Source organism: Ananas comosus, linkage group 12 (genome assembly GCF_001540865.1).
Source record: "Ananas comosus cultivar F153 linkage group 12, ASM154086v1, whole genome shotgun sequence".
NCBI lineage: Eukaryota > Viridiplantae > Streptophyta > Magnoliopsida > Poales > Bromeliaceae > Ananas > Ananas comosus.
Window position 1 is genome coordinate 8,778,984 of NC_033632.1, and position 106,516 is coordinate 8,885,499.

General features: G+C 45.1%; 1 protein-coding gene and 1 long non-coding RNA gene across 4 annotated transcripts; both read right to left on the minus strand.

The window, feature by feature from the left end:
* On the minus strand, positions 6,478-8,211 carry LOC109718231. Its single transcript, XR_002218399.1, has 2 exons — positions 7,918-8,211; positions 6,478-6,684 (listed from the first exon to the last, which is right to left on the minus strand). It is a non-coding gene; the product is annotated as an uncharacterized LOC109718231 (long non-coding RNA).
* Positions 9,179-69,816, minus strand: LOC109718230 (vacuolar protein sorting-associated protein 18 homolog). Of its 3 annotated transcripts, none has more exons than XM_020244345.1 (18): positions 69,568-69,816; positions 69,194-69,406; positions 68,715-68,854; positions 68,525-68,620; positions 67,715-67,782; positions 47,600-47,701; positions 47,245-47,389; positions 17,498-17,638; positions 17,288-17,407; positions 17,161-17,217; positions 15,690-15,749; positions 13,915-14,022; positions 12,954-13,114; positions 11,649-11,727; positions 11,337-11,399; positions 11,108-11,238; positions 10,485-10,590; positions 9,179-9,431 (listed from the first exon to the last, which is right to left on the minus strand). In XM_020244345.1, the coding sequence occupies exons 1-18, from the start codon at positions 69,731-69,733 to the stop codon at positions 9,225-9,227; spliced, it is 2,163 nt and encodes a 720-aa protein (XP_020099934.1). In that variant the 5' UTR covers positions 69,734-69,816; the 3' UTR covers positions 9,179-9,224. The 3 variants fall into 3 exon arrangements, with proteins under 3 accessions (XP_020099934.1, XP_020099936.1, XP_020099935.1); XM_020244347.1 differs by having other exon boundaries at positions 9,328-9,848; XM_020244346.1 differs by lacking the exon at positions 9,179-9,431 and having other exon boundaries at positions 9,901-10,590.

Here is a 106,516-nt window from a genome sequence, read left to right on the forward strand (position 1 = left end):
ACAGATAAATTAGCAGAAAATGCACAGTCTCAGAAAATTATAAAAATTGGAGGATATGTCAGAAATATTTTTATGAGGCTAGATATAAACCACTGTTGCGAAATTGGTGATGAACCAATGGTGTCAGAAATATTTTAGCAGAAAATGCAGAGTCTCAATGGTGATGAACCACTGTTGCGAAATTGGTTGATGAGCGCCAAACTTGGCCTGTGGGCCTAGTAGTACCTCAAACTGAGGTGGACGAGTTGTTGCTCGTGTGGCCGGCGTGCATAGGCTAAGCTGCCTGATGCTAGACCTCGTGCGAGACACTGTAGAGACGTAGAGCGCTCGAGTATAAATACTCGTGGAGTGCGGTTTCGGTTCAGCCGGTCGAGTGAATTGGCAGTAGCACTTCGGCAGGGCTAAGTGTGAAGCGAACCATGGATCACTCGTGAGGGCTGGTGGCTCGCACTAGGTGTCTAGGAGCCGGTAGAGTGGATAGCTCTGTAGAGTGTGTCGTGTAGGACGACGTTAGCGGGTAGTGCTTAGGGACGACCCGTGCCTGGACCCTTCATGGACTGTGGAGCCTGGGCCTATTTGGCAGGCGCAGTCAGCTGCGAGAGGCAGCGGCCCAATACCTATAGGTAGGGCGGAGAGTTTTGGTCAGGACGGTAGTCCGAGCTTAGACCGGGTGCGTGGAATTCCACGTGTTGGATCATGAGATCAGGGATACACAGGGTGTGTAGTGACCCAATGTAAGGAAGTGAATCCTCGAAATCCGAGGATTAGACTTCGGTTTGGAATCGACTAGTTGTCAAGTGTGTAAGCTTCGGAAAATCCGAAGGTGATTATAATGCATAAAGTGCATTAAAGAAGGGTCCGCGGGAGCACGAGTGCAAAGCTTGCACTGGAGCAGAATTGCTCTCGGGGACCGGTCCCTGGCAGGGAGGGACCAGTTCCATCAGGCTGGGCTGCGGGGGTCTCTGATGAGACCGGTCCCTGGCAGGCAGGGACCGGTTCCCGAACGTCAGCCCAGCGAGAATAGCCGAAATTTGGCTAAGTCCCGAGAATCCAACTTTCGGGAACCGGTTTCTCGGACAAGGACCGGTCTCCCGGGGACCGGTCTCTCAGGCAAGGACCGATTCCCGAACGCGAAAACCCCTCTGCCCGAGATGGTAGCCTTCGGGGATCGGTCTCCCCGAGCTGGGACCGGTCCCTCACTGCGAAAATACCCAAAGAGGGCTGGTTTGAAGGATGAAAAGTTGAGGGGGCTATCTGCAAAATGGCCTTTAATAGAGGTGGGGGACCCCTCTCTTTCCCTCATTGCTCTCTAACTCTCTCACTCTTTCCCTCTCTCTCTCTAGAAAGAAAAGAAAGAGAAGAAGAAGAAGAAGAAGAAGAAGAAGAAGAAGAAGGAAAAGAAGAGAAAAGAGAAGGAGAAGATCTTCTTAACTCTCTCCTTCAAGCTAGGGCAAGCTTGGAGCTTGGCTTAGAGGTAAGCTCCAAACCCACTCATGGTAGATTTCTTAGGATTAGGTTTTATTGCTTAGAATTGGTTCAAATGGAACCTAGAGGAGATGAATAGGTGGTTCGGGCTTGCAATCGAAGCTCGCACCACAGATTTCCCCCTCGTTGCCATTCTAGGGCACGGATTCGGGATTCTTGGAAATCGAGGGTCTTGATCTATTCTAATAGGTCGCAACCCTAATTGCTACGTCCCGGAACGCGTCGGCGAAGTCGGTTTTTCGATCCAACGAGCGAGTGCGGAGTTATCGCCGAATCGGGTACTCGAGGGCTCGCTTCGCCCCGAGGAGTTGAAGCGACGTGCAAAGACCGCAGCGTCGAGTTTTCTACCATCGCGGCATCGCCAAGAGGTGGGTGGTGTCCATCCCGAAGCAATCGGGCTCCCTTCTATGTCATAGTACATGTCGTTTCTTGCATCTTGTATTATTGCATTATATGATGATTGTGCATTGCCTTTCCTTATGCTTTCCTTGATGATATCGTAGCATGTAATAGATGTTTGATATAGTGGATCGATAAGGATTGGGTCGAGATTGTGAATCCTATAGTGCAGAGAAAATGATGGGCTCAATGGTTGGTCTAATGATGAACAAAGAACGGGTGGCATCTAGTCAATAGTAAACCATGAACGAGTTGCATTTAGTTGATAGTAAGCAAAAGAACAAATGACACATATGAGTCGTAGTGTATGTGAAACCTATGGACCATATGATGATTGTAACCCTAGAGAATAGGGTATTCTCGAGACGAGGATTGGATCATGCTCACGGTCTGTTTTTAAATCTTGTGATGGAAGCTCCACACAAGTAGTACGCTCCGGAGTTGGTCACGTGGGATTACCTATTTTGGGTCCCAAGGGATTGCCTATTTTGGGCCCCGGCAGACGGTCTCGGTTCGTAGTGCGAGTTGACCCTCCCTACCTTCGAGATGGCTAGTGAGCAGTAGGCTCCTTCAGGGAAGCCACGAGATTAAGAAACAAGTAAATGAGATTGATGAACGAGTAAATAGCTTTACCTTTGGGCATGATAATGGGTTAGTTGTTTATCTATTTCATTGTACATGCATTCATATATTTATGATTGGGCATAGTAGCGTAGCTTTACTCCTGTCATTTACCGCTTTCCTTATCTATCTATCTATCGATTATCTACTTTTGCCCGCTTGGACCTAGTGGGGAGATCGGCGGAGTCGGCGGCCGAACCCACTGGGAACTAAGGAAGTTAGTTCTCACCCCCATTTTACCACAGGTTCGAGTTCGGGCGTCCCCGGTGAGCGTGAGGATCGTGGTAAGGGCCCGACGCTCTAGTCGCATTAGCTACCTCCCTTTTGCATTAGCTGTCACCCTTTTTGTATTTGAGAGTAGATGATGTATAGGGTGAGGTTTGAGTGCTTGTATATACGTTTTTGGAAGAATGTAAAAGTGGTAATTATATGTATTAAGTCAAATGAATGTAATAGATAGCCTCTTCTCTCTTTACGTACTCGTATATATTTTTATACTTGTATCTTGCTCTCGTCTTGTGGCACTGGTGGTGCTTCTTGATCGTGTATTTATGAATTGAATCCTGGGTAAATTCTTATACATGATCTGTTGGTTAGCCTTGGACGGACAGGGGAGGTCCTGTCCGTTCGGCGTCTGTTCGACGCGCCCGGGGCCGGACCAAATTGGTAGCGGTCTCGGGGCGTGACACCCAACCCGATGACTTGACGTGGTTTGGGGTCTTGGTTGCTCCTGTTTGGAGTGTGTGCGAACTCCCAAGTGAGGATTTCGCCCGGAAATGAGGATTGGGGCTACGATGCGAGTGAGAGACACTGTGCGTAGTACGATAGGTTAGGCGATATGCCGACGTAGCATTACGACCGCTGGTCCACCCGTGAAAGCCGACGTAATCGGTTTAGCCAATAACTCTATGGAGGAGTCAGAGTAAGGAAGAGAGTCCTCGAAATACGAGATTTGGACTTCGCTCAAGATCGACTAATTGTCGAGTGAGAGTGCTTCGTAAAAGCCGAAGAAGTCAAATGCATCAAAAGTGCACTGCAATGGAGTCCGCGAGAGCAAATGGTGCAAGAATCTGCACTTGGCAGAATTGCTCTCGGGGACCGGTCCCTGGCGGGAGGGACCGGTTCCCGAACATGGTCTGTGCGGGTTTGCTCTCGGGGACCGGTCCCTGGCAAGGAGGGACCGGTTGCCCCGAGGCTGAGGGTTGCGAAGTGCAAGGCAACCGGTCCCTCGGTCGGAGGGACCAGTCCCCGAATGCGTGAGATTAAGGAGGTCCCTCTGGGACCGGTCCCAGGCAGGGAGAGACCGGTCCCCGAGTGTGAAATTTACCGAGGCAGGCTGGGTCATGTTGGAGGACTTGAGGATAATGCTCTTTTATGGATTGAGATTCGAGATGCGCCGGAGTGGGCCATCTCTCAATAGAGCAAAGATCAAAATATGATTGGAGCACTCGCGATTGGTATTACTTTCAAGCAATGTTGGTGATTGAATCAGGAGTACCCTGAGGTGGGAAAAGTAGATGCAAATGAATTCTTGCATGCCAAGTGGTGAATGGTGTCGGAGCGCGTAGTGTCGTAGAGTTTCGACTTGCGCTACCACCAAGAATGACGGACACCCGTAATGCACTTTCGGAGTTACACATACAAAATGTGAGTGAAATTGGTCTCACATCCTCCGTAGAAGGCCTTTGGACAGTTCCAATGAGCATAAGGTCACTCCGAAATAGAAAAGTGCATTGAAACCCGTTGTTACTCGATAAATAGAGTTGGAGCTGTGAGTTGGAGTTGAAGTTATTTGAGTTTCGAGGACGAAACTCTTTTTAAGGAGAAGAGGATGTAAGGTACCGGACTTCTAAAACTATGAAGTTACGGTGTACATTTAAATAGTTCCGGTGAGGCTGCGGTGGAATGTAACATACCGGATTTTAAATATAAAAGTGAAAATAAAAAAAAAGTGTGAGATACTATTTTTATTGGATTTAGATAAGTAAAACATAAGTCAGAAGTGACTTGTGCTGAAATCGGAGCGAAAAAAGAAGATTTAGAATTTTCTGTGGAAATGGGACAGATAAATTAGCAGAAAATGTACAGTCTCAGAAAATTATGAAAATTGGAGGATATGTCAGAAATATTTTTATGAGGCTAGATATAAAGTTTTATGCCATTCTGACACCCGTAGAGTGAGAAATAAAATCCGAAAGTTATCTGATTAAGATTACAGTTCGGCACAGTTTTCGGTGACCAAACGGGGTCGAAACTGAAAACTTAAGACATATTCTTACTCAGTACGTTAAACTGAGCATGCCTGTCAAATTTGAGCTCAAACGGACATTCAGAAGGGCTCCAACTGTTCCGAACTGCTAACTGATGTGAATAGTGTAAAGTTGAGGGACTAACTTGTAAAAAGGGATTAATCCCTTCTTCTCCTTCCTCCCTCAACCGTGCAGCACACACACATGCGCCACATACACACACTCACACACGCATGGAAGGGAGAGAGAGAAACTCTCCTTTCTCTCTCTAAATCTCTCCCAAAAAGAGATGATTTTGGTGGAGATCGAAGCTCTAAGGTGGATTTCCATCTTCTCCATCTTCTTCCTCTCCATTGGAGCAAGGTTTGAAGGTAAGCTTCAAAACCCTTTTATGGTATCTCTTTGTAGTTTGGGTTTTAAGCTTCAAGAATGGATTTAAAGCTATTCTAGCATGCTAAATAGATGATTATTGCTAGAATCTAGGATCAATTTAGTTAATTCTTGCCTAGTTATAAACCTAGGGCTCAAAATGCAATTTTTTGGAAATATAAGGGTTTGATCTCATTTGACCCTCTGTAAACCTAATTGATAGGTCACTGAACGTGTTGGAAGCTACCGTTCGGCGATTCGTCGAGCCGGTGCGAAGTTATTAAAGAAACGGACGTTAGGCTTCGTTTCCGCCTGGAGGGCCGAGGCGGCTTCTATAAATCGAGGAATCGGATTTCGAGCATCGTGACGAGGAACCGAAGATCTTTGATTTCCAGATCGCGGATAGGAGGTCATTTGGCAGTCGCGCGTGAGTTGGGTCGAGCCGTGCGGTGTGCGCCGCAGGAGGCCGATTACGAGTGACGACGAGCAATCGGAACGCTATAAAAGGTGGGTGGTGTCCATCCCGAAGCAATCGGGCTCCCTTCTATATCTTAGTACATTTCGATTCTGCATCTTGTATTATTGCATTATAGGATGATTGTGCATTGCCTTTCCTTATGCTTTCCTTGATGATATCGTAGCATGTATTGGATACTTGACATAGTGGATTGATAAGGATTGAGTCAAGACTTGTGAATCCTATAGTGCAGAGAAAGAGATGGGCTCAATGGTTGGTCTAATGATAAACAAAGAACGAGTGGCATCTAGTCGATAGTAAACCATGGACGAGTGGCAATCTAGTTGATAGTGTATAAGAAAACAAGTGATGCATGTTAAACTTGGTGTATACGACGCCTATGGACTACATGATGGTAGTAACCCTAGAGGATAGGGTACCCTACAGTAGAGAGAATTGGATCATGCTCACGGTCTGTTTTAACTTGTGATGGAAGCCCCACACAAGAAGTGCGCTCCTGAGTTGGTCACGTGGGATTGCCTATTTTGGGTCCCAAGGGATTGCCTATTTTAGGTCCCGGCAGACGGTCTCGGTTCGTAGTGCGAGTTGACCCTCCCTACCTTCGAGATGGCTAGTGAGCAGTAGGTGTCACGCCCCGCCCCGAATCCACTACCAATTTGGCACGGTTCGGGCACATCGGACGGACCGCCGAACGGACAATACCTCTCCTGTCCGCCCAAGGCCAAGGAACCAGATCATGTACAATTAAGCACCCAGGAATTTTCTTAAATAACATACATGATCAAATACGATGCACACAAGTGCAATACATCTAAGAGCAAGAACCACAAGTGACATACAAGTGTATAAAGAGAGATAGTCTAACTATCACAATCATTTTACATTATTTGAATATATTGTATTTTCATCTTCCAAAATGTAAGTACATGTTTTCTTCAAAATGCAAGTAGCTCTCTGATACCTATCCAAAATATCAACTAGTACACGAGGGTACTCTAATGCATAAGGAAAAGCTACTAACTAGGTTCACTCAGGGCGCTATGCCCTTGCCGCGGTCCTCACTCAGCTCGCCTCTATGTGTACCTGTACCCCAAAACCACACGGGGTGAGAACTATATAAATATAGTTCCCAGTGGGTTCGGCCGCCGACGCCGCCGATTTTCCCACTAGGTCTAAGCTGGCACAGATAAAGAGATAGATATGTAAAGAGATAAACTGCAACTACTCTATCATGCCATCAATGATGATAATGCATGCAACAACTACTATCATGCCAGAATCATGTCATGAGTATATAAAAGTACATAGCAATGCAATCTACAACATACACTATGTCTACTCGAAGTAATAATGCAAGTCTACTATGCATCTCATGTTTATTACCCAATCTACTAGGCCAACTTGCCTAAGATCTCAAATCTCAAAGGTCCTAGACAAAGAGCTACCCCGCTCCTTGCCCGACTCAATCTTGAAGGTCCTAGGCAAAGAGCTACCCCGCTCCTCGCCCGACTCAATCTCGCTCTATTAGGTACGAGCTGCTACGTAGTAATGGAATATACACATGCTACTATGCCTCTGTAATCATGGAATGCATGAATATAGCAATGATATTCTACTAATCATGATACTATGCTTCAACAAATATGGAAATGAGCTACTACATAGTGATGTATCTACAACATGCTACTATGTCTCAATAATCCGAATGAACGAGCTACTACATAGTGCGTCGTGCAACTATGCCTCGATAGTATCCAATCTCATGGCTAACCCGAAGGTTGCCACCCCGGGGACAACCCCGACTCACTTTCAATCTCATAGGTGAGGAGAAACTGCACTCGCACACCGAGACCGTCTGCGGGACAACCCTGTGAGATACTCCGGAGACTCGTGCCTCGGTGGAGCGACCACCGACAAGCGAAAACAGACTAGTGAGTATAATCCAATCCTCTCAAGAGGATACCCTATCTACAAGGGTCAATGTGCCTCAACTGCACTAATGCCAAATGCATAATGTCTACAACATGACAATAGGAAAAATCTACTATACTAATTCAATGTCGCTTGTTTTCATCATCACAAGTCCAAGTTCATCATCATTCTTGTCACTATAGGATTCTTGTCACATGACCCAATCCTCATGAACCTAAGTTCAAGTGTCAAGCCCATAATGCTACACTACCATAGGAAACATGCAAGGAAATGGAATGTAATCATCTACTAATCCTATAATGCACAATATCAATATATGAATATGATCAAAATAAAACCTAGACATAAAAGGAAGCCCGGATGTTTCGGTATGACAACCCCCACCTTTTGGTAGTGTCACAAGGCTAGGTTCTCAATTGCACGCTCCCTAGTCGCCGCTTTACTCTTCGGTCTACACAAGGCCGCCTGCGCTTGTTTCTGCCAGAACGTCGCACCCGCTCGACGAATCAACGAACCGACGATTCCCACGCGTTTAGGCACCTCAAACACAAGCTTTTCCTCAAGCCAAGTAATGAAGAGGATGAAGACTTCACCTCCAAGCAACCTTTTTCTTCTCCAAATGCACCTCCAATTCCTCTCTTTGGTGGAGAAATTGTTGGAGAGAGAGAGAGATATTTCTCTTTGGTTGCAAGTGTGAGGGAGAAAGAAAGAAAAGGCTCAAGTCCCCTATATATATATATAGGAAACTTGGCCTCCAAGTTTCATAGGAAACTTGGCCTCCAAGTGTCCTAGGAAACTTGGCCTCCAAGTTTCATAGGAAACTTGGCCTCCAAGTTATCTAGGTAACTTGGCCTCCAAGTTATCCAAGAACACTATTCACATTCGGTTTAGCAGCACGGTACAGATATATATATCGTCTGCCCTGTCTCTCACAGAAAATTCTAAATCTTCTGTTTTCGCTTCCATTCAACACGGGTCACTCTAGACTTATAATTTATGTCTATAAGTCCAATAAAAATAGTATCCCACACTATTTTTATTTATTTTCACTTTTACATTTAAAATCCGGTACCTTACAGTAGGCGAGCTTTCAGAGAAGCCACGAGATTAAGAAACAAGTAAATGAGATTGATGAATAAGTGCATAGCTTTACTTTTTGAACATGTTGACGGGTTAGTTGTTTACCATTTCATTGTACATGCATCCATATGTTTATGATTCGGGCATAGTAGTGTAGTTTTACTATCCTGTCTTTACCGCTTTGCTTATTACCTATCTATCTATCTGGTTATCTACTTGTGCCCACTTGGACCTAGTGGGGAGATCGGCGGAGTCGGCGGCCGAACCCACTGGGAACTAAGTTAGTTCTCACCCCCATTTTACTACAGGGCCGAGCGCGAGTTCATACGGCGAGGATCGCGGTAAGGGCCTAGCGCCTTAGTTGCATTAGTTTACTTTTCTATTTCTGTATTAGAGTCACCTTTATATGCATTGAGAGTAGATGATGTATAAGATGTGAGATATTCTGGAATGAATGTAAGCTAATATTTATATTTTGGAAGATGTAAGCTTTATATTATATTTAGAAGCTTAATGTATAATCAAATTGTATTATAAAGGCTGAATGAATGTAATAGATAGATGTTCCTCTCTTTATCATTACTTGTATATCTTATACTTGTATCTTACTCTTAGTTGTTTAGCACTGATTGTGCTCCCCTCGTAGTTGTTGAGTGATCATGTATGTATTCAAGTGATTTCCTGGGAACTTGTTGTACATGATCTCGCTGTTGGCCTTGGGCGGACAGGGGAGGTGCTATCCGTTCGGCGTCTTTTCGACGCGCCCGAACTGGACCAAATTGGTATCGGTTTCGGGGCGTGACATGTTGACTGGCTGACTGCCATGATACATAAGGATTAAGGAGGTTTAGAAAATTTAAGCTATATATGATGTATGAGATTTTTTGTTTAATATACTTGACAAGGCATTAAGTTAAACGAGCAAGATTATGTCTCTCATGCTTGTTTAGGTTAGATATTAGGTAATTATTGCATTATCATTGATTAAAGGTTAGATATTCTAGATATATTCTAAGTAAATTTTGAATGAACTTTGAAACATTTATATCCGTAAGAGTCCTGAAAGTCATCTGCTTCTGAAACTTTTACACATTGGTTTGGAGAAAGGACAAAATTAAAAGGCAGATATACTAGCCATAAGGTTAATAAGTTTCCTGTTTTATTCTGCCTGAAGTTCCTGCTTTATTCTATCTGAGCCTTATTCCTTCACCTGTAGAGATGTTCATCTCATTTCTCTGTTCAGTAAGGAAGCAGTAAGAAACAATTAGTTCATGATAGTCATTATTGATTCATTAGGATTTTTTTTTTTTGGACTCTTTAAGTACTTCAAAATTTCCAGACTTAAAAATAAAACTTCAAAGGGCTTTATATCCCTCTCACATTTTCAAAAAACTTAACTTTCCCAGTAAGAGTCCAAGTTTCTCAGTTAAAAGTTCGTCTCTTCCATACAGATCCACCCTGCCATCAGCTGTCAACTCTTAAGTAATGAAAATTTATTCTTGGATGAAAAGAACCATTTTATCGTCATCTTCCGCCTCTCTTCCACTCCTCCACATTGATCATCTTATGAAAGGACTGTACTTCTAAAAAATAATCAAACCTACCAACTATTGACTAAAATGTTTAATTACGCTCATTCTAATAGAAAACTTAAATTTGTTAGAGAAGTGCTACTAAAGATGCTTCAGCTTCACGGCTAGTGCACAAGTACATCGATAGCCAATGTCACCATGCTCTATATAAATTTCAAATTGTCACAAATTCAGACAAAGATAAAAGAGTTAGGGACAAAAAGGAAACAAAAAAAAAAAGCGGTCCTCCATTATAAGGAATAGAATCATGTCAAACAAGAAACTAATAATAAGGCAAACCTGCTTGGCATATAAGGAAAGCAACAAATTATGCACTCCAGAATCTTCATTATGCAATTTCTTCACACAGAACTCCAAGTACTTAATGACCTCATGTGTCTCATTCCTGTAACCACGAAGTCAGTTAAGTCATTCTATTTCAAAAAGGCTTGGTTACATCATACACTATCAAGTGCACAAACGACAAAAAAAATTAACATTTGCAGACCACAGTAAAATTCACTTTCAATAGTGCAAGATAGAAAAACCAAATTAATTTCATATTATATCATTAGTCCTAGTGGGAGTAGAACAGGTTAGGAACAGCTCAGCTTGTTTTCACATCCAAAATGTATGATATGCTGGGTTTAAGGAGATCTGCCAAAAATCCATCAAGGCCGTACAATAGGGTAAGAAACTACATGGCTATTATACATTGCCAAAGAAAGTAATTAATAAGAAACGAATTAGAACCTGCAAAAAGAATGTTAGTAATACTTTCCAAATGATCCCTGGGCAATAAGATGCAAATACATGTTCTACTATAGGCAATACAAGATTGCGCCAGTTGTCATTGGAAATATTCTAAAAGCAATAGGAAAGAAACAAATTGGAAACATGAATAACATTTGAACAATTGATACTTGGCATGTGGTTCACTTGCATAACGCATCATTGCTGGAATAAGTTTCCTGGGGTTCAAGTTGCCTGTATTCATCCATGATTCCACAGTCTCGTAAGCATCAAGACTAATCAAATCAGGGGCAAATTTATACTGCAAGAAATATGATAAACAACCAATAAAACAAATTGTTGATTTTGTATTTGCATGTTTGAGAAAATTAAAGACAAACTAAATCAACCGAACAAAACCTGAAGATCGATAGGTACATTCCGTCTCTGAAGGACTTCCAATGCTCTCTTTGCTTCTCCTTGCTTAATACAACAATAAAAACCTATTAAACATCTGCTCACTCTATAAGCATTCTAGTCATTTTAATCAGTAGCTTCTATCTTCAAGATTTCTAGCCCTAAGTAACCATTCTAATAAAGCCAGGTAGAATCACTGAGCATATATATATATATATATATATGTTATCAATTTTTAATGAATAAGCAACTGAAATAATTGCAACTAAATAGTATAACATTTTTCTAGAAGTACTACTCAAGACCATGCCATACCTGAATGTAGTGATGGACCACAATTTCATACTTTTCTTTCAAACCAGCAAAATAAACCAGCTCTTCGACTCTCCCGTAACTAAAAGAATTTGTTAAGGTAAGTGGGCTGTTTTATGCAACCTTGTCCTCACAATTATTATGCGAGAGAGAGAGAGAGAGAGAGAGAGAGAGAGAGAGAGAATCCTTCTTCTATCAAAACAAACAGCATAACATACAACAGAAAACTAATGTAACAGATTAAATCTCTGAGCAAGTATTCATACAGAAAGCCCTCTATGTGAAGAAACTATATCACCAGCCACGATGTATGAAATCCTCAAAATACTATATTGATGACTACACAAGGATATCACACTTGACATCTCAAGTCATAATAATCACTAGTCAATACCACTATTCATTTAGGAAGCCACATTAAGCAACATATAGTAGCAGCTGTGGTGTATGGAATCCTCAAGTTGCTACAATGATGACTAGACAAGGATCTCACACTTGACATCTCAAGTCATAACGGTCACTACCTGTAGATTTGTGCCGATTGGCAAAAAATAGCAAATCCTACTGCAATGGCAAAAATCTATGTCACATCTAGCAGGGCATAACTCTACTAATTTTCAAACGGTAGTAAAATGGTTAGTAAAGAACAAACAGCCATTAATGGGCACAAAGCCCATACTTGTGATATTAGGTGAAACTAATTAAAGAGATTGATAACGAGGCAGAACACACAAAAAAAAAAAATAATGCAAATAGGGCAAAAAGAAAGACGTGCAATCTCCTCGTGTTTATTATCAATTGTCTATTGACCATTGTATATTAGTACAATGATAAATTTTCTAAGTAAAATTATGAAAATTAAAAGGATAATATATAGTAAAATCTGCATTTCCTATGGATTTCATGATTTCATCTGCTGAAATCACAGTCACTGCATGTACAATACCGGTAGAATATCAGCAGTCTATGGTAGGTATTGACAGTGCCACCAGGCCACCAATTTAAATTGGTTTACGATACTTCTTAACATTCATCTTACAAAACTATTCCATGAAAAGAAACTTTTCTACAATCTAATGATAAAAAATCTAATAAAAAGGTACATGCCAACAGTAGAATTGGTGTACTGCAATACATTTCATGGCAAGTATCATGCTGGCATTAGAGGATGCAAAAGCTTGCTACTTCAATCTAATGACAGAGATTTAACCACATTGTTTGTAGCTGGTAAGTAAAAATAAACTAAAATCTGTGCTAGATCAGACTACCTATCTGCAAATCATGTATTGCATTTGAACACAATTGTACCTCTCGAGTAACCTCATTGTTGTTGCCTCATCCAATACATCCTTGTTGTCACTAAGAAAAGCTCTAAATTCTTTTACAATTGATTGGTACTCTGACATACCCTGATCTGACACTGTATTAGCAATCTTGCTCGTGTCATCTTCTAACAAAAGGCGATTAATCTACAAAAGAGTACCAGCAATTACAACCAAGTAGTGACATGCCATGATTAAGTTGTGGCATGTATTAAAAGCATCACAATACCAGTAATTAAATTCCTGCAGAAAATCAAAGCCATTTGATAACAATTCTTTGTTTAATAATCATTTGACATATTCCAGTATTTTGTAGATTAGGTGGTTAATCAAGAAAAAGCAAACAAAGAAAAGTTTTTACTCCTTGGGCATCTCTCAGTAAAAGAAGTAGAGTTTGACACCGCTTGTCTTTAGCAGTGCCTCAACTAGACAAGACTGTTAACTAACAGTTTTCCTGGTAAGATAGTATGCAACTAAGGCTCCGTTTGGGATTGCAAGAAGATTGCATTATGTGCAAAGAGAAAATCCAATAGGAAATATTTCGTTTCCTTTCATAAGTGCCCGGTGGCATTAGGTAGTCCTCAATACCAGATGAGCCCTAACCCAGGCCCAATAGATACTTATTGTCTAGAAATGGTATAATTGTATAATGCACTAAATACGCATGTAATTTATTAAGAAAATTGACCAGAAGGGCAACCTTGTCCAAGTACAGTTCTGTAGCCCATGTGGAGATCATTGTGATTTGAGATTTATCATCCTTCATGAGATTATCAAGCTTTCTTAATAAGAAAGTCCTAAGAGCATCCTGCATAATAGAGACAAATGTTTGACATAATTCNGCCCTAACCCAGGCCCAATAGATACTTATTGTCTAGAAATGGTATAATTGTATAATGCACTAAATACGCATGTAATTTATTAAGAAAATTGACCAGAAGGGCAACCTTGTCCAAGTACAGTTCTGTAGCCCATGTGGAGATCATTGTGATTTGAGATTTATCATCCTTCATGAGATTATCAAGCTTTCTTAATAAGAAAGTCCTAAGAGCATCCTGCATAATAGAGACAAATGTTTGACATAATTCAATCAAATTTTAAAACGAAAAAACTAATATACATAAAAGAAACTGAAAATACTATTATCTTAAAGCAAAATATAGATCCCAAAAGCATTTGACTGTACATTGGCCAACTTACGGCAAGCATCAGAGAAATTGAAAGAAAGGTATTAACTAGTAGGGGAAATGAACATCATTATGAGCGATTATCATCATCCAAAAGTTCTTCCAACAAGAAAGAGTTGGCTAGAGCACATTTCAACATTTATAAGACTCCATTTGAAGAAAAGAAGGAAAATGATCAGAATGGAAAATATAGGATGCAGTTATGCACTATAGGAAGATGTATCGGTTTAAAAACACTTTGGATTTAAGAATTATATTCCATATCACATAAAGTATGATCATAAGATTTGTTCGGCCATAGAGGATCAGTTGTCCCAAGCTAAATGACTACAAATTTATGTGACTCAAAGAACTTGACATTTAAAAGTGGCCATTATGATGCCATTGCAAGCCTGCATGGATGAAATGAAGTGAAATTGATAATGATAGAGGTAGAAACTGGTATATAGCCAACTTTTATATCTTTTAAGTCGTGTTTCATAGAAGATACAAAAGATTTGACCAAAAAAGCAACAACAGGCAACAGGGAGGGGAAAAAAAATATATACATCCAGATCTAGAAGTAAACACAATAAAGGAGTTCGAACAAGTATCGAAGAACCACCAAGTGAGTAAGCACCAGACATCAAAGGTCAGAATCTACAAGTCTAGTATCACAACAATGCAGGTACTACTGATCATGGATTTAAGTGTCGTGGCACATGGTTGTACCGGAAACTTGCCTACACGGCACTGCACGGTGCGTGCCGGGGCCGTGCCGATGCATGCCGGTCACAAAAAATACATGTGTGCCGACACATAATGGCATGAAATATTTATTTTCTTTAGCAACAAAATATTTTAATGGTTTATTATGTATCTTTTATCAAATCTTTTGAACTTTATTGAGAAAATTACTTACTAATTTGAAGAATAAAGGGTTTTGAGCTGTGCCATCGGCACAGGGACCGTATCGTGCCGATATCTTGTTGGCATGATACGGCACGGTAGATACGGCCCATGCCGATGGGCACTTATATCCTTGCTACTGACCAATCCAAGGTAGGTGGTACATACGTCTGTGAAATATTGTAAAGGCAAAGAGGGTTACACGTCCTCGTTATTGTAGGTTCACATTTGCAATGGACACAAGCAGTGACATGACCCCGCATCACATGAATGACAGAGGACAGGTACTTTAATCAACATAGTTCCATCATAACATGAGCCTATCTACCTTGTAAATGCCTAAGCCTAAGTACGCACTACAATTTCACAGAAGAAAAACAAACAAAATTGTTAACATTCAAAAGAATCAAAACACAAAATCTGCCTACATTAATAAGTATTATTTCAAACCAACTCAAGTTGCAACAACCACGCACAAACATCCCCTCTCCCCCGAAAACAAAAAAAAAAAAAATCTCCATGAACAGAGATAATACATTGTACCATAAAATATAATTCTGAACTCATATACATCCATACAATGCGATGCTGCAATCCTAGGTTAAAAAAAACTCCAGAAATAGAACAGAAATGTTTATTCCTGTTACCTGCTCACCTACGGTGATGAACTTTAAGCTGATCTCCTCAAATGACAAGACATAGTTTATCTGAAAAAATGAACACTATAGTGAGTACCTATTTCATATATGAATGATAAGAACATTTCACCTCTCCATATGATCTACTTTCAATGTCTAAATCTCATCTAACATATAATGGGTATTTATAATGAAAACTTGTTAAGTGGAATCATAGAGTGAACTGTTCACCTAGGAACAAAAGAAAGAAATAATAGAAAAGCAACGCTCAAGCCTGTTTTTCTTCTCTTTTCATTTTTTTTTATTTGAAGTTATTGAAGCCGTTAAATAGTAGCCTTAATGTACCAATTTATTTAGGACGGAAAGAAACTAAAGACAAAAAGGAAATAAGACTCCAAACTGAAAATTTTGTCACATTAAATAAGGGGCTGTTTAATTCATCTGAAAGTGTGGAAAAATTTCTTACCAAGAAAAAAGTTCTCCATGAGAGACTACTAATTCAATTTTCCACACGTTTGGTTCTAAAGAAAACTAGCTTTTTTTGGAAAGAACTAGTATTTTCGTTTTGCTAAACAGAATTCATAAAATGAAAACATTAGTTTGCCATGAAATTTGAAAAACAGCTTTCCAAAAGTATTAGTTTTCCTTATAATCAAACAGGCAGAAAAACTGAAGAAGTTTTCCATAGAAAACTCTTTTCTTGGAAAACATTTTTCCGCACTTCTTCAAGGAACCAAACAGACCCTAAAGGTTGCAAAATATACAACATGCTTTATTGAAGATGACAATAAATTTCTCTAACATGTAGAGTGGTAAAAGAGGGAAGGAACCAGGCAATCATGCCCAGAAAAAAATAGGCTTCACTGTCCACATGCATTACTCTACATGCAACACATTTATCTAGATAACGAGCACAGAATAGAAAGATGGAGATGTATGCAAATCACGTACACATATGTATGAAACACTATGCTACACTTTTTATTCTTTTCCAGTAACATAATCATTTATCACCCTTTTGTGATATTTAATGGAGCTTAAGCCCAAGAATCATATATTAATCTACATGCATTACTCTCCACATGCAGTCATGTCCAGAAAAAAATAGGCTTCACATCTCCACATGCATTACTCTACATGCAACGCATTTATCTAGATCACGAGCACAGAATGAAAAGTTGGGAATGTATGTAAATTACATACACATATGCATGTAACACTATGCGACATTTATTCTTTTCCAATAACATAATCATTTATCACCCGTTTCTGATATTTAATGGAGCTAAGGCCCAAGAATCATACTGGTACATACTACAGAAAAGTACATTAGCTCAGGTAAAGATCAATTACAGGACTAATTAAACTAGTAGTTTATTTAAAGCAAAAAAAAAGGCACCATCCCAACGTGCGATGTCAATAAGTTTAAAAGAGGCATCAATGGGAAGAGGAGATGAAATATAATTAGTTAAGGTCTCACCTTCGCATAGAATGATGCTGCTCTGTAGTAATCTTTTGATGAAAACGCAAGGTCAGCCTGCAATAAAAACTGATTTATGTACATTTTCTCAATAGGTAAACCATATAATAATGGTACTGCATGTTACCTGCACTAAATATACTTGGTCCCTCTGGGAAGGATTGCGACAATGGGATAGAGCAGATGCATATTCCTTCATATCCAGGTACACTTGCCACATGTCTCGGCCCTCATCATGGACAGACACCTATTGTAAAGATGACCTCATCAAACAACATCCGTAAGCAGATAAATGAAGATAAAATTACAAGAAAATAGCACAGAAATGGAACCAAACCTGGAAGATAGAATTTTCATCATAAGCATAAAATAATCCAGCAGTGGCATCGCTACACAATCCAATGATTCCTTTGGACGACTCTGAGTTATGGTCAAATGTAAGTTCCTCAACGGCCTCCTGGCTGATTCTGTTAACAACCTGCAAAGAAGGGTAAACAATTTGAAGGCATTTGTCTAGTGAGAATAGACCAATTCATTCCTTCAAAATATGCGATGCATAGAGATGAAAGAAGATTGCAAAGACAAGCAACTATTGGGGTAAAGAGTCATTCATCTAAAGTAGCACCTCTAAACCAATGGTAAACTAAAAACTCCTAGCTAGTGTGTGTAAGGTACCGAACTCCTAAAGTTATGAAGTTATGGTGTATGTTGGTTTGGAAAGCCATTAGAATGGTTCCGGTGAAATTCGGAAGCATTCGGGTGTTTCGGTACGCGTAGGGCATGAAAACGGAACCCGAAAGGCTATGTTGGACCATGGACTAAATCCGCCGTAAGCGTGGATGAAAAGATGATGTAAATACGCTCAAAAACATGTTTTGGGGGGTCTCGGTACGATTTGAGGTGAATCGAAGACCCACAGAGCGAAAACGGACCAAAACGGAGCGAAATCAGCGAAAGCTGAATTTCACAGTTTTTCTGGACCTTCGGGGTCCGGACCCCGTAGCTGCGAACAGCCCAGTTCGGGCTGTGCACAAGTTGGGAAGTTGAGGGGGTTTTCAGCAATTTGTGCTAATGGGGTTTAAAGAGAGAGTTGAGTTAGCTCTCTCTCTCACTCTCCCTCACACCTTGCAACCCTAAACCACCCTCTCTCTCTCTCTCTCTAAGCCTTCTCACCCTCTCTCTTCAAGGAGAAGAGCAAAAGAAGGAGAAGAAGGAGAAGAAGCTTGAAGGAAGGCTCTCCATCTTCTTCATCTTCTTCCTTGGCCATTGGGGCAAGCTTTAAGATAAGCTTTTAGGGCTTTAATGGTAGATCTCTAAAGCTTTATTTGTATGCCCTAGAAATGGATTTAGGAGAATCCTAGGATGTTAATAGGCTGCTAGTTGCTTGAATCTAAGGTTTGATTTAGTGTTCTTGCAATAGTAGCAACCTAGGACTTCAAGTTGGAGTTTTGCTATATGTTAGGGTTTGATCTAAATTAGACCCATGTAAACCCAATTGCTAGGTGTACGAACACGCTGGTGAAGTCTGTTCAGCGATCTGTCGAGCCTACGCGAAGATATTGCCGAAACAGACGTTTCGGCTTCGTTTCTGCCTGGAAGGCCGAGGCAGCGTCCAAAAATCATGAGAACGGATCCGGAGCATCACGGCGTCAAGCTGTAGACCTTTAATATCCGGGGGCGCGAATCGGCGCACGGTTGGTGTGCAATTGCAAGATCGGGCCGAGGAGGGCGACGTGTGCCGCTGGAGGCCGATTGCAAGTAACTACAAGCAATCAGAGAGCGATTCGAGGTGGGTTGTGCTCACCGAAGTTATTAGCTCGCTTCCATGTCGAAGCGAAGTGTAGTTCTCATTGATGCATGTAATGTAAATGCTAGATAAATGCATATAATGTGATGAATGCTAGATGAATGCATATAATGTGATGAATGCTAGATGAATGCATAAAATGTGTTGAATGCTAGATGAATGCATGAGTTAATGGCTTTATGAATGCATGATTCATATTGTACTAGATGATGTAGCCTACCATTAGAATCTACTAGATGAGATGCTAGATGGAAATGTATGCATGTTGATATATCTTGAGATACGAGTTTATATATATATGCATGTTGATGTATTGTGGACTATGTTAAATAACATATGCATGTTGAACTTGGGTCTATAACTCTTGGATGGTTAGAAAACTTGACGTTGGAAAACGAGTATAATGCCTGATGTGGACATGTAGGATGTCAATAGATCGAGTGGCATGTGAAATACAAGTGTAGTATTAACACTATGATATGAACATAGGGATAGAGGATTTCCCGTGTTGTTAAGAGTGGCATTTGATATTAGTGTAAAGAAACACTTTGATCAATGAACTTAGGAATAGGTGAATTTTCCCTAGAAGTGACATGTTGCATGAGAGCTTAGTACAGTTGAGACACTATGATGTTGAACATAGGGATAGTTGGATTCCCGTGTGGATGTTAACCCTAGTTGACAGGGTATCCTCAGTTGACGAGGATTAGATCAAGCCTGTTTTATGCTTGTGGTGGTCGCTCCACACAAGCCGTGCACTCCGGAGTTGGTCACACTAGGGGCAGTAGTTAGCTGTCCGCAGGCGGTCTCGGGTGAGTCGAGCGGTTGGGACTCCTCACCTATGGGATTTGAGATGTGAGTCGAGGGCGAACCTTCGGGTTAGCCAAGTGATTGGGTGATAAGCACATGAGCTGTAGTGATGTCCCAGTTAAGTGGATTTAAGGCTGAGATGCAAGTGAGTGGTCCTTCGCCTCGTGCCTGGCTTTGCGCGGTATTCCGCAGATGATTGACTCAAGACCGAGTCGGGTGGCTAGCTTTGTAAAGGTAGATGAAACTGTATGATCAAAATGGTAAATGACATGAATCTAAGATAGAGGAAAACATAGAAGTCATCTTAAGTTGCATGAATTTCATATTCCATATTATGACACATAACATGTATTTCAATACTTGAATATATATATCTATTGTATATCTGTTGGACTAATATGTTGCAGCGCCTCCTTGGACCTGGTGGGTCGAGCTCTTCCCTTGGATGGCCGTATGTAAGGAAATGAAACCGCGAAACATAAATCCGAACTTCGATCAAAATCGATCGAAGATGAGTTCGGAACGCTTCGGAAAGGCCGAATGCGTCAAAAACGCATTTAGTGCATTGAGGGAGGACTTTGGAGAGTTGGAATTGCAAATCTGCAATTTTCAAGTTTTTACCACTCTCGGGGTCCGGACCCTAGCTACAGGGTCCGGACCCCGTAGCTGCGAAAAGCCCAGTTCGGGCTGTCACATGTTTGGAGAGTTGAGGAGGTTATTTGCACTTGTGTCATTGTAGGAGTATATAGAAATGATTGGAAGCTCTCTCTTCTCTCCCTCACCCTTTTAACCCTAAATAGCTCTCTCTTTCTGTGACGCCCCAACTTCCCAAGAGGTCACCCATCCTAGGCTACTCCCGTCCTAGCACGCTTAACTCTCTTAACCTCTTGGGCCTTGCCACCACCCAAAATACTTAAGCCGGGTTAAGAGTTTAGCCCTATTATATCTTATATATAGGACTATCTGGGGTCTCACACTCTCCCCTTCTTTAAGCCCTGACGTCCTCGTCAGGCTCAGACTCACAAGTACCAGGCGATGTGAGACTCATCTCAACACTTCCGGCTGGTAATTGGCTCTGATACCATCTGTGACGCCCCAACTTCCTAGGGGGTCACCCATCCTAAGACTACTCCGTTCTAGCACAGCTTAACTCTCTTAACCTCTTGGCCTTGCCACACCAAAATGCTTAAGCCGGGTTAAGAGTTTAGCCTATTATATCTTATATATAGGACTATCTGGGGTCTCACACTTTCACTCTCTAAGCTCTCTCCTTCCTTCTTCCTCAAGGTGGATTAGAGGAAGGATTGGTGGGGAGAAGGCTAAGGAGTGGAACATCATCATCTTCTCTCTTCTTCTTCAGCTTGGAGGAAGCTTTTGAGGTAAGCTTTAACCTCTTTAATGGTGATTCACTAGGGTTTATCTTTTATTACTCTAGAATTGGCTTAGATGGAACTCTAGCATGCTTAATGGAGGATTAATGCATGAATCTAGAACTAGATCAATGGATTCTTCCATTTGGTTGCAACCTAGGGCTCCACATGGGGTTCTTGGGAAATAAATGGGTTTTGATCTAAATTGATTATATATAAACCTAATTGCTAGGTGTGTAACGCGTTGGCGACGACGGTTCTGCGATTCGTCGGGCCAGTGCGGAGATATCGACAATGAGGCATTTCGCTTCGTTTCCGCCGAGAGGTCGAGGCGCGCGGACTTAAGATCACGAAATCAGATCCCCAACCTCGTTTATGTCGCTTAGAGGGGGGTTCGGTCATCCCGAAGCAGTTGAACCGCTCCCTATGTCTAAGTTTCGTTATCGACTATGTTTAGCATATTGAGATCTTGCATTATGGGGGTTAGATGATGGTTTGTTGCATACTTGCATGCTCCTTGGTAGAGTAGCATATTCGGCTTAGCCACTTGAACCTAGGATGCATGAGGCTTACATAATGTGACTTGGAACCCTATAATGAGATGATAAAATGGTGAATGTGCCCTTGTGTGGGTGAAAGCCTCATGATGTATTAAACTAGTGTATTGGAAACACTTAAACAAGAACGAGTGGCATCTTATTAAATGTTAAACATATATGTGTGGCATAAGAACTTAGTGTAGTTGAAACACTTTGATGATGAGTATAAGAGTACTCGGATTTCCATGATGATGATAACCCTAGTTTGTAGGGTATCCTCAGTTGACGAGGATTTGGATCTGTGCATCGCGTAGCCTGTTATATGATTGTCTGTTGGCTCGCTCCACACCAGCTGTGCACCTCCGGAGGTTTAGTCACACGATAGGGCAGTTGCTAGCTGTCCGCAGGCGGTCTCGGTGAGTCGAGCGGCTTGGGACTCCTCACCTATGGGATTGAGACGTGAGTGAGGGCGAACCCTTGGGCTAGGCCAGTATTGGTGATCTAATGAATAGATTGTCGTTGACACATAGTAGTATGATAGCTAGTCTTTCACTATGTAATGCATGCATTCATTTATAGCGGATTGACGGATGGTAGATTACTTGCATACCTTTTTACTATGCATTTGTTGCTTACATACCTGCCTATCTATCTTTCTATCTGCCTATGCCTGCTTAGACTAGTGAGGAGATCGGCGGAGTCGGCGGCGAACCCACTGGAACTATGGACAATAGTTCTCACCCCACTTGTTGCGGAGCGAGTTCGAGCACCCCAGGTGAGGATCGTGGTAAGGGCATAGCGCCCCTAGTGGTTGTAGAGACTTCCTTTTGCATTAGAGCTACCTATGTACATAGTATAGACGATGTATAGGTAGTGATGGTATTTTGGGAGAATTGTAAACCTTTACGTTTAATATTGAATAATGAAAAGTAATCAAATGTATTAACTGTTGAACTGTGATGTAATATTGAAATCTCTCTTTTGTTCACTTGTCCATCCTCAGTGACACTTGCTCTTATTTGTTTCAGCCACTGGTTTGTGCTCTCGCTGTTATTGTTGATTGTGTATATATTTCAAGTTGTTTTTGCCTGGGCACTTGTTGTAACCAATCTTGTTTGCTTAGCCTTGGGGACAGGGAGGTGTGTCCGTCTGGCGTCTGTTCGACGTTGCCCGAACCAGACCAATGTGGAAGTGGTCTCGGGGCGTGACAGATAAGATGTACCAGAGCGGGTTAAGTGCAAGTAAGAGAGAGTCTAGGTCGACCTAGAAGACCTTAGGACGGTGAACCTTAGGATATAGGTGATGTGAGTGCAACGTGAACCTATAACGGCGGCGGAAGTTGATCGATTGGGTCGAAAGTTGATGTTATGTCTCTAGCCAGTTGCTAGAGATAGATTCAAGTGAGTACTAGTTCTTGGCTCGAAGTGGTGACTGTCGGCGGCCGACACACGCGCTAAGAGTCCTAGGATGATGTGCATCTTGCTGTGCTGCTCGTGATTTCTCGATGTTTGAAGTCGCGTTGTTCACGCCCCCGCAGACGCTACAATTTGGTTCGGCGTGACACTGGCGCGTTCGAACAGCGCCCGTACGGACAGACCTCCCTGTCGCCCCAAGGCTAACAACAAGCTTGTGTAAACAAGGCCCCAGGCAAAAGTAACTTGAATACATTACACAATCAGATAACTTACAACGAGAGCACAATCAGTGCCAACAACCAAGAGCAAGATACAAGTATAGACACATCAAGTATGATGTAAAGAGAGAGAGCATCTATTATTTACATTCATTCAGCCTTTATAATACGATTGGATTATTACATTGACTTCCATATAACATAATAAAGCTTAAAATTTTCACAAATATTAAACATTAGTTTAATTGATCCAGAATATCTGCACATCCTTAAATTACTACTCTCAAGCATAAAGCGTGACTCTAATGAGAAATAGGAAGTGACTAATCAATAGGCTAGCCCTAAGCTACGCGATCCTCGCCGTGTGAACTCAGCGCTCTGCCTGTAGCTAAAATGGTGGTGAGAACTAACTTCCTTAGTTCCAGTGGGTTTTCGAGTCGCCGACTCCGCGATCTCGTCCACTAGGCTCCAAGTCGCGGCCACAGTGATAATCGAGAGTAGTTAGATAAGGAAAAGCGGTTTTTAAATGACTTGGAGTTTAAAGCTAGCTGCTCACTATGCCCAATCATAAATAATATGAATCATGTTACAATGAAATAGGTAGCACTAACCTGTTATCATGTCAAAGGTGAAGCTATTTCACTCATCATTAACCTCATTTACTTGTTTTGAAGTCTCATGGCTTACCCGTAGGCGTCCCCTACGCTCGTAAGCCACTCTCGACACGTATGGGAGAATTCAGTTCACACTCGACCGGCACGGTTACTCTGGCGGGGCCAAATTAGGCAATACCTGCGCGCGTCGAAACATCCGGAGCGCACTACTTGTGTGGGGCTTCAATCACAGATCTAACAGACGTGAAGCATGATCCCCATCCACATCTACAGATACCCTATCCTCTAGCGGTACAATCATCTATAGTCCATAGTTTCATTATACCTATGACTACATTGTCACTCGCTTCTTTTGTTTACTATCACTAGATGCCACTCGTTCTCTTTACAAGTTTCTAAGTGACAATAGTCAATAGATGCCACTCGTTCTTTTTACAAGTTTCCAATGCCATAGCCAATCATTACTAAATTCCCATCCACACTTATATTACATTATTAGCGGTCACATCACATCTATAGACTCAAGCATGCTAGATATCAAGTCTAAGCAAACATGTTTCTACCAAAGCACATGACATAAGTATAGAACCAAACCCTCATTTATCACCCTATACTGAAGATGTCAATATGCAATTTTGGATCATATATAACTTAGACATAAAAGAAAAAGGAGAACCCGATTGTTCGGGATGGAGCACCACCACCTTTTATAGCGTTCGATTGCTCGGTCAGTCACTCGCAATCGGCCTCCTGCGGGCGCCACGCCGCCACGGCTCGACCCAACTGACGCAGCGCACTGCAAATGGGCCCCTCTATCCGATCCGTCTGATTCTGGAGTTTATTCGCAACGGCACACGATGCTACGATTCATTTCGATGATTTTTTGAAGCTTTCGCCGGACTGCGGCAATCTGTACTTAACGCTTCGATCTCAATATCTCGGTACACTCGTCGGTATCGCCGAACCGAGCGTACCGTTGCGTTCGATAGGCCTACAATTACGAGTTTATATACAACCAATTTAGATCAAACCATCTATTTGCAAAAAATGATTTTGAGCCCTAGATTTGTATATGATAAAATCCACATTAAACGGCTTTAGATGGCTAATGCATAATCCATCATTAGCATCTAGGGAAGCCCGTTACTAAACCATTTCTAAAGCATTTTAAAATTTTTCCCCCCCCACAACCTAGAGATCTACCATTGAAGCTGGCATCGTTTAGCATAGCTTACCTCTTAAGCTAGCCCAACGAGGGAGAAGACTGAGAGATGAGCTCACCTTGTTGCTTCCTTATCACATCTTCTTCTTCTTCTTCTCGCTCTTTTCTTCTCTTCTCCTCGTTCTTCTTCTTCCTTCTTCACGTTTTAGATAAGAGGCAGATGAGGTGGTGTTGAGTTGAGGGAAAATGAGAGAAAAGAGAGAAAGAATACCCTCTCTAAGTTACACTTTATTAGTGCAAAATTGCCATAAAAATCCTCAACAATGCATTTCTCGCAACAGCCAAATAATGGCATTTTCCGCGTGCTCGGGGACGCGCCTTGCGTGTGAGAGCCGGTCCTGAGAGACCGGTCCTTGCGAGTGACGGAAGGACGTCCCCGAAGGGTCCAGACTCAGCCTCAAGGACTTAGCCAAATTTTCAGCTTTTTCCCGTTTTTTCTCCGTTTCGCATTTTCGCTCGTTTGACCTCCGAATTCGTTTCAAACTCGAACCAAGACTCTTAACATGTTTTCAAGCCCATTTTTCATTATCTTTCTCCACGCTAATGCGTGATTTAGCTCATGGCCAACAAAGCCTTTCGGCTCCGTTTATGCGCCTTGACGCGACCGAAGCGCCGGAATGCTTCCGGGCCTCACCGAATTATCACCGGAACCTTTCAAATGGTTCCTCCAACCAAAATAGCCAAACCGTAACTTTACATGATTTTAGAAGTCGATACCTTACATCCTCCTCCTACTTAATAAGAGTTTCGTCTCGAACTACTCACCTCAAACCCAATTTCACACGCCTAATTCTCTTTATTGAGTGACAAGGGATACAGTGCATTTTTGATCTCGGAGTGGCCTTTCGCTCATGTGGAACTATCCGAAGGCCACTACGCGAGGCGTGAGACTAAATCTCTGCTCCATTTGCTGTGTGTAAGTCCAAAAGTGCATTAGTGGGTCTCCGTCATTCTGAGCGGGTAGCAGCAAGCGAACTCAATCGACTCTACGCGCATCCAACGTCAATTCACTAATTGGCCCACTAACGGCCAACCACTTCCTTCGATGACCGGGAACTACCCGCTATCTCATTTGTGTTGAGGCTATCAAGAATGCACAATAGTCATATGGTCCAACCACCACGACACAGCACACACGGAAGCCCTCTCGAATCACCTCAGTGTCAACAAAAGCGGCCCGCTCCGCCACTGTTGGCTATCCAAGAGTTCGTATTGTCTCATTTACGACTTCTTTCGTCACGTTTCACCATCCCGTACTAGGGCTCACACTCCAAATTCGATCACCAATACTCGCTTATAATGCAGTATTATCATCGGTGATTCGACCCACTTACGAGTTGCTCAATCGCATTTGGATCCTTTGCTCGTATTGAGAGATGCTACTTCCGGCACATCTCGAATCATTAATCCATAAACGAGCATTTAATCCTCAAGCCTCGTCCAACCCTGCCAACATGACCCAGCCTGCCTGAGGCAAACATTTCATGTTGGGACCGGTCTCTCCCTGCTGGGACCGGTCCCAGAAGACTACCCTCATCTCACGTGTCGGGAACCCGGTCCCTCTTATGGCCTAGGGACCGGTTGCCTCGCGCTTGCCACAGCCCTCAGCCTCGGGGCAACCGGTCCCTCCCTCCTGGGACCGGTCCCCGAGAGCAAGCTCGCGTAGACAACGTTCGGGAACCGGTCCCTCCCGCCAGGGACCGGTCCCCGAGAGCAAGTTTGCCAAGTGCAAATTCTTGCACTATTTGCTCTCGCGGACTCCATCGTAATGCAGTTTTGGTGCATTTGACTTCTTCGGCTTTCACGAAGCACCCCCACTCGACAATTAGTCGATTTTGAGTGAAGTCCAACTCTCGCATTTTGAGAATCTACTTCCCTTGCACCAACTCCTCCACGGAGTTATCGGCTAAACCGATTACGTCGGCTTCCACAGGTAGACCAGCGGTCACCAACACCACGTAGGCCTACTGTCTAAACCCGTCGCACTACGCATAGCGTCTCTCGCTCGCATCGTAGACCCAATCATCATTGGGCGAAATTCTCGTTGGAGAATTCGCACACACTCCAACTAGGAGCAACCAAGATCCCCAAACCACGTCAAGTCTTCGGGTTGGGTCACAACCGCACACTCGGTGCATCATCGATTCCACGATCCAACACGTAGCATTCCACACTCCAAGGTCTAAGCTCGGACTACCGTCCTGACCAAAATTCTCCGCCCTACCTATAGGTATTGGGCCGCTGCCTCTCGCAGCTGACTGCGCCTGCCAAATGGGCCCAGGCTCCACAGTCTACGAAGGGTCCAGGCACGGGTCGTCCCCAAGCACTACCCGCTAACGTCGTCCTACACGACACACTCTACAGAGCTACGCACTCTACCGGCTCCTAGGCACCTAGTGCGAGCCACTAGCCCTACGAGTGATCTATGGCCCGCTTCACACTTAGCCCTGCTAAAGTGCTACTGCCAATTCACTCAACCAGCTGAATCGAAACTGCACTTCATGCGTAACTACATTCAAGCGTTCTACGTCTCTACAGCGTCTCGCACGAAGTCTAGCATCAGGCAACTTAGCCTATGCACGCCGGCCACACGAGCAACAACTCGTCCACCTCAGTTCGAGGTACTACTAGGCCCACAGGCCAAGTTCGGCGCTAATCGACCAAATTTCGCAATAGTGGTTCATCACCATTGTCCGATCTATCAAGTCCACATTCGAAATACTTTTGGGATATCCGGGTGTCCCCAAACATCAAGGCTCAACTCTCGCAATAAACTATTGCATCGAGAGTTCTCTCACATTTTCGACTTCCATTACGAGCCTCGTTTCTTATCCAAAATCACCACTAGCCATTTGCTAGTGCCCAATGGCTCTCTACCTGCCCCAGCAGGCGCCATACTCTCATCCTGCTAGCATGCTCGGGTACCTACTTACCCGACCACTCGGTCCCTACTATGTAATGTAGTAATAGTAGTAACTGACCATATGATAAATGCATGCTATGCATCAACTTGAGATCATGCAAAATATATGCTTGCTCAATTAATTCACACCTGCTACAACGACGTCAACAACAGCAGGCACCGCAACTCGGGTTGCTTATCCATGGCCACTTGGCGCTCGTCGCGAACCCTCTGATTGCATTGTTCTCAACGGCCACTCTCCTGACCATGCCGCAGGTGGCACACCTGCAGGCTGTCCCAGAGAGGAATAGGCCATCGCTAGCGTCAAGGCCCAGCTATCACCTTTGCGGACACTTGTCCCGCACATGGCCCGGCAGCCCACACCTGAAGCACTTGCCCTCACGCTGTTCACACTGCCGTGGGCAATGAGGGCCCCCACAAATAATACATCTCGCCGAGGACCGAATGTGGTAAGTCCCCGGAGCTCGGGATCGCGAGCGCGAACTTATCGAAGTTCGTTGGGAACTTGACTGACCATCATGTCCACTCACTGGCTGTCCTTTCCCCTTTCCTTGTGGTATGCCTCGTGCTCCTCCCGTAGGGATTCCTAACCTTGCTCTATCCACAAGGCCCGATCCCGGACGTCGGCGAAAGTCTGCAACTTATGGGCAAGCACAATCTTGCAAGGGTCTGGCCGAAGTCCACGCACAAGGCAGTCGACCATGTCCTTGTCATCCCGCGCTACGTTCGGGACGCAACGCACGACACGGGAGAATTCCCGCTCGTATCGCCTCACGGTGCTGTTTACCTGCCACAGCTTCAGAAACCCTTCTGAAGCTTCCTCGCTTACCGTCAGGGAAGTGAACGGAGAATACCCATTCCCGAACTTATCCCAGACCATAGAAGGGATACCCGGCAATCAGTTCCGTCGAATGCCTTTCCACCACACCTTTGCCGACTGTTTACAAGCAGCATACGGCTAGCTGCGCCCTTCCTCACTCTACAACGCATAGATCCCCAAAGGGAGTCTCGCTCTCGGTTCGTCACCAGCAGCTTGCCGGCACTGACCAATCACCAATTTCTTTAGGTAGGCGACATACCATCACGACTTATGCGTGCTGGGTGACTCCTCTGACCTGCGTCCTGGTCTCTACTATACCAATATGTAAATAATAGTAAAAGACCACAAGCAAATGCATACAATTGCTCAAACTACTTCATGCTAGAATGTATGATTGCTTTAATTAAATCATACCTGCAGTAACATCACCAACAGCAGCAGGTCCCTCGACATGAGCCGCGTATCCAGGGCCGCTTGGCGCCTCCTGTGAATCCTCCGGCTGCTCGACCACCCTCAGCCCTCCAGACTGTGCCACAGGCTGCACATCCACCGTCTGTCCCGAAGAGGTGAATGTCGACGCTGTCGGCGGGAGTCGTCAATCGTCCAAGGGGCAATCATACTTTATGTGACCAGACTGCCCACAACGAAAACACCTTCCTTTTCGCAGCACACATCGCCGCGCCTGGTGGGATCCTCCACAAATCACACACCCCGCAGATACGGCGGTAGCAGACGGGACTCCACCAAACTGTCGCTGAATCTCTGGGGCAGATGCAACTGACGGGGCAGGTGGCACTCCTTCCGCGCACTGACGGGCCATATGTCCCGCTCGACCACACTTGAAGCACCGCCCCGCCCGATCCCTATATTTCCCCGCGCGATGTCCTCCACCGCAGATCACGCACCGCATAGGTCCTTGGCTAACGGACCGCCGCTTTTGGTACTTCGGGGCCTTTTTGGAACTAGACTGTTTTCCCCGAACCACCACGAGGCCGTTTCTTCACTCCACTCTCCTTGAACGCCTTGCGTTCCTGTCTCACTTCCCCAGCTGCCGCATCGAGTATCGTAGGACCCGAAGCCGACAGAGTAACACTAGCCGGCAGGGGATGCGCCGCCGCCGGAGCTACCAAAATGCTCACACCCCCAGGCGCATCGGGCGCGTGAGCCGAGGGCGCGGGCGGACCATGGCTTTCAGTTGTCGTCACGGCCGCCGTCGCCACTTGTCGCTCCAAAAGCTCTTGGAGCCGCTCGATCTGACTTCCTTGGCGTTGAATCACGCCGATAAGCGTAGTCATCTGCGCTCGTAATTCTCGCACTTCCTCAGATCCAGACTGCTCGGGCACCTCGGGCGATGGTGCCAGAGTGGGTCTAATCACGGGCCGTCTCTTTGGTGCCATAGCTCCTGAAACGCAACAACTTGGTTAATCACCTTAACCCGTTAATCTCGTCGCAACTACTAGACAACGTGACTCGAATCAGGCGAAAGTCATACAAGGGTGCCTATTCTCATCACTAGGTTTCATATTGTCGCGCGCCAACATGAACACACTTGGGTGAGAATACACCATACCTTGAGTCTACCTCTAATATCCGTCTTAGAGGTTTACAAAACTTGACCCAATCAATTCAACTTTCGCCACAACGCATAGGTTCACGTCACTCACGCACCTATAACCTTAGGGTTCACCGTCCTAGGGTCTCCTAGGTCAGTCCTAGACTTCTCTCTTTACTTGCTCTTACTTGCTCTTAATTGCTCTGATACCACTTTATCTGTCACGCCCCGCGACCGCTACCAATTTGGTTCGGCCCGGGCGCGTCGAACAGACGCCGGACGGACAGCACCTCCCCTGTCCGCCCAAGGCTAACACACATTAGAATGGTCAACAGTCCCAGGCGAAAATAAACTTTTTTTATCTATTTTTTACTTGGAATACATAACAACAAACTCGAAAATACAACGAGAGCCAACAATCCAGCTGCAAACACACCAAAGAGATTACAGTATAGAACATAAATAATGATAAACGAGAGAGCATCGTATCTAATACATTTCATTCCCTTATATCATACGAATTGGGAGGTATACATTGAAACTTCCAAAACATAACTTATAAGTAACATCTTACAAAATATACAACATTAGTTACATTTAATCGCCCAGAATATTCATCCTATACATATCTCACTCTCAAAGCATAAACGGTTGACTCTTAATGCAAGAAATAGGAAAAGTAGACTAATGCAACTAAGCGCTAATCCCTCTACGCGATCCTCGCCGTGATGAACTCCGCGCATCGGCTGTAAGTAAAATAGGGCTTGAGAACTACTCCTTCAGTTCCAGTGCGGCGTTCGGGCCGCCGGGGACTCCGCCGGATCTCCCCCACTAGGTCCAGATCGGGCACAAGTAGATAACGATAGATAACGACTACGATAAGGAAAGCGGCTAAATGACACGGAGTCAAAGCTATCTAACTATGCCAATCACTAAATATATGAATGCAATGTCACAACTGAAATGGTAAGCAACTAACCTGTTAAATTCCACTGTCACAAAGGTAAGCTAATTCATTCCTTCATTCAACCTCACTTCTACATTGTTCACCTTATCTCATGGCTACCGAAGCCATCGCCTACAGCTCACTAGCCATACATCGACACCACGTTAGGGAGAATTCACCTCACATACGGACCACAAGAGACCCCCTCTGGCGGGGCCAAATAGGAATCCTGGCGTGACCAACATCCGGAGCGCCACTACTTGTGTGGGGCTTCCATCACAAGCTCTTAAACGACCGTTGAGCATGATTCCACATCCACATCTCGAGGAATACCATATCTTAGGGTACAATCATTATATAGTCATAGGTTTGATATACACTATGACTCACATATGCACTCGTTCTTTTGTTACTATCAACCTAGATGCAACTCGTTCTTTTACAAGTTTCCAATGCAATAGTCAACTAGATGCACTCAGTTCTTTACAAGTTTCCATATGCAAATAGCGCAATCATTACTAAATTCCCTCCACACTTTCATTCTATTAAGGGTTCCACATCACATTATAGACCTCAAAGCAGGCTAGTATAAGACTAAGCCAAATACATATTCTACCAAAGAACATGCAAGGATAGAAGCCAAACCCTCATTTATCACCTATATGCAAGATGGTCAATATGCATTTGATCAATATTAACGTAGACATAAAAGGGATGCCCGATTGCTTCGGAATGGACCCACCCACTTTTCTTATTAGCGTTCCGTTGCTCGTCGTCACTTCGAATCGGCCTCCGGCGGCGCACGCCGCACGGCCGACCCCAACTGACTGCAGCGAGCCAAATGGCCCTCCTATCGCCGATCCGCTGTTCTGGGGGTTTTACTTCCCCGACACACACGATGCTACGATTCCATTTCCGATGATTTTTTGAGCTTTCGCGCGTTAGCTGCGGGGCAATCTGTACCTTTAACGGCTTCGATCCTCAATATCTCGCGTACACTCGTCGGATCGCCGAACGAGCGGCACGTTGCTTCGTGGACCTACAATTAGGTTTATATACAACCAATTTAGAATCAAACCCATCTATTGAAAAATAGCATTTTGAGCGCCTAGATTTGCTTACTATGCAAAAATCACCATTAAACCTTGGATCTAAGAAATAATCCATCTCATTTAGATCTAGGAAGGCTTGACCTAAACCATTTCGTAAAGCATTTAAATCACCCTAGGGATCTACCATTGAAGGTTAGCAAGCTTACCTGCTTAAGCTAGCACAAACGCGAGAGGAAGAAGATGAGAAGAATGAGCTCACCTTGTTTGGCTCGCTCTTCCACCATCTTCTTCTTCTCTTCCTACCTCTTCTTCTTCTCCTCTCCTCTGTTTCTTCCTCTTATCCTTTCTTCACGTTTAGAGAGAGAGAGAGGTGGTGTTAGAGTGAGGGAAATGAGAGAAAGAGAGAAAGAACCCTCTCTATACACTCTCATTAGTGCAAAATTGCATAAAAACCCCTCAACAATGCATTTCTCGCAACAGCCCAAAATGGGCATTTTCGCGCTCGGGGACCGGTCCTTGCGGTGAGAGACCGGTCCCTGAGAGACCGGTCCTTGCGGTGAGAGACCGGTCCCCGAAGGTCCAGAACTCAGCCTCAAGGACTTAGCCAAATTTTCAGCTTTTTCATCGTTTCTTCTCCGTTTTCGCCCGTTTTCGCTCGTTTGACCTCCAATTCGTTTCAAATCGAACCAAGACTCTTCAAACATGTTTTCGAGCATGTTTTCATCATCTTTTCATCCACGCTAATGCCGGATTTAGCTCATGGCCCAACAAAGCCTTTCGGCTCCGTTTTAGCGCCTACGCGCACCGAAGCGCCCGAATGCTTCCGGGCCTCACCGAATTTCACCCGAACCTTTCAAATGGTCCTCCAACCAAATGCACACCGTAACTTCATGATTTTAGAAGTCCGATACCTTACACGCGTTGTCTTGTGATCGCGAAGAAGTTAATGGGGTAAGTGCTTAACCAAGTATTTGCGTTTCAGGAGCTAATAGCACCGAGGAGATGCTATGTTCGTAGGTCCGTTCCGGCACCCCGGTGGCGCCAGAGTCGGCTGGGCCTAGTGAGGTGCAGGAGTTGCGGGCACAGGTTACCGCATTAACTGGTCGGTTTGATCGGCTCCAGGAGCTATTGGAGCAGCAAGCGGCGGCGGCGGCCGCGACAACAACTGAAGGTCATGATCCGCCCGCGCCCTCGGTGTAAGGAAGTGAATTCTCGAAATACGAGAGTTGGACTTCGTTTAGAATTGACTAAGGGTCGTGTTGGTGAGCTTCGGAAAGGCCGAAGATGTCTAAATCACCAAAAGTGCATTGGAAGCGAGTCCACGAGAGCAAACAGCGCAAATCTGCACTCTGGCAGATCTGCTCTCGGGGACCGGTCCCTGGTCGGAAGGACCGGTCCCCGAACGTGGTCTGACAGGGTCTGCTCTCGGGGACCGGTCCCTGGTAGGGAGAGACCGGTCCCCCGCAGCGAGGGTTGCGGCCGAGGGTTGAGGCAACCGGTCCCTGGCCAGTGGGACCGGTTCCCGAACGCGCACCCCAGCCTAAGGGCTCTCGGGGACCGGTCCCAGGTCGGAGAGACCGGTCCCTCCGCGCACAGACTGCCCAGTGAGGGCTGTGCAGAGGATTAAAAGTTGAGGGGGCCAGCTGGATATTGTTACATTAGAGGGCTTATGGGCCCCTCTCTCCCTCTCATTCTCTCATTCCCCTCTCACCCACACACACTCTCTTCTCCCTCTCTCTCTCTAGAAAGGAAAGAAGAAGGAGAATGAAGGAGAAGAAAGAGGAAAAAAGGAAAAGAAGAAGGAGATCAAGCTAGGAAGGCTTTTGGACCTCTCCCTCTTCCTCTCCTCTCTTTGAAGCTAACATAGAAGTAAGCTTCCAACCCTAGCTTATGAAACTTAGGGTTTTCGGGTTTTAGCTCTTGAGATGGGGTCAAACGGACCTCTAGCATCATGAATTGTAAGAAAGTGAATTCTCGAAATCCGAGGATTAGACTTCGTCTAGAATCGACTAATTGTCAAGGGTGTAAGCTTCGAAAAGTCCGAAGATGATTAAAATGCAGAAAGTGCATTTTGGAAGAGTCCGCGAGAGCAGCAGTGCAAAATCTGCACTGGAACAGAATTGCTCTCGGGGACCGATCCCTGGCGGGGATCCTTGATGCAACCGGTCCCATCAGAGAGGGACCGGTCCCATCAGGCTGGGCTGGCGGGGATCCTTGATGCAATCGGTCTCTGGCAGGTAAGGACCGGTCCCCGAACGTTAACCCAGCGAGAAAAGCCGAAATTTGGCTAAGTCCCGAAAATCCAACTCTCGGGAACCAGTCTCTCGGACAAGGACCGGTCTCCCAGGGACTGGTCTCTCAGGCAGAGACCGATTCCCAAACGCGAAATTCCCTCTGCCTGAATGGGAGGCTCTCGGGGACCGGTCTCCCCGAGCTGGGACCGGTCCCTCACTACGAAAATGCCCAGTGAGGGCTGCTGCAGAGGGTGGAAAGTTGAAGGGGCTATTTGCAAAATAGCCTATATAAGAGATGAGGGACCCCTCTCTCCCTCTAATTTGCTCTCTCCCTTTCACACTCTTTCCCTCTCTTTCTAGGAAAGAAAAGAAGGAGAAGAAGAAGAAGTGGAAGAAGAGGAAGGAAAAGAAGAAAAAGAGGAAGGAGAAGACTAAGAAGAAGAAGAAGATCATCTTCTTCTCTCCCTCCCTCAAGCTTGGAGCTTTGTTTAGAGGTAAGCTCTAAACCCTTTAGTGGTATTTCTAGGGTTTGGGGTTTTTGTTGTTTAGAGATGGTTCGAATGGAACCTATTGAGGCTAAGGCGATGGCTCGAGCTCGAAATCGAAGCTCGCACCATGGATTTCGCCACCGTTGCCAACCTAGGGCACGGATTTGGGATTTTTGGAAATCTAGGGTTTTGATCTATTTTAATAGGTCGCAAACCTAATTGCTTGGTCTCTGAACGCGTAGGCGAAGACGGTTCGTCGATCCGACGATCGAGTGCGAAGATATCGCCGAAACTGATACTTGAGGGTTTACTTTGCCCCGGGGTGTGAAGCGACGTACGAGGACCACGACGTCGAGTTGTCTAGCTGCGCGGCACAACCAAAAGGTGGGGGAGTGCCATCCCGAAGCAGTCGAGCTGCTTTCTATGTTTGAGTTATTATGTTGATCAATTGCATATTGTACATGTGGCATATAGGGAATTAAGCTATTTATATCTATATTTGCATGCTAGTGTTAATGTGGCTTAGTTGATATAACACAAGAACCTAGTATGCATGAGCTGAATATAAGATGGTTAACCCTATATGTGTTGGATGTACATGTAGCTATGAAAACCTAGAACAGTGTGGACTAGAGTATCGAGAACTTGTCAGAGAACGAGTGGCATCTAGTTAACAATGAATACAAATGAGTGGCATCTAGTTGATATTGAACATGAGAACCCTAGTGTAGTCAAAACACTATGAGCTTGAGTATTGGAATGCTTGATTCTATGATGAGACCAACTTTAGTTGGTAGGACCAGTTCGTGAGTTCAGATTATACTCACATAGCCTGTCTGCGCTTGTTGGGGTCGCTCCCCACAGGCTGTGCACTCCGAAGTATTTGTTACTCGAGGGGCAGTCGCTATGCGCTGCCTGGACAGTCAGTGTATCTATCCGCAGGCGGTCTCGGGGAATAGTTCAGCGAGGCTTTTCCCTATGAGACTTATAAACGTGAGATTGTGTTGCCGGATTGATCGACTGATAGGGTAAAGTAATGAACAACCCTTATTGTTGAGCATAGTAGTGTGGTAGCTATGAATTCAGTATGAATGACATGCATGCATGATTCCAGATTGAGGCATGGTTAGATGCTCATACCTATACTTGCTTGTTCATCGTTAATGCTTTCAATTTCATATATCTATCTATCTGCATATCTATCTGTGCCTGCTTAGACCTAGTGGGAAGATCGGCGGAGTCGGCAGCCGAACCTACTGGGAACTATTCGTAGTTCTCATCCTACTTTATTGCAGGTCCGAGCTCGAGTGTCCCCGGCGAGCGCGAGGACCGTGGCAAGGGCATAGCGCCCTAGTGATAGATGTACATAGCTGGTTTTACTCCCTTTTGCATTAGCTTTACCCTGTACTTATGTTTGAGAGTAGATGTTGTATAGGGCGAGGTTTGAGAGTGATTGTGCATATGTTTTGGAAGATTGTAAAAGATGAAATAATTGCATAAAGTTAAACGAGTTTTAATAGTTGAGTACATCTCTCTTTTATCACTTGTATGTTTTACTTGTGTTGCTTGCTCTTCGGTGATAAGCACTATTTGTGTTTCGTCGTCATTGTTGGATCATGTACGTAATCAAGTGTGTTTCCTGGGAACTTGTATACATGATCTCGTTGTTGAGCTTTGGGCGGACAGGGGGGTTGCTGTCCGTTCGGCGGTCCGTTCGCCGCGCCCGAACCGAACCAAATCGGTAGCGGTCTCGGGGCGGGAGCGTGACATGAATGGTGGGATTAGAGCTAGAATCTAGGGTTTTTGAAGTGGGTTTGCATAGTGCTAACAATAGGGCACCCAAATTATGGTTTTTTGGAAAAGTAGAGGATTGATCTCAGTTGACCCTCCTCTAACCTAATTGCTAGGTGTCTAAACGCAAGAGCGAAATCGGATTTTCGATTCGTCGAGCGGGCGAAAAGATATTGGCAAAACGAGGCCAACCAAGCTTCATTTCGACCTAAGAGGTCGAGACGTCGTCGTAACGTTCGTTGGAGGGCATTTCTAGAGCCTCCATATCCTTAAGAGGTGGGGGGTGTCCATCCCGAAGCATTCGGGTTTCCTTTTATGTCTAAGTTACTTATGTTGATCATATTACATTATAGGATTAATAGATGTATATTTCCTTTTCCTTGCATGATTCTTAATAGTATAACTTATGAGTCGAACACATGGACTAGGGTAGCATGAGGATTGGGTCTTGTGACATGAAAATCCTATAATGGCATAAAAAGCCGAACTTGGACATAGCCTAATAGAGTGGCATTGAACTAGTGTAGTAGAAATACAAAACATGAACGAGTGGCATGTCAACTAGCTAGAAAACTTACTACAATGATCGAACGAGTGACATCGGGTCTAGAGTAGTAAATATGACATGGTTCTAGGGATGGTAGAGATCCCGGCATCCAGGATGCATTGTATATGGTGCAGCAGAGGCACTTTGACCCTTGTAAATAGGGTATCCTCTTGTGAGGATTGGATCATACTCACTAGTCTGTTTTCGCTATCGGTGGTCGCTCCACCGTGGCACGAGTCTCCAGAGTACTTCACTAGGGGCAGACGTAGTTGTCCCGCAGACGGTCTCGGTGTGCGAGTGCAGCTTCCCTCACCTATCAGATAGAGAGTTAGTCGAGGGTTTAACCTACGGGTTAGCCAAGTAGATTAGGTAATAAACATGAATGGCATAGTAGAATCGCATTATTACCTCGAGTAGACATAGTGTATGTTGTAGATTGCATTGCTATATACTTTTATATACTCATGACATGATACTAGCATGATAGTAGGTTCATTGCAAATGAATATTGCATGCATTGCTCATTATTGAAGGCATGGTAGAAAAGTTGCAGTTTACTTTTCTATCTGCATATCTATCTATCTATCTGCTTATGCCTGCTTAGACCTAGTGGGAAAACCGGCGGAGTCGGCGGCCGAACCCACTAGGAACTATATTTATATAGTTCTCACCTCGTGTGGTTTTGGGGGACAGGTACACAAAGGGGCGAGCCGAGCGAGGATCGCGGCAAAGGCATAGCGCCCTGAGTGAGTTAGCTAGTAGCTTTCCTTTATGCATTAGAGTACCCTCGTGTACTAGAAGATGTATATTTTGGATAGGCATTGGAGAGCTATAATGTATTTTAGGAAAAATATGTATTTACATTTTGAAAGATGAAAATGTAATATAACCAAATGATGTAACTATTGAATGGTTGTAATAGTTAGACTATCTCTCTTTATACACTTGTACATTTACTCGTGGTTCTTGCTCTTAGTTGTATTGTACTTGTATGCATCGTATTGATCATGTATGTTATTTAAGCAATTTCCTGGGCGCTTAATTGTACTTGATCTAGTTGTTTAGCCTTGGGCGGACAGGGGAGGTCCTGTCCGTTCGGCGTCCGTCCGCCGCGCTCGGACCGGACCAAATTGGTAGCGGTCTCGGGGTGGGGATGCGACACTCGGCTCCCGCGCCAAATGCGGCTGAGGGTGAGGGTATAGCGGCGGTTCCAATAGCGGCACGTCCCCCGCCGGCGAGTGTTCCTCCAGAGGCTTCAGGTTCTAGTTCACTCGATGCAGCAGCCGAGGAGGCAGAGCGGGAGCGTGGCTACACGGCTCTCACGAGATTCATGAAGTTCCACCCTCCCACGTTTGACGGTGAAGTGATTGATCCCTGGACGGTAGAGACATAGTTGGCCGCAATGGAAACCCTGTTCGAGGACATCTACACCCAGGATAAGGACAAAGTACACTTGGCCGTGCATTGCTTTGATAAGCGGCCAGAGTGTGGTGGAGGAGGGTGAAGCAAGACCGATCTTATGATCTTCCCCCAATTGATTGGGAGGAATTCCGAGGACTGATGTTCGCGGAATATTTTCCCGATTGTGATAAGAGGAAGATGCGGGAGGATTTCAGGAAGCTCAAGCAGGGCAACCGCACAGTTCGGGAGTATGAGCGGGAGTTTACCCATCTCCTAAACTGTGTCCCCGATGTAGCAAGGACCGAGCAAGATCGGGCGGAGTGCTTCGTGCAGGGACTTCGGCCCGGAGTATTTCGGTTGGTGCATGCTTTCAAGTTCCGCACCTTTGCGGAAGTGTTGGACCGTGCCTTATAGGTTGAGCACGGGAACGCTTGCGAGCGAGAGGAACGCGAGGCATTCGATAAGGACAAAGGAAAGAAGCGATCGGGTGGTGGTTCGGGGGGACAATCGAGTTCCAAGAACCCCCCGAAGCACCCACGGAAGCGGACGTGGAATCGTAGGGCGCAGCGGTGCATCTTTGTGGTGGAGACCACCGAGGTGTGTGAGCAGCGCCAAGGAAAGTGCTTTAAGTGCAGGCAGGCAGGGCACTTCGTACGCGACTGTCCAGGAGGAGGGGCCTCACCTGCCCCGTCTATTGCATCGGCTTCGGTGATTCCCGCACGTTATGGAGCTCCACCTGCTGCGGCATCTGCGAGGCACGCTATGGCGCCGCGTCAGCCAGAAGTGACGCGATCGGCTCCGAGCGGACGGGTATTCGCCGCTCAAGTTCAAGCCGAGGAACCTGCCGAAGCTAAGGAGCGCAATGTAGTGGCAGGTATGGTTTTAATTAACGGAGTTCGCTCCAGAGCTATGTTTGATACAGGTGCCACGCATTCGTTTATTAGCCGACCCTTTGCCGAGATGCATGGTATAGAAGTCCAGCTAAGTGATAGCATTTGGCGAGTAGAGGGTCCCGGGCGTGCGTTGGTCATTAGGAAGGAGTGCTTGGCTTGTCCGGTGCAAGTGGGCGACTGGATAATGCCGATCCGTATGTTGGTGCTCAAGAGGTTGAAGGACTTCGATATTATATTGGGCATGGACTGGCTCTCGAAGTATTATGTGTCCATTGACTGCAAGAGCAAAGTGATCACGTTTCGGGAGCCAGGACAGGAGTTTACGTATCGAGCTTGCAAGAGCTCGTGCTTCGCCGCAACGGTGTCGGCGACGAGGACTAGGAAGCTGGTCAACAGCGGTTGCGTGGCTTATTTGGCAACCGTTGTGGAAGTTGATAGGGTAGCTCCGACTTTTGAGGAGTTGTCGGTGGTGCGGGAGTTTCCGAATGTATTTCCCGCGAAGTTACCGGGGATGCCCTCGGACCGGGAGATCGAGTTCGTGATAGACTTGGTTCCCGAGGCGGCGCCGATTTCAAAGGCTCCGTACCGCATGGCGCCGGCAAAGATGAGGGAGTTGAGGGATCAGTTGCAGGATCTTCTTGACAAGGAGTTTATCATGCCGAGTGTGTCACCGTGGGGAGCCCCGATGTTGTTTGTGTGCAAAAAGGATCTTTTCGACTCTGCGTGGACTACCGCGAGTTGAACAAGGTTACTATCAAGAATAAGTACCCGTTGCCCCGAATCGACGACTTGTTTGATCAGCTACAGGGGTTGCGAGTGTACTCGAAGATAGATCTCCAATCCGGCTACCACCAGTTGAAGATAAAGCCGGATGATGTGCAGAAGACCGCGTTTCGCACGCGGTATGGACATTATGAATTCACGGTTATGCCGTTCGGGCTCACCAATGCCCCGGCAGCGTTCATGGATTTAATGAACCGTGTCTTCAGGGCGTACTTGGACCGATTTGTCGTGGTCTTCATTGACGACATCTTGGTCTATTCGCGCAGTGACGAGGAGCATGCGGAGCATTTGCGGATAGTGCTTCAAATCCTTCGGGAGTAGAAACTATATGCAAAGTTGAAGAAGTGTGACTTCTAGCTCCGAGAGGTTGCTTTTCTTGGGCATGTGATTTCCGAGGGCGGTGTTTCTGTTGACCGGAGGAAAGTTGAGGCGATCAAGGATTGGCCGCGCCCAACGAATGTTACGGAAGTCCGAAGCTTTGTGGGCTTAGCGAGCTACTATCGACGGTTTGTGGAAGGATTCTCGAAGTTGGTGATTCCACTTACTCGTCTGACACAGAAGGGCACCAAATTTGTTTGAAGTGACGAGTGCGACCGGAGTTTTAAAGAGTTGAAGGAAAGATTGACTTCAACTCCGATGCTCGCCTTACCGATGCAAGGTGAAGACTATGTGGCCTATAGTGATGCGTCCTATCTGGGTCTGGGGTGTGTCCTGATGCAAGGCGGGAAGGTGATCGCTTATGCGTCCCGTCAGTTGAAGAGCTATGAAAAGAACTACCCCATCCACGACTTAGAATTGGCGGCAGTGATCTTTGCTTTGAAGCTATTGAGGCACTATCTGTATGGTGCACATTGCGAGATCTACACCGACCATAAAAGTTTGAAGTACTTATTTACCCAGAAGGAGCTGAATATGCGACAATGGCGGTGGTTAGAATTATTAAAGGATTATGATGTTGACATCCTTTACCACCCTGGCAAGGCGAATGTAATCGCGGATGCACTTAGTAGAAAGTCGGCGGAGAACCTCGCGTTATGGGTTACAAATCAAGTGCCCCTGTGGAAGGAAATGGGGCGAATGGATCTCGAGGTTGTAGCTTCGAAAGTTCCAACTAGATTGTCAATGCTCGTTGTCCAACTGACCTTATTAGAGAGGATCAAGAGTTTGCAATCTGCGGACCCGAGTCTCCAAAAGGTGCGGCGCAACGTCGAGGAGGGACGTGGCGGAGATTTCAATATGGACGCCGGTGGTGCACTTCGGTTTCGAAACCGGTGGTATGTGCCCGAGAATGAGGAGCTTCGCAAGCTAATTCTGCAAGAAGCACATTGGTCTCCTTATAGTGACCACCCGGGCGGCACCAAGATGTATCACGATCTGAGGATGCTCTATTGGTGGCCGGGAATAAAGGCTGATATTGGGCGCTTCGTGGCGAAATGTTTGGTACGCCAACAAGTGAAGGCGGAGCGCCGATTTCCAGCGGGAAAGCTTCAGAGTTTACCTATCCCCGATTGGAAATGGGAGGATATATCGATGGATTTCGTGGTCGGCTTGCCTCGCTCGACCGGTGGCCACGATGCGATTTGGGTGATTGTGGATCGACTGACGAAGTCGGCACATTTTCTGCCGATCCACACCACTTGGGCTGGTGACAGGTTGGCGCAGGTATACCTTGATAAGATAGTGAGGTTGCACGGGGTGCCAAAATCAATTGTATCAGATCAAGACCCCCAGTTCACTTCACACTTTTGGAAGAGCCTGCAGGAAGCTTTGGGCACACGGCTCGATTTCAGCACTGCATTTCATCCTCAAACAGATAGGCACACGGAGAGGACCATTGAGACTCTGGAGGATATGTTGCGGGCGTGTCATTGATTACAAAGGGAGTTAGTGTAAGCACCTACCGATGGCCGAGTTCGCCTACAACAACAGTTATCATGCTAGCGTGGGGATGGCACCGTTCGAAGCTCTTTACGAGCGGAAGTGCTGATCTCCCATACACTGGAGTGATGTGGGCGAACGTGCGGAATTCGGCCCCGATGTTTTGCGAGAGGCGGAAGAGAAGGTCCGCCTTGCTCACTATAGATTGCTCACGGTGCAGTCTCGACATAAAAGCTATTCGGATAAGCGCCGGCGAGATTTAGAATTTGCGGTGGGCGACCGTGTCTTTTTGAAGGCGTCGCCCATGAGGGGTGTGAAGCGGTTTGGGGTGCGGGGGAAGTTAAAGTCCCCGATATATATATTGGGCCATATGAGGTTTTGGAGCGTGTTGGAGCGGTAAAGTATCGGCTTGCCTTGCCGCCGAAGCTCGTGGATGTTCACAACGTTTTCCACGTCTCCAATCTTCGCAAGTACATTCACGACCCCGAGCATGCTTTGTTGTACGAGCCGCCGAAACTTCAAGAAGATATGAGCTATGAAGAGTTTCCGGTGATGATTATCGCTCGAGAGGTGCGCAAGTTGAGAAATCGCGAGATTCCCTATGTTAAGATTCGGTGGAGCAATCACGATAATCGCGAAGCCACGTGGGAACTCGAGGAAACGATGAGAATGCATCATCCTCACCTTTTCGAGGAGTGAGTTAAGGTATGAGTTTAAGTTTAGGTTTAAGTTTGAAATTGAGTTCGTTTCGAGGATGAAACTCTTTTTAAGGAGAGGGGGATGTAAGGAAATGAAACCGCAAAACGTAAATCCGAACTTCGATCAAAATCGATCGAAGATGAGTTCGGAACGCTTCGGAAAGGCCGAATACGTCAAAAACGCATTTCGTGCATTGAGAGAGGACCTTGGAGAGTTGGAATTGCAAATCTGCAATTTTCAAGTTTTTACTACTCTCGGGGTCTGAACCCTAGCTACAGGGTCCGGACCCCGTAGCTGCGAAAAGCCCAGTTCGGGCTGTCACATGTTTGGAGAGTTGAGGGGGTTATTTGCACTTGTGACATTGTGGGAGTGTACAGAAGTGAGTGGAAGCTTTCTCTTCTCTCCCTAACACTTTTAACCCTAAATAGCTCTCTCTTTCTCTCTCTAAGCTCTCTCCTTCTCTCTCTCCTCAAGGTGGAATTAGAGGAAGGATTGGTCGGGAAGAAGGCTAAAGAGTGGAACATCATCATCTTCTTCTTCTTCTTCAAGCTTGGAGGAAGCTTTTGAGGTAAGCTTTAACCTCTTTAATGGTGATTCGCTAGGGTTTATCTTTTATACTCTAGAATTGGCTTAGATGGAACTCTAGCATGCTTAATGGAGGATTAATGCATGAATCTAGAACTAGATCAATGGATTCTTCCATTGGTTGCAACCTAGGGCTCCAAATGGGGTTCTTGGGAAATAATGGGTTTTGATCTAAATTGATTATATATAAACCTAATTGCTAGGTGTGTGAACGCGTTGGTGACGACGGTTCGGCGATTCGTCGGGCCGGTGCGGAGATATCGCCAAGCGGAGGGCGTTTCGGCTTCGTTTCCGCCCGAGAGGTCGAGGCGGCGACTTAAGATCACGTAATCAAATCCCCAACCTCGCTACGTCGCTTAGAGGTGGGTGGCGTCATCCCGAAGCAGTTGAACTGCTCCCTATGTCTAAGTTTCGTTATCGACTATGTTTACATATTGAGATCTTGCATTATAGGGTGTTAGATGATGGTTTGTTGCATACTTGCATGCTCCTTGGTAGAGTAGCACATTCGGCTTGGCACTTGAACCTAGGATGCATGAGGTTTACATAATGTGACTTGGAACCCTATAATGAGATGATAAGGGTATGTTTGTTTCAACGTAAGTAGACTTGGGGTGGAAGTGGACTTTGGGTTGAAGTGGAGTTGGGGTGAAAATTAGTTCACTTCTGCTGTTTGTTTCTAACTGTGGTAGTGCAGTTCTGCGAGTTCTGTTGTTTGTTTGGTAGGAAGTATATGACGTAAAAAGTGTAGCTCTTCACCCCCGGTATACTTACCTCAACAAATAAAATTCTAAAGTTAAAAAATTATTAACATTTAACAAATTCATTTTTCATCATTTTCTAAATATACATATTAAACAAAAAAATATATTAAATCTTACCTAACCAAATTTGATCATATTTTAGACATACAATCAAAATAAAAAATTTAATTACTTCCAAAATTGAATATATTTGGATGAAAGGGTAGAGAAGAGGTAACCCTAACACATTAATCCCACTCTTGCCTTTTTTCACTTCACCGGAATTGACTTCGCCCCGTGGGAGGGCGAAGTCAATTTCACTATTTCGGGTGAACTGAACTTTCGGGCGTAATAAAATTACAGTGAACCAAACAACGGAAGTGGGCAGTTTTCACCGAAATTAGTTCCCCCTTCCTACTTCCACCCCACTTTCGTGCAAACAAACAGGCCCTAAATGGTGAATGTGCCCTATGTGGGTGAAAACCTAGTGATGTATAAACTAGTGTATTGGGAACACTTAAACAAGAACGAGTGGCATCTAGTTAATGTTAAACATATGATGTGTGGCATAAGAACTTAGTGTAGTTGAAACACTTTGATGATGAGTATAAGAGTACTCGGATTTCCATGATGATGATAACCCTAGTTTGTAGGGTATCCTCAGTTGACGAGGATTGGATCGTGCTCGCGTAGCCTGTTATATGCTTGTCGTGGTCGCTCCACACAAGCCGTGCACTCCGGAGGTTTAGTCACACGATAGGGCAGTTGCTAGCTGTCCGCAGGCGGTCTCGGGTGAGTCGAGCGGCTTGGGACTCCTCACCTATGGGATTGAGACGTGAGTTGAGGGCGAGCCCTTGGGCTAGCCGAGTGATTGGGTGATCTAATGAATAGCATTGTCGTTGAACATAGTAGTATGATAGCTAGTCTTTCACTATGTAATGCATGCATTCATTATAGCGGATTGAGGCATGGTAGATTACTTGCATACCTTTTTACTATGCTATTGTTGCTTCTATACCTGCCTATCTATCTATCTATCTGCCTATGCCTGCTTAGACCTAGTGAGGAGATCGGCGGAGTCGGCGGCCGAACTCACTGGGAACTATGGACAATAGTTCTCACCCCACTTTGTTGCAGGGCCGAGTTCGAGCACCCCAGGTGAGGATCGTGGTAAGGGCATAGCACCCTAGTGGTTGTAGAGACCTCTTTTTGCATTAGAGCTACCTATGTACATGAGTGTAGATGATATGTAGGTGGTGAGGTATTTTGGAGAATTGTAAACCTTTACGTTTATATTTTGGAAGAATGAAAAGTAATCAAATGTATTAACTGTTGACTGTGATGTAATAGTTAGAAATCTCTCTTTTGTTCACTTGTTCATCCTTGTGACACTTACTCTTATTTGTTTAGCACTGGTTGTGCTCTCGCTGTTGTTGTTGTTGATTGTGTATATATTTCAAGTTGTTTTTCCTGGGCACTTGTTGTACGCAATCTTGATGCTTAGCCTTGGGCGGATAGGGGAGGTGCTGTTCGACGCGCCAGAATCGGACCAATGTGGTAGGGTCTCGGGGCGTGACACCGTACCCACTGGGAACTATATTTATATAGTTCTCACCCCGGTGTGGTTTTGGGGGTTACAGGTTCGCACGTGAGCGGCGCGCGAGGAGAGGGCGTAGCTCCGTAGATAGCGCCCTATCACCGAGACCAGAGATAGCGGTACCCCGAGTCAGCCAAGCTAGGGGTTGTAGAACAGAAAAAGGATCAAACTTGTAATAATCTTGTGATTATTGATTGTATTCGGAAGCTGAATGTATTTGAAAGGAAAGGAAAGGAAATGTAAAGATTGCAAGTGAGATGAATGCTTGTAATAGCTTAGTTGTTTTATATTTTGATACTTCTTTATGCAATCTGTATGTTAAATTCTGTTCCTGGTAGGAACATCTTGAATTGTATTGATTGCGACGCCTAGGACATACAGGGGAGACTCTATCCGTTCGACGGTCTGTTGACACGCCCGAACCCAACTAAATAGGCGGGGCTCCGGGCGTAACAGTGTGCCTCTAATGAGAAGCCCCTTATTTCGATTGTCATAGACAAAAACAAAAGTTCGTTAACTGATATGCTATTTTGAAGTGCATTTAGGTATCACAACTAGAAGTGCAGAACTATAATCATGCTGGTTGCAATGGCTCCTGCAAGGCTGCAATGCATTTTATATTGGTTCAACAAGAATGAATCACGCCAAGTTGCATTGAAAAAGAAATACATTCCCAACTTGTTCCTCTCAAACTAAGATTATGTTGCCTACATAATTTCCTTTCTCCAGACAAGTAGAATGCAAAGGCTAATATTTTCCATCAAACAAGAAATCTACAGGAAATCCTAGAGGAATAAGACCTCCCATACAATGAGTACCACATTGCAAACCGCAGAAAGATACAGATTATGTGCTTTCCTCTATTCATTTAAGAATACTGTTCTCATTTGCGAGTGCTTTATAATTAGTCTAATATTAGAGAGTTGGCACAATGGTTCGTGGTTGGTTAAGCTTTTGTTTTAAAATTTACCCATAGATCGAGTACCCACCTGTATGCTCAAGAAGGTATGACCAAATTACTGCAAAAATTGCCATCAAGTGATGGTTGTTCCCAGCTTTAAATTAAGGCCACACAAATGCAAAAGCAATAAACTCTCAAATGATGAAAATGGCAGAGTTTAATCTAAAATACAACTTCAAGGTAAGTAAACACATACCTTAACCTTGTCGCCTATTAGAAGCAGGAAATGGTATTCAGACACCGCAAAGGACCTGGGTTTAATACCTTCATCCAGTTCACCCAACTTTGAGTAGTCTAATAGGCCCTTGTTTTCCACAAAATTTTCATCACCAGTCACCGAACTGCTCAAATATATTGAAATATCAGAAAGACAAATAAAAACATTGAACATCAAAAATAACTGACAAATCAAACTATTAAAAGGAAGAAATCATTGCAGAAAATAAAATGAATGGATCATTTGCAATGCTGATGTACTAAGAGGTAATCAATAAACAAGTTATATTTCCTCATATACATGAGAAACAAAAGATCCTACAAAGATGATTTACCTATGCTGGGCACCAAAGTTTAAGTCACCATGGTAAATTCCAGCTCCGGAAAGCCAACCAAAATGTTTCGCTCTTCTTTGTTTAATAAAAAAGTGTAATTCACTGCATACAATAAAAGAGACCAATTCATTTCTGAATAATGATTACAATATTCAATTACAGCCATTAATGCTATGTAGATAGCAGAAAATAAAAATAGAAAGACAATACTAAAATAGCATAAATATGTAAAAACACATAAATAGTTAACCAGATAGCAAATGTAGCTACTACTTTAAATTGTGAAACAGGAAATCGGATTTTATGATGCTACGTCAGGGATTAAAATGTCGTGGCATGGAGGCGTGCTCGACAAAGTACAGCATAGGCAGATTTCCATGCCAACAAGTATCGTACTTGTATGCTGATAGGCACGCATAGCCTCCTAATGGCACGCTTTGACACGACTTTATTTTATTTTTTTTGCTCAATAAGATCTTATAATGTTATTTTGAAAGTTTTAAAGTAATAATTATTAATTTTGGCTATGCATTGATTTGTCTCAACCTATCAGCAACAATAGCTTACTACACTTGCTAATTAATATAGTAGTAGACTTCTTAATATGGTGATGCATGGTACTGATTATTTTTAAAAAAAATTGCAAGATTTAATACATAAAAGTTTAACAATAAATTATATGATGAATAAATTAAACAAATTTACGACAAAAATTGATTTACTTTGAAAATTATTTCGATTTTATCGATAAATTTTCAATATTTTATAAATTATAAAAATAGAAAGTTAACAAAATCATTTAAAAAATTATGAAAATTTGGAAAATTCATTCATATTGAGTGAAGAAAAGGGTATGCAAAGAAAAGGAAAGAGAAAGAAGAGATGAAAAGAAAAGGAACGAGATGGAATCTGCGAGGGAGAGATAATAAAATAGTGTTGTACATGTGCCCCCAAGAAGATCCTACAATGTTGTTGTTAGAAGTTGCTACATTAATACATTTTTATTTTTATTTCTTTCAGGGTGTTATGTGTAAAACTTCCATTATATATAAAAATAAGTATTGGTGGGACTAGGGTAAAGAGAGATCCCTAATCCCTTTTCTAATCTTCTTCTTCCTCCAAGTTCATCATGGTATCAGAGCCACCATTTTCATAACCCTAATTAAATTGGAATAAAAGGGGGAACCTATCGTATTCTCCCCGGGCAATTAGAATCCCACACGTACGCTTGGCGAGCATCATCCCGCTGTTCTTCTTTCGCTACGAAGGCCACCACCATCAAGGTGCCACCAGCCAACATGTCTATCATCTGTCATGTCACCATCGACGCCCTCCTCTAAGCTCGCTCCACCACTGCAAGTGATCATTGGCTATCTTAGGTCATTAACAAAGATCTTAAGACAATGATTCTTGATGCTGCCCCTGTTTGTTGGCGTTGTCAACATAGCTACTGTTGTTGGCGTTGTCAACATAACTACTGAATGTAACACACTGAACTTTAGCAAATTGCGAAGTTCGAGTGTTTGATCTGTGTTCCAAGCTTTTCCAGGTTTTCTGGAGGGTCATTGACTGTGTTCCGACCTATGAATCGTATCCCGAGAAGCGAGAGTGAAAACTTAGCACCAAAACCTCTAAATTGCAGATTTTGGGCTGCTCTCGAGTTGGACTCTGCAGAGCAGAGTACCGATACAGCATCGGTCGAGTACCGGTACTGGATCCAGTACCGGTACAGCATCGCGGTGGCACCGGTACCCAGCACGTTTGCTCACTGACCCGAGGCTCGGGTTTGCGCGTGCTGCTGCCTGGTACCGGTACTCCAGCCCGTGTCACCGGTACGCAGTGCAGTTCACAGACTACAGATTTTTTAGGGTTCTCTTTGTAATTGTTGCAACATTATAAATACCCCACACCGAGGTTTAAAGTGCCGTGGCACGGAGGCGCGCCGGCACGGCCCTGGCACGGTACGGCACGGGCACGCTTGCATGCCGACACGGGCACGCTTGCGTGCCGACAGATACGCACGACCTCCTACTGGCACGCTTTGGCACGGAATTTTTTCAGTTTTTTTTATTCCAATAAACTCTTATAATGTTATTTTGAAAGATTTAAATAAATAATTATTCATATTTGCTATATATACCTTATTATACTCATTAATTAACATGCATGTAAGCTTTTTGTAAGAAAAATACAATTATACCTGATGTAGAATAAAAATTAAAATACAATAATAAAATTCGTAAGTATAATAATTATTTAAATTTATCTTTACATAGAGATGACTGCTTAATTCCACATAGATTATCGCGCTTGATCATATGGCATACTGTCAGTTGCAGATACAAGATTTATATGACAATATTGATACAACATTTATATGACAAGATTTATATGACAATGGGGGAGGGGGAATATGACCAAAAAAAAAGAAAATTGATAGTCAAAAGAGCCAAAAAAATGCAAAAAGACGGAAAAAAAAAAAGAAAGAAAAAAGTACCCTCTGAGAACATGACCACATGGTGGGAAGGGGAATATGACAAAAAAAAAAAAAAAAAAAGCATTGACAGTTAAAAAAAATCATCAAATGCACAAAGATATAAAAAAAAAAGAAATAAAAAAGTATGAGAAGAAAGTATCTTACTGTAAAAAAATAAACCAAGCCAAAAAAGACAACACTTTCAAAAAGAAAACCAAAAAGCATCTTATTGTAAGTCAAAACAAAACCAACACTTGCAAAAAGACAAAACAAAAAAAAAAAACCATAAAGTAAAGGAAAAAAAGAAAAAGACTATTCGGCACGGCACGGTGCCGCGGCACCCAGCCGCGTGCCGCTCTGTCTCGAGCGGCACGCAGTGGGTGCCGCGGCACACAGGGGGGGTTCGAGACCCCCCCTGTACCGTGCCCCTTTCTTAGGGGCACGGTACGTGCCGCATCGGCACGCTCGATACGCTTCGATACTTAAAACCTTGATCTCAGTGTGCGTGTGTGTGTTCTGGACGGAGGGGAAGGGGTGGGCACCCCTAATTATAAGCCCATACTGAAATTACACTTTTACCCCTCAAAAACAGCGTTCTGGGAGCTGCGTACCGGTACTCGGGCTCGTGTCACCGGTACCAGGCCATTCCAGTACCGATACCCAGTTTTCCATCACCGATACACAGCACAAATTCTGTAACTAATGCGAATTTCAACTTTTGGAGCCCGTTTTCAAGTCTAGTTTACTTCGAAAACACTCAAACGCTCTCCAAACTTCGCTGGAACTTATTTAATAGCTTTTAAAGCTAGTTCCCACCAAAATTTCATAACCGTAGAAGTTCGGTATATTACACCGGGGGGGCTTCCACTGGGTCCCGGGGCGTGACAGATTAATTTGATATCAAAGCCTAGAGTTAAGTCTTAGGGGATCTAGCAAACCTTAGGCCGGTTAAACTATAGAAAATAGGCTCGTGAGAGACGGGGTCTATTTGACTTGTAAGCGAAAGTATTTTGATTGGATTTTATATTAACTGTAAAATGTTGGAGTTGAATCGAAGTGTATAACTCCTAACTTCGCGGAGGGTTACGTTGGCGGCCGACAACATAACATCGGGAGTTGGTAGTAAAGAACACTTCCTTACTTTCGCATGATTTGGAGTATTAATCTTTTGAGTGGGGTTGCAATAGCGTGGATTTTACTAACTTGCGCTTTATGTTGCTGTAGTGATAATGCCGACGACTCGCTCTAAGTCTGTTGGAGCGGATAATGCGGCGAACTTCGAGGTGGAAAACTCCGTTACCTCCGGATCTGGTGAGGTCCGTAAGTTGAGGACTCAGCTTGCCGCGCTGACAGATCTCGTGGCACAGCAGGCGGCGGCGGCTCAGCAACAGGCCGATGCGGCGCGCCGACAGAAGGCGCGGATGAAGCGGTTGGAGGACCTACTACTTCAGCAGGCAGCTGCTAGAGAGGCGCAGATTTTCACACCACCCGCGCCGACGGAGGTTGTAGCACCGAGGGCGCCGTCTCCCGCGCCCGGTACTTCGCGAGCGACTCCTTTTGTGGCGCCTCAGAAGGAGGTTGTTGCGGCACCACCGATCCAGGTGCCACCGGCAGGGGCAGTTTTCCCCGTGATGGTTGCTGGAGAGGAGCGGGACCGGCTCATGGATCGCCTCAATGAATTTAGGAGGTGCAATCCCGGAATCTTCGATGGAGAGAAGGCCGACCACTGAATCGTGGAGAAGTGGTTGATGCATATGGAAAAACTCTTCTATGACACCTATGTGGAGGCGAGAGATAGAGTTTGGCTCGCCACTCACCACTTGGACGGCGAGGCCTATCGTTGGTGGTTGGATATTCGAGATAACCGCAACACGGATTTGTCGGCTATTACATGAAAGCGGTTCAAGGAGCTTCTTTTGGCGCACTACTTCCCCGACAGTGTCAAGAGGCAAATGGAGAAGGACTTGCGCAGCTTGCGCCAGGGGGAGCGGTCTGTGGCCGAGTACGAGAGAGAGTTTTCTCTGCTACTCCACTGTGTACCATTTGTGGTGCGGGATGNAGGTGCAGTCCCCGGATCTTCGATGGAGAGAAGGCCGACCACTGGATCGTGGAGAAATGGTTGATGCATATGGAACAGCTTTTCCGCGACACCTTTGTGGAGGAGAGAGACCGAGTTTGGCTCGCTACTCATCACCTAGATGGCGAGGCCTACCGTTGGTGGTTGGATATTCAAGATAACCCCAGCATGGATTTGGTGGCTATTTCATGGAGGCGGTTCAAGGAGCTTCTTTTGGCGCATTACTTCCCCAACAGCGTCAAGAGGCAAATGGAGAAAGATTTGCGCGGCTTGCGCCAGGGGGAGCGGACAGTAGCCGAGTATGAGTGAGAGTTCTCCCGGCTCCACCATTGCATGCCTTTCGTCGTGCGGGACGACGAGGATAAGGCCCGCATTTTTAAGAGTGGATTTCGACCGTCAATCTTTCTGTTTGTGCAATCGTCAAATCTGCAAACCTACCGGAAAGTGGTGAACCGCGCTCTCATTGTGGAGAGGGGCGCGGCAGATGTGCAGAAGCGGAGAGAGGGCTTGGACAAGGGTAAGGACAAAAGGCCCGCGGCTGAGGGTGCGAGTCAGCCGCACTCTAGGAGGCCGCCGAGACACCCTAAGAGCCAGTCGCGAAGGCGTGGCTCATCTGCGCAGCGAGGAGGATCTGATCATCGCCGACCTCCCCAGTGTGTGATCTACAGTGGCCCCCACATTCCACCGCAGTGTCCGCAGCGAGAAGGCAGGTACTTCCTTTCTGGCCAGAAAGGCCACTTCCGGACCGAGTGCCCCAGGGGTTTATCACCGGTACCATAATCTGCATAGGCACAGGCGTACAAGCTGCTAGTCGGGGGACTGCATCGGCGCACTACCAGCCTGGGTGGCCACCCGTCCAACGACAGATTGAGTCACGCAGGCCCCGAGCGTGCGCATGTATGCGGCCCAGACTGAAGAGGCGACAGCAGCCGAGGATGTAGTGGCAAGTATCATTTTATTAAATGGCATTAGAGTTCGAGCTTTATTTGATACAGGTGCATCGCATTCATTCATAAATCGGCTGTTTACCGAGTTGCATGGCATCCCACTAGTATCCTTGTTGCATCCTGGACGTGTTATTGTACCCGACCATACCTTAGACATTAGGGAGTATTGCCCCAGTTGCCCTGTTCGGGTAGGAGATTTGATTATGCCCGTGGATCTTTTAGCGTTGCATAAACTCGGTGAATTTGATGTGGTTTTGAGCATGGATTAGCTGACGAGATGCTTCGCCACTATCGATTGCAAGAATCGAACGGTGACATTTAGAGAACCGGGGCAGGAGGATGTTGTATTTAGGGGATGTCAGAGTTCACTGTTTGCGATGACGATTAGCTCTTCGCGAGCTAGGTAGTTGATCAGCAGGAGGTGCATAGCCTATTTAGCTAGGTAGTTGATCAGCAGGGGGTGACTACCCCAATCTTAAAGGCACCCTATACGATGGCACCGGCTGAGTTAAAAGAGCTTAGGGCACAACTGCAAGATCTTTTGGATAAAGGCTTCATTCGACCAAGTGTTTCGCCAGTTTTATTTGTTAAGAAGAAAGACGGATCACTTCGCTTGTGCGTAGATTATCGTGAACTTAATAAAGTCACGATCAAAAATAAATATCCATTGCCGAGGATTGATGATCTATTTGATCAGCTTCAGAGATCGAGTGTGTATTCCAAGATAGACATGCAGTCGGGATACCACCAGTTAAAGATTAAGCCTGAGGATGTGTCGAAAACGGCTTTTAGAACACGGTATGGACATTATGAGTTCACTGTTATGCCGTTTGGGCTTATTAATGCCTCAGCAGCTTTTATGGATTTAATTAACCGTGTTTTCAAGCCTTTTCTAGACAGGTTCGTCGTAGTGTTCATTGACGACATTCTAGTCTTTTCTCGAAGCGATAAGGATCACGAGGAGCACTTGAAACTTGTACTTCAAGTGCTTCGGGAAAAGAAGTTTTAAGCTAAGTTGAAAAGGTGTGAATTTTGGCTTTGAGAGGTGGCCTTTTTGGGACATTTGATTTCGGGGTCAGGTATAGTCGTGGATCCTAGAAAGATTGAAGCAATCAAGGATTGGCCTAGACCGACGAGTGTCACAGAAATTCGGAGTTTCCTTCGATTGGCAGGCTACTACCGGAGATTTGTTGAGGGATTTGCGAAGTTATCTACTCCCCTCACGCGGCTCACGCACAAAGGCACTAAATTCATTTGAAATGATGCGTGCAAGAGAAGCTTCCAAGAGTTGAAGGCAAGATTGACGACCGCCCTGATCTTGACCTTTGTAGTTGCTGGAGCAGGGTATGTAATTTATAATGATACTTCCTTTAATGGATTGGGCTGTGTCTTGATGCAGGATGGAAAGGTGATCGCGGATGCTTCTCGCCAATAAAAGGATTATGAGAGAAACTATCCTACACATGATTTGGAGTTGGCGAACGTAGTTTTTGCATTAAAGCTATGGCGCCATTATCTTTATGGCGAGCGGTGTGAAGTGTACACGAATCACAAGAGCTTGAAATATGTATTTACTCAGAAAGAGCTGAACTTAAGACAGCGTAGATGGTTGGAGCTGCTCAAGGATTATGATCTGACAATCCTCTACCACCCGGACAAGGCTAACGTGGTGGCGGATGCGCTAAGTCGGAAATCGACAGATAACTTAGTGATGCTTGTAGTCACTCAACCGCCGTTGATTGAGCAAATGAAGCGGTTGGAGTTGAAGGTAGTGGCTGGCATTGGAGGTGCAACCAACATTATTGGAAAGAATTAAAGAAAAGCAAGTTCACGATGTGGAATTGCAAAAGATTCGAACTAAGATGGTTGATGGTTACACCGGTGATTTCCTTATGGATGATCAAGGGTTGTTGCATTTCCGCGGGCGGATGTGTACCAGCGGAATCGGGAATTAAAGAGGATATTCTTCTTGAAGCTCACCATGCACCCTATGCTTTACATCCAGAAGGCACCAAGATGTACAAGGATTTGAAGTTACTTTATTGGTGGCCCGGAATGAAAAAGGACGTTGGCGAGTTTATAGCTCGATGTTTAACTTGTCAAAAAGTGAAAGCTGAGCACCAACTACCCGCGGAAAAACTTCAAAATTTACCTATTCCCGTGTGGAAGTGGGAAAAGATCACCATGAATTTTGTGATGGGATTGCCTCGCTCTCAGGCCGGGCATGATGCTATTTGGGTGATCGTGGATAGGTTGACGAAATCGGCTCATTTTATACCTATTCACACGACTTGGACAGGAGATAAGCTCGCACAAATGTACCTTGATGAGATTGTACGACTTCGTGGGGTGCCCACTTCGATAGTATCAGATCGAGATCCCAGATTTGTATCTCACTTTTGGAGGAGTCTGCAGGACGCCTTGGGCACTCGTTTGGATTTCAACACTGCTTTCCACCTTCAGAGTGATGGGCAATCTGAGCACACTATACAGACTCCAGAGGGTATACTTCGAGCGTGCATGATAGACTTCCAGGGAGGATGGTCACAGCACTTACCGATGGCGGAGTTTGCTTATAACAATATTATCAAGCAAGTATCAAGATGGCACCCTTCGAAGCACTTCATGGACGGAAGTGCAGATCGCCACTTCATTGGAGTGAAGTTGGCGAGAGATTGGCTTTAGACCCCGATGTGCTCCAGGAAGCAGAGGATAAAGTTCGCATTGCTCGGGAACGTTTGTTGACGGCTCGGAGTAGGCAGAGAAGTTATGCTGATAGGCGTCGACGAGACTTGGAATTCCAGGTTGGAGATCATGTCTTCTTGAAAGTCTCGCCGACCAGAGGAATTAGAAGATTTGGTATTCGGGATAAGTTGAGCCCCCGATTTATTGAACCGTATGAGATTCTAGAGCGTGTAGATCCGGTAGCGTATCGGCTTGCTCTACCACCGAACCTATTGGGAGTGCACAATATCTTTCATGTTTCGGTCCTTCGGAAGTACGTATACGATCCGGCTCATGTTTTGGATGCTATACCATTGGAGTTGAGAAATGACTTAAGCTTTGAGGAACAACCGGTGAGGATTTTGGCTCGCGAGGTAAAGAAGCTTCGGAATAGCGATATTCCTTATGTGAAGGTTCTTTGAAGCAACCACGATGAACGCGAGGCCACGTGGGAGTTGGAAAGCGCACTGCAGAAGCGCTATCCCTATCTTTTTCAGATGGAGTCTTGAGATAACTTGCTTTTTAGTTTCGCAGACGAAACTCCTTTTTAGGAGGGGAGAATGTAACACACTAAACTATAGCAAATTGCGGGGTTCGAGTGCTTGATCCGTGTTCCGAGCTTTTCCAGGTTTTCAGGAGCGTCATTGACTGTGTTCCGACCTATGACTCGCATCCCTCGAAGCGAGAGTGCAAACCAAAACCTCTAAATTGCAAATTTTGAGCTGCTCTCAGGTTGAACTCTGCAGAGCAGAGTACCGGTACAGCATCGGCCGAGCACCGGTACTAGATCTGGTACCGGTACGCCATCGCGGTGGTACCAGTACCCAGCACGTTTGCTCGCTGACCCGAGGCTCGGGTTTGCGCGTGCTGCTGCCTGGTACCGGTACACTAGCCCGTGTCACCGGTATGCAGTGCAGTTCGCAAACTGCAGATTTTTTAGGGTTCTCTTTGTAATTGTTGCAACATTATAAATACCCCACACCCTTTGGCTGGGGTATTTTGTGCTACAACTAGAGAAGATGAGAGGTAGGGTTTCTCTCCCATTTTTTCTTGTTTTCCCTCTCTTTTTGCTTGGGATTATGGAGATTGATCTCTCCTTTTTGCTCTATTTTGCATTTTGGTGACCTCCCCACCATGGGAGAAGCTTGGAGCTTGGATAGGAGCTTGTTGGTGGAGAGATCTTCAACCCTATCTCATTTCTAGCTTGATTTGGGGCTTCTAAAAAGGTTAGTGACCTTAATCCCTCATTTGATTCATGTTTTGGTAGATTTCTTGAGATGAAAACCTAGAATGTGAAATCTAGCGTTTTATTTGGGGGTTTTTGAATTGTGGCTTTTGGGACTTAATTGATAGGTGTAGAACCTTCCCCTAGGTTGGAATATAAGTACTCTAGCTTCCATTTGGAGATCCAGAGGGTTTTACACCATACAAGGTGAGTTTTTACTCTTTTTCTGGGTTGGTTAAAGTTGAACTCATGGAGTGTTCGTTAACTACGTCTAACCCTCTTAAAATCTTCCTTAGGGAGCTAGGAAACTAGTGGACATCTTCGTTAGCGCAAACGAAGGGGATCCGAAGAGTCCTTGGTGGGTTTGACCTCACCGAAATGGGTGAACCACCCCTATGTTATTTTTCTTGTTATAAAAATAGAAATTCATGCATATTCATGCTAGATAGAACATATGAAAATTTTAGAATGCTTAAAATACATGCGTTATGTATTATGAAATATTACCTCTATATAGTAGAGAGATTTGTATATAGTATTCATGCAAGTAAATAGCATTCTTCTATATGGCTTAAAATCATGTTTATATAGTGAAAATGACAAGTATAATATGCTCTTGGACATAGAACTCATGCTTGACATAGTGGACATAAATGTCATAAAGTGGCATTCAACTTAGTAAACGGATAAACTCTCACTTGATGACATAGTGATAGGCCATTGGAACATTAGCCTTTATTTCATGTTTTAGACATGATGACACTGGACTTGAGACGGATGACTACGCTTGCTTGCCATTGTGCTCATTCGCACATTCTTGTGAGAGTCGCTCCCCACAAGCCGGCACTTCGGAGATAGCCAACGCGACACAAGCTCGCCCGTGCGGGATTGGGCGCCGAAATGGGATGCCGTGGGGGAGGCTCATTCCTATGGTGGGGATGTTGACTACCACGGAGCCATTAGGCACAGCGCACTACCTTGTGTAGGTCCTATATGATTGGAACAACGTTGAACTAAAATGCAATGTGGACATTAGACTAATTAGTAAATGTTAACATTCTACTAGTTGTACTTGTGGACACCATGCTATTTATATAGATGCTCATTCATGTTAGAATAGCACTTATACTTGTAAAAATTCATGCTAAGTTGAGGCATAGTAGTTAAGTAAGTTTTATTCATGCTTATTAAACATGTTGTTCATTTCGTTAAAAGTACATCATATTACTTATATGCCTCCATAACCTAGTGCTGTATTTCGCTGATGTCGGCAGCTAACCCACTGAGAACTATTGATTAATAGTTCTCACGCCCTCTATATTGATGTTTTTGTTTTCAGAGCCATCCACACCGGGAGAGGCTCGGGATCGCAAAAAAGGGATCGCAACTAGCTAGATAGCGAGGAGTTTTTACGCTAGGTGGTCATCTCTCTATTTTTGTACTTGATGTAGAGAGTGAGAGTTTTTGTACCCATGTGTAGAGGCCACCATTTTTGTATTTCTAGCACTTGTATTTGGGATCTTATGATGTATCTACTTTTATGGTTATGTTAGTTGTTTAGTTCTTTTATCCACTTGCTATTAGAATCTAGTTGTACTCATGCTCTGATATCTCTAGATACTTGTTTATCCTTGTTTTATTTATCGCTCTGTTGTAGACGCCTTATATGTTGTCGGCATATGGCGGGTCTGGACACGCACCGGGCGGGCTTCCGCTGGGTCCCGGGGCGTGACAATGAAGATGAATTACTATTGAGCCAAGGGGAATCCGAGAATTCTCTTGTTATGTCATGGCTTTTAAATTCGATGCAACCAGCTATTGCTCGTGGTTATCTCTTCTTTGACACAGCTTGCAAAATTTGGAGTGCTGCTGCACAAACTTATTCGAAGGTTGGAAATGATGCTCTTGTATATGAGATCAGAAAAAAAAAACTTCATGAAACCAAACAAGGAGACATGACTATAGCTCAGTATTTTTCCGAGCTGAGTAGTCTTTGGCAAGAGTTGGATTATTATCAGGACTTTAATGCTGAATGTCCTAGTGATGCAACCAAGTTTCAAAAGTTGATGGAAAAAGAAAGAGTGTATGATTTCTTGGCGGGCTTACAGGCAGAATATGACCCGATTCGGGTCCAAGTGCTTGGTAGAGATCCTTTTCCATCATTGTGTCAGACTTATGCTTTCGTCCAACAGAAGGAAAGTAGGAATGTTATGCTTCACCAAATAGTACCTGAAATATCAGCTTTGATATCTAATACAACTTTGAAGAGCATAAAAGGACCTCAGCATCGAGCAAGTGATCAAGGAGTATTGGATAAAGACCTAATCAAATATGACTACTGCGGTAGAACAAGACATACTAGAGAAACTTGCTGAAAGCTTCATGGACGTCCATCTAGAGGGCGAGGTGGAAGAAGTGGAGGTGGTCGAGGATTTGGGCGATCACAAGCATACCAATCAAAAATAGTTGACGCCTCCGTTCAGGATGGAGAACATTCAAATTCTAGTGCTCTATCTCAAGATGATCTGCAAACACTTCGTCAACTGATGTCAAGGTTGGAGTTTTCCTCTACTTCTGTGTCTTCTTCTCCTTCTGCTGCTGCTACCTCAAACTCAAACTTTGCTCTCTCATGTATCCTTGCTAGTGCTTATCATACTACTAAAAATAGTCCTTCCCCTTGGATTATTGATTTAGGTGCATCTAATCATATGACTGGTTTATCCGATCATTTCTTATCATATTTTCCTTCCTCAGGCAAAGATAAAGTTCGTATAGCCGATGGTTCTATGTCTTCTGTCTCTAGCAAAGGTTCCATCATTTGTTCTTCTCATCTCACTTTGCCATCAGTTTTACAAATTCCATCTTTGCCGAATAATTTACTATCTATTAGTGCCATTACTAGAGATCTCAATTGTAAAGTCACATTCTTTCCTTCCTATTGTATTTTTCAGGAACTGGGGACGGGGAAAACGATTGGCTATGGTAAAGTGCATGAGGGACTATCTTCTGGAGGAAGGGTTGGATAAATCATCAGATAATAATGTCGCACTTCAAGCAAATTCCAGTCTTGCCTGCCGAGATATTTACTTATGGCATCTTCGTCTTGGTCATCCATCTTTTGAAATAATGAAACTTATGTTTCCTAAACTTTTTGAGCAGTGTAGTACTGAAACTTTAACATGTGATACTTGTGAGATGGCAAACATACGCTTGTTAATCTTCCAATTAGTAGCAATAAAAGTACTGCACCCTTTCATATTGTTCATTCTGATGTTTGGGGACCAAGTAGAACAGTATCTATAGCTGGTTATAGATGGTTTGTTACCTTTATTGATGATTATAGTCGTACCACTTTGGTGTTTCTAATACGAAATAAAAGTGAAGTTTTCTCTTGTTTCAAGTTGTTCCATAAAATGGTTGATAACCAATTCAACGCCAAGATATAAGGTTTTTAAGGTCTGATAATGCTAGAGTACATTGATAGTGATTTCCAAAATTATTTAAACTCACATGGTATTTTAGACCAAACTAGTTGTGTCAATACCCCTGCTCAGAATGGAGTAGCAGAAAGAAAGAATCGGCACCTATTGGAGGTTGCTAGATATTTCTTATTTGCTATGAATGTTCCTAAGGGGTATTGGGGTAATGCCGTTATGTCTGCGGCATATTTGATCAACAGAATACAACTACGAGCGATTGATTTTAAGACGCCAATACAAAAATTACAATGGCATACAGAATTCATTGTCCCACCAAAGGTGTTTGGACGCACTTGTTTTGTTCATGATCACAAGCCCTCAAGCCTCAAGGGATAAGTTTGATCCTCGAGCTTTAAAATGTATCTTCATTGGGTACTCTCCTCAAAAGGGGTATAAATGCTATCATCCTCCTGCGAGGAAGGTGTATGTTACCATGGACGTAACCTTTAGAGAGCATGAAGCCTATTATCAGCCAACTCTTAAGGATGTGAGTCAGAATGAGAACAAAGAGATGAATGAAAGCATATTAACTGATACAGGACATTTGCCACTCTGGTATTCGCGATTAGAGTTGCAAATGTGTGAGCAGGAGAATAACGGAAATGATTATGAGGGGGAGCAAGAAGAACAACATCTATCTGATGAACAAACTGGAACAGAGGAGCAAGATGAAGAAGATAATAATATTGATAACTCTAAAGAATGGCAGGTTTACAGTAGAAGGAAGAGAAGAGATGAGTCAGTCATTCACACATTACCTAGCCAAGAGCAATTCCCAGATCTAGTTCCTGTTCCTCAATCCATTCCTGTCTCTCAATCTCAATTTCAATCTCAGACTCAATCTTCCGAGCAATGTAAGTCTATCCCTTCAAAGCCCGAGCCTCAATTTAATGATCTTGAAATTCCTATCGCTTTTAAAAAGGGTATTCGACATGCTACTAAACATCCTATCTCACATTTTTTATCTTATGACTCTTTGTCTCCATCATATAAAACCTTTGTGTCTTCTGTCTTCTACATAAATTACACAAAATTGGAAGGAGGCATCTACAGATCCTAAATGGAAGGAGGCGATGGTTGAACAAATGAAAGCGTTGAAGAAAAATGATACTTGGGAGCTTATCGATCTTCCAGAGGGAAAAAGACTTGTTAGATACAAGTGGGTCTTTACAGTGAACATCAAAGCAGATGGGTCAATTGAAAGATACAAAGCTAGACTAGTTGCAAAAGGATTCACACAAACTTGTTAGATACAAGAGATGTTTGCGCCAGTAGCAAAATTACATTCTATTCACATTCTTTTATCATGCGCAGCAAATCTTGGATGGGATTTGCAGCAGTTGAATGTTAAAAATGCCTTTTTGCATGGTGATTTAAAAGAATAAGTGTATATGGAAATCCCTCCAGGTTTTTCTTCAGCTAAAACAGTTGGAAAAGTGTGTAGACTAAAAAGGCATTGTATGGTTTGAAGCAATCTCCAAGAGCTTGGTTTGATAGATTCAGTAAAGCTGTGTTAGCGTTTGGATACAATCAGAGCAACGCTGATCACACTATGTTCATTAAACGGAGCAATGGAAAAGTGACTATTTATTGTCTATGTTGATGATATAGTAGTCACTAGGGATGATCCTCAGGAAGCAAATAATCTCAAAAATTACCTTGCTAAAAGAATTTGAGATAAAAGATTTGGGAAAGTTGAAATATTTTCTAGGTATTGAAGTTGCCAGATCTAATAAAGGAATATTTATATCTCAAAGAAAGTATGTGTTGGATTTACTTCATGAAACTGGCTTGTTGGGGTGCAGGCCAACAAATTCGCTACGGAGGTCAATTTTCGTTTAAAAAATGGAGTTGGTGAATCAATTTGTAAGGTATCGGACTTCTAAAATCATGAAGTTACGGTGTACATTTGGTTGGAAGACCATTTGAAAGGTTCCGGTGAAGTTCGGTGAGGCCCGGAAGCATTCGGGTGTTTCGGTGCGCGTAGGCGCTAAAACGGAGCCGAAAGGCCACGTTGGGCCGTGAGCTAAATCCGGCATTAGCGAGGATGGAAAGATGATGAAAACATGTTTGGAAACATGTTTGAAGAGTCTCGGTTCGATTTGAAACGAATCGGAAGTCAAACGAGCGAAAACGGGCGAAAACGGAGAAGAAACGGTGAAAAAGGCTGAAATTTGGCTAAGTCCTTGAGGCTGAGTACTGGACCTTCGGGGACCGGTCTCTCACCGCAAGGACCGGTCTCTCAGGGACCGGTCTCTCACCGCAAGGACCGGTCCCCGAGCGCGAAAATGGCCCAGTTTGGGCTGTTGCGAGGGAAGCTTTGTTGAAGGGCTTTTATGCAATTTTGCACTTATGAGAGTGTATAGAGAGGGTCTTTCTCTCTTTCTCTCATTTCCTTCACTCAAAACACCACCTCTCTCTCTCTCTAAACGTGAAGGAGAAGAAGAAGAAAGAAGAGAAGAGAAGGAAGGAAAAGGAGGAGAAAGGAGAGGAGAAGAAGAGGATCCTCACCACCATCATCATCTTCTTCTTCCTCTCACCATTAGAGCAAGCTTAGCAAGGTAAGCTTCAAACCCTACAATGGTAGATTTCTAGAGTTTGATTCTAATGCTTTAGAAATGGGTTTAGTAGCCTTCCTAGATGCTAATGAGATGGATTATGCTTAGATCCAAGGGTTTAATGGTGGATTTTTGCATAGTAGCAAATCTAGGGCTCAAAATGCTATTTTTGCAAATAGATGGGTTTGATCTCTTTTAACCCTCTATAAACCTAATTGATAGGTCACTGAACGCGCTGGAAGCGACGGTTTGGCAATCCGTCGAGCCGTTACAAAGATATCGAAGAAGAGGCCGATTTTGGTACAGATTGCCGCAGCTCGCGGCGAAAGCTTCCAAAAATCATGGAAATGGAATCGTAGCATCGTGGTGTCGGGGAATAAACTCCAGAACAGACGGATCGCGGATAGGAGGTCATTTGGCAGTCGCGCGTGAGTTGGGTCGAGCCGTGCGGCGTGCGCCGCAGGAGGCCGATTGCGAGTGACGACGAGCAATCGGAACGCTATAAAAGGTGGGTGGTGTCCATCCCGAAGCAATCGGGCTCCCTTTTATGTCTAAGTTTATATTGATCAAATTGCATATTGACATCTTGCATTATAGGGTGATAAATGATGGTTTGGTCCTATACCTTGCATGTTCTTTGGTAGAATAATGTATTTGGCTTAGTACTTATATCTAGCATGCTTGAGGTTTATATATGTGATGTGGAACCCTATAATGAGATGATAAGTGTGGATGGGAATTTAGTAATGTATTGGCTATTGCATTGGAAACTTGTAAAGAACGAGTGGCATCTAGTTGATAGTAAACAAAAGAACGAGTGACATATGTGAGTCGTAGTGTATATGAAACCTATGGACTATATGATGATTGTAACCCTAGAGGATAGGGTATTCTCGAGATGAGGATTGGATCATGCTCACGGTCTGTTTAAATCTTGTGATGGAAGCCCCACACAAGTAGTGCGCTCCGGATGTTGGTCACGCCAGGGATTGCCTATATGGCCCCGCCAGACGGTCTCGGGTCCGTAGTGTGAGTTAATTCTCCCTACGTGTCGAGATGGCTAGTGAGCTGTAGGCGAGCCTTCGGGTAAGCCATGAGATTAATGAACAAGTAAATGAGGTTAATGAACGAGTGAATAGCTTCACCTTTGGACATGATAACAGGTTAGTTGCTTACCTATTTCATTGTACATGCATTCATATATTTATGATTGGGCATAGTAGAGTAGCTTTACTTCTGTCATTTACCGCTTTCCTTATCTATCTATCTATCGATTATCTACTTGTGCCCGACTTGGACCTAGTGGGGAGATCGGCGGAGTCGGCGGCCGAACCCACTGGGAACTAAGGAAGTTAGTTCTCACCCCCATTTTACTACAGGGCCGAGCGCGAGTTCACACGGCGAGGATCGCGGTAAGGGCTTAGCGCCCTAGTTGCATTAGTCTACTTTCCTATTTCTGCATTAGAGTCACCTTTTATGCTTTGAGAGTAGATGATGTATAGGATGTGAGGTATTTTGAGATAAATGTTTATTTTGGAAGATGTAAGCTTTATAGTATGTTTTGGAAGTTCAATGTATAATCAAGTTGTATTATAAAGGCTGAATGAATGTAATAGATAGATGCTCTCTCTCTTTATCATTACTTGTATGTTCTATACTTGTATCTTGCTCTTGGCTGTTGTGCACTAATTGTGCTCTCGTTGCAGTTATCGATTGTGTATGTAATCAAGTTATTTTCCTGGGGACTTGTTGTACACAATCTTGTTGTTAGCCTTGGGCGGACAGGGGAGGTGCTGTCCGTCCGGCGTCTGTTCGACGCGCCCGGGCCGAACCAAATTGGTAGCGGTCGCGGGGCGTGACACAATTGATAGGGAATGATATCAAAGGTTAGTAGGAAAGCTAATTTATTTGTCTCGTACCCGGCCTGATATAACCTGCGCTGTTAGTGTTGTAAGTCAATACATGCATGATCCGAGGACATCACATATGGAAGCTGTTCATCGTATCCTAAGGTACTTAAAAACATACCCTGGAAAAGGGCTCCTATTTTCAAATAATGGCCATTTGAAAATTGAGGCATATTATGATGCTGACTGGGCTAGCTCACCGGATGATCGAAGATCAACCACAGGATATTGTACCTTTGTGGGTGGCAATTTGGTTACTTGGAGGAGCAAGAAAGAGACAGTAGTTGCAAGATCTAGTGCAGAAGCTGAGTATAGAGCTATGACACATGGAGTCTGTGAATTATTGTGGCTTAAGAGAATTATGCAAGAATTAGGGCTGGAAAATCATAGGCCTCTAATACATATTGCGACAATAAAGCTGCTATCAACATCGCTCATAATCCAGTGCAACACGATAGGACGAAGCACATTGAAATTGATAGGAACTTCATCAAGGAGAAGCTGGACGAGGGAATCCTGTGCATTCCTTTTGTGAAGTCAAGAGATCAACTTGCGGACATTCTTACTAAGGGTCTTGGGAGTAGCATATTCAATAACATTGTGTACAAGATGGGCATGATAAATATCTATGCTCCATCATGAGGGGGAGTGTTAGAAGTTGCTACATTGCAACATTTTTATTTTTATTTCTTTCAGGGTGTTGTGTAAAACTTCCATTATATATAAAAAATAAGTATTGGTGGGACTAGGGTAAAGAGAGATCCCTAATCCCTTCTCTAATCTTCTTCTTCCTCCAAGTTCATCAGTTGTTGTGATGTGGCTTCGTTATTATTAAACCCTAAATTTTAAATTTTAAGTCCTAAACACTATTATTAAATTTTAAATGCTATAATTATATCTTCAACGTTAAACCCTCCACATATAGCATAATTGGTCCTAGTGGGGGAAGCAGCGCAATTCTCACAATAAAAAGAAATTTTAGTGGGCCAAAAAAAACCCTCGGGGACCCAAAACATTTCTCACAATAAAAAAAAAAAAAAAGGTCCCAAAAAAAAAACTCGATCCTCAACTTCATCCTCCACCAACCCTCCGTCACCAGGTCCCTTCTCGCCGTCCCTCTCCTCCCCTCCTCTATCGCCCTCTCTACGGCATCCTCCGCCACCTTCTCCTCCACTCTCTACCACCTCTTTTCCTCTCTTGCCTCCCTCCATAAGCCGCCTCCGCCTTTTGAAGGCCTCCGCTCCCTCTTTACAAGCGGCACATGGCGTACCGTGCCATGATACCCAGCAGGTATCGTGTTGTCTCGTACAATCCCCAATAGGTACCGCAACACAGAAGGCCCCACCCCCGTAACAACCCCCTTGTACCGCGCCCCTTATTTATGGGTACCGTACAGCACACCCTGTGTCATACGGTACAAGGCGGCACTTTAACACATTTATCACCCCATTTCATCAAATGAAATCTCTTTCTTTACTAGCTTACTGAACCACCAGGCACCAACGCAATAAACTATGGCTAGTTTGTTGTCAGCAGAGCCTACTGTAAATGGACACGAATCTCAAATTCTAATGGTCTACATGTCAATTGAGTCACATCGGGACATTATTTGGGTCAATTAACTGTTTCATTCAGTTGTTAGGTCTCTAATTTCTACTTAGGTCATTAGGGGACCAATTGGAGTTCTTTTTTGGTTCAGGAACGATTTGAATTTATGAGTTGAAACATTGGAGTTTGAGCTATCTTTGGATCTCAAGTTGGTGTCCTTTGGATCACTATGACTGAAGTCAATTTATTTATCAAGGATTTTTATTTGATTCTTACTCTCTTCTCCAGATGTGAGTATCCTTTTACCCTCTTCTTGTTCTTCATTGCCACCTCCACTTCTTACTCTAATTCTGCTTCCTTCACTTCTATTTCTCCCACCTACCTCATTTTTGCTGCAGGATACTCCTCCAAACCCCAGCATAGCCAGCAACCAATTGCAACTCAATCGTTGACATTTGTTGCGTGATTGCCACAATGCAGCTCTAGTAACGCTATTCTATCAACCATCTAGTCGATACATAATTAAGAGTGGCCTCAGCATTGGAGCATCATTATTCACTATAGTCGCTAGGATTATTTCTGGGATCTAATTTCGATTAATATGGTTGACTCATAAGTTACTCAGGCAAGAGTAAAGCATCTAGAATCTAGAACCACAAAACTCAAAAGCAGAAATAAAATAAGCGATCTAGAGTTATGAAAGAGAAATAGATAAAAGAATAGAAGAAATGTCGCCTATCCAAACACTTTATCACCTCAATAGAGGCAATTTAACTTGTAAAAACATTCTAATGCTATTCAACCTATACCATAATCACATCGTGGAAATATGCTTAACTCAAATCTGAACTCCATGTGTTCAGTAAATCGGAGGGTTTAAAAACAATACTCTTCGACCATATGAGTCATGTCAATATTGTAAACACTACCAATCTCTAGCTTCAATTAACCCCACTTTTCCAGCCAAAGCCTATTATGACCCACTAGCAAGCCTATAACCACGCAAGTTAAGTGAAACATACAGTAGTGGAGTCTATGGAGTACTGGATGGTAGTAATATTAATTGCGTAGTAATATTAATTGCAAAGAGAAGGAGATAATTGATGCCCTATATAACAACTTGCATTTGATCGCAAGAAAGAGAAAAAAAAAAATGCATGAAGCAAAATTCTACCTATTTGGTATTTCTCCAGGAAGCTCCATAAAATGTATTGCACGATCAAAATAACTTGCAAAGACCACCTGCAAAGCCATTTTGCATAAAAACCATCACAAATCACAATACATTTACAAATATTGCACTCATACTTGTATTTTGACAATCAACCAAAGTAAGAAAATCCTCAGTTGTTAGAATTTCTCACTACTGAATCTATAAACATAAACATCCAACAAGCATAACTCCTATACTTGAAATACTTGCATGCAAAGGAAACTCATAAACATAGCTCATACAGACCTTATTTGGTTTTATCTTATCCTAGTACACAAAGCGCTATGCCTTTTTCTTTTTCACTATGTCTCATTTGATTTCCTTATTTGTCCACCCTTTTTATATTAACTTCCCCTCTTTTACTGATTTTTTGTTAGATGCCATAGCTATTGTTCTTCACATGCTGAAATAGAACCAGTATCAAATAAAAAGTGTAACTTCCTGATCAAGGAGGTCCAAGTAGTTGCAGTATCACAATGTGTAAGTTCTAATTAAAGGAAAACTTTAGGTTAAAGATAACTGCATATTGCAAACACTAGAGAAGCAGAGCATGTTAAAAGAGATCAAACGTATCGAAAAATTTGTTTGGGATATAGGTCAGCTCACACAGAGCTTGTTTGCAGTCATAACGCACTTTGTACAGAGATGACTGCTATTGAAGCATATGCCTTGCAGATAGCTCAAAATAATTGCAATTTGTCCAACCTGGAGTTAAAAACTACCAGATTACGTGTGATACCATCACAGGAAAGATCCGAAAAAATTGCTTACTTCCAGGGAACCAATGCCAGTGAAAGAGTAGAGCCGAGTCGGCGTTACAGCCATAACGTAATACCGCGTAGCATTTCCAACAGAGGCTGTTTCCATCTGCTCAATAAGCACAAGCTTATTACCATTCTACAGCCGAATAAATTGGTCGAAAAAGAAGCAACAAGTGATATTAAAGCTCCGCCGCATTTACCTGCAAGCCTGTTATGGCTTCTCGGAGCTCAGTCAACTCAAATAGCTGCTTGACATATTTCTCCCTCTTCTCCACCTCATCCACTGCCGTCTCATATATCTGCCCATTCTCGGTCCCAAGGATCACTTCCTTTGTTGATGCTGATAGGAAATAATTCACAATCAGCACATGACAGATCGAGAACTCAACCTTCCAGCAAAAACAGCTCTCGTGGAACATGGAAACATAGGTATACCTTACATGTAGTGCAGAAAATTTTGAGATGGTGCCTAAAGTGTCAAAATTTTTATGTTGCTACCACAACTATGCGGTATATTTCATTTAATAACCTCTCTATCAGAACTTCAAGGTACTACTTTTTTTTCCCTCTAGCAAAATGCACTGGAATCTAATCTAGCAGAAATTTTAATGGAAATTACTGAAGATCAAAGCAATGAAGAATGAAGTGGTTGTCAAATCCACCGAGAAGAGGGACAGACCTTCGGTGATTAGCTGGCGATTCCAAGCAACGGCATTGACGATGAGGCCTTTGAGGCGACTAAGAAGCTTCGGCCTCGGCCATTTGGAGTGCATGTAGTAAGTCTCGGCGCCGGCGGGGTGAAGGACCGTGGCGATGCAGTGGCTGCCCCCTGGGTCCACGAACACCCGATGCACAGCCTGGTCGCCCGAGCGCCCTCCCCCGAGGTCCAGATCTGCAGTGCAGTGCAGTGAAGAGACCAATTAGTCGTGTGCTGTCATTACTTTTTTTCTTTTTTTTTCCCTCCTTTTCGGAAGAGAGGAAAAAGGGGAGTGTGGAGAGGGGAGAGAAAGAAAGGGACAGAAGAGAAAGGAAAGGGGAGGGAAGCAAAGCCACCTTGGGTGTCGCCGAGGCCGAAGTCGTGGCGGATGAGCCAACCCTTGCTGGTGCCGAGGAGGATAACATCATTGCCGGCGGACATGGAGGTGATGACGCCGTGGCCCTTGGCGGCGTGGCGCTCCAGGGGGTCGACCGAGAAAAGCCGCCGGCCGACCGCATCCATGGCCTTGAATTCGGAGTTCACCCCCGGAGGACTCCGAGGAAAGAGGATCGCGCCAAAAGACGAGGATGAGAGGGGTATCAATCGCCGGGTTGTGTCTCTGGTTATATTGATGAGGCCCAGAGACCTGTACTGTACGAGGGTTTTTTTTTTAAATGACCCTGTAAAATTTTATAATTGGCAAAATGACCCTCTAAAAATTTTATTTGTAAAACTAACCCTTCTTTGCATATGTCTCAGATTTTTCTCGCAAAGACGGTGAATCGTTCACCGTCTTTGCATATGTCTCATGAAGGCGGTGAATGGTTCACCGCCTTATGAATTCACCGCCTTCATAAGGCGAAGGCGGTGAACCATTCACCGCCTTTAGAGCAAAACCGCTCCCTCGCTTTCCTTACAAGGCCACCTTTCCAACTGCCCTGTGCCCTCGAGAAGACAGTAAATAGTTCACCGTCTTAACTAAGACGGTGAATGATTCACCGTCTTTATTGTAAACCCCCCACTCAGTCAAATTTGGCCAAGTTCTGGAGGCTGGGTTAAAACAGAGATAAGACGGTGAATAGTTCACTGTCTTATTAGTGCTGCACTAAAGACGGTGAACTATTCACCGTCTTTAGTGAACACCCGGGCCTAGGAAAGACGGTGAATCGTTCACCGTCTTCACCGTACTTAATAAAGACGGTGAACAATTCACCGTCTTATCTAGGTATACCCAGCCCCAAACCCCGACACCTCTCCCTCCCTCTTCGCTCTCTTTCTCTCTCTATCTCTCTATCTCTCTCTCCCTCTCTGCCCATCCCTCTCCAGGAGTCGCACCCCGGTCGCCGCCGCCCCTGCCGACGTCGCCGCCGCCAATCACCATCGACCCACCGAGCCGCCGCTCATGCCACAGCAACCTACATTGCAAGTATAAACCTCTCTTAGCAAGTTTAAACTAGGTTTAAACTAGAACCTAGTTTAAACTAGGTTTAAACCTAGTTTAAACATTTACACCCATTTTAAACTAGGTAACGTAGTTTAAACTTAGTTTTTCACTTTTAAACCCAGTTTAAACTAGGTAACCTAGTTTTTAAAAGTTTAAACTAGATAACCTAGGTATATGTTTAAACTAGGTATATGTTTAAACTAAGTTTAAACTAGATAACCTAGGTATATGTTTAACATTATGGAACTAGGTTTAAACCTAGTTTAAACTATGTTTACCTAGTTTAAACCTATATTTACCTAGTTTAAACTAGGTATATGTTTAAACTAGATTTAAACAGTTTAAACTAGGTTTAAACCTAGTTTAAACTTTTAAACCCAGTTTAAACTAGGACCATAGTAACATGAGATTTTTAGGACCATAGTAACACTTCCTTTATTTGCTTGTTGCAAACTTTCTATCATTTAGTTATCATTTCACTTAAGTTTAGTTTTCACAAATGAGAACATGGAGAATGCTGTTGATTATTTTTCTATGTAGTTAAAATGGCTAGTCGTCGAATGTCTCTTAGTGCTCATTGGGATGGACAGTTAGATATGGATGGAAATGATCCTCGATATTTCAGTGGTCGAAAGAAATTGATCGCGATTCGTTCAGATACGACCTATGCGAATTTTGAGAGGAGAATATATCGTTTAGTAAATTGTAATAGAGAAGAATGTTGTCTTAAATACACAATTCGATGCCCTACGAGAGTGAATGAATATATTGCTCATGATATAGTAGATGATGAATCATTGGAGGGATTAATTGGATTGTTTGAACATTATGGATGTGTGTCGTTATACATAGAGAAAGATTTATATCCGTCAGAGACACAATATCCGTCGCAAGGCTATTACACAAGCCTGCTACATAATGATATCGATGTGGGATTTCTGGAGAATCCAATTGGTGACCGTGAAGTTGGTAATGAACCAGGCGTAAGAATGACAAGGTCAGTAATATATCTCAAGATTGCGATGAATATTTCTTTTAATTATAAAATATTTTGATAAATTATAATTATAAATACTGCAGACAGAGTCAGTCTCCATGTGTAAGGTACCGGACTTTTAAAATCATAAAGTTACGGTGTGCATTTGGTTAGAGAACCATTTGAATGGTTCCGGTGAAGTTCGGTGAAGTCAGCTGTGAGTGACAGTGGCCCGATACCTACAGGTAGGGCAGAGAGTTGGTCAGGACGGTAGTCCGAGCTTGGACCCGAGTGCGCGGAATGCCGCGTGTTGGATCATGAGATCGAGGATACACAGGGTGTGTAGTGATCCAACCCGAGGACTTGACGTGGTTGGGGTCTTGGTTGCTCCTGTTTGGAGTGTGTGCGAATTCCCAAGTGAGAATTTCGCCCGGAAATGAGGATTGGGTCTACGATGCGAGCGAAAGACGCTATGCATAGTTACGACAGGTTTAGGCGGTATGCCGACGTAGTATTTGTGACCGTTGGTCCACCTGTGGAAGCCGACGTAATCGGTTTAGCCGATAACTCTGCGGAGGAGTTGGTGTAAGAAAGTGAATTCTCGAAATACGAGAGTTGGACTTTGCTCAAAATCGACTAATTGTCGAGTGGGTGTGCTTTGGAGAAGCCGAAGAGGTCAAATGCACCAAAAGTGCATTGCAATGGACCCGCGAAAGCAAGTGTGCAAAAATCTGCACTTGGCAGATTTGCTCTCGGGGACCGGTCCCTGGCAGGGAAGGACCGGTCCCCGTATCTGGTGGTTGCGGGGTTGCGTGATGCAACCGGTCCCCGGGCCAGAGGGACCGGTCCCCGTACGCGTAACCAGCGAGAAGAGGAAATTGGCTAAGTCCTGCGAGAGCAAGCTCTCGAGGACCGGTCTCTGGTGGACGGATCAGTCTCCGGGAGACTGGTCCTCTAGGGGGAGACCGGTTCCCGTAGGTGTGTTCAGGCTGAAGGCTCTCGGGGACCGGTCCCTCATCGGGAGGACCAGTCCCTCTGTACAAAAGTTGCCCAGGCAGGTTGGGTCATGTTGGAGGAGTTGGAAAGCTTGAGGATAATGTTCTTTTGTGGATTGAGATTCGAGATGCGCCGGAGTAGGCCATCTCTCAATAGAGCAAAGATCCAGATGTGATTAGAGCACTCTCGATTGGTCGATGCACCAATGATATTGCTTCTAAGCAATGTTGGTGATCGAATCGGAGTGTGTTCCCTGACAGGAAAGTAAATGCAGAGAAGAGTTCTTGCATGCCAAATGGTGAATGGTGTCGGAGCATGTAGTGTCGTTGAGTTTCGACTTGCGCTACCACAAAGAATGGCGGAGACCCGTAATGCACTTTCGGGGTTATGCTTAGCAAATGTGAGTGAATCTGNAGTCTCACATCCCCCGTAGTGGGCCTTTGGACAGTTCCAATGAGCATAAGGCCACTCCGAAGTGGAAAAGTGCATTGCACCCGTCGTTACTCGATAAAGAGAATTGGAGGGTGAGTTGGATTTGAGTGAGTGAGTTTCGGGGACGAAACTCTTTTTAAGGAGGGGAGAAAGATGGAAGAATGTAACATACCGGATTTTAAATATAAAAATAAAAATAAATAAAAATAGTATGAGATACTATTTTATTGGATTTAGAGAAGTGAAATATAGGTTGAAAATGACCTGTGCTGAAATCGGAGCGAAAACAGAAGATTTAGAATTTTCTGTGAGAGACGGGGCAGATAAATTAGCAGAAAATGCACAGTGTCAGAAAATTATAAAAATTGGCGGAGGTGTCAGAAATATTTTTATGAGGCTAGATTTAAAATTTCATGCCATTCTGACACCCGAAAAGTGGAAAACAGATGTCCAAAAGCTATCTGATAAAGATTGCAGTTCGATACAGTTTTCAGTGACCAAACGGGGTCGAAACTGAAAGATTAAAATTTCTTTGGACTTATTAAGTGAAACCGAACATGCCTGTCAAATTTGAGCTCAAACGGACGTTCAGAAGGGCTCCGACGAAAAATGCCAGTTTCTAAACTGCCCGAAGTGAATAGTGTATAGTTGAGGGGCAAAATGGTAAAAAGGGATTAAATCCCTTTCTTCTTCTCCTTCCTCAACTGCAGCAGCCACAAGACACACACACACACATGCGCATGGAGGGAGAGTGTTAGGAAGTGAATTCTCGAAACTCGAGGATTAGACTTCGATTAGAATCGACTAGTTGTCGAGTGCGTAGGCTTCGGAAAGTCCGAAGGTGATTATGATGCATAAAGTGCATTAAGGAAGGGTCCGCGAGAGCACCAAGTGCAAAACTTGCACTGGAGCAGAAATGCTCTCGGGGACCGATCCCTGGCAAGGAGGGACTGGTCCCATCAGGCTGGGTTGCGGAGGTCTCTGATGAGACCGGTCCCTGGCAGGCAGGGACCGGTTCCCGAAGGACAGCCCAGCGAGAATAGCCGAAATTTGGCTAAGTCCCGAGAACCCAACTCTCGGGAACCGGTCTCTCGAGTGAGAACCGGTCTCCCGGGGACCGGTCTCTCAGGTAAGGACCGGTTCCCGAACGCGAAAACCCCTCTGCTCGAAATGGCAGCCTTCGGGGACTGGTCTCCCCGAGCTGGGACCGGTCCCTCACTGCGAAAATGCCCAAAGAGGGCTGGTTTGAAGGATGAAAAGTTGAGGGGGCTATTTGCAAAATGGCCTTTATCAGAGGCTTGGGGCTCCTCTCTCCCTCTCATTTGCTCTCTCTCCCTCTCACACTTTTTCCCTCTCTCTCTAGAAAGAAAAGAAGGAGAAGAAGAAGGAGAAGAAAGAAAGGAAGGAAAAGAAGAAGAAGTGGAAGGAGAAGTCCAAGAAGAAGAAGAAGAAGGTCTTCTTCCCTCTCTCCTTCAAGCTAGGGCAAGCTTGGAGCTGGGCTTAGAGGTAAACTCCAGACCCACTCATGGTAGATTTCTTAGGATTGGGTTTTATTGCTTAGAATTGGTTCAAATGGAACCTAGAGGAGATGAATAGGTGGTTCGGGCTCGCAATCGAAGCTCGCACCACGGATTTCTTCTCCGTTGCCATTCTAGGGCACGGAATTGTGGATTTTGGAAATATAGGGTTTTGATCTAATCTATTAGGTCGCAAACCTAATTGCTAGGTCTCTGAACGCGTCGGCGAAGTCGGTTTCTCGATCCGACGAGCGGGTGCGGAGAAATCGCCGAATCGGGCACTTGAGGGCTCGCTTCGCCCCGAGGAGTTGAAGCGGCGTGCAAAGACTGCAGCGTCGAGTTTTCTATCATCGCGGCATCACCAAGAGGTGGGTGGTGTCCATCCCGAAGCAATTGAGCTCCCTTCTATGTCTTAATACATGTCGATTCTTGGATCTTGTATTATTGCATTATAGGATGATTGTGCATCGCCTTTCCTTATACTTTCCTTGATGATATCGTAGCATGTATTGGATACTGACATAGTGGATTGATAAGGATTGGGTCGAGACTTGTGAATCCTATAGTGCAGAGAAAGTGATGGGCTCAATGGTTGGTCTAATGATGAACAAAGAACAAGTGGCATCTAGTCAATAGTAAACAATGGACGAGTGGCAATTTAGTTGATAGTGTATAAGAAAACAAGTGATGCATGTTAAACTTGGTGTATACGACGCCTATGGACTATATGATGATTGTAACCCTAGAGGATAGGGTATTCTCGAGACGAGGATTGGATCATGCTCACGGTCTGTTTTTAAATCTTGTGATGGAAGCCCCACACAAGTAGTGCGCTCCGGAGTTGGTCACGTGGGATTGCCTATTTTGGGTCCAAGGGATTGCCTATTTTAGGCCTCGGCAGACGGTCTCGGTTCGTAGTGCGAGTTGACCCTCCCTACCTTCGAGATGGCTAGTGAGCAGTAGGCTCCTTCAGGGAAGCCACGAGATTAAGAAACAAGTAAATGAGATTGATGAACGGGTAAATAGCTTTACCTTTGGGCATGATAATGGGTTAGTTGTTTATCTATTTCATTGTACATGCATTCATATATTTATGATTGGGCATAGTAGCGTAGCTTTACTTCTGTCATTTACCGTTTTCCTTATCTATCTATCTATCGGTATATCTACTTTTGCCTGCTTGGACCTAGTGGGGAGATCGGCGGAGTCGGCGGCCGAACCCACTGGGAACTAAGGAAGTTAGTTCTCACCCCCATTTTACTACAGGGCCGAGCGCGAGTTCACACGGCGAGGATCGCGGTAAGGGCCTAGCGCCCTAGTTGCATTAGCTACCTACCTTTTGCATTAGCTTTACCCTGTATTATGTTTGAGAGTAGTTGTTGTATAGGGTGAGGTTTGAGTGAATGTACTTATATTTTGGAAGTTGTAAAAGATGTAATTAAATGTATTAAGTTAAATGAATACAAAAGATAGCATCTTCTCTCTTTATGTACTTGTATCTTTCATACTTGTATCTTGCTCTCGTCTTGCTAGCACTGGTGGTGCTCCTTATGATCGTGTATTCATGAATTGATTCCTAGGTAAATTCTTATACATGATCTGTTGGTTAGCCTAGGGCGGACAGGGGAGGTCCTGTCCGTTCGGCGTCTGTTCGACGCGCCCGGAGCCGGACCAAATTGGTAGCGGTCTCGGGGCGTGACAGAGAGAGAGAAACTCTCATTTCTCTCTCTAAATCTCTCCCAAAATGGATGGATTTGGTGGAGATTGAAGCTTGGAGGTGAATCGCCTTCGTCTTCTTCATCTTCTCCATGGTTTGGAGCTTATTTTGAGGTGAGCTTCTTGAGCCCTCTCATGGTAGATCTTCAACGCTTTGTTTATAATTCATAGAAATGGTTTATTTGGAATCCTATGATGCTAAATAGAGAATTAATGCTTGAATCATGAAGTTATTTGGTGATTTCTTGCATAGTTGTAACCTAGGCTCCAAAATGCAATTTTTGCTAGGAGATGGGTTTGATCTAAATTGAACCTATATAAACCTAATTGCTAGGTAAACGAACGCGTTGGCGAAGTCGGTTCGGCGATCCGTCGAGCCGTTGCGAAGTTATTAAAGAAACGGATGTTTAGGCTTTGTTTCCGCCGAGAGGGCTGAGGCGACGTCGTAAAACTATAGAAATGGATTTGAGGCACCGTGGCACATAACCGAGAACCTATAATTTTCGGGGCTGCGAAGCGGAGCACGGTTGAGGCGCAGTTGCGATATCGGGCCGTGCTGGATACGGGTGCCGGGGGAGGCCGATTGCAAGTGTCGACAAGCAATCGGAACGCGAATCGAGGTGGGTTGTGCTTACCGAAGCGACTAGGTCGCCTTTATGTCTAAGCGAATTAAGAATTCGTGTTGATGCATATAAGTGTTAAACAATGCATGTTAATGTAAATGCTAAGTAGAAATGCATAGTGAGCAAGTTACATAATGCTAGTAATGCATGATAATAATGTAATGCTAGTAATGCATGATATGATGTAAATGCTAAAATAGATGCATATAAAAGATTATATATATATATATATGCATGTAAACTAGAAGGATGCATGTAAATATAATGCATAGAATGAAATGCATGTTGATAACATATTCATGTAGAAATGAATGTTAGATAAAGTGCATACTAATATAAGATATTATGCTAGATTTATGAAACATGAACTTGGTTGATAACTCTAGCTTGATTAGAGAAATGACATTGGAAAATAGGATTGTATAATTGTAACACTCGGTATGGACAGGTAGCATGTGAACTAGATCGAGTGGCATCTAACCTAGTGTTAATAAACATAGGTCAGACATAGTGATGTTGAACCTAGTGTCAGTGAACATAGGTTGAATTAGTAAACCTAGAGTTTGATAACCTAGATTGTGGAGTATAGTGGTAGCAGCCACTAGGATGTTTTAGGTCGACAGCATAGGGTTAGTTATGGACCCTCAACCTGTGGAAGTGGATTCCGGAATCCCAGGACCTGTGATTACCTTGGTATCAAGGCTAGGGCGTGTGCGACGACTTCGCCGCCGAGGTTGATACCAAGGATGGATTGGGGGTGAATGTGTAGAGATCACTGCCCGGGGCTTGAACCATTGTCGTGGCATGTGCGACGATTTCGCCGCCGGATGGTTAAGCCAGTTTATGGATTATACCGCTGAATAGACTTAAGCCATTGTTGGGTGAGGTGCGATTTGTTCGCTGCCAGATGGCTAAGTCAAAGGACTTGAACCAGTGTTCGGCGTGTGCGACGACTTCGCTGCCAGCTGGTTAAGTTTTAGAAGGCGGCCAGTGTGCGGACTATCCGCAAATGATTGACTCGAGGCCGAGTCGGGTGGTTAGCTTGATTAGGTTAATAGAAACCTTATAAGCCAGTGATAGAGGTAAAAGCTAAGGTATTAGAGGCCTTAGAAGCTTGAGTTGAACTTGAATTGCGAAACTAAGGTAGTAGAAACCTTAGAGTCAAATAACATGAGCTATGATTAGCAGAGTTAAATGTAGAATCAATAGATCTACTGAATGGTTGCTTGATTGCATAGAACTGCATAATATTCATATTGCACGTTGTGAGGCATGTTATCTGTTAGTTGCTTATTAACATTATGATTTATATATCTATAGATGTTTTTGGACTAACATGATTGCAGTGCCTCCTTGGACCTTTTGGTCGAGCTTTTCCCTTGGGTGGCCATACCCACTCGGAACCATGGAGTTGGTTCTCACCCCACGTTGTTTTGGGGTGTTACAGGTTCGCACGTGAGCTGCGTGGCCGTGCGGCGGCGCGAGGAAAGGGCGTAGCTCCATAGATAGCGCCATACCCAGAGACCAGAGCTAGGAGTACCCCGTCGACGTGGCTAGGGGTATAGAAAATGAAAAGAGCACAATGTATCAATTTGTAGATAAGTTTGTAATAACTAGATTGTATTTGGAGGAAAGCAAATGAGAATTGTGATGTAAAACCAATGAATGTGAATATATGTAATAACATAGGATGTGATATGTTGTTGATACCGTCCTTATGCAATCTGTTTGTTAAATACTGTTCCTGGTTGGAACCATTGTATTGTATTGATTGCGATGCCTTGAATGTACAGGGGAGACTCTGTCCGTAGTACAGGGAAAACTCTGTCCATTCGGCGCTGTCGACGCCGCGACCTCGGCAAAATAGGCGGGTGGTTGCGGGCTGTAACAGGAGGTCCCTCTAGGACCGGTCCCATGCAGGGAGAGACTGGTCCCCGAAGCCGAAATGCCCATTTTGGGCTGTTGCGTGAATGGCATTGTTGAGGGTGTTTTCAGTAATTTTGCACTTATGAGAGTGTATAGAGAGGTGTGATGGGTTATTTTCTTCTCTCATTCACCCTTGCAACCCTAAAACACAAGCTCTCTCTCTCTAAACTCTTCTCTCTCTCTCTACAAGGGTGGGTCTAGGAGGGGGATTAGTGGAGGTTGAGGCAATGAGAAGACTCATCATCATTTTCTTCTTCTTCCTCACCATTGGAGGAGCTTGGTTGAGGTAAGGTCATTGCCTTTTAATGGTGGATCACTAGTGTAAGATATCGAAATTTGACGATGTTGGCTAACTTTGGCCAAATGGGCCAAAGTGGGCGATTAAACGATTTGGACAAGTTCCATTCGGCGTTCCGACAAATTTGGAAGAGCAAAAATGAGTTCTAAAGGTGTTGGAATGGGTTTGACATCGATCGGCGCGAAGTGGAGCCGAAACAAAGTTAAAACAGCATTCTGGAGCTGCTGTACCGGTACAAGGGTGATGGCTGTACCGGTACAGTCATCGCAGCAGGCTGCGTAGCTCTCGGGTTTGAGGGCTTCAGGTGTTGTACCGGTACAAGGGGCTTGTACCGGTACAAGCTCTGCGAAACTGAGAACCCGAGCTCTCGGGTTGCGCTTGGTCTGGCTGTCTCCCAGACCTTGTACCGGTACAAGGTCCCGTGTACCGGTATAAGGGCACACGAACAGCAGGACTGTTTTGGAAAGATGGTAAATAGAGGGGCTTTTTGGCATTTTGTTTCAATAGAGGACTTAAACACCTCTCTCTCAGCCTCTCTCTCTCCTCAGCTCACTCTCTCTCTACTCTCTCTCTCTCTAGCCGAATAGAAGGAGAAGAAGGAGAAAAGGAAAAGAGAAGGAAAAAGAAGGAAAAAGAGAGGAAGAAAAGGAAGGAGAAGAAGGAGAAGAAGGAGAAGAAGGTTTGGGAGCTCTTCTTCACCTCATCCTTGGCCTAGGGCTTGCTTTGGAGCAAACCCCTTTCATGGTATCTTGGATTTTTATGAGGTTTGGTGGGTTTTAATGGTTCAAATAGAACCTCTTGAGTTTAGAGAACATGGATTTAGCTCACATTGAAGCTATAATTCATAGCTTCTCATGAATCCTAACCATAGGGTTAGATTTTGGGGATTTTGCAAATATTAGGGTTTGATCTCTTTTGAGGGGTTAGAAACCTAATTCCTATGCTTATAAATGCGTAGGCGAAGACGGTTCGTCGATACGAGAATCGAGCGCGAAGATATCGCCATTTGAACTGCTAAAGGGTTAAAGCTAACCCAACAAAAATTAAGCGGCGACAAGACAAGCACGAGAGCGCGTCTCGGAGTGTTTTCGGCATCACCTAAGGTGGGGGAGTGCCATCCCGAAGTCATCGGGCTACTCATTATGTTTAAGTTTAAATACGACCAAGTTGCATATTGTGCATGTTCTTATAGGGTTAAAGATTAATTATATTGCTTCAAGTTGCATGCTAGTAGCTATAGATATGGTTGATTGAATGAATTATAAACTAGTATGCATGAGATTAAATGATAGAGCTTAACGATGAGATTCAACCCTATATGAGATGATTAGAACTTATAATGTTAAAGAACTAACATTGTTGATGAGTTTAAATGACGAGTGGCATCTAGTTAGAAAACTATGACTGAGTGGCATATGTTTGATATTTACTTGAGATGATCTTATTAGTGTGGTTGAGACACTATGAGATTGGGTACAAGAACTTATTGATCGATGCTAATATTACCCTCAAAGGGTTGAGGTTGCTCGTGAGTTGATCACGCTCACATTGCCTGTCTGCGCTTGGTGGGGTCGCTCCCCTCAAGTTGTGCGCTCCGGAGTTGGTCACTAGAGAGGCAGCCTGCTTGCTGCTCGGATAGCCACTTGTTATCCGCAGGCATACTCGGGGATAGTCCAGTTAGGCATCCCTCGGAGGTTGACATGTGAGCCTTGCTTGCAAACCTTGTGTTCACTTGGGGATTGGGTTACCCATTGAGTCTTACCCATGATTGATGTTTATAGTAGCTATTCATTGTTCATAGTAGCTCATTTGCTTTCCTATTAGCATGTTTTATAGCTTACTACGATAGCTGATGTAAATGTTCATAGTTACTTACTTACCCAGCTTGTCACGCCCCGCGACCGCTACCAATTTGGTTCGGCCCGGGCGCGTCGAACAGACGCCGGACGGACAGCACCTCCCCTGTCCGCCCAAGGCTAACAACAAGATTGTGTACAACAAGTCCCCAGGAAAATGACTTGAATACATACACAATCGATAATTGCAACGAGAGCACAATCAGTGCAAAACAGCCAAGAGCAAGATACAAGTATTGAACATACAAGTAATGATAAAGAGAGAGCATCTATCTATTACATTCATTCAGCCTTTATAATACAATTTGATTATACATTGAACTTCCGAAACATACTATAAAGCTTACATCTTCCAAAGATAAACATTAGTTTACATTTATCTCAAAATACCTCACATCCTATACATCATCTACTCTCAAAGCATAAAAGGTGACTCTAATGCAGAAATAGGAAAGTAGACTAATGCAACTAGGGCGCTAAGCCCTTACCGCGATCCTCGCCGTGTGAACTCGCGCTCGGCCCTGTAGTAAAATGGGGGTGAGAACTAACTTCCTTAGTTCCCAGTGGGTTCGGCCGCCGACTCCGCCGATCTCCCCACTAGGTCCAAGTCGGGCACAAGTAGATAATCGATAGATAGATAGATAAGGAAAGCGGTAAAAGACAGGAGTAAAGCTACTCTACTATGCCCAATCATAAATATATGAATGCATGCACAATGAAATAGGTAAGCAACTAACCTGTTATCATGTCCAAAGGTGAAGCTATTCACTCATTCATTAACCTCATTTACTTGTTCATTAATCTCATGGCTTACCCGAAGGCTCGCCTACAGCTCACTAGCCATCTCGACACGTAGGGAGAATTCACTCACACTACGGACCCAAGACCGTCTGGCGGGGCCAAATAGGCAATCCCTGGCGTGACCAACATCCGGAGCGCACTACTTGTGTGGGGCTTCCATCACAAGATTTAAACAGACCGTGAGCATGATCCAATCCACATCTCGAGAATACCCTATCCTCTAGGGTTACAATCATCATATAGTTCATAGGTTTCATATACACTATGACTCACATATGTCACTCGTTCTTTTGTTTACTATCAACTAGATGCCACTCGTTCTTTACAAGTTTCCAATGCAATAGTCAACTAGATGCCACTCGTTCTTTACAAGTTTCCAATGCAATAGCCAACTCATTACTAAATTCCCATCCACACTTATCATCTCATTATAGGGTTCCACATCACATATATAGACCTCAAGCATGCTAGATATAAGTACTAAGCCAAATACATTATTCTACCAAAGAACATGCAAGGTATAGAACCAAACCCTCATTTATCACCCTATAATGCAAGATGTCAATATGCAATTTGATCAATATAAACTTAGACATAAAAGGGAGCCCGATTGCTTCGGGATGGACACCACCCACCTTTTATAGCGTTCCGATTGCTCGTCGTCACTCGCAATCGGCCTCCTGCGGCGCACGCCGCACGGCTCGACCCCAACTGACGCGCGACTGCCAAATGGCCTCCTATCCGCGATCCGTCTGTTCTGGAGTTTATTCCCCGACACCACGATGCTACGATTCCATTTCCATGATTTTTTGAAGCTTTCGCCGCGAGCTGCGGCAATCTGTACCTTAACGGCTTCGATCCTCAATATCTCCGCGTACACTCGTCGGATCGCCGAACCGAGCGCACCGTTGCGTTCGTGGACCTACCAATTAGGTTTATATACAACCAATTTAGATCAAACCCATCTATTTGCAAAAATAGCATTTTGAGCCCTAGATTTGCTACTATGCAAAAATCCACCATTAAACCCTTGGATCTAAGCATAATCCATCTCATTAGCATCTAGGAAGGCTACTAAACCCATTTCTAAAGCATTTAAATCACACCCTAGAGATCTACCATTGAAGGGGTTAGCAAGCTTACCTCTTAAGCTAGCACAACGGAGAGGAGAAGATGAGAAGATGAAGCTCCACCTTGTTTGCTTCCTTCTTCACCATCTTCTTCTTCTTCTTCCTCCTCTTCTTCTTCTCTTCTCCTCTTTCTTCTTCTCTTTCCTTTCTTCACGTTTAGAGAGAGAGAGAGGTGGTGTTAGAGTGAGGGAAATGAGAGAAAGAGAGAAAGAACCCTCTCTATACACTCTCATTAGTGCAAAATTGCATAAAAATCCCTCAACAATGCATTTCTCGCAACAGCCCAAAATGGGCATTTTCGCGCTCGGGGACCGGTCCTTGCGGTGAGAGACCGGTCCCTGAGAGACCGGTCCTTGCGGTGAGAGACCGGTCCCCGAAGGTCCAGAACTCAGCCTCAAGGACTTAGCCAAATTTTCAGCTTTTTCACCGTTTCTTCTCCGTTTTCGCCCGTTTTCGCTCGTTTGACCTCCGATTCGTTTCAAATCGAACCAAGACTCTTCAAACATGTTTTCAAGCATGTTTTCATCATCTTTTCATCCACGCTAATGCCGGATTTAGCTCATGGCCCAACAAAGCCTTTCGGCTCCGTTTTAGCGCCTACGCGCACCGAAGCGCCCGAATGCTTCCGGGCCTCACCGAACTTCACCGGAACCTTTCAAATGGTCTTCCAACCAAATGTACACCGTAACTTCATGATTTTAGAAGTCCGATACCTTACATCCTCCCCTCCTTAATAAGAGTTTCGTCCTCGAAACTAACTCACCTCAAACCCAATTCACACCCTAATTCTCTTTATTGAAGTTCACAAAAGGACCCCTGAACAACATGTGTTAGAACAACAATCGGAACCCGCCTGTCCCCTCCACGACAGGCAGGCCGCAGACAAGCTGCGCGGGCCCGGCTTGGTTTAACCATCGCCAGCGCCCCGCACTGTCTATTTCACCATAGTCTCTTTAATTCTCGTTCATTCTCGTTCATTTCGCTCTTCAGATCCTGACTGGATCCACTGGGATCCTGCCACTTGGGATTCCAATATCCACGCACTCACTGCACTTGGATACGCGACACCGCCTTCAACTTAACTAACCCAGTTCAAAACATTTGGAGACTCTGCCTATAATCTCCATTTGAGTTCCACACCACATAAGAGTGGGTTCACACAAGTACAACCGCGCGCTGTTGTACTTTGGATCACTACTCTTATCCGTGGGAACATACTGAAAGCGGACTAAGCTCAGTGCAACAGATCATCAACGCTGCTCTAATTGCCCAATTCCACTAATTGGTTTAACAACGCAAAGTCCTCGATACCGTGGTTTCTCTGCGGGGCACTGATCTGGGTGAGACCGTGGTAGCGGGCTCCACGGGCTCGTCAGACCTAGACTTCTCCACGCTCTTAATGCTCGCGTCTACTGATGCGAATAGCCGCACTAAGTTGCGGTTCCTTCAGTCTAGCTCGCCGAGGTTCTCGAAAACCTCGCTGTTCACCGCTGCCGCCGGCACTGCTGTTGATTTCCGGTACCAGGCGGGCGCGGGAACCGAGTGCGCGGGTTGCGCGGACTCCCGCACTCGTAAAACCATCGAGGCCGCCGCCGCGTAGGGGACGTCCGATCACAGAGAGAACGCCGAAGCCCAGGATACTATGAGCTACGCCGTCGACCCCTTCATTCTGTCCTTGCGTTCCGCAAGTTCCTCTCACCTCACTTCTCTGCTGGAGCACCACCAAGCCCCCTTGTCAGATCAAGGTTTTTCCGGGGCTTCATGGTTTTCGCCGCCAGGTGATCTGTTCCTGGATACGCCACGCACTAGACGCCACCTCTTGTAGCGCGCCCCTTAATATCCTTAGCCCGCCCCGCCACGGAGTTCACACCAGTTCGCCCTGTATACCGGGCAGTCACGCGCTTTCCTCACGGTGGACGGGGCAGTCAACGTAGGCGGAGTCTCTAAGTCGCTGTCAGACCACCTCAAAGCAGATGATGGCGGCATAGACGCCCCACACACTAAACACCTCCTAGGGTGGTCCGCGCCGCCACACGTGACGCTCTCCCTTCCACAAAAGCAACACCCGTCAGACCGGTGTACTTCATACTAACGGGGAACCTGCTACCTGCTGAGGGCGGCTGTCGCAGCTGTAAGTGGAGAAGCCCTGTCTACCACCTACACGTCGGACACCGTGTCAGACCTCCCGACCCCCACCAGCTCGTCGGCCTCCTAAGTGTCCTCCGCGGTTCGCCGGGACCTATGCGCCGAGTACAGCTCCCTGGACGACGACAACCACTACAATGGCGTCCATACTAAATTAATTTCGTTAGTATGTAAGATAGTACTTCATCAACTCGTTAACATACGTAAACGAACACCAGAAAATGATAATAAATGTATAATCATATCATCTCTGGTCCTACGTCCAATCTCCTCAATGAGTCGTACGTATTCAGCACCACCATACAGCGGATGGATTTCTTTAACCACTAACCAGCCACGGCCACTCGACGACCACTGCTTGGCTCTCGCTCTGAGGGAAACCCCTAGATACGCAACATCTCACTCCTTCCCGTGTGGATCGGCATGCGACAAACATTTGTCAGCCGCTTCCACACCACCTTTCCGTAAGCTGCCTTGGCTAACGGACCATAGGGAGGATACCAGCCCCTATTCAAGCCCTTAACCATAAGAGGCAAGTGAAGGGGCTACCATTCGCTCCTTCGAAGTCTTCCCAAAGGCTTCGACACCGTCCATTTGTCGTGGCACTCCGCTATGCTCGCCCTTAAGAGGGCACAGCACGCAACGCAGGGCTTGTATCTCGCCCTACCGTTCCTGTACCAGCTGACGGAACACGTACCTGAAGCCGGTCTGGAAACGTTCTAACACGAACGTGTATTCAACGTCTGAAAGCGGCTGCAGGCCCTAGCCCGGAACACCTATCTTGTTCCACTCCTTAGGGATGCCCTCCTCGCGCTCCGTATGGTGTTCCTTTCCCCTTTCCTGTCGGTCACTCACCTGTACTACCAGTCAGTTCAAGGGTTGCTTGAAGCTATTCAAGCGCGAGCACTAGGGCTCGAGGCCCCTGAATGGTGTAAGTCAGGAGCCGCTCTACACACTAAACACCCCCGGGAGTAACGGGTGTTGTCACACTTGTCGCATTCCCGTTCACGAAGCCCACACCCGACGGCCCGGTACACGCCCTGCTCACAGGCGTTCCGCTATCGGCCCGGAACTGCGATCGCTACCGGATAAGGAGAGACCCTGTCGGACGTCCACACGGTGGACGCCGTATCAGTCCTCTCGCCGGCAACTCCTGCTACGTTAGTCTCCCAAACGCTGCTCGCGGTTCACCGGTACCTATTCGCTGGGCTCAACGCCACGGACGACAACAGCTGCAGCAGCATCGTCCATACTTAATTAACTCGTTCGTATATGAAACGTACTAGAGTTCAACTACGTATCGTACGTAAGTAGTATACCAGTCAACGATGATAATGATGTAATGTATCATCCCTGGCTCACCAGGCCATTCATCCATGGGCTCGTACGATCGTCCTACTCTCATACCGCGGACGACCCCGTCCATCTCTCTCGGTAACCCGTGATCGTTTACCGATCACCACTAAAATCTATTCTCTGCTCCGAGCATTACCTCCAGCTTTTACACTCTCTTGAGAGCTACGTTATCTAATAACGCTCTCAACTCGGAACTACAAACCTCTGTGGGCCAATAGGGCTCTCATAAAGCCTCCACCTAAGCTATCTAGCTTGTTACCACTACTTGGTGACAACGCTTTAACCAACTAGTTGCGGCTTGAACCGGACACCCGGATCATCATGGAGCTTGACTCCACCTGCTCAACAACGAGCACACCGGCCGCACGTATCCGATTCGACGGACTACGATCTGAAGCACGCTCTGCGACATCTCTGGATCTCGCGAGCTCATATTTATGCGCACTTCACGCCAAAACTAAATCGGCCAACCTACTTAACCGTCATCGTGAAATCGTCCCGATTCACACTTCGCCCGGTATCTAGTGAGCATCCCGATCACCGAACGTGATCCACGGATCCTCGGCCATCTCACACATCGAGCCATCTCACACAGCACATCCTGCTGCAATCGCCCATCACGACCCCTGCTGGGCACGGACCTGGGAAGCACCTGACACCTCGGACCCGGGTAAACCGTCCGCGTCAGTCGACGCTCTCCGTCGCCGGGTTATGGACATCCATCCCGCTTCTCAAAACCAGTCCTGCCATCAGGCTCGAATCTGGAACCTCACACCTTACGGTGCACAACCTAGCACTTTAGCTACTACGTGACTCTCACGCCAACACTGGGTTGGGCTCCTGAACTACACCAAACCCCTAGAACCAACGAGGATCAACCTCACACACGCTTAAGAGGTTACTCTTAAAGCGGGTTACTACTAACCCAGATGCTACGCTCGCTCTCTGCGATACGCATCACGCTGCCCAAATCTGTCATCCGGATGCACCACAACCACTGGCGACCAGATGGACACCTTCGGCTGCATTAGCCAAATCGGCTATTGAGGCACCTCCTCAACCACGTTCCCTTCATCTAAGAGTTTTACGCTCTCAACCTGAAGTGAGTTTTAGCTGATTAACAGCTCACCCCCACGAAGCACTTTCGGCTTCTTCAGTTTACGTGGTTTTCACGTAATGTTACCTCAGGCGCTCTCGTTTATCACGTTCTTAAACGTGAACCGTTTGAACGAGAGCCCCTGGCCAGGGACCGCCCTCCCTGGCCAAGGGCTTGCAACAGATGCGCTCGAACGAGAGCCCCTGGCCAGGGTCCTCCCTCCCTGGCCAACGGGGCTCCGACTCCCGACACCGTTCGCGCTCCGTTGGCCAGGGATCCGGTCTCCCTGGCCAAGGGCTTGCGCACTCTAACTCCTCCAGGGAGACCCTGGCCAGGGTCCGTCCCTCTCTGGCCAGGGGCTCGTACTTTAAACGGGTCCGTCCGACCCAGTACAACCTCTCCAACCTCTCGAACTCCTATTACGAGAAAATACCTAATTCTAAGCTCTACACGGCCTCATCCGGTAGAGAATTATCTCGTTCCTAGGTTTACGCTAACCTCGTGAGCGTCACCCAGCTACGTGGTTACTACAACGAAGATTCGCTATAACCACTAGCTTAATCTCACACTGGGGATCTCCCTACCACTTTCACTGCTTCTCAGCATTTATTCTTTATGCTTGAGAACCTATCGGTTTCACCGCCTCGCGGCGAAACAACTGTGAGTCCACTAAGCTCTCCCGAATGGGCACACACGACACAGTACCACCACCTGGTATACTGATAATCACGCAAGAACTATCGAGGTGTGGTACTCCTATCGCCCATCAGGGTCAGAGCTTCCTTCACCAAACCGGAATCACCCGGTCAATCACTTACCACACCTCCCGCATCTCAGCAACTCAAAGCTGAAAGCGATGGTGGGTCTTACTGCCTCTGGGTATTACGTGAAAAACTGAATGTGTGTCGTTTACACTCGCTTAAATCAGAGTACAACAAGGCCAAAACCAAGAACACTACCAACTGTAGTTAAACACGCTTTAAATGTGAGAGCCCTACGTATTAACGTAACATGGCGAACAGGGNGTATACTACCACGGGGCCATTAGGCGCGGCGCAAGCTGGACTACCTTGAGTAGATCCCCGTGAATGAAAGTAAAACTCTATTGATGTGAAAGTACTAAATGACAAAGGACAGTAATGAATGCTTACTAGTTACAGTGTACAGTAGTACTTACACATTTATGCTTATGTTCGTGCTTATAGTAGTTGCCATGCTTCTACCATTCAGTTGATTCATTACTGTTGAGATTATGATTACATGTTGCTTACATGTTCATTAATTGTTAGCATTGAAAATATATCATGCAAATTACTGCTTTTATTTCCATTTAGTACATCATGAGCCTAGTGGTGTAATTCGCCGAGGCTGGCGGCTTACCCACTGGGAACTATTGTTTATAGTTCTCACGCCCTTTTGGAGGTTGTTTTTACAGAGCCTAGTACAGGAGAGGCTAGGGATCGTGGCAAGGGAGTCGCGCCTAGCTAGGGACTACTAGGAGCGTGCTAGTCCATCACCTTGCTACTCGGGCTACGGCCGAGGGTGATGTCCCTATGTATAGAGAGACCACCGTTGTACCTATTTATTTTTGTATACCCGTGATGTATATTTACTGTTTGGACCAGATACTATAGTTGTGATCTCTTCTCCTTTTTGCTGAGATTTTGGATTGTATACTCTTTGTACCTATACTGATAGTATATCGACTTGTACTTTGCTCTGATATCAGGATAGGATTTTACTATACTTTTCTCCTATCGACTTGTGTTCTTGTAGACGCCTTATATACTGCAGGTGTATGGCGGGTCTGTGCACGTGCCGGATATGCTTCCGCTGGTACCCGGGCGTGACATTTACTTGTTCATTAATCTCATGGCTTACCCGAATGCTCGCCTACAGCTCACTAGCCATCTCGTCACAAGATTTTAAACAGACCGTGAGCATGATCCAATCCTCTAAGCTCGAGGATACCCTGTCCTCTAGGGTTACAATCATCATATAGTCCATAGGTTTCATATACACTATGACTCACATGGTTTCATATACACTATGACTCACATATGTTACTCGTTCTTTTGTTTATTATCAACTAGATGCCACTCGTTCTTTACAAGTTTCCAATGCAATAGCCAATACATTACTAAATTCCCATCCTCACTTATCATCTCATTATAGGGTTTCACATCACATATATAAACCTCAAGCATGCTAGATATAAGTACGAAGCCAAATACATTATTCTACAAAAGAACATGCAAGGTATTGAACCAAACCATCATTTATCACCCTATAATGCAAGATGTCAATATGCAATTTGATCAATATAAACTTAGACATAAAAGGGAGCCCGATTGCTTCGGGATGGACACCACCCACCTTTTATAGCGTTCCGATTGCTCGTCGTCACTCGCAATCGGCCTCCTGCGGCGCACGCCGCACGGCTCGACCCAACTCACGCGCGACTGCCAAATGACCTCCTATCCGCGATCCGTCTGTTCTGGAGTTTATTCCCCGACACCACGATGCTACGATTCCATTTCCATGATTTTTGGAAGCTTTCGCCGCGAGCTGCGGCAATCTGTACCTTAACGGCTTCGATCCTCAATATCTCCGCGTACACTCGTCGGATCGCCGAACCGAGCGCACCGTTGCGTTCGTAGACCTACCAATTAGGTTTACAGAGTGTTAAAAGAGATCAAACCCTCCTGTAAATCAAATCGCCATTTTGGAGCCCTAGATTTGTACTACGGCAAAATCCACCAAATTGATCTCCAATTCTTGCAATAAACATCTATTAAGCTTGCTAGGATTCATCTAAATCCAATTCTAGAGCAAAAGGCTCAAGCCCTAGAGATCTACCATTAATAAGCATCAAGCTTACCTCTAGGTGTTAGCTCCAAGGTTGAGAGGAAGAAGAAGATGATGGTGGTGATGATGATGCTTCTCTCCTTCTCCTCCCTTTTCTTCTTCTCCTTTTCCTTCTCCTCTTTCTTCTTCTTCTTCTTCACGTTAGAGAGGGAGAGAGGGAGGGGTGTTGGGTTCATACGGTTGAGGGAGAGAGAGAAATGGGCTAAAACCCACTTCTATACACTCTCATAATGCTACAAATGCATAAAAACCCCTCAACTTTCACTTTATTACATTGCCCCCGCGGGGGCCATTTTCGCGCTCGGGGACCGGTCCTTGCGGTGAGAGACCGGTCCCTGAGAGACCGGTCCTTGCGGTGAGAGACCGGTCCCCGAAGGTCCAGTACTCAGCCTCAAGGACTTAGCCAAATTTCAGCCTTTTTCACCGTTTCTTCTCCGTTTTCGCCCGTTTTCGCTCGTTTGACCTCCGATTCGTTTCAAATCGAACCGAGACTCTTCAAACATGTTTTCGAGCATGTTTTCATCATCTTTTCATCCACGCTAATGCCGGATTTAGCTCACGGCCCAACTTAGCCTTTCGGCTCTATTTTAGCGCCTATGCGCACCGAAATGCCCGATTGCTTCCGGACCTCACCGGGACCTCACCGAAAGCATTCAAATGGTCTTCCAACCAAATGTACACCGTAACTTCATGATTTTAGAAGTCCGATACCTTACACAGCTTTATTTATTGCTCATGCATCCATGATATCAGATTGAGGCATAGCTTGATATACCTGTTTCACATACCTGCTTTCCGTTCTGCTTAGTTTTACATACATTGCATATATATATCTCTCTATGCCTGCTTAAGACCTAGTGGGTAGATCGGCGGAGTCGGCGGCCGAACCCACTGGGAACTATTCGTAGTTCTCACACCCTCGTTGCTGGTACTAACTCGAGCGCCCCGACTGAGCGGGAGGATCGCGGCAAGGGCTTAGCGTCCTAGCAGTATCAGTTGATAGCTTACTTTCCTACATGTATTAGTTCCACCCTGTTCTTACATTATGAGAGTAGATGTTGTATAGGGTGAGGTTTTGGAGAGTATATGATGTATTTTCATTTTGGGAAAGAATGCAAGTTGTATTAAATGATTAAAGTTTAAATGATATCGAAAGAGGTTAAATGTTTAAATGATGTCTCAAATAGTTAAGTTTCTCTCTTTTGAATACTTGTATACTGCTTACTTGTATCGCTTGCTCTTGTTGTTTATAGTACTGTTTGTGCTCTCGATTATCGCTGTATGATTGTGTATGAAATCAAGTTGTATTCCTGGGGACTTGTTGTACACATTGCATCACGCACGCCGCCCTCGAAACGGACCAAATTGGTACTGTTTTCTGGTAGTGCGGTCGGGGGCGTGACAGCTGTGGTATCAGAGCGAGTTAAGAGCAAGCAAAAGAGAGGGTCTAGGATGACCTAGGAGACTCTAGGTTGGTTAACCCTAAGGTTATAGGTGCGTGAGTGCGACGTGAACCTATGACGCGGCGGAAGCTAATTGATTGGGTTTGGAGTTGGTGTTGTTACTCTAGTTATGTCTAGAGATGATCCAAGTGGTATTAATTTTTGGCTTAAGGCGATTGGGTTGGCGGCCGACAACACGATGCCGAAAGTCAAGAATTAAGACACTTCCAAGTTACCGCCTGATTGATGTTGTTTAATCGTTATACTTCGTGTTTACGACGATGTTGTTGAGTTAAGTAATTAACCAACGGTTTGCGTTTCAGGAGCTATGGCACCAAAGAGATGCTACGTGCGTAGGACCGCTCCGGCACCACCTCGAGAGGTGCCCGAGCCAGCCGTGCCTCCTGTGGCGCCAGTGCCAGCAGTGCCTACTGAGGTGCAGGAGTTGCGAGCGCAAGTTGCGGCGCTCACTGGACGGTTCGATAGGATTCAAGAACTGCTGGAGCAGCAGGCTGCGGCAGCAGGTCCAGGCCGCGGTTCGCCTCCGCCATCGGTTCGCGCCCCTAATGCGGCCGAGGGTGTGGGTGGCGTTTCGGTTCCGATGGCGGCGCAACCCCCACCGGTGGACATTCCTCCGACGAGTTCGAGTTCTCCTACGCCCGCGGTAGTGGTTGAGGAGGCGGAGCGTGAGCGCGGCTATGTGGCGCTCACGAGGTCCACGAAGTTTCGCCCGCCTACCTTCGACGGAGAGGTGGTGGATCCAGCGGCGGTGGAGTCTTGGCTGACGGCTATCGAGACTCTATTTGAGGACATTTTCACCTTGGAGAAAGACAAGGTGAACTTGGCCGCGCATTGCTTTTAGAAGCGGGTCAGGACTTGGTGGAAGAGGGTCAAGCAGGACCGATCCCCGGAGCTTTCCCCGATCGATTGGGCGGAGTTCCGCAAGCTGATGTTCGCCGAGTACTTCCCCGATAGTGATAAGAGAAAAATGCGGAAAGATTTTCGCAAGCTCAAGCAAGGCAACCGCACTGTTCGGTAGTACGAGCGGGAGTTCACCCAACTGCTGAGCTGCGTCCCGGATGTAGCGGCGACAGAGCAGGACCGGGCGGATTGTTTTGTTCGGGGGCTACGGCCCGGAGTTTTCAAGTTGGTGCATGCTTTTAAGTTCCACACTCTGGCGGGAGCACTAGATCGCGCCCAATGGGTCGAACACGGGAACGCCTGCGAGCGTGAGGACCGTGAGGCGTTCGACAAGGACAAGGGCAAGAAAAGACAGGGCGGTGGATCGGGTGGCCAGTCGAGCTCCAGGAGGCCCCCGAAGTATCCACGCTCACAGCCCAAGGGTCGGGGTGCTGAGCGGTGTGTTATCTGCGGCGGTGACCACCGGCCGGGTGTGTGTGATCATCGCCGAGGGAGAGCTTCAAGTGCGGGCAAGCGGGACATCAGATCTGCGACTGTCCTCAGGGAGGAGCTTCGCCCGCTATGTCCACTGCATCGGCCCCGGCGGTTCCAGCTCGCTATGCTCTGCCCCCTCCTGCAGCATCTACTCGGCGAGCGGCGGCGCCACGCCAACCAGAGCCTGCACAATCTGCACCGAGCAGGAGGATGTATGCCGCTCCAGTGCATATTGAGGAGCCTTCTGATGCCGGCGAGCGCAACGTTTTGGCAGGTATAATTTTGATTAAAGATGTTCGAGCTAGAGCTCTATTTGATACAGGCGCATCGCACTCATTCATTAGTCGGTCATTTGCACGAGCGCATGATATTGAGTATCGTCTTGGGGAGCACGTTTGGCATGTTGAGGGCCCCGAGCGATCCTTTTTGGTTAGGAAGCGATGCTTGGCATGTCCAGTGCAAGTGAATGACTGGGTTATGCCGATCGACTTGTTGGTGTTCAAGAAGTTGAAGGAATTTGATATCATATTGGGCATGGATTGGCTCTTGAAGTATTATGTATCGATCGATTGCCCGACTCGAGTTATCACATTTCGGGAGCCAGGACAGGAGGAGTTCACCTATCGAGCTTGCCAGAGCTCGTGTTTCGCCGTGATGGTATCGGCGACAAGAGCGAGGAAGCTGGTGAACAGCGGTTGCATGGCTTATTTGGCGACCGTTGTGGAGATTGACCGAGCGGTTCCAATCCTCGAGGAGTTGGCGGTTGTGCGGGAGTTCCCCGACGTGTTTCCCGCGGAGTTACCGGGTATGCCGCCAGACCGGGAGATCGAGTTCATGATTGACTTGGTTCCCGGCACCGCGCCGATTTCTAAGGCCCCGTATCGCATGGCGCCGGCCGAGCTAAGGGAGTTGAGAGATCAATTGCAGGATCTTCTCGACAAGGAATTCATTAGGCCGAGCGTTTCGCCGTGGGGTGCCCCGGTATTATTTGTGCGCAAGAAAGATGGATCTTTTCGACTCTGCGTGGATTACCGCGAGTTGAACAAGGTCACGGTGAAGAACAAGTACCCGCTACCCCGTATTGATGACTTGTTTGACCAGTTGCAGGGGTCGCGAGTGTATTCGAAGATTGACCTTCAGTCCGGCTATCATCAGTTAAAGATCAAGCCGGAAGATGTTCAGAAGACGGCGTTTCGCACGCGTTATGGACACTACGAGTTCACAGTGATGCCGTTTGGGCTCACGAATGCCCCGGCAGCGTTCATGAGCTTGATGAACCGAGTGTTCCAGGAGTGCTTGGACCGATTTGTCGTGGTCTTCATAGACGACATTTTGGTGTATTCGCGTAGCGACGAGGAGCACGCGGAGCATTTGCGCACGGTACTTCAGATTTTTCGGGAGAAGAAGTTGTACGCAAAGCTGAAGAAATGCGACTTTTGGCTTCGAGAGGTCGCGTTTCTCGGGCGTGTTATTTCCGAGGGTGGAGTCTCAGTTGACCCGAGGAAAGTAGAGGCTATTGAGAATTGGCCGCGCCCGACGAATGTAGCTGAGGTCCGTAGCTTTGTGGGCCTAGCAGGTTATTACCGACGGTTTGTGGAGGGGTTCTCTAAGATTGTGACTCCACTTACCCGTTTGACGCAAAAAGGCACCAAATTCGTTTGGGGTGACGAGTGCGACCGGAGTTTTAAAAAGTTGAAGCAGAGGTTAACTTCGACTCCGGTGCTTGCCCTACCGGTGCAGGGACAGGACTATGTCGTCTACAGTGATGCTTCTTATCTGGGCTTGGGGTGTGTGCTGATGCAGGGCGGGAAGGTTATCGCTTATGCATCCCGTCAGCTGAAAAGTTATGAAAAGAACTACCCCATTCACGATCTAGAATTGGCGGCGGTGATCTTTGCCTTGAAGCTCTGGAGACATTATTTATATGGTGCTCATTGCGAGATCTACACCGACCATAAGAGCTTGAAGTATCTGTTCACACAGAAAGAGCTCAATATGCGTCAGCGGTGGTGATTGGAGCTATTGAAGGATTATGATGTTTGTATCCTTTACCACCCCGGGAAGGCAAATATGGTCGCGGATGCGCTGAGTAGGAAGACGGCGGAGAATCTCGCTTTTGATGTTACCCAGCAAAAACCCCTAGGGTTGGATATGGAGCGATTGGACCTTGAAGTGGTTGCTCCCGAGGTCCCGACTCAGTTGATGGCACTCGTTGTCCAACCGACCTTGTTGGAAAGGATCAAAGATCTGCAACTGGCGGACCCAGAACTCCAAAAGGTGCGGCGAAACATCGAGGAAGGTCATAGCGGCGAGTTCAATGTAGACGCCGATGGTACGCTTCGGTTTCGGAACCGAAGGTGTGTACCTGCTGATGAGGAGCTTCGCAAGCTTATACTCCAGGAGTCACATTGGTCCCCGTATGCTGGTCACCCGGGCGGCACAAGATGTATCAGGGACTAAAAACACACTACTGGTGGCCGGGAATGAAAGCCGACATCGGACGCTTTGTGGCAAAGTGCTTAGCATGCCAACAAGTGAAGGCCGAGCATCGATTTCCAGCGGGGAAGCTTCAAAGTTTACCTATTCCCGTTTGGAAATGGGAGGATATATCGATGGACTTCGTGGTCGGTTTACCTCGCTCAAAAGGCGGCCACGATGCAATTTGGGTAATTGTGGACCGATTGACGAAGTCGGCTCACTTCTTGCCGATCCATACCACGTGGTCGGGTGACAAGTTAGCGCAGGTATATCTTGACGAGATAGTGAGACTGCATGGGGTGCCGAAATCGATCGTGTCGGATCGTGACCCCCGGTTCACTTCGCATTTCTGGAAGAGCTTGCAGGAAGCCCTTGGCACACGGCTCGACTTTAGCACCGCGTTTCATCCTTAGACCGATGGACAAACAGAGAGAACTATTCAAACTTTGGAGGATATGTTGCGAGTGTGTGTCATTGATTATAAAGGAAGTTGGTGTGACCACCTACCGATGGCCGAATTCGCCTACAATAATAGTTATCATGCTAGTGTGGAGATGGCACCGTTTGAGGCCCTCTATGGACGGATATGTCGATCTCCTATACACTGGGGCGATGTAGGTGAGCGTGCGGAGTTCGGCCCGGATGTGTTGCGAGAAGCGGAAGAGAAAGTCCGCCTTGCTCGCAAAAGATTGCTTACGGCACAGTCAAGACAGCAAAGCTATGCGGATAGACGCCGGCGAGATTTAGAGTTCGCGGTGGGTGACCGCGTATTCTTGAAGGTTTCGCCGATGCGAGGCGTGAAGCGGTTTGGGGTGCGAGGAAAGCTGAGTCCTCGTTACATTGACCCCTACGAGATCTTGGAGCGAATTGGGACGGTGGCGTATCGACTTGCATTGCCCCCGAAGCTTGCGGGTATGCATAATGTCTTCCACGTCTCCAACCTTCGCAAGTATATTCACGCCCCCGAGCATGCGATGCTATATGAGCCGCCGGGACATCAAGATGATGTGAGCTATGAAGAGTTTCCGGTAGAGATTTTGGCTCGAGAGGTGCGTAAGCTAAGGAATCGAGAAATTTCCTATGTTAAAGTTTGGTGAAGCAATCACGGCGATCGCGAAGCCACTTGGGAACTCGAGGACCAGATGAAAGCGAATCATCCTTACTTATTTGAGGATTGAGGTAAGAGTTCAAGTTCGATTTACGAGTTAGTTGTTTCGAGGACGAAACTCCTTTTAAGGGGTGGAGAATGTAAGATATCAAAATTTGACGACGTTGGCTAACTTTGGCCAAATGGGCCAAAGTAGGCGATTAAACGATTTGGACAAGTTCCATTCGGCGTTCCGACAAATTTGGAAGAGCAAAAATGAGTTCTAAAGGTGTTGGAATGGGTTTGACATCGATCGGTGCGAAGTGGAGCCGAAACAAAGTTAAAACAGCATTCTGGAGCTGCTGTACCGGTACAAGGGTGATGGCTGTACCGGTACAGCCATCGCAGCAGGCTGCGTAGCTCTCGGGTTTGAGGGCTTCAGGTGTTGTACCGGTACAAGGGGCTTGTACCGGTACAAGCTCTGCGAAACCGAGAACCCGAGCTCTCGGGTTGCGCTTGGTCTGGCTGTTTCCCAGACCTTGTACCGGTACAAGGTCCTGTGTACCGGTACAAGGGCACACGAACAGCAGGACTGTTTTGGAAAGATGGTAAATAGAGGGGCTTTTTGGCATTTTGTTTCAATAGAGGACTTAAACACCTCTCTCTCAGCCTCTCTCTCTCCTCAACTCACTCTCTCTCTACTCTCTCTCTCTCTAGCCGAATAGAAGGAGAAGACGGAGAAAAGGAAAAGAGAAGGAAAAAGAAGGAAAAAGAGAGGAAGAAAATGAAGGAGAAGAAGGAGAAGAAGGAGAAAAAGATTTGGGAGCTCTTCTTCACCTCATCCTTGGCTTTGGAGCAAACCCTGGAGGTAAGCCTCAACCCCTTTCATGGTATCTTGGGTTTTTATAAGGTTTGGTGGGTTTTAATGGTTCAAATAGAACCTCTTGAGTTTAGAGAACATGGATTTAGCTCACATTGAAGTTATAATCCATAGCTTCTCATGGATCCTAACCCTAGGGTTAGATTTTGGGGATTTTGCAAATATTAGGGTTTGATCTCTTTTGAGGGGTTAGAAACCTAATTCCTATGCTTATTAACGCGTAGGCGAAGACGGTTCGTCGATACGAGAATCGAGCGCGAAGATATCGCCATTTGAAGTGCTAAAGGGTTAAAGCTAACCCAACAAAAATTAAGCGGCGACAAGACAAGCACGAGAGCGCGTCTCGGAGTGTTTTCGGCATCACCTAAGGTGGGGGAGTGCCATCCCGAAGTCATCGGGCTACTCATTATGTCTAAGTTTAAATACGACCAAGTTGCATATTGTGCATGTTCTTATAGGGTTAAAGATTAATTATATTGCTTCAAGTTGCATGCTAGTAGCTATAGATATGGTTGATTGAATGAATTATAAACTAGTATGCATGAGATTAAATGATAGAGCTTAACGATGAGATTTAACCCTATATGAGATGATTAGAACTTATAATGTTAAAGAACTAACATTGTTGATGAGTCTAAATGACGAGTGGCATCTAGTTAGAAAACTATGACTGAGTGGCATATGTTTGATGTTTACTTGAGATGATCTTATTAGTGTGGTTGAGACACTATGAGATTGGGTACAAGAACTTATTGATTGATGCTAATATTACCCTCAAAGGGTTGTTGTTGCTCGTGAGTTGATCACGCTCACATTGCCTGTCTGCGCTTGGTGGGGTCGCTCCCCTCAAGTTGTGCGCTCCGGAGTTGGTCACTAGAGAGGCAGCCTGCTTGCTGCTCGGATAGCCGCTTGTTATCCGCAGGCGTACTCGGGGATAGTCCAGTTAGGCATCCCTCGGAGGTTGACATGTGAGCCTTGCTTGCGAACCTTGTGTTCACTTGGGGATTGGGTTACCCATTGAGTCTTACCCATGATTGATGTTTATAGTAGCTATTCATTGTTCATAGTAGCTCATTTGCTTTCCTATTAGCATGTTTTATAGCTTACTACGATAGCTGATGTAAATGTTCATAGTTACTTACTTACCCAGCTTTATTTATTGCTCATGCATCCATGATATCAGATTGAGGCATAGCTTGATATACCTGTTTCACATACCTGCTTTCCGTTCAGCTTAGTTTTATATATATTGGATATATATATATATATATATATATCTCTATGCCTGCTTAAGACCTAGTGGGTAGATCGGCGGAGTCAGTGGCCGAACCCACTGGGAACTATTCGTAGTTCTCACACCCTCGTTGCAGGTACTAACTCGAGCGCCCCGACTGAGCGGGAGGATCGCGGCAAGGGCTTAGCGCCCTAGCAGTATCAGTTGATAGCTTACTTTTCTACATGTATTAGTTCCACCATGTTCTTACATTATGAGAGTAGTGTTGTATAGGGTGAGGTTTTGGAGAGTATATGATGTATTTTCATTTTGGGAAAGAATGCAAGTTGTATTAAATGATTAAAGTTTAAATGATATCGAAAGAGGTTAATGTTTAAATGATGTCTCAAATAGTTAAGTTTCTCTCTTTTGAATACTTGTATACTGCTTACTTGTATTGCTTGCTCTTGTTGTTTATAGCACTGTTTGTGCTCTCGATTATCGTTGTATGATTTTGTATGAAATCAAGTTGTATTCCTGGGGACTTATTGTACACAATCTGGTTGGTTAGCCTTGGGCAGACAGGTGAGACTCTGTCCGTTCGGCATCACGCACGCCGCCCTCAAAACGGACCAAATTGGTACTGTTTTCGGGTAGTGCGGTCAGGGGCGTGACAACTAGAGCTTAGATTTTATACTCTAGAAATGGTATTTTTGGAATCCAAGCATGCTAAATAGATGATAAATGCTAGAATCTAAAGGATTAATGGTGGATTTTTATCTAGTTACAACCTAGGGCTCCAAATGAGGGTTTTGGGTAATGTTGAGTTTTGATCTAAATTGAGTGGTTGTAAACCTAATTGCTAGGTATCCTAACGCGTTGGCGAAGTCGGTTCGGCGATTCGTCGAGTCGATGCAAAGATATTGAAGAAAAGGACCTTCCGGCATTTGTTTCCGCCTAGAGGGCCGAGGCGGCATCCATAAATCACGGGGTCGGATTCCGAGCATCGTAGCAAGAAATCAAAGACCTATAATTTCCGGATCGTGGATCGGAGATCGTTCGGTGGTCGCGTGCGAATTGGGTCGAGCCGAGCGGCGTGCGCCGCGCGATGCCGATTGCGAGTGACGACGAGCAATCGGAACGCGATAAAAGGTGGGGGGTGTCCATCCTGAAGCAACTGAGTTCTTCCTATGTCCGAGTTAGACTTGTTGATCATGTTCCATGTATTCACTCTTATGCATTATACGATATTGTTATAAATGTATTCCTTCCTTGCATGCTTGTTTAGTAGTGTAGCTTGGTGGCTTGACACATGATTCTAAGGGGCATGAGGATTGGGTAGTTTGGCATGAGATCCTATAGTGATATGAATTGGCGAACTTAAACTTGGTAACGAGAACCAATAGATTGTAAATTAGTGTATTATAAACACTTATAACTTGGACGAGTGGCATATAAACAATGATCATGACAATGACGAGTGGCATCGGAACCTAGTTGTGGCATATTGCATGAGAATTGAGTGTAGTTGATACTAAGACATTGAACATAGGGATTAGTGGAGTTTCCCTAGTTATGATATATTGCCTGGGTGAATTTCCCTAGTTGCAATTCATGTAGAGAACCTAAAGTGTTATGTTGATAATCCTAGATGGTAGGGTATTCCTGGTTCCCAAGAATTGGATCGTGCTCTCATAGCCTGTCTGTGCTTGTAGTGGTAGCTCCACACAAGTTGTGCACTCCGGAGTAGTTGTCACTTGAGGGGCAGTCGAGAGAGCTGCCCGGACAGTCGGTGAGCTGTCCGCAGGCGGTCTCGGGGGATAGTTCAGCGAGACTTCTCCCCTATAAGACTTAAAAAATGTGAAATTGAGAACGAGTTTTTGGGTTAGCCAATGATTGGGTAAGTTGATGAATAGCCTTGTTGATGAACATAGTAGTATGGTAGCTAGCCTTTACTATGAGCTACATTGTTATTGAGCATAGTCGCTTGGTAGTTAGCCTTGTGGATTTGCCTTCATACCGTGAGTGAGCATACTATTCCTTTACCTATGAGATTTGAGCGGGACAGCCTTGTACCTAGTAGAGCGAGATTGAGTCGGGCGAGGAGCGGGGTAGGCCTAGGACCTTCGAGATTGAGTCGGGCGAGGAGCGGGGTAGCTCTTTGCTTAGGACCTTCGAGATATGAGTTGGGTGAGATAAGAGCGGGGTAGCTCTTCACTTATGTGGTTTGAGATTTTAGGAAGGTTAGTCGAGTGGATTGGGTTGTGAGGACAAGAGCGGGGTAGCTCTTCCCCTACAGGATTTGAAGTCTTAGGCGGGGTAGCCTAATGAATTGGGTAATGACATGAATAGCATAAGCGGATTTGCATTTATACCATGATTAGACATAATGGACTGCATAACTATGTGGTAGTTGTATTCATCACATTGTTGAAGCATACTAGCTTGATAGAAGGTTGTTGCTAGATGATGTTCTATGCATTCCTTGCATTTGATGGCATAGTAGATTATAGTAGCAGTTTATTTCTATCTACCTTTCTATCTATCTATCTGTGCCAGCTTAGACCTAGTGGGAAGATCGGCGGAGTCGGCGGCCGAACCCACTAGGAACTATATTTATGTAGTTCTCACCCCATTTTACTGCAGGGCCGAGTGCGAGCGTTCCGGGGGAGGATCGCGGTAAGGGCATAGCGCCCTAGTGTAGTGACTTTCCATTATGCATTAGAGCTACCTTTTGTATATGAGCGTAGATGATGTATAGGTGTGAGGCTATTTTGGAAAATGTAAACTTATGTTCATGTTTTCGAAGTTTAAGTGTAATCAAGTTGTATTAAAAATGATTGAATGAATGTAATAGATTAGTATCTCTCTCTTTTATTCACTTGTTTATTACTTGTGATGCTTGCTCTTACTTGTTTAGCACTGGTTATGCTCTCGTCGTTGTTGCTGATTGTGTACGTATTCAAGTGCTTTCCGAAGAACTTGTTGTACATAATCTCGTCGCTTTAGCCTTGGGCGGATAGGGGAGGTGTTGTCCGTCCGGCGTCTGTCCGACGCGCCCGAACCGGACCAAATTGGTAGCGGTCTCGGGGCGTGACGGATAAAGTGGTGTCAGAGCGAGTTAAGAGCAAGTAAAGAGAGAGTCTAGAACTGACCTAGGAGACTCTAGGACGGTGAACCTTAAGGCTATAGGCGCGTGAGTGCGACGTGAGCCTTTACGGGTGGCGGAAGTCGATCGATTGGGTCGAAGTTGATTGTATGTCTCCAGTTGTGGCTAGAGATGGATTCAAGTGGTATGAGTTCTTGACTTGAAGTGGTTGTGTTGGGCGGCCGGCAACACGACACTAAGAGTTTGGAACAAGTACACTTGTGTGCTTCCGCTTGATTTGCGATGTTGAGTCGCGTTGTTTCGCTATTGTGGCGACGTTAACGGGTTAAGGTGATTAACCAAGTTGTTGTGTTTCAGGAGCTAATGGCACCAATGAGACACTACGTGCATAGATCCGTTCCGGCACAGCCTGCTGAGGTGCCAGAACAAGCTGGGTCAAGTGAGGTGCAAGAACTGCGGGCGCAGATGACTGCACTAGTTGGCGTGGTTCAACGCCAAGGGAGTCTGATCGAGCGGCTCCAGGAGCTTTTGTAGCGGCTGGTAGCGGCGGCGGCCGCGACGGCAACTGAAGGTCGTGGTTCGCCTGCGCCCTCAATTCGCGCGCTTGATGCGGCTGAGGGTGAGGGCCTTGCAGCGGTTCCGGTGGCGGCACATTCCCCGCCGGTTAGTGTTCCTCTGGCGGCTTCGGGTTCTGCAATACTCAATGCGGCGGCTGAGGAGGTGGAATGGGAGTGCAAGGCGTTCGAAGAGGATAAAGGGAAGAAACGACCTGGCGGTAGTTCGGCGGGACAGTTTAGTTCCCAGAAGCCCCCGAAGAAGTATCGGGTGAGGTGGTCCGATGGCTATGGACCTAAGCGATGTGTGATCTGCGGTGGAGAGCATCGCGCAGGAAATTATGAGCATAGGGCGGACGGTGCTTCAAGTGTGGTCGGGCGGGGCATGTAAGCCATTGCTGCCCAGAGGGAGCGTCGCCTGCACCGTTTATTACATTCGCCCCAGTGGCTCCGAGGCAGTTTGGTGGAGTTCCGCCGGCTGCAGTATTGGTGGGACGTGCGATGGCGCCGCGTCAGCTCAAGATGACCCGGTCGACTCCAAGCAGTAGAGTGTTTGCCGCTCGAGCGGAGGGACCTGCTAGGGTCGAGGAGCGTGACATCGTGGCAGGTATGATTTAATTAAAGCAATCATACGCTTCTACATGATGTAGATTTGAGAAATTGTATGCATCTTCTCGTGGTCATTGGCTACTATTTATATATAGTATAGTAGGGACCAAGTGGACGAGTTGGTATAGATACCCGGGCATGCATGTGTGGTAGTAGGGTAGCGCCTGCTGGAGCAGGTAGAGAGTGGGATGGCACTAGCGAGATGCTGGTGATGATTATTGGGCGAGAAATGAGACTCTTGGTAAAGACGAAACGTGAAGCGACTCTCAGGACAACGGGTAGTTGATCGCAAGGGTTTCACCGTGACGTTGGGGATACCTGAGTAGTCTGAGCGATTCGAATGTAGTTCTGGCAGAACGAACAGTGGGAGTAGGATCACTGTTGAAAGAGAGTAGCCGGTTAGTGGCCAAGCACGGGCGTGTGGGCCTAGTAGTACCTCGATGTGAGGTGGGTGAGCCATGCTTGTAGCCGGCGTGCATAGGCAGGATTGCCTAATGCAGGGCTTAGTACGCGGTGTATGGAACGCTCGAATGTAGGTACTCATGGAGTGTGGGTTGGATCAGCCGGGAGAGTGTGTGGGCAGTAGCACTGTAGCATAGCTAGGTGTGAAGCGTGCCTGGGATCACTCGTAGGGTTGATGGCTCGCACTAGATGCATAGGAGCCAAAGGTGGTGTGTGTCGCTCGGGTGAGCGTGTCGCGTGAGACGACAGTAGCGAGTATTGCTTGAGGACGACCCGTGCCTAGACCACTCGTGTGACGCCCCGACTTCCCAGGGGGTCACCCATCCTAGGACTACTCCCGTCCTAGCACGCTTAACTCTCTTAACCTCTTGGGTCTAGCCACCACCCAAAATGCTTAAGCCGGGTTAAGAGTTTAGCCCTATTATATCTTATATATAGGACTATCTAGGGTCTCACAACTCGTGGACTGTGGAGCCTGGCCCATTGGACAGGCGCAGTCAGCTGTGGGTGGCCTGGTGCAAACGTGTTGGCGAGATGGTTGTCTATTTATTTAGATTGAAGTAACATAAGCGGAAAAAAAATTATAGATTAGGGACATTTGCTGTATATATTATGTAGCATTTGTTAGTTGCCATGTGGCCTATGCATGTGAATTAGTTTGCAGCATCTGTATTTTGAGTGATTGTAGTGGCTCTCTGCTCCAAAACATTTACTAAATAGTCCATTACGCATTGTTTGATTGTTCTGTTTTTAGTTTTTCTGCAAATTCTTTGCGATATAAGTTAGGGATGGACCTCTTTAGTTTTGTCATATTACATTATCTAGGGCGCCTTATTTATGAGCAAAAAACATAAATGTATAAATGTGCTAACAAAACTTAAGTTGTTGCTTTATCTTTCATAAGTTGATGCTTTCTATAAATGTGCTAACAAAACTTATTGTATAGGTTGATGCTAAAGACAAATTGGCTAATTGCAGAGGAACATCTGAATCTTCTCGAGAGGACGTGATTATAATGGAAAACAAAATTTATATCGAAATTATAAGAAAAGAGTATGGTGGCCGAGTGGGAGGGCTAGGATTGATCCCATCTGAAAGTTATGTGTGTTATAATTCGGAATCAACGGAAGAAGTACAGAAGTTAAGAGAGGAAGTGCAAGAGAATAAAAAAATGGTTTCCCAACTGCAGTCACAATTAGTTGCCGTTATGGAATTTATAAGACAAAAAATGCCAGATTGTAACCTTGGTGGTAGTCGTCAGGTAGGAAAAATGACTTTATCTAGATAATAATATCGATTTTATCACTATGTTTTAATTGTTAACTATATTCTTATTTTATTGAAAGAAATTTTTGTTTTTGTTACAGGATCCTGAGTCTTCGGGCACTTGCTATATGTCAGCATCATCAAATCCTTCCAGTGATACTTGATCATTTCTTTTGTATTTGGACCTACTATGCCCTTTAGCATCATTTTATGTTTTGAGCTACTATGTCATTTCTAAAAAACTGTTTTTGAATATTAATTTTTTATCATTTTATTGATGTTGAGGATGTGAGGAACAATTAGTATTTTGGTTTCATTCGATACTCTTGGCTTATATATGAATGAAACAACTTTTTTGCTATGAATGTGTCATTTTTGTATTGTATGTTCCATACAACTACTATCCCTAGCTAATATATATATATATATTAAAAAGTACATATATTTCAATCAATTATAGCTTTATAAAAAGTCATTATATATGTATATTAACAGCTTCGAAAAAGCCACAACATAATTTTATTAACAGCATCAAAAAGCCGCAAAAACTATAGCATTGTGGCACACCAAATGCCATTATACTGATTAAAGGTGGCTTTTTAAGTGCCATAGCTCTTAAAAACGGTAGAAATTACAGTATTGTGGCAAAAAGCCATTATGGATAATCAAAGGCAGCTATAATAGTGTCACAATTTAAATACTGATAGTGGTTTTAAAAAAGCCGCTATAGGCATTAAAATGCGGCTTTTATAAGATGCCGTTATATTGACATAGACCTCTATACCGACTCAGTGTTCACCGGCTTTTTTTGTGGCTTTTTCAGAAAAGTCGGCACTTTTTATTGCGGCTTTTCAGAAAGCCACTATAGGTACCCATAAAAGCCACCTTTAATACAAAATGTTGTAGTGTCCCCAAGGTGGATTAGAGGAGGATTTGGAGGAGAAGAAGGCAAGGAAGTGAAGCAACTTCTTCTTCCTTGGTTCAAGAAAAGGAAACTTTTGAGGTAAGCTCCAAACCCTCTAATGGTAGAACTCTAGGCTTTGGTTCAAATGCCCTAAGAATGATTTTAGATGGATTTCTAGATGATATTAAGGTTGTTTTTGCTTATCTCCCAGATCCATATGGTGTTTTACAATGGTGGCAGAAAAGTACTCGTTGCAAAGTTATACTGTTATGGCGCAACTTAGTAGTCTAATGTTGTTCCGGTTTTGGTTCTTGTGAACATTTACATCGATTCGTTCCAAATTTACACTCTCGGGGCATAATAGAACAATATAATTATGTTTTGCTCTTTGTTCGATTGAATGAGAAAAAATACTAGTTGCAAAGTTATACTGTTAGGGCTCAACTGAGTAGTCTAACTTTGTTCCGGTTTTGGTTCTTGTGAACGTTAACATCGATTAGTTCCAAATTTACACTCTCGGGGCATAATAGAAAGCTTTTACTCCTTGTTCGATAGAATGAGAAAAAGTATTCGTTGCAAAGTTATACTGTTATGGCGCAACTGAGTAGTCTAAAGTTGTTCCGGTTTTGGTTCTTGTGAACCCGCCTGTCCCCTCCAGGACAGGCAAGCCGCAGACAAGATAATAAGCGGGCCCGCACATTTAAACCTGGCTTAGTTACAATCGCA

Bases quoted from the DNA above. Each gene is read 5' to 3' on its own strand.
- LOC109718230 (XM_020244345.1), bottom strand. From the start codon at position 69,733: ATGGATGCGGTCGGCCGGCGGCTTTTCTCGGTCGACCCCCTGGAGCGC. The intron at 67,783-68,524 runs GTAAGCAATTTT...ATGGCTTTGCAG, and splicing joins CTGGCATTGGTTCCCTGGAA to GTGGTCTTTGCAAGTTATTT. The intron at 13,115-13,914 runs GTTGCCCTTCTG...ACTCTTTTGTAG, and splicing joins CAGAACTGTACTTGGACAAG to ATTAATCGCCTTTTGTTAGA.